Source organism: Myripristis murdjan, chromosome 23 (assembly GCF_902150065.1).
Source record: "Myripristis murdjan chromosome 23, fMyrMur1.1, whole genome shotgun sequence".
NCBI lineage: Eukaryota > Metazoa > Chordata > Actinopteri > Holocentriformes > Holocentridae > Myripristis > Myripristis murdjan.
In genome coordinates, this window is record NC_044002.1 from 14,675,879 (window position 1) to 14,820,057 (window position 144,179).

General features: G+C 41.1%; 4 protein-coding genes across 5 annotated transcripts in view; all 4 read right to left on the minus strand.

Annotated features, from left to right (window-relative positions):
• Window positions 1–32,541: 32,541 nt before the first annotated feature.
• LOC115355579 (C-type lectin domain family 4 member M-like) lies at window positions 32,542–34,653 on the minus strand. The gene is made up of 2 exons (XM_030046437.1): window positions 34,599–34,653; window positions 32,542–33,734 (listed from the first exon to the last, which is right to left on the minus strand). Exons 1-2 carry the CDS (start codon window positions 34,651–34,653, stop codon window positions 32,542–32,544), a joined length of 1,248 nt encoding a protein of 415 aa, XP_029902297.1.
• Window positions 34,654–36,318: 1,665 nt separating this feature from the next.
• cntn1b (contactin 1b) lies at window positions 36,319–57,074 on the minus strand. Its single transcript, XM_030046270.1, has 24 exons — window positions 56,946–57,074; window positions 51,997–52,140; window positions 51,777–51,812; window positions 51,508–51,634; window positions 50,885–51,066; window positions 50,061–50,156; window positions 49,048–49,260; window positions 48,792–48,891; window positions 47,977–48,161; window positions 47,214–47,338; window positions 46,784–46,901; window positions 44,976–45,126; window positions 44,521–44,648; window positions 43,893–44,065; window positions 43,275–43,398; window positions 42,802–42,969; window positions 41,990–42,139; window positions 41,803–41,873; window positions 41,157–41,409; window positions 40,792–40,913; window positions 39,840–40,029; window positions 39,380–39,501; window positions 38,471–38,627; window positions 36,319–37,768 (listed from the first exon to the last, which is right to left on the minus strand). Exons 2-24 carry the CDS (start codon window positions 52,049–52,051, stop codon window positions 37,686–37,688), a joined length of 3,129 nt encoding a protein of 1,042 aa, XP_029902130.1. The 5' UTR covers window positions 52,052–52,140; window positions 56,946–57,074; the 3' UTR covers window positions 36,319–37,685.
• Window positions 57,075–61,297: 4,223 nt separating this feature from the next.
• Window positions 61,298–85,905, minus strand: nrcama (neuronal cell adhesion molecule a). Its single transcript, XM_030045877.1, has 29 exons — window positions 85,748–85,905; window positions 84,151–84,256; window positions 83,331–83,524; window positions 82,772–82,894; window positions 82,062–82,232; window positions 81,146–81,202; window positions 79,855–79,966; window positions 78,875–79,059; window positions 78,561–78,692; window positions 77,386–77,529; window positions 76,950–77,061; window positions 76,623–76,789; window positions 76,025–76,172; window positions 75,165–75,289; window positions 74,799–74,828; window positions 73,848–73,949; window positions 73,527–73,724; window positions 73,128–73,198; window positions 71,922–72,147; window positions 71,125–71,240; window positions 70,761–70,968; window positions 70,053–70,175; window positions 69,549–69,725; window positions 69,246–69,278; window positions 67,053–67,175; window positions 66,626–66,781; window positions 65,945–66,076; window positions 65,412–65,490; window positions 61,298–62,719 (listed from the first exon to the last, which is right to left on the minus strand). The coding sequence occupies exons 1-29, from the start codon at window positions 85,839–85,841 to the stop codon at window positions 62,485–62,487; spliced, it is 3,879 nt and encodes a 1,292-aa protein (XP_029901737.1). The 5' UTR covers window positions 85,842–85,905; the 3' UTR covers window positions 61,298–62,484.
• A 55,040-nt stretch (window positions 85,906–140,945) lies between these two features.
• pnpla8 (patatin-like phospholipase domain containing 8) overlaps window positions 140,946–144,179 on the minus strand; it is a 17,405-nt gene continuing 14,171 nt past the window's right edge. Inside the window, exons 8-9 of one of the 2 annotated variants that reach the window (XM_030045411.1) lie at window positions 143,016–143,211; window positions 140,946–142,504 (exon numbers count right to left, since the gene is read on the minus strand). In XM_030045411.1, the coding sequence (XP_029901271.1) occupies window positions 142,230–142,504; window positions 143,016–143,211 (471 nt within the window). In that variant the 3' untranslated portion in view covers window positions 140,946–142,229. The remainder of the gene's footprint in view (window positions 142,505–143,015; window positions 143,212–144,179) is intronic. The other variant, XM_030045410.1, reaches the window with a different exon arrangement.

Below are 144,179 nucleotides of genomic sequence, written 5' to 3' on the forward strand. Positions count from 1 at the left end.
TCCCGGTTTTAACATTTCCAGTATTGTTAGGTGAGAGGAGTCTATCTTCGTGGAGCGGCCAGCACAGAAAATACATTTTTGAAGCTTTTTACACTAAAAAAAAAAAAAAAAAAAAAAAATGCATTCCTGGATATTGCACATAGGTTCCATTCACTAAAAGATTTTTTTTTTAAAGTGTGAAATGTACCCCCTCTACCTCTGAGTCTGCCTGATAAATGGCCGTCAGTGCTGAGACTATGAGGAGAGAGTGCAGATGCGTCATCCTCCTTATCACCAGTCATGCAGGTACAAGGAGCATAGTGGTTCACTCAAGGGCGTAGAAGCAGATCCAGATCCAGCCCCCCAGATAACACTTAACCCTTTCTCTCGGACCACCCTGTCCCTTTCTGGTGAGGTCACCGCTGTCTCTCCCGACCTCTGAAGGTGACTGTTAACGGGTGACATCACCACCTAATGAACTTTAGGATCAGTTTGCTTGTTTTTTTTTTTTTTTTTTTTTTTCTTTCTTAGTGTATCCCTCTTTTTGTGCTGATATTTACAGAGCTTGATTCTTGGAAGATCCTTTGTTCATCCTTTTTTTTCAGTTTCTCTACCTTATTTCTTTTATTTCCACTGAATATAGCATGTACAGTATCTCACTTATACGTGGTTCCTACAGAATGTGACATCATTGTTGATTTATCGCCCGTGTCCATCCTTTTTATTGCTCATATCACTCACTTTGGCTCCATTCTGCCTTCCCCTCACTCCATCTCATCATCCTTTGCTTTTGTCCCAAAATGCACGAGACACTGTACAGATGTCTGGCTCAGAAATGTTCCAATATAAAACTGAAGAGGCTCGTATAACTTTAAGAGGGATGGGGTTTGAGACAGATCAGAAATTATACGGGGAATATTCTAGGTGTACAAACAAAACAAGCTTTGCTATGATGTCCATGACATGTCTATGACTATAGTGGGACCATCCCAAATGTGTACGGTTACATATTCAATTTGTGAAACAGCCAAACCTGTCAATGTGTCATTAAGCAGGAATGAATCTTTACCAGCTTAGTCATTTTAGGTTGCTCCGGATTAGTACTTCCCAGCTGCCCAAAATGTAAACGTGGCCTAGGTGGGTTCAAACAGGCCAAAGTGGGCATTTCATATTTTATGTTAAAGCCTGTCAGTCTGATCTCCCGGTCAGTGAAAGGTTAACCCAAAATAGCCTCGCTGCAGGGAGAAAGCACGGCACTTCAAAGGAAGTCTGAAACACCACATTAGCATAATGTCCTATATGGCTCAGAGTGAAAGGAAATAGGTCACTTCACACGTCCTCCCTTCACCATTTCAATATTGATTTTAGATCTCAAGAATGTAAACCTTTTATAGAGTGGAAAAAAAAAAAAAAAAAAACTTGCCGAAAAAGTTGTCAGATGCGGGGGTTGAGTAATAGCTGCTTGAATCCTTCACCGAGATGTTCAAAGGCCACAGTAACCTTGACGACGGGCAGAGCGCTGCGTTATGGGTAGAGCGCCGATCTAATCAGGAACAATGATCACGCGTTCCGTCAGAGCTCAAAGACCTGCCCTGCAGAATACCAACAAACTGCTGTTAAATAAGTTACCAGCGCAAAGTTCTTTCTCCCGCTCCCCCTCTCTCCCTCACAAAGTTGCCTTAAAGCACATCAAAGTAGACACATCCTGGACACGACGGAGAGGTGCATCCCTTTAATGTTAGCGCAGGCAGACTGAAAACACCTCCAGGACTCATAAATCTCAGTTTTATGATGATCTGAGAGTGTCCTTCATGAAACATCATTTATGAGCTGGCAAGATGACAGTTATGATGCTCAAAACAGCAGCGCAGCCGCTCGGGGGGAACTTGAAGAGACAGGTGTGACACCAGAGGGAGAAAACACACTGACAGAGTCTGAGGATGGCCTTAATCATCAGGAGCTGACCCCTGATTGACATTAGTGGGTTTGTTGGTTAGCTGCTGCAGTCATAATTGTTTGCTGTTAAGCTTTGTTTTTGTTTTTTGTTTTTGTTTTTTTCCATTTTTCAGTTTTTGGTGACACAAAGACTCTTGGGACACTAGCAACGCTGCTGTCATCCTGTGCAATTTGTTGTATTTGTATTTCAAAAATGTGATTATGGATGGTGTGTTTTTTCTGTCCCTTGGCCTTCAAGGTGGCACCATAAGACCTGGAAACCAACTCCATATAGGTCACAAGTAGTCTGCACAAAACATTACAAAAAAACACATCAAAGAATAAATGTTTTCATGCAAAAAACTGAGACTTTTTATGATAAACCTAAAGCATTTTAAGCCTCCCTGTGAAATGGCCCATTTTTTAATATAGGTTCTAATACAGGCAGGCTGTAGTAACTGTTAAATTAGTCATTTTAAAATCAAGTGATGCCCTTTTTGCTCTGCACTATTGTGAGGAGAGAGAATCATGGTGGAAGTCACTTCAGTCTGAGGAACTATGATTAACAGCTAGCAGTGGCGGATTTAAGAAATTTGGGGCCCAAGGCAAAGGCAGGGATGGGGCCCTCTGAAATGAGAAGACAACACACAAAACAGGGGCCCCGAGACACACATAATATGATAAGCATTCTGTTGGCATTTTAGCGAAAGGATTTTAATCAAAAACATAATTAATGTGCGCAAATAAGTAATAACTGTACTAATCATAAGTGTATGAGGAGTTTTATGGGGCCCTCAGGAACTTGGGGCCCTAGGCAACCGCCTAGTTTTGCCTAATGGTAAGTCCGCCCCTGACAGCTAGGACCCTAACCTTGGATTTTGTAGAAAGTTAGAACATTTTTTAAGGCTTTCGGTTACTGGTGTATCTTCTGATTTGCAGTGTTGTATTTAAGGGGTACCCTCGTCTTTTATGAATCCCACTAAATTTATGGGTAAGACAGGCCCTCAGATGCTGTAACTGGTCACTGGAATTTGTTATGCCTATTGGCCGCATACTACCACAGCCTTCATAGGCCAGCAACCCCATATCCAACCTTAATCCTTGAAGATATACAAACCTTTAGTCAGTATAAAGCATATTTGAGGGTATTACTTGGGTTTAATTTAAGGGTTTTTATTTCTCTTTGCAGGTAGTAATTGGACCTGGTGGTCTGCAGACTGCTGTGACCCAAAAGAAAAAGAGGGGTCAGGATCCTCTCTTGCCATCTGTTTATGGGGGATTCTTCATGAGGGGGAATGGATATCTAACTAATCTGACCAGTGCATCGGAAAAGCTTAATTTTCTGGGGCAGTGGAATCGAAAAACACAGTCCAAGGATCTCAAGCCATGTTGCTGTGGAAGATTTTCATTCAAACCAATAACTACACCAGCTCTAAAAACAATTACAACTATAAAAAAGAATCAAGGTTGCACGAAATCCAGTGAGAGAAACGATGACATTTCTTATGTCTGTGCTGCTTCCTCAGAGGGAGCGAGAGAAATGAACTGAGACTGCTTTTGTTAACCAAATATGAACCAACCACAAGCCCTCGGAGATACAATTGTGCTTCGCCGCGACTTTGAATTTGAAGTTCTTTACACAACAGCACGGTATTTACCCCGGACTAGCACGGACAGCTGGGCGTCTCAAAGCCAATGGCGTGAGAAGAGCCTGGGGGCGACCCTCACTCAGCTCTCAATAACCATAACCCATACATTATTTAACACGCTGAACCATTCATCTAGGTAAAAACACGATTAGAGCGCTATTTACAGTGCTGAGGTAAAGGCCGAGGGGAAATGATGGTACGTGATGCTAATTGCAATGCAGCGTCCCCTTGTTTTTTTTTTTGTTTTTTTTTTTTTGGTTCTGGTAATTACATTGTAACTATTCATTATTGTCTAATTACTTTGCAGGAGGCCAACGTTCAGATCCAATCCTCATAATGACTATCTCTCCTCCCCTCATTGTCTCCTGATCCCGATTGCTGAAGGAAAATAACTGACTCTGTAAAAAGAGTCGGAGTGCTTTCAGTCATTTAATTACCAAATTATGAACAGAGTTATGAGAGAAACAAAAGGCCGTCGGGCCACAATAGTATGGAAAAGACAAAACAGCCGAACTGGGATCCATTCGGAAAACACAGAGGAACCTTTTGTTCATAATTTGCAGAGTGGCAGTTTGGCAAAAATCATTCATTAGTGAGTTGTTACAGAAACACCGTGAGTTTTAGTGTCCGACCTTAGTTAAGCTCCTTTTGAGCAGCCAGGCGAAGGAAGGCGATTACATACACACAACCCCCCCACACACACACGGAGAGATGAAGCACACACAAATGAAGACATCCAGAGCTTGGCAACAGACAGCTATTAAAAGAAGTCATATCAATGTTGACTCGGTGTCCAACACTTTCTCTTCTTACTGCTCCATTTAACAAGGCTATTTAAAACCACAAATGGTGATGTTTTGGTTCAGGAGCCATTGTAACCCGGACAGCCTGGGGCTATGCTATCCTCTTTTATTGTTAAACTTCACTGTAATATGTAACGCAACTTCCCGCCACAGTGCAGCATCAAGCCCGGGGGGAATATGAGACCATGACAGCCTCTCTACTCGATAAGCCAGCAGCCAAACTGGCGTCTGGCCAGCTGACCTCACACCAAGTCTACAATACAGGGTCAAGTAGCCCATGAGGGTGGAGGTGCCCTGAGGCATCGGGGACGGAGGTTCAAATTCCACCTCAACGGTTTTGCTTTGACCATTACAAAAGGCGAACACACAAAGCTTATTCAAAATCAGCCGACGCAGCATGGATAAGCTATGAATTCAATTTTGTTCCCATGTAAGACATTCATCCATTGAAAAGAAAAAAAGAAAGACATGCACTCTTACAAAATAACTGATACTGTAGCTCAAAATCAAACCAAGAAAGTACATAGACAACTTTAGGTGACAAAATTATACTACTTCTACTCAGAGGGAAGGAGTATTTTAGAAACTTAACGGGTGAATTCAGGTAACATTTCTTTCTAATATGGATGCTTGGTGGTTACTGTATAATATGAACTGAGATACAAATTGCAACATGTTTTTATGCTTCAGCATCACTCAATGTCTCTTCTGATGGCTAGTTTTGTATTTTCTGCGATTTTGCCTTTTCACCAAATTGTTTCGCTCATTTCTGCGAACAGCTGTATCAGTTTTGCTTATTGTCAACTCCAGCACAAGGACATGAGAGAGTCCTGATCCCCATACAGTCATCTGAGGCCAGAGCAGTTTCTGAACCAACAGACGCTCATCTGCCATGCAGCTGAGTCTCAGGTTTCACCCAGTCAAACAGTGTGTGTCCACGTGTGTGTGTGTGTGTGTGTGAGAGAGAGAGAGAGAGAGAGAGAGAGACACACACACACACACACACAGAGAAAGACAGAGCAGGAGGGAGACAGAGACATGACTATCTATGCCATAGCCTCAGGGTGTAAACATACACAGATACCGCTTGTCCCTCAAACTCACATTATTGTCCACACACACACACTCGTTAATGCACCCACACACACAGTGGAGTGCCGCTGGGCTTTGAGCCTGACCCTGTTGTGTTAACCCAATAGCATAGCTCCAATAAAACTGATTAGAGAAGTCTTCCCCTGCTGTTCTCAGGCCCTGCTGTCGGACTAATGGCACAAGTGGGCCTCTTAAACTTTCCACAGCATCTGTGCCAGTATTGAACCACGTGGTCGGACCAGCAGGGCCCACACTGCTCCAACGGCAAAACCCAGGGGACGTAGATGGATAGATGGATAGATAGATGGATAGATAGACCTTGCTGGCCCCATTTGAGGGTTCATCACTACAAATGCATCTGCGAGACCAAAATATGTTCACACCAACAGCACATTATTTTCAATTCTAGTGGAAATCCCAAAGTTTCCAAAGATACCAAACGTGTTCTGCTGGCTGAGTTACAAGAGAATGTGTGTGAAATGATGCACAAGACATTTTCTATTTGATATAATCGTGCAAACATTATAGGTTTTATTATTACATTACGGGTTTGAATATTTCACTCAGTATAAGTGTGATGTAGCTTCAATGAAGCACTGCAACCAGCATATAGAATATGTATGTGACTTTTATGTACAATATGGATAAAAGATAAAACATTATAAAGTTGGAGCTTTTTTAACGGAAGATCAGAATTCATGGGGCTAACGCTGTTGAAGTGCAGTTACTATCTCCTTATTTTGGGTTCACCTCTGATTTCTCTCTCGGTTCTTTTACCTATAACTGTTTATCTTTTACCTATACCTGTTTATCTTCTTTCACTTGCTTTCTCTTTCTCTTGTTCACTTTCTTTTTCTTTCCTCCTCTGCCTCTCTCTCTAAGCATATGCTCAGATCATCCTCACCTTTGCTCCTCGCTGCCGAGCAGAGGAAGGCCAAGCCAGCTGTTCCTCCATTGTCCAGGTCCTTAACAGGATTATGAGAAGCACAAGGCAAGGCTCACACACACACGCACACACACACACACACATGCACACACACACACTTAACCTAAACCTTCAAAGGCAGACAGAGAAACACAATGACACCTCATTTATCGGATATATGGATAGGGACTGCTTGGTCAAGCATGCGGATGAGATGGCAATGCTCAATGCCACATAAATACTTTTAATATAGCAAGAGCCAGTCATGTAAAAACTGCACTGCAAAAATAGGCATCTTAATAGATGATTTAACCTCATATTTGACCCTTAAATTCTGTGTATCTTCCTCTTAAAAGTGAAGAAATGTATTGAGATGATTTCAGTGGATTTTCACTTGCTTTAAAACTTCTTGCTCTCACGAATAAAAGACCTTGACCTGAAATTTAGCAGGTCACTGTGCACATACGGTGGTGGCACCTGATTCAACCAAAATACTTAGAAAGTAAGGTAGGTTTGTAATTGAAAAAAAAAAGAAGCATTGAAGCTGTATTACTGCCGTGATAGAAAAGCAACAAAAGTAACTCTGCTGAATCAAAGGTCTTATCTATCTATCTATCTATCTATCTATACACACACACACACACACACACACACAAACACAAACACACACACACACACACACACACACATATATAGGACAGGTAATTTTATATAGTGTAGATCTGGTATTTTGAAGGAGTAATGGCTCCAACATAACTCACAGTGGTGGTCTCAGTAAGGGTAACTTCAACTGTGATCTCTTGGGGTTTCCATTGAATTGTGTTGTCCCTTTTTCAATGAAGGAAACCTCTTTCCCCTTTTTCCCATTTCCTTTTGTCACACCTCCCCCCACATTTCCCTTTTGCCTCTCTCTCTTGCCTGGCTAGAGCCCTTTTGATCTGTATCACATCCTTCCCTGGGTCTAAATGGACTTTCTTTGTACAGTTTATATTGAACAAATACAATTTTTTTTCTGGTTGAAGGAGCGAAGATCCATCTGAATTTCTCTCTGTAGTTTATTGAAACAGATGATGTCCAAAACAAGTCCCATCTGTGGAAAATAAGAGATATTCCTTGAGGTTTATGATCGTGTATTTCTGAAATACTAGAGGATCAAGTCAGTACTTTATTATTATTCTGCAAACCGAGGACTATAGTCACATAAAGATACAATCATCTTTTTTAACTTCATGCTATCAATCATTTTGTAAAATTCACTGATGCCTTTTTGAGGGAAATCTCAATAAATAAGCAAGAATCTGCACACTTTTTTTACCCCTGTGCTGTCCTTTCCCTTCCCTTCTCTTTCCTGCACATCTCCCCTCGGTAACGCGCAGCCCTTTCGATTTTTATCAGTGCACCGGCTGGGTTTGAAAGGGTTTCCCCGTTGTGAATTAATGTGGTCTTAATCTGGCCCCCCGCACACAGCGATAAAGCGGCGTAAGAGTGCATGTGTTCGGTCAGAGGACATAAGATTAGTCACATGCTGCTGAGCTCGACGTGGGGCCCGGCAGTGTCGCGTGCCGTCTCGCTCCCCGGGTCCAGCTGCTGGTGCCCCCTTCCTGTTTAATCCTGGCTGGATGGCAGGGTGCTTCCTGTCGGGCCGATAAGGAAGTGTTCATTGTCTCACCCTCGATCCTTGTCAAGTCCAGATAAAACAGAGCTACTTGCATCAATGTGCTTTTAACTGAGCAACCTGAGCCTCAAGTGTCAGTAGTGGGAACAATAGCTCCATCTGGAATGGAAAAAGAACAAAAAGCATAAGACATATGTTTAGTGAATTACAATAGAGATTAAATTTAAATTAAAATATCAGACCAAGAATTAGTATCACTATTTAAAATTGTGGATGGGGCAATTGGTACATTGCTGGGTTGACTTTCACACTCATTTTCTATAAGCCCTATTTCCAGTTCTTGCTGATAATACAATACCTGTATTTTATTTGTTGAAGAAATACCATGTACAAGCACGGGCAGGATAGTGACACTGCTGTCCCTCTCTATAATGGGAACATGAATAAAATGTCCTTTCATTCAGTCACTACTGTCAAATATTTGTTTAGCGCCAATTTCTTCTTATGGCAGGACAAGTCCATATTGAGCTTATATTGGAATGCCTTTAGTGTATTTTCAGCCGCCCATAACAGCAGGGGCCCGAGCCCCTGTCGTGGACAAACACTGATTTCAGTGAGCATTGATTTCGGGCCCTCTGTGACCACGAGTGTGGCGGGCTAACTGGCAGCGGTTGGCCTTATAGTCAATATGCTCAATAAAGCGCAGATTGTAGAACATACAGTAATTTGGTAAATCCCGAAGAAAACAAATCTATATGAGTCAGATCTATACAGAGGTCAGCAGGGGATTTCTGTTACACAGACATATATGTCTATTTTAACATGCCATTTAATGATTCCCTGAGTTCCTACTGTGGGATTTATCCCCAATCATATGCGTAATTTTGGTGTAATGGGGCTACTATTCTAAGTTGCATCCTGCGGTGTAATTATAACCTTTTGTGGGGCTTTTCAAGGTCCCACTTGTGCATTTAAGTATAGAGAAATATCTCATATCCCCAAGCGTGTACACTTAGAGCTCAGTTCCAATATGTTCCATATTCATTTTGGGGAGAAACCATCATTTGCAAATGTTCATCATTTAAAATGCCCTAAAAATGCAAAAGATCCAATCTATAAAAGTGTTTTAAGCATGTTGGCGTATCGAGTCTCAGTCTTCCTGAAACAAGAAGAGGGAAAAGGTCCATAAACCAGAGTAGGCATCCCTCCATCACAGTGAATTGTGCCACAGTTGACCCGCATGTGTTTTATTCGGCTGCGTCTGTGTGGCGGCTCCCAGCTCAGTGTTCAAATGGCCACTGGGTTTTTCGTTCTGTTTTTACAAGCTCACAATCCTGTTCCACCTTTTGAGACATTTTTTTTTTCTGGACAAAAGATCTACACACAAATAAATGTGATTGACTTTGATTGATTGGACCAGCCGATGGGTCCCTGCTGGTCCCAGCCTCACCCAGAATGTCCAATAAAAATTTACTGTCCCCACGATGGCTGTACAGCACAGAGAAAATGGCTTTAACAAGGAGAAGATGACCCATCCCAGTCCAAATGAACAGCTTCATTCCAAACCACAATATACTGCAGCTATTGTCGAATTAGTGAATAAATAATTAAATAAATAAATAAATATTAAACAAAGAAGAAAACCAATTCTTTTACTTCCTAGATGAGCCATTGGGGGAAAGATGTTATGACATTATTTGAATTCATAATGGATAAAAAACATTTGGTTAATCATTAAGGATAAAAGTTCATATTTCCATGGTTGTTTGTTTCATCTTTTGTGATTTCATCTTAGCCATAATTCATGGCTGTAATGAAGAAATGAAGGGGCTAGTGTGTTTTTTTTTTTGTTGTTGTTGTTTTTTTTTCCTCATGAGTTGCTGAATAGTAGATTAACAAACAATATTTTTTTCCCTCTCTTTCTCTCTTGTTGTCTTCTAATGTTGTTTGCATTATTTATTAAGTATTTAATGTAACAATTTCTACCTTTATTGTCCCTATCGTGTATATATATATATATATATATATATATATATATATATATATATATATATATATATATATATATATATATATATAAACAGTGTTATTTCTAACACAGATTCCCCACTGGGCCTACTGGTGGCACGAGAGGGAAGGACATCGGCTCACCAAAATGGACAAATTTCATCCTGTTAGCCAAACATGAATGTTGTGACCAAATTTCATGGCAGTCCACTGAATAAATTTGGAGATATGCCCCATGCAACATTAAAAAAAAAATCACCTGCTGGTGGTGCAGGAGGAAAGGTAATGGGACCATTAAATAGGTTTTCAGATATTCCTCTGCAATATTGACATTTTGGCCTGCTTGTGGCACTGCAGGGAAGGTCATAGATTGACCAAAAGGGACAGATTTCAGTGCCAAACTTCACAGCAATCCATCAAAGTTTTTGGAGATAAGGTCCTCGGCTGACAGGCCAGCACACCTAACCATTGACGGACTGACTCAGTGTCGTACGGCTTAAAGATTTTGGATTAGACTCTGACGTCTCAGAGGCAACGCTGGGTGTGTCCCGCAGGTACAGGTAAAGTGAATGACATGCATGACAGACCTCTGGTTTTAGTTCTGTAGTGGATGTAATGTGTCGGTGTCCCTCCTCTCATAGATGTCCAGAGATCATGTCAGCATTTCCATATTTTTTCAGGATTTGTGGCTCGACTCAGACTCAAGTACTGGTGGCTCAGACAGGAGTGGACGCACACATCAACTCACCAAGAAAAATCACACAGTTTGACTTGTGACTGATGGAGCAACTCCTCAATAAATAAAAATTTAAACTAATTTCACCTTTTTCATAAAATTACAGGACATTTGTCAGCTTCCTTTTATCCAGTCTGTACAGATAAAATTGCTCTAGCTACTTTAGATGAAAAAAATGACATTAATTTCTGTCATCTAAATTTTTACACTATTTACTGACAATCACTGTTGTGCTGAATATGGTTCACATTTTTAAGCATGCCAAACGATTGATGAAGTGATGTGAAAAGCCAAAAATGAAAAATTAGACATTTTTAAGCCACTATTGGGGATTGCAGCGAAATTTGGACATGATAAATCTGTGTGACGTGCAAAACGCATCATTTCTCCCCTGACAGATAAAAACAGCTAAGCTTGACCAAAAAACAAACATGATTTTTGAAACGATCCACTCAAGAACACATTAATGGAGAGGGATACAAGCAAGACAAAGAGACACACCAAATTAGCAAAATATGTTGTTTTCCAGCAACATTGTCAACCATCTGTTAAATATTGACGCTTGTAGGGCTTCATAGAGTGCAGTCAGGGTACAGGAGTGAAAGCAGCCGGAGTACAGGCACAGAGCTGTGACACCAGGGCTGCACTGACCCCCGGGGTCAAAGGGACACAAGGATCAGATGGTCTTAGTGTTTACCATGCTAATGATGATGGTGGAAAACCCCTCCTCCAAAGTAGCAGGTACTGCCGAAAATACACACACACACACACACACACACACAAGGACACATTCTTGAGGATCCTCCATTGACCACATTCATTCCCTAACCTTTACCCTCACCACCACATGCCTAACATGAACCCGAACACTAATTCATACTAGGGATAAATAAGAAAACATATGTTTATTATGATATATTCCCACTCATAACAGACAATACTGATACCAATCTGAATTTTTGTAATAAAGTGCGGTGCAAATTCCTATATTTTTATTTTTACAGTTGCATTAAAGGCACAAGCATTGAAGGATAATAGAGTCACACAAATAATAATAATAACAAAACTTTATTTGTATAGCACCTTTCATACAAGAATTGCAGTTCAAGGTGCTTCACAATAAAAAGAACATTTGAAAACACATTAAATAAACATTAAAAAGAATAAAACACAGCACAGAGTGGAATTTAAAAAATGAAAGGCTAAAGACATTAAATAAAACAGTAAACGCCAAATTTCACAATCAATCAAATGTTGGCAGTAAATATATTTTCTGATCCAATACTGATATTGATTTTCTTTTTTAAGCTGATATCAGCAAATACCAATTGTCTGCCAATAGATCAATTCATCCCTAATGGAAACCTAGTGGAAGCCAAAGCTGGAGCTCAAAACCGAACCACAAGAATGAAGATACAGTGTAAGAACGTCCGCGTGCTGGACATTTACAGCTTTCTTTATAACGTGTAAAATCCCGTGTTTTCCTAATCCTGCGGCTGCGTTGTAAATTGTTTATGATCCAATATCAAGCCACTGTTTTACAGCCACGCTGAACCACCAAGGCACAGGTCAGTATAGGCTTTTATTAGCCCATACCAACAGTGAAAGTCATAAGGCTGTCAACAGTGTTTTGCAGCACTTAGCCGCCTGTTTAAGACACATCAGCCTGAAATATGTTTGACCTCGTCACCTATTCATGAACGAGCGTCTGACCACGTGGATGCACGCGCTACACACACGGTTACGCCCCGTTTTAATCTATAGAATCTCATTTGATGGCAGAACGGTGCCGAGCACTTATTTTTTCCCTCCGTCTTTTTGGCTTGACATCATGCTGCTGTTGTCATAGCAACCATGCGATATGACAGAGCTGATGACAGAGGAGCACTAACTGAACATCAGTCACTGAAATAGCCCTGTACTGTGTAGCCATGCTGGGTGGCGTGTGTGTGTGTTTGAGAGAGAGAGAGTGAGAGAAAGAGTGCATTTTTCCTCTACTGGGTCCACAGAAAAGCCCAAACATTTTCATTTGATTTAACCTGAAAGTTCTCCTCACCTCAAACATGACAAAGGGGCGATGTCAGCCGTGTTTGGCTTCAGTGTCAAGTATTGATGGCAGGAAAATGGAATAAGGTCTCTCTGTTTGCTTGTGCATGACTGAAAGTCCCACGTCCAGAGTGAAAAGTAAAGCTTGACAGGATTTTTTTTTTTTTTTGGCAGCAACAACACTTCAGACAGACATCGTCCTTTTAAGGCACCATAAGTAGAGTATTTGGTATTGATTTTTTTCAGTAATAACTTTTGCTACCTCTGCAGTCACTGTGTCCAGAGATTGTGTTGGGAGATCTTGTGCTTGTACCATGAGTGTCAAATTACACACACACGCACACACACACACACACACTAGATACTGAGTGTCACTCAGATACTGTGAAATTCTGCTTTCGTTGAGGTGTCTCTGAGTCCATGCCACCAGGCCAAAATCATTGCACATTTGATGCATTTGGCAAACTGAGTGATTGTGATTCTGACCCAAATGCTGAGCTGAACTTCATGAGCCATTTTGAATTCTACTGAGCCTCTGATACAGTGCAGGTGATGAGGCTTGTTCTCATTAGAGCTCAATGCGATTGTTGCTCATGTTAGTGCTCAATCCAGTCAAGTTCAGTGAGTTTCTTAAAGGAATACTTCACTCATAATCCATATTTTTTGCATCAAATGTTCACCGTGTGCTGCCTTCAACCTCCTCTGAAAGCCTTCATGGTAAACTCATATTCCAAAAATGCCAGCCATCTCTGATCCAGTGTAAAATTGTGCAATTACAGACCCAATTTTTCTCCACTGGATCAGAGATGGCTCGCACTTCTGAAATACGAGTTTACCATGAAGGCTAGCGAGTAAAGCTTTCTTTGTCAGAGGTTGACGGGAGCACACGGTGAGCACTTGACACAAAAATGATGCATTATGGGTGAGGTATTCCTTTAATGAGAGCGGCAGCTAGTGGTACCAAATCCAGCTTGAAAAGAAAAGTTGGCTCTAGTTAATATGCAGAGCCTGACTGTGTGTGTGTGTGTGTGTGTGTGTGTGGATGGAAACAAGACTTGACAGCCAGTATTTGCTCTCCTGCTCCCTGAATTCTTTACTGGATCTGGGGATAATCCAGACTGGGGTTGAACAATATGGTGAAAAAAAAACATTATTCATTATTTATAATAAATATTTTGACTGATTGATATTATATTGCAATTGCAATATATTATATGATTTTAGTGACAATTAATTTTTACATCATAATTTATATTTTCATTGAAAAACAAATACGTTTTTTTTTTGTTGTTGTTGTTGTTTTTGGATTGCAAGGGCACTATCTTTGAAACTATCAGCTATTTTTGCAAAACTCAACACAGTAACCCCAAAACTTTGCACCAAATCAGCAAAACATTCTACCTCTCTTGAAAAATCAAACAATTCTTGCAAATTTCTTGAAACCCTTTTAAAAACCTGTGTTTTGGTATCAATACACGAGCCACAACCCATCATTTGAATAAGCACACAAAGCAGCAACGGCACACTGATGATAGAAATGAAAAACGTGTGCGGCTTTTGCTTTTTTCTGTATGCAGGGCCGTAGTTTGCAATAAAGTTTTGCCCGACATGTAGTAAACACACACACACTCACACATACAGCTGTGTATTCTGAACATAATATGCTATGAGTGCAAATAAGAGAAAAGGTTTTGTTTTGTTTTACTCAAAATGTTCTACTGTAACTCTTCTCAAACAACAGAATCACAGAAGAAAAAAAAAACATCTGTGCAAAGGAAAAACAAATAACACAAAAATTAGGCTAAATCTCGTCTTTGTTGTGGGTCTGGCCATAAGACTTTATCTTACTTCTTCACCTCCTCATCCGCCTCTTCCTCCTCCTCCTCCTCACCCTTCTTCCAATCTGTCCAACATTGGCTTCCATTGTCCAAACCAAATGTTTACCTGTGGCTCAAGCTCTGATTTGTAAGTTAACTCATTAATTACAAAAAAGTGCTGTCACAATACTAAATGTGGAAAGGCAAGTGGCAAAATAGTGCAGCGCTGTAGAGATTGGTGTTTGCAATTTTACTAGGAAAGTGTTATTGAATTGCAAACCAAGGGTAAAGCGGTGATTTCCTGTTTACAGCTGTGAGATCAAATATTGTGCAAGAGCATACTTCATGACAGCGCTTAAAATCCAGGAGTGAGTGCTTGCCACTCCTTGAAATATGCGGACTCAGCATTAGCAGCTCCAAATAATAAATTCAGATGATGTGAACATGGCTTGTTTCGGGATTTACTGTCCAACATTCAAGAAGGAACTATCTACTTATTGATGCAGATCTGCAGTATGATAGATGTAGATGGTCTGTCTCAGTTTAATCTGCACCTCTCTCGTCACAAAGAAGCACTTCTGATGTTGACTTTAGTGACCTTTCAGTGGTCAATACATCAGAGCGGAGCATAAGGGCATATCAGGGTCACCCTGTGTCCCAGTGGGGGTCCTCTTCGGTCAGGAAGAACAGAACGGTTAAGAGGCTTAATCTCATGAGAGGGGAGCATGCTCAGTACATCCACAATGCCGTAAGGTCAACAGGGTGTCACAGTTCAAAGTGCAGCACTCAACCTGAAAAGAAGATCCACTTTTCTCTCCGCCTGTCTTTCTTTCTTTCTTTGCTTATTTATGGTTACTCACCCTCTGCAGCTTTTCATACTCTATAATAATTATGCCTTTTATAACCTCAGCAGTGTCAAGTAGTATCAAGAGTAGTGGTTTTCAGAGTGGGGTCCAGGGAACCCCAGGAGTCCTCGAGGGGCTTCCATGAGGTTACTTAGCAAAATGAGGAATAATTTATTTTTACAATAATTCAATAAGAATTAAAATAATTTAACTAATTTGAAATTGTCATCAAAATCACTTAAAGCATGGACATTTAGTAACACAGTAGGCTGTATGTTTTTTAGCTTGGAATGGAAGTAGAAAAATATTGCAAAATATTACACAGAAGTATTGCAATAGAAAAGTGTGGTAATGCAACAACTTGTTAAAAAAAAATCTTGCATTCACAAAATGGCTCAAAAACATTGTTCTAGTATAAACAAGTTGCAAGCATAACTCAAAAAGTATCTCATAAGGAAGTGGTGGTCATTGGAGAAAATTTTCTGAGTCATGTTTGCAATTTTTTTTTTTTTTTTTTTTTTTTTTTTTATTTTAGTTAGGAGCTTTGTGAGCGCCCCATCAGCCCAAGTGAAACAGTGAGGCTTAGTGCTAACCCTGAGATTGTCCTGACATAGCACAAAGGAGTTCCTTGGAAAAGTCTCCAGCAGCAGTAAATACCTCCTGATCACAGCTCTGATTCCAGAGACTCAAACCTGGCTCACCACAGACTTACTGTGAACCAAACCCATCTCTCATCACGATTTATTGTTGTGTTTTTCACTTCATATAAGTCTACCATGCTGTTGCAACCAGTTTTTTCCATTGTGTTTTCATGCACAGTTCAGAGTAGTAAAGGTGCACGAAAAGTGTGCTTCAAATTCAGCGCTCAAACATATCTGGCATGGGTGCAGTTTCAGAAGTCACTGGCTGGGGATGCCTTTCACTGCAACAAATCTCAATCTTAACAAGTCTTTTAATCTCATTCAGTGTTAAAATCTTGTTTTCCCTCAACCAAATGAAAAAAAATCTACCTATGATATGAGATAATTCCACTAGTTTCAAATGTTTATCAACTTGTTCACAGAATTTTCTTGACCCAAGCATCATTTTCTTGACATTACCAGGCTGATCTGCCTTATTCTGCCCTTCTTTCAATGAATTTATTCTCGTTCCCCCCAAAAGATGACTCAGTTATAGTGTCCCTTTTATTAAAAGGCAATGAGACTGACCATCGACCAGTAGTGGATGATTTTAATATGTGGTGTAAGAGCTCCTTTTTAAACATAAATGTCTCAGAAACAAAAGAAATGATTATTGATTTTAGGAAACAATGCCCACCTCTCTCCCCAACTGTGATTAATGGTCAACCAATGGAAATAATGCAGGAATACAAATACCTAGGGATAACAGTAGACAGCAAACTAAATTTTGAATCACACACTGAAGTCGTCTGTGCTAAAGCCCACCAACGCATGTACTTTTAACTTTTTGTTTTATCTGCTGGTTTGGGTCTATCAATCAAAAACAAAAATAGACTGATGGCATTGTCAGAGTATGCAGTAAGATTGCAGGCACAACCCTCCCTGACCTCTCCCATACTTTTAACACCAGGATTTTAAAGAAAGCCCAAACCATTGCTGCAGACCCTAGCCACCCCCTGTCCTACTTTAAGCCACTCCCATCAGGGCATAGGTACTCCATGCCTAGATGCAGGACAAACAGACTGAGAAATTCATTCATTCCCAATGCCATTTCTATTTTAAACAACCTTGATCTTGATTTGTATGTTTTAAATGATTGAGTGATTTTAATGTTCTTAGGGTTCTTTAGTGCACTTATTATTTACTACTTATTTATGTACAAATGTATTGTGTGTCTTGTGTCTGTCTGTACGTGGTGTCTTATTTTACGGCTGGCTGTACAACCAATAGCCCCCTGGGGACAATAAAGACTACCTTGACCTTGAAAAGAAATCCTAAATCAAGTGAAACTGCATCAGAAACAAGTGAGCAGAGCTGGTTCAGTCAGGAAGCTCTCCAGGTACCATCATCTGATTGGTTGCTGACTGGCGCACATTTCATAGTTAACCAGTCATCATCTCACTCCCTAAATTCAAAGCCCTTTGAAGCTTACTTCTACAGCTCACATGTCTAGCTGCCCTGCTGCTGCTTCTCATGCATTACAGCATCACTTTAACCCACCTCCTCCCAGCTCCACCTGCTCAGATCCATTTTTATTTTCTGGAGGGGATTGCATTTATCCCTATGAAATATGTATATGCAGCAGTGATTTATGAAACCGTGTGCAGCAGCTAACATAAAAGCAGATCTAGTTCGCCGAAGTCAAACCCATTGTCATGCCTCATCATTTAATAAATACATTTTCTATATGTGAGTTGTCCTGACTGAAGTGGCATTATCTCAGGGTCACTGGCAGATGTTTCCACTTGTTTGAAGAAAAACAAGCTTACTCACACTGAATATGTGACTACGACTTGTTAAGATGTTGATATTTTTGTGAAGCATACACACCTGCTCAGTATACCAGTGGCTATAGCTATAGCAAGCCCAGTGTAAGTACAGTACAGTATCTGATCTCATTTCATGCCATTTAGTACAGCTGAGGTCGGCTGTGTTCTGAGTGATTTTCAAAATGCCTTTGTGAGCAATATGATGCAGGCAGATATAAAGTGTATAAAAGAAATAGCACCTGGATTCAAAGTTTAAAATTGGTTTCCTTGAGTTTCTGTGTTGTATGCCTGGTTAGATGACCTGCCGTGTCATGTGTGGGTTTTATTTATACCTTCAAATCTCTCTTGTTCTTGGCTTTCACCACCATGAACCTCTCAAGTGCTGTGGGGACAATTCAAAGCTTTTAGAGCATGTGGGATAAAAACACAAAGAGCCCTCTGACAGGTTGCAGCTTCCAGTCATGGCAAACATAGCCCTAACCTGATATAATAGATCATAATGGCAGAATATTAGGTGCATTTAACAGGCCACTTCAGACCTATGGTCAGGTCTCTGTGTTTCACCAGCCATTACTCTTTCATCACAGATTCCCCTTTACCTCACTCTCCTCTGGCATCCCGCAGTCCATACGTCCATCTATCCATCATTTCTACCTTTTACCATTTCCAGGAACCTGCTCTTAGCGAGAGAGACAGAGAGGCCAAAATTGAAGACCAAGGCAGTGATACAGAAAATGAATGGATGATAAGCAATCATAGGTCGCAGAGATACTATTATATGGGGACAGAAAGACAAATAACCACAGACTGCAATGCCATTTACATGCACTACATGGGATGTGGCCACTGTAGCTTTGCCAAGTGCTACATCCATATAGAGGCACACAAATCTCCCAGCAACCTTATGTGATGCAGCTATGGACAGATCTATTGGAGAAATACTTGAGTTGCGTGTAAATATGGCTGATAAAGAACACCTAGACAGGAAAAGGACAGCAGTTGTTTGGGTGTAGATTTGTTCAGTAAAGTAAAAATGAGTTGATTAACCCTAGAAAAGGCTAGAAAAGAGTCATGATACTGGTGTCACATGAGACTAGACAACCTAAGGAGTTGATTGATGTCAAGTATGTCATGCTAGGTTGTTGGTAAGCGGGCTAAGTAGCACTCCAAACATTGGCTAAATTTCGATGAGGGAAAAAATAGTCCCTTGACCTCTTACCTCCAGATATCTGAATGAAAATGGGTTCTATGGGCACCCACGGATTTCCCCTTTGCATACATGACCACCTTATGCTAATCCCATGCAGGTTTTTGCATGCAGTACAAATGCAGTATTTTCACCTATTCTAAATGGTGCATTCCTGCATACTGGAGCCAAAACAATCTTGACCATTTTTATTAATTCTTGCATGGTCAAAAATAGTTAAATTCTCCTCACATTATGTTCCCATCAATGCTCTAAACCGTATACACTCAAAATAAAAAAAGTAAATGGGCTGATGTTTGATATATGTCTTTCAAAAGCCATATCTTTTTGAGCACAACACTGATCCTCTAATTGCTCACTAATTGCAAGGTGTAAGACTGTAAATTCTTTGCAAGTGTCTTTTAACATGGAGTGCCTCACTACTTCTTGCAACTTCTTGAAATAATGGCTACATAATAGCTGCAATTCTATGAATATAATGACTGTGGCTGCATTTCAGGAAGGCTATTCTATTTTCTATCATCATTTGCTTCCCTACAGCACTGTATAATTATCACACCCTATACTTATATATGTAGTCACACTTTATGACTCTTTTCCGAACAACAGAATTGGCATGGTGGCAATTTGCTTGGTTATCACTCAAATTTCAATTTTGTTAGGTTATGGGGTATAGTTTACAATCTTACCAACCATCTATCCAATGGTTCACATGAGAGTTGGCATGAACATTGACAGTCTGTGGGTTATAGGCCGATGGAGAAACGGGTGAGAATGTGAAATAGAAAGACAGAGACAGGGAGAAAACGAGAGGTTGAGTGTGTGAGGGGAAAAAGTGATGGAAAACACATTGATCAAAGGATAGCACTTGGCTTGTCCCAGTCTGAGTGAGACAAATGACAGAAGCCCTGTCAGTACCTAGTACAGTGGAGACAGTATAAATATGGTGTGTCTCCCTGTCTATCTGTGCCCGTCATGCTCCCCTGCTTCCAATGCATGACAATTATCCTGTTCCTGACAGTGTAGACAATAAAAAAATAGAGCTTTATGGGATGGTTTTCTGCCACATAGTAGCACATGCCTAAGCTGTCAACAAGTGCTCTGCATCAGCAGCACCTCTTGGGTTCTGGAAGGTATCATGATAATTGCATGTTAGAGTTAAAATTGCGAAAATGTGACAGAAGACATCATGGCCATATAGGTGTTAATGTGTTGTAGTTTGCAGTGGACAATGAGTGGGAATCCCAGTGGCATGGTACTTTAGGGATAATGCCATGTCCTTGGAAAATTGTTGGCTGGAAACCAGGTAATACTTTCACTTTCCACTGCAAAATAGCAGAAATTCAAGAAAAAAAAATCATGAGAAATAATAATAAAATACAAGGTAAGTAGTTAGACAGTTACAATCCTGCACAGAAAAACAAAATTACATATAACATACCCAGCAAAAATGTAGAGCTTCTAGATTTGATTAGGAAACCCATTGACGGTGTGTGCTTCAGTAGCTGTGTTGAATTCTGCTGGAGAGTGATCAAAACTACAGGAGAGTAATTTTACCACGAAATTACAAAAAAAAAAAAAAAAAAAATCATCAGCTTCAAAGGCATTGCAGCAAGGAATGAAAGATGAGATATTGAGTTTTCATCAAAAAAAAAACAAAACAGGAACGCAATGAGTGGATTTTGTTGTATTATTCAACATGTTTTTCTGCTGCGGTGTATAAGATTTCATGTGTTTTTATTTTTTTTTTATTTTTTTGAGGGGGGTGGGGGGTTCAAAGATCCATTTACTCCTCTAATTGGGCAGATTAAACATGCAGAATGGAAATAGCGTGGCAAAATAAATTTCAATTACTAATTCCAACTGTCTGAAATTGGTTTTGCATCCACCACACAGACAATGACAACAATAAACAACCCCCATTAACACCCACACATGGGCATTCATCCACACCGGTAAGCATGCATGCACACACATGCGCACACGCACACACACATGGCACAGCGATTAGATTACCTTGCAAGATAAAGGCCTTTGCACACAACACTTAACTATGAGACGCTTTCACCAATTTAGTAGCACAACTAGTCTGAATGGGTGGGAGTAGCGTTAAATGGCACCAGACCAGAAGGTGTGGGTTATTCTGGCTGGAAGTTCTTGTGTGGTGAAAGTGTGTGACTATTTAGTGCCCTCGAACAAGTGAATTTATCCCCCAGTTCCTCAGTGGACCTGCTCAGCTTGATAATGTGGCAAAACTACTGAATTACATTACCAAGTACCTACAGCAGGGACACTGGATACTTCAAAAGGCACTGGCATGAATAATAATCGACACATTTAGACATATGCTTTGCTTTAATGTTTTTGTTTTTGTTTTGCTTTGCCAAATCATAAAACCTGTGCATAGATATGGCTGGAAATCTATTAATCACTCTAATCATACGAAAATGAATTAGCCTACTTTCGGCAATACATACCGACAACACTGACTAGCCTCCATACACGTTCTCATTCACATTAGCATGCACTGTCGACACAAACACAATCATATAGACGCCCATGGAAGAAGATATGCTTTAATTGCACTGCATTAAAGTGCATTAAATAGTAATCTGTGCGGTAATCAATAGATCATAAACTCAGTAATCATTGCAGTGCGTCAGTGTATGGTGTACATAAACAGACAAAGCATATAGACTTATGTGGACATGTATACAGACACATACACACACACACACACACACACTGATCAATATCGCAGCCAACAGCTGTGTTAAGGGTCTGCAGGTCTCAAGGTAACATTGTTTGAGGATTCAGTGAGAAGCTGTGGAGGCTGATAGAGATTCTTGTTATTTGTTTCGCTACACCCTTGTAGAGTGGACCTGTTGACCCCTCTATTCAGCTGCTGATTATCTTTTCACTGGCAGAGAAAAAATATGTTTCTCATTACAAGCATTGGAGATTGATTGCAGTCTTCTTGGTTCAGCACAGTGTGTCTGATTGGCCTGCGGTAGAAATAATTGCAAGTCTTGTTGATGGAGCCGCAAGTTCTTATGCAGGCTCGTCAGTCTGGCAGCCCACGCCCAAGACCGCTACTTTCATCAGCCTGAGGGTCCTCAGGTCATACCAACCTGTTTCATTCTTAATACACATGCAAATATGCTGCTCCGAACAATACTCTCTATCTTCGGTCGAATCCAGACGGCTTCAGCAGTCATTGATTAGAGAATGAGAGGTTGGGATGAGTTTCTCATGTGGTCAAAGTGCAGAAAAATGTTCAGCATTAGGGAGCTAACTGCAAGAAGAAGTTCATGCTTTAATGTGGTTGAAATATTCCTCATGAATAAGTGCCTCATTCGCATCTTTTACGTTTTCTGGACCCAACAAAAGTTTCCTGTTCGATGCTGATGATCCACAACCCACAGTAAGCAAATATCTTTTGAAAGATCCTATATCTTTCTGACGTATTGTTCCGGGCTGGTTAGTCCAGATGCCACCTCTAATTAAGAACTGTTTCAAAAAGCTCCAGACGCGCCGCAACAGCTTTGTACCTATCAGCAGCCAAATGTGATGCATCAGCTATTTGCCAAGTCAGATTTTCAGTAACAAGCTTTGCTCACAAAATTTGGCAGCTTGTTCAGTTATCCACAAACAAAATCTCCAAATGATATGTGACAATCTGTTGAGCAAAAACAGCGCGATACGCAGCCTGTGAAGTGTGTCATATTGTGTTTGCTACAGTAAGTCTAAAAGTTGGGAGTACACATTAATTTGATGCATTTCGACATGCCTTTCGCTAAAACTTAACCTTTCCACCTTTCAAATCCATTGATGAAACGTGGATCAGAGGCCAGATCTCTCTCTCTCTCTCTCTCTCTCTCTCTCTCTCTCTCTCTCTCTCTCTCTCTCTCTCTCTCTCTCTCTCTCTCTCTCTCTCTCTCTCTCTCTCTCTCTCTCTCTCTCTCTCTCTCTCTCTCTCTCCCGCTCTCTGTTTATACTAACAACCTTAATTAGGCTACTCATTATCATGGTTTCAGCTCAGACTCAGCAGTGATTGGGGTCATTCTAATGGTGATAGGTCCCTGAGTAATCTCCATGCTCCATTCTGCATCCTGTTCACACTGCAATGGCTCTCCACAAATAAGGCAACATGGTGTCAAACAGCCATGACTGAAACATACACTGCTGTCTGATATTGCTCTTTAGAAGTAATTTGAGACACATGATACCATGGCTGCATGAAGTATACACCACATTTATAAAAACTACATATTACCGTACATGCATAACATACTTTTTTTTTCATTGGCATCCATCTCTTTTTGCAATAATTGTTTTCTAACAGGCTTCAAGTGCTCAAATGTCTTGGATCCCGTTCATCACATAATTTACTATAAACAGTTTAAATTGGGGAAAAAGAAGAATACTAAGAGTGGTAATAGATAACCAGAGGACAAAACATTGATTGCAACACCCCCGTCTTTCCTTTCCACTATTTCAAAGAGTAAGTCTGAGCATCAAAATTGTCCAATAGTGTTTATATGCTTTTTTGCAAATGCCTGTCTTTACCCAAGGAACGCAAATCTGTCAAAAAAAAAAAAAAAAAATACAACTGCATGAGAAATCAGATTTTTTTTTTTAAAAAAAGCATGAACTGCCATAAAAAGGAGAAAATTGAAGCTTTAGATGCCTTTTAATACTTAAAATCTATGCCAGCACCAAAACTAATACAGTAAGGAATAGCTACATGTGCTATACAGCCAATACAATGTAAACACATCTTTTCTTGGGATAAAAAAAAAACAAAAAAAAACCCAATAAATATAAGATAATTTCCTTCAGCGTTATAGACCATTTATCTCTTAGGATAATATTGGTTATCTTAAATCCTCTTTGGTTCCACTAGAGAATTGTTTGCATAAGGCCGTGGTAATGTGTCACTGTCTGACCTTATTACCCCATGTGCCCCACCTTCTGACCCTTAATCTCATCCTGACGTTCCCCCACACACCGGGGTCACGCCCTCTGTGCCCTACTGTCACTACACTAACCTTCGCATCGCAGAGAATCCATGTCCAGGTCAGAGGAGTTTGACAAGGCCCACTTGTTACCCCGCTCTCATTTGTACGGCTTGTCTTGTCACTTGAGTGTCCTGCCCTTGTGCCAATTTACCATGAGGGGGTTGATTATTATTTCTTTTTTCATCCTGTTTGTTGGTTTTTCTCTCTGGCCTTCCTGCTCTCGAGCTGGATGAAAAAAACGTCATGACATCAAATGCTCATCGTGCTGTGCCCCAGTCTGCTCATCCTCACAGTGCCCCCGTACATCCCAAAGATTGTGAGAAATAGGTTCAGAAATCAAACCAGACAAAATATAGTCGAGAATCGATGCGTGAGAATTTGCTGTGCAATGGGTCAGTGGCTAGTCGAGATGGGGGATTGTACACTTGTGCTTGTTAAGATTTATTCTTCAATTCTTGGACAGTACACAGTTGAGAACATTAAGAGAGGTGAGATGAAGATGTTTTGTCATGTGAACCCAACCATCAGCCAGACACAGTGCATGTTACCCGTCTTTATGGGCTGATCTGTGGGTGACACAGTATTTTTCTTCCAAAATGAGATATTCACCATTGAGAAGAATGAAACCTCTTCTTACAAAATGTATGAGAGCACAATCGTGAAACAAATTGAGTTATAACTTTAATAAACAGAAAATTCAGTCCCTCTTTGACAAAATGCCCCATTTTAAACCACTCCTCAAAACACATTGTATAAAGCTGTTTTAAATTCTTGAATCCGATATTTTTCTTTTGTCATGTTACAGTTACGACTCCAGAAACTCTTCATTTATGTTTTCCCATGGCATGATACCACCTCACAATGTATATCAAAGTAGGAACATTAAAGAGGGCAAAGTGCACTGACAAGTTTGTCATATTAAAATTACCACAACTAAAATTGGAATTTTTTTTTTAACCAAAAGACAATGAGAAAAGAATATGAGCTGCTGTGGATCGGACCGCACTCTTAATCTTCATTTAAGAAAATGAAAATGATGGCCGTTCATCACTGAAACAGTCTCTTAGTAATAAAAGGAAGAAAAAGATAGTATAATGAAAATTTAATGTAAGCTACGAATCTTCACAACTTTGCATATTTTCTCCACGAAACTCATAGAAGAGTTATGTCATCACTGCTAATGAACAACTTGGGCGGGGGACAGGGTTCATTTTGTGTCCTGTCTTATTCAGTGACCCGTCTGTCCTGCGTAATTTGTCCTGCATTTTGTACCATTTCTGTGCCTCGCCCTGCGTTAATGTGCACCCTGCAGCACCGAGTGGCAACTGACTTGTCACATGCCCTTTAGGTGTCCTTGAGCAAGATGTTAAATTCCAAAATCCCACTTGCAAACTAAAGACATTCTGGATTACGGAAAATGCATAAAATGTCAAGACGTGCAACACACATTTGCCTGTTTCAAGCTTTAGATACAGTTTTATTGAAAAGGGAAAAAAGTAGAGCTGTGTATGGCTCCTCAACGAGTGGGCTTGTTACGCTCCTTCAAATACTTATTAGTCACTTTAACTAATCTGTTCTCACAGAAGGGACCCTGGTGAGATCAGCAGGGGGTCCACGTCAGGACTCGGCTAATTTGTGTAGTGTGCAGGAACAATACAAAGAGGGGCTTTGGCCCTTCACTATATCATCCATCAATGACTAATGCAAGGCTATGGAATCACTTCTTCTGGGAATTTGTAGGACATGGAGCCTATTGTCTGACAGGCGGAGTGAACAATGTGGTGGTGACATCAACCCGTGCGTGTGTGTGTGTGTGTGTGTGTGTGTGTGTGTGCATATGTCAAAATCAGGGAATCCAACGTTTCATCTCTCCATCATTACTCTCCATTCCCTCTACCTCCTATCATATTCTTTCTCTCCTCGTTTTGTCTTTATCTTTTCAGTCCAAAAGGCCCAGGTACCTGTCTTTACAGAATATGAGGTGGCAGGGTGGCCAAAAGGTTACAGAGAATATCTTGTAACTTGAAGCACATAAATTAGATTCCCACAACAGTTTATGTGTCTAGTAAAATCATCAAGCGTCCACCAAAGCTCCCTCTAGGTAAGGTTCAGTCCGACGTTCGAATTTATCATTTCAACAAGATTACACTCTGCTGGTTCCTGAATCAGCCGATACACAGACCAGAGAACTCAGCTGAATATTTACAGCACAGAGTTTCCTGTGTGTGTAAAACTCAACATGCTGGATCACACAGGAACGACGCCCACACAAGGCAGGATGGAGCAGTTTGCCATCTGGGAGCATCATCACCTTGCAGCAAACAGAGCATGATTTAAGAACCAACACTAAATCATAACAGTATTTATCACCTGTAATGGCAAAACCATATTATTTATACATATTCAGTTCGTTACCAAAATGCTGTGCATCATCCATAGGGGGAAACATGTATCGTTTATCTTGTGAGCAGTTGGGTTTAGGTTGTGGGGTTTTTAAATAATGTGACTTTAAAAAAAAAAAAAATCCTTCTGTTCAACAACACGTGGACCTGACTTTATTTGCATTAAACAGGAGAAAAAGGCATGTTGCAGGTGTGTGCGTGTGTGTGTGTGTGTGTGGTTGAACTGATGATCAATATTACTTGTGAGTCTACGCATTGCAAAAATATCACCTACCTGCTTTACCCTGGTTCTGCCAACCCCGTCACCCCGTCAGTCGTGAACACAACGCGACTGTTTTTTCCATCCTTTCTGTGTGGGCGTTGTGAAATAAGTGACATTATTATGCGACAGGGGCACCATAAATGTGCCCATGTGGAGTGAATCTGGCAGTCTTCGTGGAGGTTGGTATAGCAGCTTACTAAAAGGCAACCCAAACATCTGCTATGGAGTTCACTTTAGCACCCAACTGTGGCACAGACTCCAGCTTAACTCCCCTGGGGCCTCTGCAACTGACAGATGGCAGCAGGGGAAAATCAGTCTATATGTGTGTGTATGTCTCTGTTTATGTGCCTGTCTGTATACAAATGCATATGTGTGCATTTGCGCGCGCCACTTTGTGCACTTGTGTTTATGTGCGCGCACATATATGCAGGCATTTGTGTGTCTGCATGTGACTAATGATGCCTGCGACAGTGAAACAGCTCCCTTTTGATATGTGCCTGCTTCTCACCCATGTGTCACAGCGCAGTTAAAATCCCACCTCAGGAGTGAAGGCGGAGCTGTCGCTTGGAAATAAACACTTGGTTAAGTGTGGTGGGAAAAAAGGTGTTTTGTTTTTGTGATTTTGGATGTCATTGTGTAGCCTGAACAGGCATCATGTCAACACATATCCTTATCTAAATAAAATCAAGAGCAAAATGCAATGCCAAAAGGATTCTTATGAAATATAAAAATATGAAATTGTAATATGTTTTGGTCAAATGGGGACAACTACACCAACATCCCACATTGCTAATGCAGCATATCTAGAAAACAGTAAGAAAAGATACTGCATCCTCTTAGATTTTCTGCAGTATACCAAATTGTTGTCCCCTGACTTCAATGGAGAGGACATTAAAAAAAATTGCGAAATTCATTTTTCACCAACAACCTATGGCCATAGTTGAGCCATTAGCATTTTTCACTTACTTAGCATAATTTGATGCCTCTCCCGCTTTGAGCAAGCACCGGCTATTAAAAATGCATCTGTCTCAATTAAGGCGAAAAGGCATTAACTCTCTCCCACAAGGTATCCTCACCTCTCTTGCTTTCTTTTATATGTGTGCAGATAACCTGATTCTGTGTAAATGGTTGTTTCACCAGGGCTTGGAGGTGCATGTGTGTTGTACATGTGAGTCGGCACGGGGCTGAGCACTGCTGCTTGGTTGTCCTGCATACGCTGCAAAAAAAATGTCCATCTTAACAAGTCTCATATTCGGTGTTAAAATCTTTTTCTTGAAACAACTGTAAAAAAAAAAAAAAAGTTGCATGAGCCAATTCCCTTTTTCTTCCCAATGCAGTTTGACTTCTTTCAGCAACATTTCCTGGAACAAGTGTAAATATGCTGAAACAAGGCAGATCAGAATCTGTCAGTAGGGTGAGATAATTTCACCTGTTTCCACTGCACCTGGTACATGTATCATTATCTTTATCATGCCAGCGGAGTGTCAGGGTGTTGTCAATGATTCAAGAAAGTCCTTACGGCTTGATTTGCATGAAATACCACTGGCAGATCTGACTTTTCACACAACTAAAAGTTTATGGCAGATCCAGAATAAAATGACAATTTCTGCCATGCACAAACACTTGCATTGCGAGGCGGCACGCGACAGCTTGAAGCCGTCACCTCACTCAGTGACGCAACACCGCTAATGACTGTTTATATAACCATTGTGTCGACAATAGAGCCTGATTGTGGCTGAAACTCATCCTAATTCTGCCTGCAACGCCTGACGCAATCCGGTCGCCTTGCTGACACCAGCCTGAAATGCAGTGAGAGGCTGTGTGTGACAAGGTTTTCATCCAGCTTGCTGTCAGGAAAAAACAAGGCGGATTCCCCTTCAAACTGAGACAGGTGAACGCTGCACAATAAACACACACACACACACACACACACTTATGGACCCACACACACACACACCCAAACAAAATATGCAGACACCACAGAGGGCCCTAGAAGCTGTGCATCTGTTCCCCCTGCAGATTCAGATGAAGGCAGTATTTTTAGGGATATAAAAGACATTTGAATTTGATATTTTCATCATGGCAGCCAGCCAGACAATTTCCAGCATAACAAATGTCTCGTTTTGAACAAGACATTTTCATCGGGTGTAGCTCAGTTGTGCGTCTTTTATACTATAGAGTGGTTTCTAAACTCTAACTTGAGTTCCCCTTTCAAGTCATCTCCTCACTCACCAGTGAGTAGTGGACGGGTGATGGATCCTGCTGTTATTCTGACGTTGTGAGGAAGGATGGAGATGATGATACTGGCCCACAGGCACTGAGCGATGCCTCATCTTCTCACGCTCTCTTTTGGACTCTCCATCTCTTCCTCTCTGGCTCTCTCCCTCCACTTCTCTCCCCCTCTCTCTCTGCCAGTTTTTTCCTCTCTCCATGTCTTTGCTTTCGCCTCCTTGCCATCCCTCTAGCATTCCCTTCCTGACAGCGCCGTGGCATCACATTCCACTTTCATCATCCTGACATCCATCCTTCACTGCATGGCTTCCCACTTGACAGGTGAGAGCATGCCACACTAATGGGTGAAGCCTCTTCTCTCCCCTCTGCACCAGACACCAGAGGAAAGATGCTGACACTTACCATCCTTTTGCCAAAATATTCATCCCAATCAGGTATTCACTGTTGAGGTTGACGTCTTAAAACCTCATCATAATTCAATATGCAAATCTAAATAAGTGATTTAACATAGTGTTTAGCTTTGAAATCTAATTTTTCCACTACTTCCACTACAGAGAAATTAATTACTATTAGATGTTAATGTTGTTCACTTAAAAGTCTTGAAACTTTTGGAGTTGCAGTGGAACCAAGAAAAATTATCTCAGCCCATATACGTTTCACTCGTTTTAAGAAAAAAAAATGAAAATTTTATGACACATGTTGATGACACGTTTTTGCATGACACCTTCCTGCTGCAGTTCAGAGCATTTTTTTCTATTTGAGAACAAGTAAAGTATCTTCCAGTGTAAATTAATTTGACTTGTTTTCAGTCTCAGTGTCACCTGTTTCAGGACTTAACAGTATCTACAGTATATAATATATTGCAATAATAATTTTACTGTGGTGTAATGGAAACTCTTATGCCAGTTTCATTCCAAACAGCAGTTCAGGACCACCTTGTATATTCTGTAGCTCTGCTGCTACATATGAAACCACTTCCCCAACAATGATGTTTTCAAATTATGAAACCCACAGTTTTAGTTCTGCTTTGCCTGCCCCACCATTTTGTCGACTTAGCGCCTGATTTTCAGTTCAGTATATTCACTTATGTGAAGGTAACACCTGTAGTTTTTTCCTCTATATCTAAAAACTTGTGGATAGATAGCACTTAACATCTCAAAATAAATGTTTGAGTGTTTTAGATCTATGTAAGGCTTCATTCTGTGAGACCTACTCATTCCCACATTTCAGTGATTCCAACCTAACATCTAAGCAAAGGTTTTTATCATTTCAAAGAAAAGTCCTAAATGCTTTGATTTGATGAACAACGTCTGTTATGGGATTTGAAAAAGCATTTACAAGTAGAAGAGTTCCTTGCTCCATCGAGATGCTGACGTTAATCTTTAATTGGACTCAAAGAGGATTGGAAACTGGTTTTTTGGCACCCGCTCTGCCAGGCACCAGGTCTGCCAGCGCAAGATTTATTATGAGAGAGAGAATGAGGGAGAGAGAGGATTTGGTGCGATTGCCAAATCAGTCTACGGGGTCCCAGTGCAGAGTGAGCAGAAATCTGGCAGGGGGCTGACAAGCAACAACAGAGGCTTATAGAGTATGTATGATGTACACAAAACCAAATCACAACGTGCAACCCCATTTCAGAGTACAGACAGTACAGCACACAACTAGGTACATATCATACACTGCTGTTTGAATATGCAAGGAACATTTTAACAAAGCATTTTCCCAACTTAGCCTTAACAAAGCTTTTTTTATGAGAGTACACAACGCACAGCAAGCGATCAATCTCCCCTCATCTCCACGCAGCAGCTAAAATTGTTTCTCTCAGCCTTAAGGTGCACATTCTTTTTGTTCACCAATAGTGAGAGAGCACCCCACGTTCACCCATCAGTCTGACAAAGTACTCGGGTATACCAGCGGAAGGAGGGGACATGTGAAGGAGCGATTCTTCACAGAGTAAACAGGGCCATAAACTATCTATAGAAGAGGCAATTACTTCCTGATCTGACACGGCAGCCCAGTTCAGCCAATTGAACACCAGGAGGGGCCACTATCAGCGGTCTTATAGGCCACTAACCATGTTAGCTGTGCAGCTAACACTGGCCAGCTCTGCCATATCAAATTGGCCTGGGAGATTTAGTACGGCTCATTGCAAACCCCAGGAGCCATCTGATGCTGTTCAATAGGCCACTGTACTCTGTGGGACCAGCAGGACTGGGCTCTCAATGCTAGGCTAACTAGCTAGCCAGCCAGGGGGCCCTGCCAAGTGCATGTGATTTATGGGCCAGTGTGAGGGCTAATGCAGGCTGCTTTGCATATGTCCTGCTTTGGCTCTTTCTGCCCTATGCAGCCTTTATGGCTAGCTCTCCCATGATGCCAAAAGGGTCTATATTATTCATAACACCCCCCTATTTGCCATAACAATGCTGCTAAAACATAGAAAATGTGCTCTCTATTTAAATTTTCAGTGTGCTGTTGTGCAAAAATACAACCACACCACCCGCACATGGATATGGATGGGGATAATTCAGAGACGGGAAAGGGGGATAAAGGGGTTGAGAGGATTTGATAAAAATGCAATGAGTGCAAATGAGAGGTAGGAAATCACACACACCGAGCCTGCTTTGAGCACTAAGGACTCCAGATCCATTATTAAACCTATTTGTGCGCTCCCACCATCAAGAGTCTGACCTGACAGCAAGAGCGCTTCTTGTGATCAAATAGAAAGTGGCAAAGAGAATAGCTAATACCTAAATAAGCAGCTGCATTCTGTTGCATCCTGTGAATGTTTTTTCTGTTTGATACCGATAGCATATTTGGAGCATATTGTAGCCAAAGTTATTGGTATGCCTACTGCATTAACACAATAACAACAACAATGATAATAAAGTGACAGGCTTTTAGACAGTAATTCATTACTCTTCAGTGTGATTGATTTACTGACTGACTGACTGATTGGTCCATTCATTCATTATAGGAAGCTTTGAGAGTACAGTGTAATTTTCATTGCTTTTTTTCATAGCCTCATATGTCATTGACAGCATATGTATGTTTAAAAAGGACGCTTATATGTGTACATTTTGATTTGCCTTTAATTTATTGCAAATTGAAAAGACAAGCTCACACACTACAGAAAGAAGTTTTTTTTTTTTTTTTTTTTTTAATCCCAGCAGACAAAATTGTTGGCCATGCAACCCTCATTTGCAGAAAATGAGGGGTGCATGCACCTCTGTAATAACAGTTTTTGAAAATGACACAGGTGCATGTTATTGCTGTTTTAGATGGAGTATTCAAGAAACTAAAATAATCAGCGTTGTCAGGGATAGACACCCTGTATGATTTCAGTATTTACAGTACGTATACACTTTGATATATTTACATCATAAATTTTCTGAGATAATCACACAGGAAGTGATAGGGAAAAAAATCTTTAGTTAAAAAAAAAAAAAGCTCTGTCCTAGTGGCATGAATGAGGAATGCAATTTGATCGTCTGCAACATTACAGCTCAAATGTATTAGTCACTAATTGGTAATAACATTCTCACAAATCCATGATTGTCTCTGAGTGCAAAGTATGTCATTCCATTGATACTCTACACCAGTCAGCTCTACACAATCCTCGTTCCCTGAATGATCATTGGGTTCCCCTTTTCGCCAAAACGCTTCACCCACCAGAGGACTCCCATCTACCCATTTCCACTTTCCCTCATCTTCCCTGTCAGACAGACCAATCCAAGCTCTGACTGCAAACTTATTGAGAAACGCCTGCTCTTCTCTGCTGTTGATGATCACCAAGTGAGCTCCTTTGTTTGCACAGTCTTCACGGCTCTCGCTCCAGGTGATCGACGCAGATGAGACGTAGTAACAGCTGCAGCCAAACTTCTCCCAGCCTTGGGGGCAGTTTTGCACGAGTTTCAGACGGTCGACTTCCAGCTGTAAAGCATCTCGACGTGCAGACACGGTATAATAACGGCTCTGTAGCTGGTTTTTCTCCGTCATCAAATTGTTGGAACTAGCCTTCAGCTGGTCTCTCTCTTTAGTCAGAGTATCTCTCTCTTTGGTCAGGGTGTCATAACGGCTCTGTAGCTGGTCTTTCTCCGTCATTAAATTGTTGGAACTAGCCTTCAGCTGGTCTCTCTCTTTAGTCAGAGCATCTCTCTCTTTGGTCAGGGTGTCATAACTAGTCTGTAACTGGTCTTTCTCTGTCATCAAATTGTTGGAACTAGCCTTCAGCTGGTCTCTCTCTTTAGTCAGAGCATCTCTCTCTTTGGTCAGGGTGTCATAATGGCTCTGTAGCTGGTCTTTCTCCGTCATCAAATTGTTGGAACTAGCCTTCAGCTGGTCTCTCTCTTTAGTCAGAGCATCTCTCTCTTTGGTCAGGGTGTCATAATGGCTCTGTAGCTGGTCTTTCTCCGTCATCAAATTGTTGGAACTAGCCTTCAGCTGGTCTCTCTCTTTAGTCAAAGCATCTCTCTCTTTAGTCAGAGCATCTAGCTCAGTGCGCAGGGTTTCATAATTTCCTTGTAACTGGTTTCTCTCTTGAGTCAGAGCGTCTCTCTCTTTGGTCAGGGTGTCATAACTGGTCTGTAACAGGTCTCCCACTTTGGTCAGATTTTTGTAGTTGGTCTGGAGCTGTTTTTGTGCAGCAGTGAGGTTTTCATAGTCGCTTTGAAGGTTTTGCGTTTCAGATTGATGATTGCTTACCACTATGATGTCTGCAAATGACAAATGTGAGTTTTAATCAAAGCACAAAGAAATTTACACAAATCTGTATGTAAAAGGACCAAAGGACCCCCTGTTTGCATTACGGTGTATTCACAGTGGATGCTCAGCCCCGTGATCCCAAACAGTAGGAGAAGACACAGCGTCCCCAGACCAAGAGCCCAACATCTCTTCCTGCTTGATGTCTGTTGTCCAGCTTGATCCCTTGTTTCAGGTTTGAATGCCTCAACATTGGCATATATATCATCATTGATGTCAGTCACTTCTGCATCCAAGTGATCCCCTCTGACTTCATCTGAGTTCACATAAAGTTCCATGAGTATAGTTTGTATTTCATATCACTAAAAAGTATTGCGTGCTGCACGTTCCTACACAGCAGTGCTACTTAGTCCTATACTACTCTGTCTCTGCATCTGAAATTACCATAATGAAACTTTTATTAGACTAAACCTGTGAAAATGTGTGTGTGTGTGTGCGCATGAGTATGCATGTGTGTGAGGGGCACTGTGGGTGTCAATTCAAAGAACTGCAGCATGTATTAGTTAAAGTTCCTCAAATGATAGCAGCTGTACCATCCACTATTTCTTCACCTCAATGTGTTGATGCATGATATTTCTCACATTTACAGGAAGCCTTACAGTTAGGTCTCATTTGAATATGAGCCCTTAGGCAACCCTCCTTATTTACAGCATTAGTCCACAGGAGTATAGTCTCCTTTGCATTCATTACCACAATTACAGTCAGGCCCACCACAAATAAAGTCCATTGTTGATATTAACAGTATTTCAGGTACTGCATGCTGGTTCCACTGCTGACTATTGTGAGTCCCACTCCACCCAACCTCTGACACAATTAACCTGCACATTCACACAACTGGGAGATGTCCAGCTCGGTATCAGAGTGTCCAGCCATTGAGCAACTGGCACCTCAGGCTGTAGATGTCAATATTTCTGTGCTGCTCTGGGAATTCAGTTTGGCAAACTTCTTGTCTCAAGTTCACCAATTTTATTGGTGTAAGAAAATAATCCTGGGAGGAAAGTCACTATGGAGAAACACACAAACTTGATAAATACACTCTATATAGACTTAGACGTAATGAAATAAACTTATTTCAGTATAACCTCAATATGATAAAACTGGTCTTTAAGTGTGCTGTGCATGTGCAAGAACACGTTTAATTGTTCTCTATGGTTGAGCAGCTGAAAGGAAATGTGTGCATGTAGATGTTGCCTCAAAAATGAAGAGATTTGCAAGATCAAGGACCTACTACTGTTATAAACTTGAGGACCGACTAAAAACAAATAGCAAGCTGTTGTTGCTCAATGTCCTCAGAAAAAGAGTGTAATTAAAAACAGAAGAAACCTCATATTTTTGTCACAACAATAAACTCTTTCGAGGGTAAATCACTCCAACAAAGGGAGAGTCACCTTTGTCCATCCACTGGGATTCTTTGGATATAATGGCAGCACTGTTTTCAGCTTCACATGGTCCCAGTTATTTTGTTGAGGCAAGGAGGTAAAATGGGAAAAATACTGATAATGGAGGTTGAAACAGGAGTGAAAAAAGCCACCCACACAGGTTTGTACACAGGCAGTCATGAAATATACAAGTAGAAACACACAGATATAACCCCCCCCCCATCACCACCCGCTTGTGCTACAGAGTCATTAGGAATCAATACGGTCCACATTTCACAGTGAACAAGTACAGTAAGCTTAGATTCCTATATCACCAGTTCTACAGTAGCACAAAGTGTGAAAGCCACAGCATTATGATCTGAAATCTAATTGCTGTGATGTGTGAAGGCTGGAGGCAAGTGTAAGGCACACAAATAACTACAGAGAAACGCAGGTGTTGCTGGGTTTTTTTTTTTTTATTTTATTTTTTTTAATTAATCATTGCAATACTTCAGACCTCTCTATTTTACTGCAAATAAATGATAAGACTGGGAATGTCACCACTCAGTTAAAATTGCTGGGTGTTACAGTTCTTTTTTTCTCATAAATTGGTGAGTAGTTGCACTAGATGGATATACTGCCATCTAGTGCTCTAAAGCGCACACTACATTTTAGTTTTCAGGACAGGCATTTAGAGCTCACTCAGATTCTTTAACCTCTTAGGTGAGACTGCATTTACTCAGAATCTGTGGAGGCACGTCATTCTGATTGATGTGCTTCTCTTAATATTTCACTTTTTCCCATGAGTTCAGTTAATATACATTAAAAAAAATGAAGTCAAAATTCAGCTTTACAAAATAAGTAAATAACATTACTATCAAATATACTATGTCTATGCTCAGTTGAAGAAATTCCAAAATAAATTGCAGTCATTTTTATCATCGAACTGAAATCAGTTTAGCAAGTCAAATCAGCAAAATTGCTGACGTCTTTGTCCCCTCTGCAAATACTGTATGCATTCATATTACAGCTGTGGTGTTCATCAAAACAATTCAGTGCCTATGTGTGCATAAATGTGACTTAATTCTAATGACAATAAAAACAAATGCATAAATAACAAATGTAATATTGACCAGCAGACTAAAACTCTGTGAGACAAGGAGATAATAAGACATTTTGCAGCTGTTTTTATTGTATTGTTTTTAATGGATTTGCAGCCTGACCGAGCAAAGGAGACAAACATACAGATACCCGTGAAATCGTTTCTGTACAACCCTGGCAAGTTCATTCAAATAAAACATTCTGTGACTCTCTGGTCAAAAATCCTGACAGATCTCAAATGAAGACGTCATCAAAGTGGTACGGCGGTTTGTAGGCACAGCTAGGACAGGACCCAAGTGTCTGATTGGGATGTAGAAGCTCAAAATAACATTTAAAGCTAGCGAATCTGCTGAGTTGGCAGTAGCAACCACGAAAAAATGCTAAACGATCTGAAAACATTTGGACAACAGCATTCTCTGGAGTATTGACACAGCACCATTGAGAGTCTAGAGAGTTGTTCTAAAAGTTTAACAAAAGTTAAGATAAGCTTCTAATCTAAGCAGTGTCTTAATGACTGTGAGGAATACACGTATTCAAAACAAATATGATATACTGTATTTGCCCCAAGGAGATAAATGGCAAATTGGCATCTAATCTACCTCATAACAACCTCACTCACATCACTCATCCTTCTCTGCTCAGTCCACACCTGATACAGTGGTTACACGGTACAATTCTTTGCATACAATTCAGTGCTTTGGCCATCTGACAGTGCTTAATATACAGTAAATAACAAAGCTTGCCCATAATATGAGTTAAATCTATACCTTGGTGAAGTGCAGTTTGTTCATTTCAGCTCCAAACAGGTAAATGAGAAAATAAATAGGTGTTCGGAGGTGCATAATGGAATGATGACAGAATCACTTTGCTTTTCCAGTCACAATATTCAACTTTAAAAAATACTTTTCTGGATCTATTTGTACTCATGTGTGAATTTTGTGGAAAAACTGGTTAGAGAATTGTGTGCTCTGCCAAGTTATCTCTGTTATTACTCTGTGTCTTGGTTTGTTTTGCCTTTGACACTGGGATGATTTGGATTAAGCAGATCTTGGTTAAGTTTGGGATTATTTCGTCAATGGATGTGTAAAAACCAAGGTTTTCACTGCATGCGTCCTGCATGCTCCTGCAGCTGGGATTTGCCAGTTCAGTTCACTCGAGGGACGCAGTGAATGGTAAAGTGACAAATAACCTGGTACACAAATATTGTGCTACAATATTCATATGCAGCTCTATTGTTGTGAACGAATAACTCCCAGCAGCCACCGGGGTTATACAACATGCAGGACAGATGCAGGATGGGGGATGTCTGCCATGACAACCAGTGTAGAAAGTGAATGAACCAATCTAATGTGTTTGGAGATGAAACTGAGACTGGATGTCTGAGCAAGGTCCATGTTTTCGGAATATTTCCCAGAGTCCATTTCACACATGTCAGTAGTGACAGGCTTAAATTTCCAATCCCATGATGCACAGCGCCAGCAGCAGCAGAGATGCCAGGCTGAGTGACGGTGTGGTCATGGATGCTTTACCTGAGGAGGCAGAGGTAAGAGACAAAAGTTAACTCATTGGTGTCATGCCCAACTTTTATACAGTGGTCCCTCGTTAATCACGGGAGTTACGCTCTAAAAATAACCCGCAATAGGCGAAATCCACAAAGTAGTCAGCTTTATTTTTTACAATTATTATAGATGTTTTCAGGCTGTAAAACCCTTCACTACACACTTTATACACTTTTCTCAGACAGGCATTAACATTTTCTCACTTGTTTAAACACTCAAAGTTCAAACCTTCATAGAAAAATAAGTCCAGTAAAAAAAAAAGCATGCAAAATTGCACTAAAAAAAATCTGTGAAACTGCGAGGCCGCAAAAGGTGAACCGCATTATAGCGAGGGACAACTGTATCACATATCATCAGCATTTAAATGTGTCAAAAGCAAATAATAATGTTCATACTATCATTTGACACTTTTAGAAAATAGCTTTAAAAATCTTAAACAGAAGGAATCCATCACAATAAGAAACATAACATTGTCTTCAGTCTTGTAACAAGTAATGTTTATAATTCAGAATCCTCCACACACACACTGATGTGTATTGGAAAGTAATGAAAACTATCACGCCCTACTGGCATTTTGGCAAATAATAAAATAAATGGAAAATGTGATTTTTAAGACTAAATAAAATATTGAGAGAGCTGTTAAGATGGGAGTTTGCTGCAGAAGCGTGTTACCCTGAATCCTAATCATCCTGACGGGGCCGTCTCCTCCTTCATAGCGCCCGCGCACCATCAGCTCATAATCCCCGACCTGGGGCATGGGGAAGTCCATGAAGTGCCACCCGGTGATGTAGACCTTCCCATAAATATAGCCAGTTTTTCTGAACATGACCTGGCAAACAAGAAGCATGGGACAAATATTAAGTTCCCCTCAAAGTCACACAGCCAGGCCTGTAAAGTCTGTGCCAGTATAGATGAAAAACATCAATGTGATATTTATAGTGAGAAACAGAGCAGATGGAAAATGCAAAAAAAAAAAAAAAAAAAAATGCTACACACATGATAAACAGTTAAGTTTGCTTCTAAATGAGGTTTCGCCCGACGTGATGAAGCCTACAGGCAAACCGTTGTCATTTTTGAGCTTGCCTGTAAAGTCTGTTTAGCGAGCAGGTAAATAAATCCAAGATCAAAAGAGAATTTGCCAAGGAGTGCGGATTTTCTTTTGCCTGTTTTTAAACTACTTCTAACACCTTGAAAAAGCGAGGTGAAAAAAAGAGGTGGATAATGGGGGATGCTATTTCATTTCAGACTCACTGTTTCATATATACTCAGTAGCCTCTTGTGAAATGTCACATTCAAGTTTGCTGTAAAAATGCCAGGCCAGGATTCAGTGTATGTTTTTTGCTCATATACAAAAGCATGCACACTGCCTTTGCCTTTTCTGTTGCTGTACTTTTTAAGCACAGATCACAAAGGTGCGGTGACAAAATGAATGAAAGAAACTGTCCAATTTCTAATGATTATCATGGTTATACAATTATCAAATGGACTAAAGAAAGGCAGAGAGATGGATGGAGAGCAAGATAGTCTACAAACACAGTATACGGAGAGTTTTGCACATGGGCGCTTGCTCTCCAGGCCTACCTTGTAGTACAGTGGGAAGGAAATATTGCCAAACCAGTCGTATTGGATATGGTCCCACCACACGTACAGCCACTTTCCTGTCCAGGTGACATACCGCCACATCCTGGGAGGCTCCGGCGGTGCTGAGAACATGACAAATTAAATTAATGGTCATCTATCTTTTGGGCACATTTTTATCACCATTGGGTCCCTAAAACCTATAAATCCCCATTGTTAAATTTCAGAAATACATGGGATATCAATGGGAATATAAGTTTCTTTTTTTTTTCTCAAAAACTGAAAGCCATACTGCAGATTCACAGTAAAATATCTCTTTATCTGTATCATAATTTTACTCACTGCAAATACATGTTTTTTTGTCCAGTGACAAAGATTATGGTATCACATGCTCAGATATAAGCTAATTATTCTGCCACCTGGCATATTAATTTGATCTGTAATTGTGATTTATTGGTCTTACGTGGTCTCCTGGTGAACATCTCACAGTGTTCACTTGGTGGTCCTAAGCCAGCTCCGTTGTAGGCCCGGACCTCGATGAGGTAGTGTGAGTCTGGCAGCATGTTCTCCAGCCTGGTGTAATTGGCTGTGGCTGGGACAAATATACGATGGGCTCCTGGCTCCGTGTCATCATATTTTCTCCAGTATTTGACCTGATCAGCAAGAATAACAATTGCTGATATCAGTCCACTTGTCAGTCTGGTGAAGTGATGGATGAAGAGATCAATTTTGAAGTTATTATAGTGCTTTCATTGGACGAATGACGAGTAAGACCAGCCCTGAGGCCAAAATTTGAGGCAAGAGTAAGTCGGTCCTCTTATTTAAAAATATTGGTGGCAAAAAAATCAATCACTTTTTGATATTTTAAAGTATCTTAAGGCAAAACAAAATAGCAAAGTAACACTGGCCTATGTACTGGACAGTCTATATTTTAGAGCATTGGTTCTCAACCTTTTTGGTGCCAAGGACCCTCAAACTGATATGCGCGAGGCTGTGGACCGGTACAGTCATTCTTATACATTATCCCATTGGGCTAACTTCTAGCCAGTGAAGAAATAACTGAATTGAAATATTCCCCATTTTTCCCCATAAAGAACCCCTGGTGGTCCCTTGACCACAGGTTAAGTACCACCATTTTAAAGGTATTGAAAGACGCTTAAGGCCACCATTCTTTTATCCCAAAATAGATGCAGGTCAAAGATGTAAGAGTGAACAAATCAATACTGTGCCATTATTTACATATGCTAAAATCAATAAGAGTTAATTTAACACTTTTTGATAGTTTTGAACACCCATCCAGTCACATAGGATATCACCTCTATGAATGGACAACATCAGCAGCTGTTAACTCTGGGAAATATGCAGGAAAACAAATTCTTTAACTTGTGAGTGGGATTAGTAAAAGCAATAAGTACCTGGTATCCCTCGATGTACTGCTGCAGGCCTGTGCCAGTGTCTACGACTGGCAGCCACCACACCTGAGCTTCATGGGAGGACACCGGCCTGGCATAGACATCTGTCGGGGACTCCGTGGGCACTGTGGAGGAAGAGGAAGAGGAAGAGGAAGTCATGCATGAGATGGAGACAGACATCGTTGGTCGGTTACACACACTAGCTGGTCTACTGTGGCCATGATTGCAGTATCATGCACCATCATTTTTCCAGGACAATACTGAACAACTTTACCAGAAGAGTTGAAAGCAAGCCAAAGACAAATATTTCTGGGTACTAAACTGGTAAGCAGTGGGAAAATATTCAGTTCTTCCTCTGTCTCACTCACCATCTCGTGGGTAGTAGATGACCTTGGTGAGGCTGTAGGGGCCGTCACCTTTCACATTGAACGATTTGATCTTCACCTGGAACTCTCGGACCTGGAAATCTTCCTCATTCGGCAGGAAGTAGGGGTCACGGTGAACGTAACGCCTGGTCTCAGGGTCAGAGATAGTCTCGTACCACCAGTCGTAGGCATCGTGAGGTTTGAAAGCCACGATGTAGCCAAACTTCTTGCCATAGAAGTACCATGGCTGTACAGGCTGAGGGCAGGGAATGGATAGAGACAGTATAAGAGATTACAATGCTGGCAAAGTCTGATTAGGGAATGCTAAACTCTACAGTGTGTACACAGCAAAAAAAAAAAAAAAAAAAAAAAGTTCAAGTTAGGTGTGGCTTACAATTAGTTTCATTTAAGATATTTATTATGAATATTTTCAATTGAACACATTTTTGTTGTAAACATAAAAGTGTTTTAGGGATTCCAAAGAAAGTTGGAATCAATTTATCATATAATTAGGGGGAAATGCCATTATGTTACACACAACTGCAACATGTGGCATAAAAGGTGATGACTGGGAATTTAGAGGAAAAAAAACACAAGCATGACATTTTGAGACAATCCGTGAATGAGAGATTCAAATTGAGACATCTACCGTCCACGTGATGAAGATCTCTCCGTCTCTTCCTCCGTAACCTGCAACATCAGTTGGAGCCACTAAAGGAGCTGAGTAAAAAAGCAAGAAAAAAAAGTTGTAATTTTCTTCTAAATCTACGGCACAGAAGCAGTCCATTTCCAAACACACACAAACTCTTTCTCTCTCTCTCTCTCTCTCTACTTACGAGCATCCCAGGTTTTGATCTTGATGGAGGGGATGCTGGCCTCCCCAGAGCCGTACTCGTTGGTGGCGATGACCCTAAACTGATACTCCATCCAGGCATAAAGGTCCGTCACGTCTGCCATCTCTGCATTGCCGTCGAGAACGGCTGGAGCTGCAGAGAGACACAGAAGGGCGGCCAAATCAAATTGTGCAATATTAAATTTTATAATGCATTTGGTATTTGTTCTTAAGGTGCAAAACATAAGGAAAAACATACATTTAAATGCAGGTGTAATTAGTCGCCTTTTGGAAGTTGTGATAATGTAAGTGTCAGTTTTATGTTCTTAGTTTAGAAGACAATACAAAGAGTTTTATGAACTGATAAGCCAAGGTGCAACTGATTACATTTTGGTGGTGATCAGAATCTTGGTTTTCGGCAATAAGACAACAAGAATTTTAAACCATAACTTTGATACTAATTGAGATACAGACTCCAAATCCAAACAGTATGTTTGATGTGTTTGAATTCTCTGATCAACTGAACGAAACTAACTAACACAGGCGGCATGGTGGCATGAACTTCAACACTCTTGTTTTACTTTCAGGAAAGTGCTTTAACAAAATAGGTGTCCATTTTTTCTAATGTCCCACCTTTCCTCAGTTTGGAGTGATATATGCCAACTAAGGTCAAGATGTTTCAACTTATCACCCTTTGCTGTGTGGCAATTAAGGTTAGGTTAAGGGTTAGGTTGAGGTGTGCTCTCTAGGGTGCAGCTAAGATGTTCTCCAGCTGTGGAGTGAGTTCGCCCTCTAGTGGTGGAGAATGGTACCCACAGGTGCTGGTGTTTCTCCAGTCGTCTTCATTAAGAGCCCAGAAGTGTCTGGCCTGAATGGTGTAGTAGAGGATGGGGCTGTTGTGGTCCGCTCCTTTACTCCACAGCAGCCTCACTGATGTGTCCCTGATCTCCTCCACTCGCACCACACCGGGAGGCCCTGGGACACCTGGAGATCAGGTGGAAGGATGCATGGGAATATAGCATGTGAAAGTGGTGAGAGTGGTGGAAATGGCAAGAAAGTTATAGTAATAACAGCAATAATAGGCAGAAAAGAACTAATATTTACTAAATTATATCATTAGGAACACTTTGTAGCTTGCATCCACACTATGAGTTGCTTGTAAGTTGCTGCTCTAGAAATTTCAGCTTATTCTGATCCCATACTCACAGCTTAAATGCCTGAAATGTAACGTCAAAGTAAATCTAGTTTTAATATTTTTGACTGTCTGAGACAAACATGCCGGGACTGACCTACAACCTTGAGGTCGGCATACGCTGTGGCATTGTCGACTACAGTCTGAGCTGTGCAGGAGTAGCGACCTTCGTGCCAGATCTGAACATTCATGATCCTCAGGTCACCAACGCCATCTGTACCCTGAACAGCAGGATGCAGGAAAAAGGATAGAAAGGGAAGGAGAAGGCAGAGAGGCTGATTAAGTGAAACCAACCATTGCTTTCAATACATTGTGACAGTCCACCACTCACAATAGTTGAAGCATTTCTTTCCAAACTTAGATCTCCACCATGTGAAAAAGTGACAGAATGCGACAGAACGACTGATAATAGAAAATAAAACAACATTTCTGTCATTGACAAAATGATAACACTTTTACAGCCTGTAATGCTCCATATTTTTAGATGTTTAATGATTTACTTCTGGTTATTATTTTTTTTCCCATGCACTTTGGAAGAGAAACTTTCATAAAGAAGAATTAAACATTTCCTCCATTCAATGACATTACCAAGTTTTGGAAGTCTCGTTCGGAGGTCTTGTTATGCACATTTTTACAGCATTTTTAAGCTATGAATTTCTCAATAGTGAGACAACTGAAAGATGTTGAGCAAGCCTGAATGGAGATGTCATCCTACCATGTCACGTTCATAATGTTGCCACTCAGCACTGAAGTCAATGACTCTGAAGTCTATGGCCCAGACGAAGGTGATGTCCAGCATGGGGTCGTATTCCGCAGAGCAGCTCAGTATCACTTCCTCACCAACCTTCACTTCCGTGTCAGCAGGGGCCACGGTGATGTTGGTAGCCTCTACAGCAAAAGAATTATATACATTCACTCAGTTAGGAGCTCAATTAGAGGAGTCCTACCACAACAAGGTCTATAAATAATGCCTCCTGCTTATCCAGTGTGCACTATAAATATAAAACCATCAGCTGAAAGCAAACAAAGGACATAAACCCTAAGTTTTTCATAGTGTCATTGACAAAAGTACGAATAATAATAATAATTTCACATACCGGCATTGGTCCTGAAACATGACCTAAAGGTGGTTTTAGGATATACTGTACATATATACACACATGCACACCACCTTGTTTATGCTTGATAATCATTGAGGGATAGCCCACATTTATAATGACATAGAAAGGGATTGATAAGAGAAGTAGTTAAAAAGCAAAAGAAAACAAAAAAAAAAAAGACCCAAAGAATATACAATCAGTCTGACCACCTGCATACAGAAACATGCACATTTGCACACTGACCAGTGATTGTGAGTATGCCGGAGCTGTTAGCCTTCCCTCTGTCGTTCTGAGCAAAGCAGGTATAGACGCCCTCATCATACTTAGTGGCATTGCGGATCTCCAAAGTCCCATCATCCATGATGGAAATACTAAAGAAAAAAAAAAAAAGAGCAGAATTGACAACGCCAAGCAGCTGACTAGTGGCAAGGCTACTTTGAACCAATGGCTTTCTAGTGATTAAAGCCTGCATCGAGCAAACTGAGCCTCTAATGCAAGCCTAGATTTATGTCTGCTGTTAAATAACACAGACATTGGACAAATACACATGATATTGTAGATGTGTACTTTTGAGTTTTATTGCACTAACCAAAAAAAAAATAATAATAATAAAGGGGAAAAAACAACCCTAACCAGTGTTTTCCTGTGTCTTGTTGGTGACCTTGTTTAGATGAGTTAGTATAGACAGTTCCACTGACCGTGAATTGTTGAAGAGCAGCTCTTTGCCTTTGGTCCAGCTGAAACGGGGTCTGGGAGCTGCTCTGGGTTTACATTCAATCACCACACGGCCGCCTTTTGCCCCAAGGAGCTGCTTCTTCACGGGGTTAAACTCGAATGTAGGAGCACAGGCTGCAGGCGGATTTTAAAGGTTAAAACACCACAGGTCACAAACTATTGATGTGTGTTGTTTTTAAAGTAAAGTTGTCAGTTTAAACCCTTGTATTTAAACAGCATTGCTCTAATTTTCATTTGATACTGCAGCAGTTAAGAATTAAGGAATGACATAATTACAACTTTTCAGAAAGGCCTACTCTACTTGCTTTCTGTCGAGCACCAGCAACATCTAATTTGTCAATGAAATGTAATCTGGGTAAATGAAGAGCCTGGAAACAATTTAGAACTGTTCACAATTGATATCCCGGTGAGTTAATAGCCGTAATTGAATACCTGTTGCATTAGCATGCTAACTCCCGTAGCGAGCATTGCACACAGATAAAAAACAAACAAACAAACAAACAAAAAAAAAAAAAATAGAGGCAGGTAGGTCGGTATTTTAATCAATAAAACCAGTCGGGATCATTTTTATAAGGATAAAGTGAATTTGTGTACATGTATTAATGGTGTTGTATGCCCTATGAGCCGTGTGGGATTGCAAATCTGTATTTTGTGTTGCCTAATAATTCCTGTTTTGAAGCTAGCTAAATGCCAGTGAAGTTTTGCAGTTGAAACTGTGCTTAATGGAAGCCATTTTGGAGCTCTGCTAGCACTGTCCGTGAACTGTGTTTTATAAATAGTGTATCTGTAGTCTGTGGGAGAGATGTGACAGTTTATCTGCTTTTTAAGATGATTATGTTGAGTTTATTTGCCTTAAGATCGACAGTGAGTTGTATTACTCTATCTACAGTTGCAATGAGTTAATGAATATCTACTGTTGTAATGAGTTAATGGATATTTACAGTTGCTGTGAGTTAATGAAAATGAAAAAAAAGACACTGAAGAGCAGGAACTGTTTTAAAGTGGATTTCATTGGACATTTATGATGCACTTGTGTTGAAAAAATGTCCTGTGCATGTGTGTAGGCTTTTTTTTTTTTTTTGTGGAGATCTTCAGTTGGAGCATCCCCCCTTCCCTCCTCTGCCCTCATTCATCCACATCTCCATCCAAGTCGCCGCTTCACCTTCATCCAAGGGAACATCTTCACCTCCATTCAACCAACATCACAACCAACATCTGGGACTGTTTGTGGGACACTCGGTGTGAAAGAGAGCGGCAGGACATTCAGAATGAACCCAACTCAATTCAGTTTTATTTTTCATTTAATTATTTATATTTTCCTTGTTTATTTGAACTTTGAAATTCCTTAGAACTCAGAGGTATTTTGCCCATTGTCTTGACCTGTTGTGGGTTATCAAAAAAAAAGGAACATTTTAGGTGTAAAAGAAGGTTGTAAATGTAGTGAATCATAATATTAAGACTGTTGTTGGACAGAGTTCATTGCTCAGTTATTGAGCTGGTTGATAAGTAGTCTGGTGAAAGGAAAAGAAGATATATCTTTTGCATTCTTTTTTTATTCTTTCTACATAATATACTTTAAGCAAAAAAAAAATTGTTGTGAGAATTACTGGGGTGGATGTTTCATGTCTGCTTTAATAGTCAGACAAAATTAAGGATAGCCAACCTCCTCATTGAGTCTAGGTTAGATACCCCTGTTCCCATTTACTCCTTAAGGTAACAGGTCTAGGGGGTTACAGTCTCAATGAGAGTATAGTTTGCAGGAAGGACTCACCAATAACTCGCAGCTCTGCATTGGCATATTTGATGCCCCAGTAGTTCTCCGCGATACACTGGTACATCCCAGAGTCACCAAACGTCACACTGGTAAACTTCAGCTCACCTTTGCCATACTGGGAAAAAGCACGGCATTAATATTTACTTATTTAAACATATTAGACATTGCTGTTATAATGTCTGCAGTGAATGAATGCAAGTGTAATGAAGCCCACACATTGCTGAGTCATCAGCGAAGATGATGTGTTGAATGAGACGCTGCACTTTGAACATTGAAACAGACATAAGAAACATCTCTGCCCCATCATTTAAATATATGTATATATCTGCCAGTGCCACATATTTTCTAAACATTAGCTAACCCCCAAACCCATCCACCTACCAGACCCCAATCTCTTTAATGGTAGCCAACAAAATGCAATTTTCACCATGAATCCGTCTTTGTACCAGCGAATGTAAGGGTATGGCTTCCCTGTTGCCACACAGCGCATGGTGTGCTCGGAGCCAATGTCAATCTGAGTATTGTTGATGGTTTCCGCCCATTCCGGGGCAGCTGCCAAACACAATGAGAGATAAATATGATTATGTTGAACACAACATATAGATGTATCTATCACAAAAGTCCAAACTGCTGCAATAAAAATAAGAAAGTTCACTTTGTTCTCTAAGTTGTCAGATGGTACAAGGACTGAGTTTTCTATTAAAGTATATTGTTGTTTTAGTGTATAACCTTATAGAAATGTTTGTCTATCATGGCCGCTGTGGTAACGATGCATGACATGGACTAAACTAATCCTAATTTCTAAAATGTCTCTCAGGAATCCACATAAAAAAATCAGTTGGAAAAGGAGTGCCAAATTTGAAAAACATTGCAAGATGAAGCTTAGTGTGTGTCCATTTATTGCCTTCAAGTGATAGCTGATAAACAATTTGTTTTGTCCATTATAGTTTATTCATTATAATTATTCATTTTCTATTAAATGCTTCTCTCACATGTAACTAATGTTCATATGGTGTAACATGAGTTGTCTTCCATTTCAATATCTTGAAATGATACTGATCAATAATAAAATCAGTTATTCATTCAACTAGTTGGGAAAGAACTAAGTTAAGTGCTATGACTGATTTTTTGCATTGTGTGCTACACAGATACATTCAGTCTATTAAAGCTGGTGAATTGAGTTCACTTACACTCCACATACAGCCAGGCCTTGTGCCAGTCCTTCCCTTTTGTGTTTATGGCTTCACACTCGTATCCTCCTGCGTCATCATACTGCACATTGTACAGATGGAGCACAGCTCCTGATTCACTGATCTCATGGTTTGCTGGGAGGTCTGTGGCGTCTACCTTCCTCCATACGATATGAGGAATGGGGCTGAACAGATGCACAAAGTTTAATTTGACTCAATTCAGTGATCTTTAAATGCCCTCACTGGGCAGTTATGACACACATAAGAATATACATGAGGACAGGAAACACTATCTAAACAGTTACCTTTACATAACAGTTTAACTTAAGAAAACACTTATCTCACACATATATATATAAGGGATAAAACTAGTCAAACTAGTTGTAAACAAATAATAGCTGGATTTGGTTTTGTGTGGCTGCTGTAGGCTAACTAAAAATTGCAAAATCCATCCAATCAGGCAAGTTTGAACCATTTTAAGTGCATACACACCAAAGAAAATCTCCATACAGTGGCTTTGCCTCATTTGAATGAGATGAAGTGGGGTTTTTTTGTTGTTGTTTGTTTGTTTGTTTGTTTTGTTTGTTTGTTTGTTGGTTTGTTTGGATAAAAATGGTCTCGTAATGGATAATGATCTGCCTTCAAGCATTCAGTTTTCAAAATGAGTAGCCTTATTCATGCAGAATGATGCTGTTATCCTAAGCCACTGTATATTTAAGCCTTGATGATGGAAATGGAGTAATATCTGACCTTGAAAATTGAGTACTTGGGACAAATCAAAGGTTTATAGTGAATATCTACTAATGTAAACTCACTTTCCCAGAGCAAAGCACTCTAATGTGATGTTTGAGGCCAGCAAGGCGGTGGTATCTGGGAACTTGACCCTGATGTCGGCTGGGTACTTCCTCTCCTCACCTGTGAAAAGACAGTTCAGTACATCCATAAGGGTCAAATGTCAAAGACAGAGGAGTAGATCAGAAAATGGGGAAAGAAAGTGCATAATCTTATTTTATAATAGCTTTATAATAGTTTATCTCATTCAGTGATCCTGGCCCAGAGACAGCCACTAACCATCGTCAGGTGGTGACGGGATGAGGGGGATGAACTTAGAGAAGACACTCTGTCCAATGATGGGGCTGGAGACGAAGCACGAGTAGTTGCCGGCGTCCTGAGCCTCCACCTTGGAGATGTACAAGTTCCCTGTCCTCTGGGAGACGAAACGGCGGCGATCTGTCTGCAGGAAAACTGGGAACTCGTTGTAGATCCAGCGGTAGGACACCTCATCTGGGAGAGAGAGGGGAAAAAAAACCCATATAGTACTACTGTATAGACGAGACCAAAATCTGCATTTACTGGACAAGTCATTCTCGTTTGTACTGCTTAAATGTTAAAAGTATATAGTTTTAACAATGCAGTTTGACAGTCTTCATTACGCTTCAGTTCACCTGTCAACAAAATGTAGAAATAGTGCACTACTTGGGCGATAATACTGTACAGTATTGTTTCATAGATGTTAATTTCAGCATTAGATTTTAAAATTTTGGTCAGTGTTGAATGTGATTCATATGCTGATAATGGCTGGGCAATATGACTGTAACAAAAATTTGGGTTTATATCTTCATAAAAGTATGTGACTTGAAACGTTTTTCATACATTTCCAGACTTATTTGTGCAAAATGCAAAACTTCTGGAGACATCAAATTCAATTTCCACAGTTTTCATACAATAATTGTAAGAGGCATAAATATATATTTGAGAGGGCATATGCTTTGGTGATAGCCACTGAAGGTCTCCAATCCTTTATTTTTTATTGCAGTGGCTATGGCAGTCAATCTGCTTTTGTATATTATAAAATAGATTCAGATTACTGTGTTGTAAAGCAAAATGTCTGCCTCTTGGGTGGTTGCCTGCCCATTCTTTGCACTATGACAATGCCACACAATGACTGCATAGAGACCAAAATTGACTAGAATTCCGCAAACCTTCTTTGAGATACAGAGTGAAAGAAGAGTAAATGTCTAGCAAGAATGCAGAGAAAAGCGTAACTTCAACAACATACACACAAAGACCAGCGGTATACATACATGGCCAGGCTTTTGGAGGGGCACACAGCAAAACGGCCCCCTGTCCTTCTTTGACGTAGACAGGGTCTCTCTCTTCTTGGGGAAACTCCTCCAGATCTACAGTATAGCACAGAGAAAGGGACAGGATAAGAGAAAAGACATGAGGGAGACATTTCAGTGCACAAAGACACAATATAGAAAAATCCAGTAGCAAGTGCAGCATTTTCTCTGATTTAGCATCTCTGATTTAATATAGCACTATGTTGCTCAAACAGTGGTAAAGAGCACTAGGGACTGTTGGTGAAAGTGCTAGCTGGCAGGGCTGTGGGCAGTTCCACCTTTGTCAAGTCCATGTTAATTTCAAGGCCAGGTCCAGTTGAACATGAGTCAAGACCGGGTCCAAAAGGATCGGGACAAGACCAAGGCCACAGCAGGTGAATGCTATTCAAAACCAATATATGCAATAAGCAGTGTAAAAAAAAAATACGTAAAGATGTAAATCAATCTGAGGGACTATATATGATTTATAGAATTTTGACTAATCAATGCATAAAAGATAGTTTGTAGAAAAAATGTAGTAAAAATTGGCAGAGCTGCAGATAAAATGACTGAAGGTGGAAATGGTGGAACATAACATTATATTTGAAACATCAATAGGCAAAAAAATTTGACCCCATGTCCAATAGCAGTCAAGAACAAGAACAATCTGAGTTAAAACTGGAATGTAGAAATACATCAAAAGTCTTGAGACCACACTCGAAACCAAAACCAGCACCAAGTACAACAGCCCTGCTTGCTAACGTAGTGTTAGCTGCATCTGCAGAGGTCAAGGTTCACATGCTCACATCCAAACTTGACCCTGGCCTCCTTGCTGATCACGGTGCCATAGATGTTCCTGGCCACGCAGACATACGTCCCAGCGTGTTTCTTCTGTTTCGGGTTGGTTATTACCAGGTTCCCCCCCACCAGGCTGTAGTGCTCATCTGGCTGCTCCATCAGCTTGATCTCCCAGTTATCACGGCGCCACCTGGGGAGGCGAGGAGTGAATAAAGCAAGGGCGAAGGATGGGGTGCAGGAAGTATGGAAAGACTAACATTGCAGTGTATGCAAGTTTTTATGTGTTTTCCTGTGTGTATACTGTGTACTGTACAGCATGTGCCTTTGTGTGATTTACTGCATACAGGCATGTACAGGAGAGATTCTTTGTTTTTCATGGGCGGTTCAGTGAATTCAAGCCAAATTTATGTGCAAAGTACTTTTCACAAAATATGACTGTAATGCAATACAGAGAACATGGGTGTGTCTGTGTTATATGATACAATACCATTCAATATGATACGATACGATGCAATGCACACATTGCCTTGAGGGAAAGTTACTTTACAAGGCTAACATGCAAAGACATTGTGTGTCTAACACAACAGTGGACAATATATAAAACATGCAGGTGTGTAAATGTGTGTTTTACCTGTATGAAGCCGGTGGGTTTGCCCGCGCCCTGCAGTTCATAGATATTCTCCCATCGGGGGAGTCCTCAGTGTAAACCACATCCAAAGGCTCCTCCTCGAAGATGGGGCCATAGCCAGTAGCATCCTCTGACAAATTTAACATAAGTATCAGGTTTAGATTATTAGGTTATTTATTTACTGTAGCATATACTGTAGAATCATTGAATTGAAGTATGCTTATGTTATATTGGCTTTTTCATTGTAATAAAGCAAACTAAAATCAATGTACCTCCATATATTCTGGGTTCGCCAAACAGCACGGCCACTGCAAAACAAATATTCAGAGATGTCAGTTAATGATGAACATGGCTTACATCAGAATGAAATCACATGACAAAAGCACCTAATATAGAAGTCTTATGAAAAAACTGCCATATCATACATGGTGGATATTTCCAGAAATAAACACTGGAATATACTATATAAAGCCCGGTGACTGCATCACTTACCTGTGAGAGAGACAGAGGAGGAGAGGACCAGTAGCAATAAAGCAGTGACAGCCATGACAGTCAACGGACTCACTCACTGATACCAAGAGCGTCCGACGGAGGGAAGGAGGGACACAAACACGACGTCTATGGATACAGCATGAGCTGGAGAGGGAGGAGTGACGGAGAGAAAGATGACAGTTTCACAATCAGAGTCAGAATCACTACATTTTCGGGACATTTTTCAACCTGCATCTAAAAATGTATCTCACTCTATCATCCACTGTATGTGCCACACTACTACAGAGCACTCTAAATCGTGTGTATGAAGATTTTACACACCCTTACAATCATAAACAGGTTCAGAAGGTCTATATCCACCAAGAATAATTCAGCTAATGAACAGGAATTCATACTACAGTGCAGGGATACATCAACAATACTTATACTGTAAAGCACAGTTTGAAATCCAGATATATCATTAGGGAATTAGTATTAATCAACAACTCTAAATCCCCCTGAACATTTAATATGATCATTTTGAGTGATGGACATTCTGTCATCCCTTTTAAAATATACACAAAATACTTTCAAATGGAACAATATCATACAATGACATTATGTCTCCTCTCATACTGCAGTAGCTAACGTGCACAGTAAAGCTCAGGTGTGTATTTAATATAGTCTTTGATTTGCATGATTTGATGGTTTAAGGCCCCACCAGCAGGGTGAGTGCAAAATTAACTGGATTCCTCCCTGTGAGCGGCGGGTAAATCATTCAGGATGTGAATGACTCAGCAGTATGCTCCAAATATAGTCATGCAGAGCGTGTGCAAATTCAGAGAAATTCCCCCTATGCCGCCTGGGCAGACACAGGAAAACACAGCGGCCTGTATGCATGCACATCAGCGCACATAGAGAGACACACAAAACACAAGGGAGCACTGCAGCACCTAGACAGAGTTTTTGCTGTGCTGTCACTCATGCTTACACATCACTTCTGCCTGAGCACATGGCAGTGCTGCAGCATATCAGCTCATTATAACACAAGACACACGGAGAGCAAGAGAGAGCAGGCAGGAGAGGAGGGGGGACAGCAAGAGCTAAGGTAGGGAAGGTGATTTGTTTTGTGCACACTCATGAATCTCCCAGCAGGGAACCTTCCATTTTTAAATCACACTAGGTCACAGTATCTGTTGCCACAGATAAGGCACCTCTGGATCGCGCATCACCTCTTGTGCTGTTTTACAGTAAGTGCTGATGCAGAAACCTGCCATGGTAGACAAACAGTAGCAAGGTGGTGAGAATGGGTGGTTTTATCAAGCAGGCATCTCCCATCGCAGACGTTCCATTAACTTGCAGTATGCTGTATTCATATCATCTCATATCATTCATAACCATTTTGATATATACACCAGCTGCTAAGTGGTAAAAATACTCACATCAGCCACCTGGTGGAAAGTGACTGTAGGACATGTGGGAATTTTTTGGGATATTTCCCATTTGGCGTCATAAATTTCTAAAATGTGTTACTGACACAAGCAGCAAATCAGCGATGTAGAAAGTTAAAGGAAACAAAAATGATCACAGCGGAATCACCACTTTTATTCACACTTGCTATAAACAATCAACTCTGCTTATAGGTGTACAATGCAAAAATGGCATGGGTCAATTTAGGCTCAACGGACATAAACATGGAATAAGCAAGTAAAGTGTCTGTGAGTCAATCTGACAGCGGGAACCATGTAGCCTCAACCATCAAATTATTGGTGTTTCCATGTTTCTCGACAGTTCAGTGAAAAGTGTCCTCATTTCAAGCAGTCCTTTGGCATGGTGCACCTTTAAGAAAACAGGCGATATCTGCTGCAATTGCATTATGTCTGATGATTCATAAATAAAATGGATGATGGCATTCCAACGAGTTAAACGTGTGAATGCTCCCACGATGAAGCAACAAGGCATCACTCCAACCTGCTTCTTCTAATATGATATGAATGCCGTCCTGGGCCCATAACACCTCCAGGGGATGATACCAGCTTTACCTGCCTTTTGGTTCCATTTTCATTCTACATAAGTCTGTGATTCAGACTGACTGACTAAATCTACACCTGAGCCAGTGGTGGGATTATTATGGGATTGGTAGGAGTTACAGGATGCTCATTTTAAACTCTTGATCGTCTGCCATGCCATCTTTTCCTGGGCCATCCACCTAACTCACTGTAAAACATAATCTAAATGCTGCACAACACTTTTATTGGACCTCACAGCAAGTATGCCATCTATGAAGGACATAATAGTAGATTACCTGCCTCCTTGTTTATTTCACTGTTGCAAAATGCATCACAGACCCGCAAAACTGCACAGAGCAGTCAGCTTAAACCGCTTAAACAGCTGCTCATAATCTTCCTAAAATGTCTCAGCTGTTGGACATGTGATCAAGAGCACAAAATCGGGTAAAAGATATTCCTTTGGGATTTAATCTGGGAAAAATGTCTTTGCGAGCTCATTATTCAATATCCATAAAGTCTAACATAATTCTAGACTGTAAATGAGTTTTCATTGTGTCGATGAGCCTCTTATGGCACAATACAGTCCTTAAGGATCACCACAATCTATCTTTTCCCCTCTTATTCTCACATATTATCTACTAGGTGTTAAAGGTCAATTCTAATTTTGGAAAGGACATTTTAGTATGTACTACAGTTAGCTAGCCTCCACACAGCGTCACAGTGCCTCACACAGAGCTGAATGTGAGAGGAATAAGGAAAAGAATGGAAATGGATGGAGAGAGAGAGGGAGGGAGGGGTGCAAGGAGGCATATGATGGATGAGAGAAAGAACAGCCACACAGCCACCTCCCTATGCAAAGCTTGCTTCACCAGGCCTCTCTGTCTCTCTGTAGGCTGAGCTCACACAACCAGAGAGGGTCAGAGAGAGAGAGATAGAGGGAAGATAAAGTGAAAAAAAAACCATAAAGCAGCAGTGTACATCCAGTATACACCCACAGGCAATGACTGCAGCAGTGACTCCTTAAAAGCACTCTGGACCGGCTGATTCAACACTAATTGCATTGTGTTGTGTTGCACTCCCCTGTATCTACCCTGCATATGTACAGCTAGATTTTATCAATCAACCCTTCTTTGGCTTGGAGTATCTGAATATCGGAACTGCTACTGCATCAGTGATGGACACTCACTGCAAGTTGTATATGGTGGTAAACTGCACCAGAAATAAACCTAAAACAGACTGCAAAATCAAAGAAAATGTCCACCCAAACATCTAGAACAGTCTTCTAGTCTAGATTATGAATCTGTGTTCAAATCTATTTGACCACATGGATTCAAGACAACATAGAGCACAACAATAGACTCTAGAACACTCTTTTAGATTTCGTTTGAACACATCCTATAATCTAGACTATAGATTAAAGGATGTGTTCAAACACCTCAATTCACAGTATTCACGGAAAGGCTATTTCTAATCAGTTTGTCAGTATGTTGTGTTTTTCCAGAGTGTGCTCTGGTTGTAATCCCATCACAGGATCCTCTTTGGACAGGCCAGCGATATTTAGGTCAGCACGTCATGTATTAGGCCCAGTGACTGAAGAAACACATTTTTTCTGCGAGCTGTAGCTGGAAAATAACATTGACTGAATTCTTCAAAAAGGTGGCAAACTATTGCCAAACAAATGGCACCTGAGTCAGTCTGAGTTAGTGGGCTGAGTAAAGCACAGAGTACTTAAAAGTGAATGTACTGCTGCAGGATCATTCATGCTCCATCACATGTCATTTCAAACAGACTGGGAAAACAGTGGAAATCTGAGAGGGCAGAAAATCCCTTGCCTCTAACCATCTATCAATCATCAGGTTGATGAATCCTTTTGCCATCTGGAGCAGAGGATGCTTAATTGTGTTCACATTTTGATTTTTTTTTTTCCTGCTGCAATGAGTAAGATATATGTTAAAACAGAAAGGAACAAATTGTGAAAATGCACAAACAGTGGGTGGACAGTCCTGGAGCACAATGCAAAAAAAAAAAAAAAAAAAAAAAAAAAAAAAAAACATCCATCTTTACAAATCCTCTATTCTCATATTCAGTCTTCAAATGTAAAAACGAGACAACAATTCTGCCAAGAAGCCATTCCACGTGTTTCCTATGAAATGTCACGTCCAAGTCAGAACAGTGTGTATCACACCATTAGCATTAAAAAACACACTTGATTCAGGAATTTTCTTTTACAAACAAGTTGATTTGCAGTTGAAATGTGTTAAATTATTCCACAATATTGGCAGATTTGCATGTGTCAAGCAAAACAAGGTTTAGGACTCAAGTGGAATAAATGACTTATTAATATGGATATTATGAATATGGCCTTGCACTGATGAACATTTTGCATTTTTCTGGTGCAGTCAGGAAGCCAGAGGTTAACAGTGACGTCTGTCTAATTAACATCTGGAGTCTATGCTTTAATCATAAAGGGAGTTGTCCTCTTGGCCATCTGGGCACTCTGTCAGTCATTATGCACCACCAGGACAAAGTCAATGCCATGGAGCACCCAGGCCTGTCCTTGAAGGCTGTGACACTTTCACCTTGGATCCTCTCACCCTCCATCGATGGAGGAGACTTTGTCCTATCCTAAAAATGTGCTGTCCCATGCCTAAAACTGCAGGGTAATACTGTTGAAACATTCTTTAAATAGGCACCTCTTAGCTAGACGGTGCGCAGGATGTCGCATTAAAGCCTCGGAAAATAAAAGCCTCTAAAAGTAGCTGCGCACACCCTTACATCACTTCACCCCAGTGACGACTGAGCGGCACCGGTAATGCACTGCTCTGCATTGCGGTACTCCTTTGCCGGTCCATTTCTCGAGTTCAGCACTACAGTGATGAGCACAATCCCGGCTTATCCTCGCTAAGTCCGGACCTAAGAGCCAACCATCATGCATACACCTTCATGCCGTGTCCTCCTTACCTTTAAGGCGGAATAAATGACAATCTCAGTACATAGTCCGTGTGGCACACCTGGACCCGAACCGCATAGTCCCAATGCCCACCCGCAGGAGCGTCCCGTTCAGCTGAACTTTTCTATTGGAGGAGAGCGGATGAGTGGCACCTCTGTCTGGCAGCGCCGATGTGAATGCGATTGGTCCGTGAGAGAGGAAGGATGAGAGAGAGACGGGCGCATCATGCTGCTGTGCATCCCATAACACGGAGAATGAAGCGCTTTCGAAAAAGAACCACAGTGTCCCTTCAACAAATAATGGAAAGAAAGTCTGCATTTGCATATGATATTCGTATTAGTGACGCCAAAATGCTGGGTCTTATATTTCTGCATACTTTTGGTCCTGCTTCTTATCTAGTGTATATGCTCTGATAATGCCGACTAAAACTCCGACTAATATCAAAAAAATATAGAGAACACAGAAAGCTAAACCAGAATATTAAGACACAGGCTATATTACTACCACTAATGTTACCACTGTTACTGCTACTGCTACTTCTACTGTTACTACTGCTACGACCACGACCACTAATGATAACATTAACAACAACAACAACAACAACAATAACAATAATAATAATAATAATAATAATAATAATAATAACAATAGGCCTAACATTTTTTTCCCCATAGGAGCCTGAACAGGGAAAGGTATTTAGACCAGTGTACTGTAGCCCACCAGACAAGTTCAAACAGCCATGTGCTGTGCATTTTCAATGACTTTCATGTCTATTTATTATTAATGAAATGTGCCAGACACTGGTGAGACTGGCTATAATATAAAATGTGACTGAGGCGTCTCGAGGATTTCACTCTCAAAATGCCCTCCATCTGGGGCAAAAGAGTGACCAACAAAAATGAGACATAAAAGATACGACCAGACTTTTGGGGAAGAAGAGAGTTAGGGATAAAACTCTCTCTCTCTCTCTCACTGCATGCACACACACACACACACACACACACACACACACACACACACACACACACACACACACACACTCCAGATGTAGGTTAATCTCACAAGGATTAACTATTGGTGGTTTATCCTGAGGGTTATTTGCTAGGAAAAAAAAAAAAACTCGTTATTTTCATTTTTCTACAGTAGGTGGAGCCATATATTTAAAATATTGCATATTGCACTGCAAGAATGTCATTTAAAACAACAAGAAACAGTCTGAAATGAAATCCTGAAACCAACATTTATTTCATTTTTTTAAGTTCATTTAAAATACAAAATATTTTGCAATATTATATTGTAGAGTAAACCATTTTGACAGCCTTTCATGCTTCTCATGTAGCTTCAACATTAACCAGAATGTCATACTATATCATATCATTATACTGTATATCCTATGTTCACCAGTCACTAAAACATTGCTTCCAGGGTATTCACACTCCAGTGTGCCAGTCCATCTATCTGTCCATGTCCGTCCATCGTTCCGTTTGCTCCAAGTTACATGTTTGTCCATTTTTTTGAAATGCACTGTTAACAAAGATGTGTCAGTTTCACTGCATTCATGTGTCTAGTTGGGACAAACTAGATGCATGAACGTGTTTCAAATGATACATCCTGTTTAAGAGTGCACTTTTTTAAATACAGAAAAGGTGCATGAACTGTCAGAGACAGACACAACACAGGTGTCACGAGAGCTCAGTCACAAGTTAATAATCTCCTTTGTTACCCAATAAACATTTGAGCTAGCAAATTCACCTGACAAGTTCCAACAAAAGAAAAAAAAAGGAAAATAAATTTCACAGCAAATGAAAGAGTGAAAACTGTAAATTGTCTCATCTCACACAGCGTCTTTCTGCCCAAATAATCTCCTTACCCATAATGTAGCCTACTACAGGGCTCACTGAGGTCAAACTCTCACCTCTGACCTCAACACATCTACACTCACTTCATTATTTACAAAATACAACAAAAATATCTACATACAGAAAGCTGACACGTTGCAAACTAAAAACTTGATGCAAGTTATGAAAACCTAAGTCATGTAGATGTGGAACGTCTGAAAAAAAAAAAAAAGTCGCATATCCCCTTTTGAAAAATCCAAATGGTGCTTCTGCTGAGACAGGAGCAGACTGCGTCACACACACCAGATATAGACTGTTATCCATGAAAATAGAAAGCAACAGGATACCAGGATATGTCACGCACGCATAAACACAGTAGCATGCATGTGCTACAAACACACTCACACACACACACATGCATGCACGCACGCACACACACACACACACACACGTGCACACACATCCATGCACTCACACAGATACACAGTCGCACACTTCATTCATTTATATATAAAACTCACTGAGTGCTTGGTGTACACACTTTGTTGCGCTTTGAGTTACAGCAAAACGTGACAACATACATAGGCTATATATAAGGTTAAATGCATAAACCGAAGTCACCAGAGCGTATACCATTTTGCATTTTCAATGAAACAAGCAACATTTTCATTCATATAAATAGATAAATCCACTTGTTTCCACATTCAGTATCATTACGCAATATTCCAACCCCTTTGTTTCAGCTCTGTAAGTGCTACCAGTGAGTCCCATTCTGATTGCCAGTACCAGACAGTGAGTCCCGTTCCTATTGGCAGTTACCTGGTGAAAGGTTGGCAGTAGTTTAGTTCTGCTAAGCAGCGGCTCCTCCTCAGGGTGAGTGGCATAGGAGGAGAGCGGAGATGAATGCATGAGAGTTGAAGACAACATCTCATGAGGCGTCTATGAATCTCTTCATCATGATTTCAACTTCAGGGACGCACGGTCCTCAGGATTCCTACACATTTTCCATTTTTAAAATCCCCACGCTTCACAAATTCTAAGCTCTTGACTGAATTTTATGATTCTGGTCGGTCTTAAGTGAATGTGGCTGAGCAATATGATTGTCAGTAAGGCCATAACACTTTGTAGCTGAAAATTGGCATTCACAGGTGTATAACTGCAAAAAAAAGGTGTGGTCATTTATATACTAAGACACAACAAAAACCCTTTCTCATACTTGCAGAGGCCTTGTTTGTAATCCTTCAAATCCATTTCTGATAATTCTCCAAACTTTAAAGTCACAATGAAATGAAAAATGACTTTTCCATGCAAGACTATTTGCCTATTTAAAGATGCCTAAAAATACTACATTTGGATTTTTGTATTTTTAACATCAAAATCACATTATTTCTTTTTCCTGGAAAACAGTGCATTTCAATGAGGAAATTGTAAATGTGAAAAAAATAAATAAAATAAAATCAACCAAAAAAAAAAAACAAAAAAACATTACACTTTGGAACAATCATGTGCCTCCCATAAATAATAAAGCAGCCTTTCTCTCCCTATTTGATCAACCACTGGTTACACTTTTGAAAGACGCCTCTCTGTTTTCAGCCCCACCCCAACAACCTGTTTTTTTAAAAGGAAATAAATCAAATTTAGGCTCACAAAAATGCTGTTTCATTGTGACTTTAAAGAACTGTGTAGGAACCCATAACGATAAATGACAATTCAAAGAGGCCATGTGAAGTCAACAAGCCTACATGGATGCTCCACAAACTGTTTACAGGAACGTCCAATAACCACATAGCACATATTCAATGATCTTAGCCAATATGTTCTTCTAAACAATTTCTGAAGCATCCACACAACCATGAAGGGCTTGTATGGTCTTAATAAAAACTGATTTAGCCTTAACCGTTGTCATTAGAAGAAAGTGGGATGGTATTCTATGCATCCGTGGACTATAAGAACTGCACTGAGCCCATGTCTGCCCTGTGTATGAGGAGGGATGTATTTCTATGAATCTGTTCTCTACAAAGGCACTGGAAACCGTGCTGAGAGGTTCTTCTCGGACACTGACACCTAAATATCAGAAAACTACAATGTGTACCGCTTACCCTGTTGAGGCTCAAACATTCCCTAAACCTCTAGATCTATCTCCCCCATCTTTTCTCTCTCTCGCTCTCTTTTTTTTTTTTTAACTTTAGCTCTGTTCAGCACACTAGGCAGATGAGTGGAAATACTGTCGGGAACAATGCTGGGTTAACAGTTAGTCGGATGTTCGGGAAGCTTTGACAAGTTGACGCTACCATGATCACCTAAAAGACAAACTTGGAACGGTGGCCACGCTTTGGGGTGGAAGTACTTGACAATGACACTGGACCAATCTCGCCTCCGCTTGTGTTCAGTTAGTGCTCAGTAACAAGAAGAAGCATATGCTTAGTGTGAGGAAAATAATACAACGAGGATAAAAAATAATAATAATAATAAAATAAAATAAAATTACAAGCAAAGAACAAGCTTGAGAAAACGTCCACACAAGCCAATCCTAAGTCAGCGTGTGAGTTCTGGCTGGTTGCTGTGGTGAGGAGTGACATTAGTGTGAGTTCAAAGTGTTTTTAGACAGGGATCCCATATGTGTGGATGCATATCCCTGACCTCCAGCAGTCAATATAGCTTTCTTTTTCTTCTGTTACAGTATATATGTACAGTACAAACAGCTCATCTGTCTTGAAAAAGACACGCTAGCTTCTACTTCGAGTCACACATTTCATAGCGACGTCCATATAGACACTGCTGCCATTTTTTCCTATAGATATAATACGCCATGTAACACTTTTGACAATTGGAAAAAAAAAAGAAAAACAAAAAAAGTAAAAGGCATAACCAGTTGCTGGAAGGCGTGCAGCACATACAGTCTCAACACGCAGCTCACCTCTGCAACACCTGACACGAGTTGTGATTGTGAGTGTGGTAAAATGCTTCGTAGAATCATGATTTACTCCATGCAGATGCTGATGAATGAGTGGCGGTATTTTATTCAGTGTATAATTGCCTGCCTGAGGGTCATGTATTTGATAAAATATATAGTTGGATGCATCACGTTGAGTATATGTTTGCAAAGGAGATCAAACAGCACTAAAACACACACACACACACACACACACACACACACACACACACACACACACACTCATGGCCACTCCTGTTCCATGCAGAGCAGTCCGAGTGGTAGAACTCCTTCTTGTACATTCCTTCGGCTTTTCCAAATTGCTTTCCTTCCCTCCTTCTCTCTTTCTCTCTCTGTTCCTGAAAGTATTTGCATCCCGTGCTCCACTTCTTCTTTAAATGGTCACGGGGAACATCAGGTCGGTCTTTGTCACGTTGAGTTGAGCGCTTGCGTGTGTATGCAATGATCAGTGGAGGTCACAGTGTGACGGGGCAAGAGGGACTGGCTGGGTGGGGTCAGGGCAGCAGGTGTGGAGATGAGGGCATGTCGGCAGTCTTAGTGACAGGTGGCCATGGTGATGGACGCTACGGTTACAGCCGCCATGGCGATGGCCACCGGAGTGACAGCCACCATGGCACAAACAGGGATCCACGGTGACTGTCACCACAGCAACTGTCACCACAGAGACAGTCCCCACGGTTACATTTGCCAGGGTGACAACGAGTGACCATAGCAACAGGTTGCGGCCAGGTGCGCCGCCTCACAGGCCTTCCCCCTTTGTTAGACAAAGGAGTTCATGGCGTTGACGGGTGATGGCGCCTCAGAGCTCTCGTTGCCTTCGTGTGTGTCTTTCTCTTTCTTGCCGCTGTACTGGCCAATGAAGGAGCCGTCCTCGTTGAACTGCCCGTCCCCGCCCTCCCCGTAGTCCACCAGGCTGTCGTCGCTCTCGTCACGGCGCACCGTCCCGTTGGATGGCGTCCGGCTGCCCTTTAGCGGCTTGTGGTCCTCTGTGTCACTGTGGGGTAAGGAGAGGGTCAAGGTGAGGGAAATGTTAGTAATGAGGGTCTTACTAAGTCATCCGACTTGTCCTAGTTCTTCTACAGTGGTCAGAAACCCTGGTGGCCACACAAAGGCTCTTATCCAAGCATTTTGTTGCATATCCAAGCAACAAACACATAATTAGTCTGGCTTTTCCACAGAATGAGTGCACCAAGGCACATTTACTGTACATACTGGCACTGTAAGGTATGTTTTTCAAATGTATTTTGAGGTCAATTTGGCTCAGTTATACGATAATTGTACCGGCAAAGTCCAATTCATACTTCTGTATCAAGATGCCTCCATGGCTACAGTGGTGCATAGACACCATGCACCTCATCAAAAATGTAATTTTAGGTCATAGTTTCATAAAACTGCAAGCTCTATTTGTCTGCTAGGATGCTTTGTAATTCCGTGTTTTATGGTTGATTTCTACTGATAGTGAAGACAAGATGGAGCCTGTGAAGAGAATTGAGCTAAGGAAGTTTACAAGCATGTATGCCACTTAATCCATAAATTATAAAGACTAAAAGATGTCACTAAATTCATGGTGAGAAATATCCAGAAACATCAGTCTGAACACCACCAATGTGTCCATGAGTGGATCATGCAAATGTAATTGCTTCTATTTTTGTTTGTATTTCATTAGCGAGCGTGCGTAGACTCTCCAAAGCAGGACTATATAAATGGCTCACAGCAATGTAGGCCACAATGATACTTTAACACAGGAAGTAAGAATTGGCCTTACAACCACCATTCAAAGGTGCTGGAATCTCATCTTGATATTGGTTTTGCATCAGCATGTACACAACTGCTCACTATTCCCATGGAAAACTGATCTTGTTTCCAAACCACAGAAGAGCCAGTATCTTGTACAGCAAAGTAACTGTGCAGTGGAGAAACTCAGCTATAGTATGACGTGTTAGTGCTCGGATGGTTTGCGCCTGGACACTCCAAATGTCCAGGGTTGGTGTCCACTGCTAAAGAGGATTTTTCAAATACGTGCTGTTTACTCCTTTGCAATACTATACCTGCGTTATAATGCAATTTCTAAAACAAGGTCAGACAATATGCTTTCAACTTACATGCATTCATCAAAAATGCACACATTGTTTTCAGTGTTATTTTCTTAAGATGAAGCCTACTGTGCTCCAAAACACATAAATCGAATAACATCTACTGTTTACCTTATGCTTATTTGCTCCTTTGGTGTGGTAAAAGCCTCTCTATTCCATACTAAGCAAGATTTAGAGCCAGGATAATACATTTCAACAAGATATTCAAGCTCTATACATTTACTCATTCAAAGGAAAAAAATAAGCACAATGAAGTACAGCATAGACTATTGCAAGTGGAAGCAGTCAACTTTAGTATTAATGTAGTATTTGCTGTTATGGCATTAACACGTTAACATGATGAAATTACATTGATGAGTGTAATGACATTAGCTGGATCAGTTGCTGTCTTTTTTTCCACCGTTTGCACTTAAAGTGGTTTCACTTGAAGAGTCAGGGATATAGTGCACACAAAGCTGTAGCTGGGAGGGTTTATAGGCTGTGTGGAACTGCATGCTGGTCTAGCACATCCCTTCTTACCTTTCCATGGACCTAAATCCCCCAAAAAACAAAGACAAAAATGGAAGGACACATGAAAGCAATTGATGAGCCACACTGAGCTCTTTTGTATGCATTTCCTTGTCAGGCAGCCTTTGAGTACACAACAAATGGCACAATTAGCACACAGAAAAAGCATGTAATAACTGGGTAATATTCAATGCAGCATGTGTAGTTTTGTCACACACAATGACTTCACAATTTCACAAGAGAAAGCATGCATATGGAAACACTGGTGACATTGACTTTAACATAGTGTAAAAACAGACATCTTAAAGAGCAACTCATATCAAGTCGCATTTCAGGGTAATTTCTGAAAATGGTGAAATTGTAATGTAATATGTAAAATCATCTGACCCCAATGACAGATGTTTTTTCTTGCTCGGAGAATAATTAATTTTTGTGACTCAACACGAGATGAAACTGTTGGTGCTTTTTAAAATGGACACATTTTGCACTGCAGGAAGCCTTTGTTGATTAGACAGTCAGTTTTCTGGTAAGTTGGTCATTATAAGGGTCAACACAGAGTAGTTTGGATTCAATCTTGCCTCTAGAGAGTTTTTGATAATGGAGCCACTGGGGAGCGTGTCGCTGCATCTTCGTAAAATGTTCTAAGACCAAACAATCAAGTCAGGAACAAAGGATGGTAGAAAAGATAGCCTTAAATGTTGTTTGATAAGTTGTTGTTCAATAAATATTCTGCATATTTGTGCTGAGCAAATTTCATGATGTCTATTCCATTATAGCATCACCTCTATGGCTAGGGTTAGAGCCAAAGTTACATAGTCATCATGAATGTGTAAGGTCTTGTTTTGGCGAGTTACAACTACCACTTGGGTTATGCATAGTCAGATATTTTGTCTTTAGGTTGTTATCTTACCGGCCTTAATCTATGCTCTATTTTCATTGCACACCCCACAGCTTACAAGCATCATGACGTAATGGCATGTCACTCTAAAACTTTCTAAAACTGTTTTCCCTCAAAGTCATAGAAAACTTTCCATGGTTAAGAACTGAGTTACAGTTTGCTGTGTAAAAAAAATGAAGTTCTGTTACCTGTATTCTCCAAATGTGCCATCATCCTCCTTCATGGGCTGGATCTCTGGGTCTTGATGAGCATCTTCTTTCTCTTTCACTGCAGATTACATATAACTGTCATGATCGGCAGAGGTGTGTGTGTGTGTGTGTGTGTGTGTGTGTGTTTGTGAAGGATCCCTAAACCATACTTTTTCCAGACATTGAAGGGTTAACTTTGAAGGGTTTGGTCTGTGTTAAGTATGATGCATGCTGATAGTCATTGTACAAAGTAGGTCAAATAGGCAATTACAGTCTTCGCATCATGAATCCCAATATAACAACAGCAGTAAGTGCGCAGAGAGGGTCAAGTAGGGCCCCCACTGGGCCGGGATCAAATCCTGCCTAAGCTTTCTCTTCTGTGCCTCCCCTACTTTCAACCTCACTTCTCTCCAATTATTAGCTACAGCCTTTGATGTATGTAAACGTTCATAAGTGCATAAAATGGCTGAAATAAACTGTACTGCAATGTGATGTCAAGCTGAAGTCTCTGCGCATGCAGAAGTGTGCCTCACCTGGGTATTTTCCACCCTTGTTCCTCTTGATGAAGCACACTATGAGAAGGACCAGGATGAGGAGAGCGATGGCGCACATCAAGCCGATAAACCAGCCCTGGGTGGCAATGTCTACCTGACGGCTTGCCACAGCTACACTCAGAGGGAGACGGGGAGGAAGAGGAAGGAAGAAAGACAGAGGAAGAAGTTTGGGGAAAATGGAGGGACAGACAAAGACAGGGGGGCAGGCAGAGAGAAGATAGAAGAGAAGGCAAGCAAAAAAAATTAAGTCATAATCTGCTAATCAACAGCTAAAATGGTGGAGTCCCTCATTTTTGTCATGCTGAGCAATACTGAGAGTGAAAACAGAAAAAATGCGGTTAAAATGAACATCGTCTTTGAGGACCCCAACTTCTGGAAAAAAAAAGAAAGAAAAAGAAAACATGAGTTAACATGCGATGGATCCTGAGTACTGTAAAGAAAATGGCACTACAGTAAGTTAATGTCTTTTTATGGAACATGCATCAGAACAGCTGATGGCAGCTGGGTGGCATGCATGTACACTGTACAAAACTGTATTCATATCTGTATCTTGTCGTTCCGATAACAGGCCAGTAGTATGGAGGATGGTATGGTGACACAGGCAAGAAAAAAGAAAAAAACACCTACAATGACCGTCTATTCTGAGGCATGCCGCCTCACCTGGCACTGCAATTGTCACCTCCTTTGTGCTGTGGACCATCGAGTCAGCCTGGTCTCTAGCTACCACACGAGCCCTATAGGACGTCCCGGGCTTTAAACCCTTTAGCAAATACGAGTGTGAACCGTTGACCAACTCCTTTTTCCAGTCATCTTTACCTAGAATTGAAGTTGTGGATTCAGGGAAAGAAAAAATTATTTACTTGATGACACATGAGCTCTGGTTTTGCTGGCTTCAAATGAGATGATGGTGAATATTTAGTTTTACATACAGTCCGCTTACTTAGGTAATAATAAACTGTCATTACTGTCATTATGCTACTCAAATCAGCTGATTGCTATTTATCTGTAAAGAAGCGGTGAAGCATTATAGTACACAAGTAAAGCTAATCAAGCATGCACTGATTGAAAATGCAAAGTGAAGCCTTACTGTTTTCTACAACATATTCCACAAACACATTCTTATGGGGTCCAGAGTATTCCCAACTGATCACTGCACTGTCCTCCAATATGGAGACGTTAACCATGCCAAACACTGGGCCTACAGGATGCACTGAGCACACAACAGAGAAAAAACAAAAAAATGAAAGGAGGTTTTATTCCAAAATGCTACAAACCCATTAAAAAACGCCACCTGGATTTAACTAAAACAAACAAATTACAAGACGTACATATTTTCATGGTGATAATTTTGCTCCAAAAAAAAAAAAAAAAAAACTATCCACACATCATCCAGTAAGTCTTACCATCATTTTATATAAAATAATAATAAATCCATCTTTCTCTTTGGAAATTCATTTTTTGTGATAACTGATATGTATGATCATGGTGGGACATTTTTCATCCATTTAAACAACTAACTTTAAGTATTAACCTGCAAAATTGATGTTAAGGATGGAAAAGTATCTCAACAATAATCCACCTGTGGCTGATAGACAAACTGCTGCAATGTAATTTTCCAAGCATTTGGTGGCTGGCGTTATTTTCCCACCCTGATTATGATGCAAGCACAAGAACTCTTTCCCTCTTTTCAACACAGCTGCAAAGTTGCATAGTTTCATAACACAAGGTCATTTGGTACAGTGACAGAACCTGACGCCCACACAGAAAATGCAGGTAATTTACACAGTTACTGCAAAAATGTCCATTTCAGTTAGCGTTTCAATCTAAGATTCTTAAAAGTGAAAAAATGCTGTTATTTGGGGCGGGAGAAATGCACTTACATCCAATGGAAATCAATTTGTGTGCAGGGATTTTCTTGAAACAAGTGACAATATCAGAAAATGAGTGGACAATATATTAGGGATATCTTCATGAGACTGAGTTTTAGCCCCTTTTGCACAATCCTCATCTTAAGCCTAAAAATCCTCATGAAATATACTTTATATACATCTCCTCCTTTTGTGGGGGGTATAGCTATAATATGGGAAATCAATAACAGATAATGGCTCTTATCTGGGTTCACTAATTAGTGTACTTCATGAAAACAAAAGCATAAAATATCCCTAATATTTTGTACATTCAGTGTAAGGCTTGTCACTCTATTATTTTCACGATAATGTCACCTGATTAAAGTCAATTCCTGAGACACATTGGAAGTATGTACTTTTGTTTTATGTGATTAACAGAATTTGGTTTGGTTTTCTTTTTGTTGTTTGTTTACATGACATTAATGGACATATTTGTCAGTACAGAGATCCAGGGTAGAGAGCTGGGAAGGTAGTGGGGGACACAGGGAGTGCTTGTACCCTTGTCAAACGGGGGACGCGGAGACTGAGTGATGGGGGAGATTGGGTGAGGGGGCTCTGTGGGGCCTGAAAGAACACGGAGAAGAGTGAGACAACACACATACACACCACAACAAACAATACATCGAGTACACTGCAGAGTCACTGTTTTATAGAGAAAGTAGCTACCAGCATGCTGAGTTACAATAAAACACACTACCATGTCTTGATTCTGGTCCACAGAATCACTTTCAGCTGAGATTCAGAGTCAGGATATAAAAAAGCTTTCTTTGCTTTGAGAAAGCAAAGAAATCTGAAGAACTTCTGCACATAAATTAAGTTGGTCAGCTCTGAATCGCAGCACTGTGGCGTATGCATTGTTTGGTTCCAGCCAAATTCTAGCAAACTCAAATACAAGAGCCATCAGTTTATAGCATCAAAAGGATATTAAATGTGTTAGTAGTGGGCTGGAACCAAAGCAAGCAAAAGAATAATACTGTCATGCAGCAGGCTTTTTGGAAGCATATTCATTCGAAAAGGGGGTATATAAAAGGTAAAAGCATGAAATGCACAACTAATTTCAGTGCACAAATGTCAAACATTTTCACTGGAAACCAATGAGAAGCCATTGACCAATATTGTACAGTGGGTGAGGCCTATTCCCTCAGAATAGGTCACAAGCAAAGTTGCTTGCAGATGCCATGGAAGTGTGTCACAGTTAAAGCCTGTTTGCTCAAACTGGGAGCTTTCAGACATGCTAACCTGGTAATGAAAAAGAACATGCAGAGACAAAGTTAAATTTTGTATTGTTTAGGGGGCTTTGTCCAGCAGCTAGTCTCTGATGATGTAATGCAGAACATGCAGATACTGTACTTTCATTGGCAAATTTGGGTTACCTTTGCCCGTCTCTACAGTGGGCTGAATATGAACTTCAAAGAGAGGAAAAGAGGAGAAAGAGGGGGTGTAAGAGGATGAGTGAGGAATGATAGACTGATCCTCCCCTCAACCTAGACAACATGAAATGTACTGTTCACAAAATCTGTGTATCATCAGGGTACTGTGACTCTAACCCTCACACTCCTTACTACCAGCTACTTATAATGATAATTACTGTTTGCGGCACTCAATCTCATTCCTCTACTGCATAAGAGAATTGACTAAATGGCTAGAATGTAAATGCAAATGTACAGAGAACTCACTTGTGTCCATGACTGTGAAGGACTCATCAGTGATGTTGGGGCCAGAGCCCTTGATTGTGTTAGCACTTAAGTAAAACTTGTAGAGTGTGTTGGATTTGAGCTCGATCAGAATGACGGAGGTCTCGTTGGCTGGGAAGGTCATGACTTTCATGGGTCCCAGCTCACTGGTGGTGTTCACTGAGAAGAGGGAAGGAAAAGAAAAGGAAGGAGAAAGGTTGGGAAAAGGTGATGAGAGAGAAGGGCAGTGCCATTCTATAGCCATATTGTAACTACAGTGAGTGTGACACAGTATTTGCATCCTTTAGTTTTCCACTAATTTTAAACAATTGCACTTCATTGTGATGACATCTTTATCAGCCACCTTTAGAAGTGGGCCATTATAAAAAAAAAAAAAACTAGTTGTGAGATGAGATAATCCCACTTATTTCCAATGCTAAGCAACTTTTCTTGACTTCAGTTTGGTAATTTGGTTAATCTGCTAATCTGCCTCATATACCAACCTACCTGGTTGGTATTTGAGTGTGTAGCCAGTGAGGCGTCCATTGTTCTTTAATGGTGGGCCCCATTCCAGAGTCAGAGAATCCATATTAGGGTTGACGATGTTGAGGAAGGAAGGAGGTCCCGGGACTGAGGAAGAAAAAAAAAAGACATCTTGTATTGTTCTATATATATACAGTGCATTCAAAATGATATCAATACATGCATTCAGGCAGTGTGGCATACAAAATGGTTATGGCTGTGGAGAGGAATAATGAAGGAAAATCACAATACCTGTATGTATATATATTAAAGGTATAGTGCACTAAACAATGAAAAGCTATTGAAAAGCTTTTTTCATGTTGTGAACTATATGTAGTTTGAATAAATATTATTTTGCATCCAAAGAGCTTCCTGACTGTACATGTCTATGTTTCTCAGCCTGGTTAGAAGCCCCTTTTTTCTCCTTTTGTGAGGATGAAATGTGTGAAGTAATTTCCCAACATTGTGGCACATGGACATAATTCCTGATTGAAATGGCTGATTGAAAGTTGTCCACTCAAATCAACAACTAGTATTGACTAGAGCAGATTTTTTTGCACACTTGTCCATTTTTGAGTGACTCCCACACTCCTCAAAAGGTGGGAATCATCAAACTCATGTCTCATATGTACGACTTTCTCATGACCTTCTAGACCTGCATAAGCCTTAAGGGCCCATTTCAACCACACACACCTCCCTCAGGGGTCTCAAAGTTCTTGCTGGTGCTGGGTGGCCCTTCTCCTTTGCTGTTGAAGACCTTAACACAGAGGTTGTACAGGCTGTAAGGCTGGAGTCCTGGCAGACGGCCCTCACTCCGGTTCCCGCTGAAGGTCAAAACCTGCTCCTTCTGCTCAGGATCCACCTCAGTTTCAGTCAGGCTGCGCTCACGTTGGAAGTAAACCTTGAGGAAACACAACGAGACTTCAATGTCCACATCAACCTGGTGTGTGGCACTGCTCTACTCTTGGTTTTTGGTTCTCATAGTTTGCCTTATGAAGAGGGAAAATAGGGGAATCACACAGCTGTCTACAGATAGGGTATCAGACAGTAGGCCTACATTGTATCCCAGCAGTTTTCCCCTCACTGAAGAGGTGGGCACAGGCTCCCAGTGCACCTCTGCTATGGTGCTGTTATGGACCATGACCTGCACATTCTCAGGGGCCGTCAAGGGCTCTACAGAGTAATGAGAGGGAGAGAGAGAGACAGAGAAAATGTCAATCAAGGCCAAGGTTTTAATGGTCGTCTTGGGTAACACCTACAGAAATTAATGAACTTCAAATCTGTGGACAGATAGAAAGACACTGAACTGGCCGTTATTCAGACATTCAAGAGCTATGTGGTTAATTCAAATTAACTGCTTTTGCTCTAATGCAATCTACTTCACAGCAAGTCATAACAAAGTGCCAATTAAAGGTTTACATGAAAAGATCCGACACTGCAAACTCGAAAATGGGAACAATCCATGTCTTGCTTGTCTGCCATTGCGTTAAGAGACACAAAGATGCCAAGACACATTGAGCGAACCTTCACACAAGCAAAGGCTTACCCAAAAGTCGAAAAGTTTGAATAGAGACCACCCAAGCTTGCACATATTAATCCCCTGAAGAGATGCACAACTTTGCAGTCTGAACAAAGCCGTAGTTAAATAACCACTCCAAAAACTTTCACATTCAGTAGTGGTCTGTGTTTTATTTTCTGTGAAACTGATCTCTCTGAGACCAAGGATGACACGGTAAGTCTTTGACTTTATGTTTAGATAATTTTGAGATGCATGTAGGATTTTTCACATTTGTTTTAAAGATTCTCCAACAAATTAAACCAAAATGAGATAAGTTGTTCAAATGGTCAACTCACGGTCTTCTCCAGAGTATCCAGTCACCACTTCAGGCTCCGGCCCACTGCCGTAATCGTTCACAGCTTGAACTTTAATCTCGTAGGGCACGAAGGTGGGAGTTCCAGACACTACAAACTGGGTGACGTTGGCAACTGACTCTGAGGACCAGTCCTGGTCCACATCCTTCTGTCTCCACTCGATCTTGTAATGTAGTCCAGGCCCATTGGACTGAAATCCTTTAAGTGGCTGTAAAAGTGGAGAAGTTTTAAGTTTAGCCAGCTGTGGAGTCTTTTCATTGCTGCAGCTCTGTTCTGGAGGTGTGCTTGCGTTTCTATGGTTACAGTACAACACTGACACCTGGCTGGGACTGTGTGCTTGCAGTCCTGTTTATGAAGGAGCATGTAGAACCCAGAGGGAAATCTCATGAGCATGCTTTGAAAGTGGAAAATGTCTGGCTGCCTCATTACCACAATTTCTATCATACTCATGCTCTACTGATATGTGAACAACACTTTTTTTTGCTGTCTCCACTGCCATGGAAAGTAAGGCTGTACAAACAGATGAGGACATTCAATTGAGTGGATGGTTTGGCAGCTTCAGACGGGCTGGAGTCAGCTCACTGAACTGGAAACCTGTCAGCTCCTGTAAACGATGGAAAGAGGGCGTCTGCTCAGTCAGTAAAACTGTTATTGCTTGCTGGGGGCGAACTGAAGATGCGTGCACTCATATATAGGGGAAAGAAGGGTTATATTCAGAAAAGAGGAACATTTTGACACAGTGGCAGAAATATAAGAACGAAAATGAATGAAAACAGTGGAGAATTTATCTCTCCCAGTGTATTCAGTGGTGCAAAAAGCTATTACTGCTATGCAACATTATCACAGAACAGGCAAAGCAGAATTCAGCTTTGAGGATTTATTTTTCAAAATGATTTACAGTTAGTCTCAGAAAAGTGACTTCAAAAAGAAGCAGAAATTGGCTCACTGGCTGTAACTCGTCACCAACAGATCCAGATATTTAGCCTGCTGGATATCTGGGATGTGTTAGCGACTAAACAGTTCACACATAGCGCCTGCACACCAAACAAACGTGATCTGCCTCTGATCTGGGGCTTTTGTCGGTGAGTGGAAAATAAGGGTTTAAATCGTACAGCGTGAAGTAGGCATCAGCCAACAGCATCACACCCAGTTATTTACAATCGACCATAACTATCAAGGATAACTTACCATCCAGGAGATGACCAAGTTGTTGTGCTCTGATCCAACTCCCTTAACATCTGATGGATTTTCATCAGGAGCTGGGAAAACCAAAGAAAGTAAAAAAATCAATTACCTCTGCAAATAAAGCTCAATCATCCACTATCCATCCATCCATCCATTCATACAGCTCTCTAAATATCTACAATAAATCTAAAAACACACACTACATCTTTGTGCGGTCCAAATGCTTCTATGTCTGCCATGCATTTTATTCATGTCTACTTTTGATGCACATATGTTGCTGCACAGATGCTTGATTTTGAAGCATGAAACAAGTCACACATCCATTAAGTCCAGTACCAATATTATACTCAGGGGTATAATATTCTACATTTTAACCTTCTCTTTTGTGATCGTGACCCTTACCTGCAGGGTTGGTCCTGTACTGGCGTGAGGGCTGGCTGGGCTGGCTGTAGCCCACATGGTTGAGGGCCAGCACCCTGAAGGCGTAGTAGACATATGGAGAGAGGTTCAACTGTGCTGTGGTGCTGGTGCCTTCAACCTCCGTCAGGTTGTGCCAAACACCCGGCTCGTGGAGCAAGTCCTCGTACTGGATAAGAAACTCTGGGAAAACGAGGGGAAAGGGGATTCAAGGGTGATGGAATGTGCCTCAGTGAAGCTCAAGAAAATAGAAATATTGAAGGATATTCTTTGGTGATATTTTGAAAGAATAGCTGCCGCACATACTCTCTGTGGGGCTGTTGTGTTCGTCTCCAGGGATCCAGGTGAGCTGGACGCTCCTATCTCTCTGGTCAGTCAGTTCCAGGTCTGATGGCGGGTCCGGTTCCTCTGCAAACACAACAAGGAAGTCAGGAAACAAAATATGGGGGAAAAAAAAGATCTGATGCGGTACACTGAGAACTGGGTTCCACAGGGAATTTTGATATGGACATATGAACTGTTACAATGCTTGAAATCCAAAACCAGCTCTGTGTCTGTCTTTGTGCAGTGAAAGCACATTTTATGGAGCTGTAGAATAAATTATTTTGTGCATAACTTTGAGCTTTGCTTTACTGGATTGGATTTGACCACAGCAAATTGATTTTTGTAACAACAATACCATTGAAGTGGGTCCAACATTTTGGAGCATGCTGGTGCCTCGTAATGCCTTAAAATCAGTACTAATAAAACATGCATGATTTTTGATACCCAGCCTTAGCTATGTTACACAGTCCATTTTCCGTGTTAATGCAAAGAGGAGTGGTTGGCTTACACACCTTCTGCCAGATCTGTCTCAATGACAATGTACTGTAAGTAGTGAATGAGTTTACAATGCTGCATCTACATTCTGGAAAACCAATCCCTGACATTTATCCTTCAACATCTCTAAAACACAGAGGAGCCAGATTGCAAAAGTGTTATCATTTTGTCATGTAAAGGCACCACCCATCCATTAAAAAAGTATTATAATTTATTTTTCTTTTTTTGCTGGATATATCACATGGAAGTCAAAACAAAATAACAAACGCATTCAAAAACACTAAATGAATTTTTAAAAAGGACAGTAGGCAATTTATAAGACCATATGAGAAAAACACAGTGAAAATAAATATTAAAATGGAAGAAAAAAATGCAAAATAAAGTAGGTGAGGATGATGGGTGCTACACAATACTAGGCTGTGGCCAAAGTTTGTTTACCGTAGACAATAGCTGGGGTAGGAGTGGCCTCTGAGACAGCGAGAAGCAAGAGTCAAGTACAAGAAAAGGTTAGATATTAGTGCGATGCTTTAGATATAGCAGAAAAGCAGGAAAATGACAGAGATAATATAAGTTTAAAGTCTAAAGAGTTTCAGTGCTAACAGGAAGAAAAGGGGTTTTAAAAGACTTCAGGACAGATGAGAAAAGGACTCCTATTTTACTTAAAACCAATGAAAATATTTCCCTTGCATCACTACAATTCTATCTTTGCTATTTTGTTCAACAAATGACAATATCTTTAAATAAAGCTGATAATTCAGACTTCACTGACGGGGTCTCTACACTCAGTCTGACTTGTGAACGTACCCACAACCGTGAGCATTGCGCTGGCCGAGTCCTGGTCCAGGGTCGTGTTCATGATGCAGGTGTAGGTCCCTTCGTCCTTCTCGGTCACATCTTTGATGGTAAGACTGTCGGTGTCCACCACAAACCTGATGACAGAGAAGACACATCCCAAACCATTAATGCTGACACATAATAATGATTCGGCTCAGTCCCTGTTCAACTTTGGTTAAATATATTTTCCTATTTTCCTTGCAATTGGTGTAACAATGAAGTTTGTGTAGCAAGTCAATGGGAACACAAACCAAAATATTACAAATCTGTACATTTTTACGTTATGGTCTTGGCAGCTAATTTATTTTTTTTATTTATTTATTTTTTTGTGCTACTTATTGTCCATTAAGAGGATATGACAAGAGGCTACTTCAGGTTGTGTTTGGCTTGTGGTAGTGATTGACAGGTTGGATTCAATATGACCTACACTCAGGAAAGATATGCTCATCTCTTATTTATTTTTCAGCATGACATAAAGCCCCCTGGCCTTCTTCTGGCTGCACATCATGTACATCATGCTGAAAAATAAATAAGAGATGAACATTTTTTTCCTGAATGTGTGTCATACTGAACTTTACTGGAGTCTCTTTGCTATGAAATGATCCAGGACCGGATTGAACTAAAAGAGGTTTTTTTTTGTTGTTGTTGTTATTGTTTTTTTCTGTGATTCAGCTTGGCTCCACCCCTGTTGCTCTGGCTCAGCAGCAGCAACCGTGACTACAATGTCCCGGCTTCAAAAATGCGAGTCAGAAACCGGTAGGTGACGTCGAGCTCCGCTATCAGGATTACTATTTCGCGTGCAGTCCAAAGGCCCTTTTGGAGCTCAGTACCTCTCATCGTCAGGCAGCTCTCCGTTGTCTTTCAGCCATGTCATTGTGGGAATGAGGGATGGGTCATGTTTGACTTTACACTCAAACATAGCGTTCATGTTCCTCTGCACCACTTTGTACTCAGGCTGCTTCAGGATACGAGTGGGCTCTGGAATAGAAACATGAAAAAAAAAAATAATAATAATAAGAGCGGAAATTATAGCGACACAATTATAGTGACACTAATTAAATCATACAGCTAGAAACAGCAGCATGACCTACTGATAGAGAGGCATAAAATACAGTTTGTGTATGGGCCATTACATTAGAAGCTCTTACAACAGGCCAACAGTTTGATTATTGATTGATTATTATTGTATTCTGGCATGAGGCAATTAGAAACTGATGCACCGGGACTGTGTTTTAGCATAATTATAAATACAGATCACCATGAATTACTATGTTTCTGCAACAATATGAATAGGCTCATAGTGCACTATAGGCGTACTATATAGTTTGGGATCATGGGACCATATTTGGGATATTTTCCTACACTGGGATGTGCATTAATTGCTTTCTGTCCAGGAAGTGTCTTTGTTTCTGAGTCAGGATATCTGACCTTTAACCTCCAGGTAGACATGGTTCTCCCTGATCCCCAGGGTGTTGGTGGCGATGCAGGTGTACTTCCCGCTGTTGAGCTTCTGGGCCACATGGATCTCCAGCGTGCCATTTTCATGGATCACATACGGGTCTCCATTCTGTATGCTGGTCTTCACATCTTTAAACCTGCACAGAAATGGTAAGCAAGTCAGTCCTCCATGTCAGCTGTTTCATTTCAAAATGTGACGTCTGTCTTCTTATCAACTGAGACATCAGGATCAGGAGCTTTTTTTCTTCACACAATGGTTTTCAGACACAGACACAGGCAATCTGACCCCAATCTCACCATGTAATCGTTGGTATTGGAGAGCCGAAGGAGGCGCAGTCCAGTAAAGCAGGGTGGTTAGTGATGACCTGGTACACATGGTCGGATGGAGTGAGCACCCTTGGTGGCTCAGCTGTGGAAAAAGGCACAGCATTATTTAAAATTAAACAGGATCCTCTTCTGCACTGACATCTTAAATTCATCTACAACCTTCGCTATGTTGTGTTTTTTTTTTTTTTTTTTTTTTTTTTTTCAGATAAATAGAACAGGACCTTGGCCTGATGCTGTGTTATCTGCAAGAGTGACTGGACCACAGCCAGCATTTCCCAGCACTGAACTGATGGCTGATGTTGATCTCCCACTCTCCTTGCAAGTCATTTATGAAATAAAAGAGTTTGTATGAGACAATCCGATAAGTTGCTTAAAAGGATGTTTTATGACCTTAGCTTCAACTCACCAAGGACACTGACAAACGCGTTTGCCATCAGGTAGCCAAACTCGTTGGATGCGTTACACTGGTAGACGGCGCTGGATCCTGTCTGCACGTTGCTGAGAATCACTGTGTCATCCTCCACCTTGCGGCTGGGATCCTGGGGTGCATCTGTCAGGGAATCACAGGCTACGTGTAAACTCTGGTTGATACACAAAGCACTTGAGCATAAAGCTTTATTTCTGGTGCAGCATGATGGGCGGCTGAGCAACAGAAAAACACTAGCAGGGTTTTCTCCTCTCCATGGATTTACATTAATATGCAAAGGAAGAGGCCATGTTTGTGTAGGACAGGAATATGTAGAAACCAGCATGCAGCCTGTCTAGCACCTTACCCATGCATTTCTCTCACAGCATGCAGAGGAAAAAAACCTAACATACTGTAAAAACACACATGTACACAAACACATGGTCTTGTATGTAAGGTTTCACTGGGTAAAGGACAGCAAATCACTGCCATGTTCCAGCTAGGACCCTGCAGGCTGAAAAAAGTTTGTACTTATGATACTGCGGGTGCTTTGGATTAAGTCTGTACTAAATGGAATTTATTATTTTCGGGGGAATCATGGCTTGGAGACTAGAGAGACATTCTTCCTGCTGGAGATCTAGTTGTTGACCAAACGCCCTCTTGAAGTGTGCTCGAGCAAGACACCAAATACTGGCAAACTGCAAAAATCTCAGAGCCTTACTGTAAATTCAGTGTTATATTTTTTTAAAACAAGAAAAAAAAATCTGCCAGTGGCATGAAATAATCCCACTTCTAATGCAGTTTCACTTATTTCAGGATTTTTTTTTTTTTTGAGAACAAGCAGAAATATGTTGAAGCAAGACAGAATAAGGCAGATCAGTGCACTATAACTATCAAGAAAATGACACTTGATTCAATAAAATCCTGAAAAAAAAAAAATAGAAATGAATTAATAAGCTTTAGAAACAAGTGGGATTATCTCATCCCACTGGCAGAGTGTGTCAAGAAAAACAATTTTAACACTGACTAAATGACTTGTCAAGATAGATTTTAATTATTTTATGTACCAGTTTGAGAGGTACTGTTATGTATCTGAACCTGACCTCTAATCTCACTGGAGAATCACAAAGAATCACATTATCATTATGTAACTGACACTGAAGGAGTTCACTCACTCTCTATGGGGACTCCATTGACCAACCAGCTAATTTTAGGTTTAGGGTCTCCACTGACCCGACAGGTCAGGATGCCCGTCTCGTTGGGGGCGAGGATCAGGTTCCTGGGGGCGCTGATCCAGAATGGAGCCGCTGCAGAGAACAGACAGGAGCAGAGAAGACAGAAAGCAAGATCATTTAGGGAAGAAAAATATCTTCATCTGTAATTGAGATGATGAAAATGGCTAAACTCCACAATGACCGCTGTCTAGTAGACTACATGTTAAAATAAAAATAAATGACTCATGGCTAAACAAGTGAGTCAGACCACAGACCTTTGACAGTGACCTTGATGATGTGGTGCACACTGCCCAGGCTGTTCTTGGCCACACAGCGGTAGTCTCCGGCATCGGCCTCCGTCACATCACGGATCTCCAGGGTCTTCTGGAAGTTTTTCAGGGACATCCTGTTGCTCGGCAGCTCTCCGCTCTCCTTGCTCCAGGAGATCTCTGGGGTGGGCCTGTCGTGAAAACAAGCACAACAGGATTTCAAGTGTGTGTATGTGCACATTTTACTCATGGATTTTGTTGTTTTGTATCATTGTCCTCTTTATAGTTTTAATGTCATTTGATTCTGGTGCCCGATTCATTTGAGTCTTGTTATCAATACAGTATATATATTTTATTTTATTTTTACCATGGTGTGGATGCCATAATGCTGTGGTTTTCAAAATTCAAATTCAAGTCAATCATTCAGGATGAGACATTTCACTCACCTATATCTCAGTGCTGTCAAACCTAATTATGATTTTCCACAAAGCAACACTGTCACAAAGCAGTATCGAATTGATTAACGCAAATATTAGCGTGATACTGTGACATTTCAGTGAAACTGAGTCATAAACCTTTCATCTTTGCTGCATTTTTTCCCACATGACTACTTTAATCCTCTTGAATATCATGAACTTTGCATGCAATGCCACATCACAGAATGACATTACTCCAGTTAGTTTGCATACCCTGTAATTTTCAGATGAAACACATAAAAAAGCCTTTCTGGTAATGTAAAGTCTATCATCTATGCCTATTAATGGTCTGGCAGCTTGGTAGCTTAAAATACTCCATTTTCCATGAAAGAGATTTAGAAAAGACATTATTGTTGTTGATTAACTAGAAACCCAGATAGCTGAGGACACATTAAGTCTCTTTCTCTCATCCATATAGTCTTTTTTAGGAGTTTTTCTCTCTCCCTGTCAGTGTTTCAGTGTTTTTACATGCAAATGAACTGAAATGACACAAGTTAGCTGGGTACTTACAAGCCCTCGGCAATGCATTCCAGCTCCAGAGTCTCCCCTCTCAGAACCATGTTGGTGCTGGTGGCACCAAGAGGCGCCATGAAGCCGGGTTTTCGGTCTCCCACCGGGCTGTCTGGACACATGGGGACACAGGGCCAAATCAGGACCAGATCACAGCATCACACTCAGGGGCTTCTTCTGCGACCCGAGAGGAGTTCTATAAGTGAAACCTACAACATCATGCGCTGTGGGACCGGTATAGTATGCCTAAGGGAATCTAGCTGAACGGAGGTTCATTCACTGAGGGATAATGGTGGAGTCAAAGCTGTCTCTCAAGTAGATAGAGTCATGGATGAAGAAGATATAGAGACCTGAGTGCATGTTAGGGATCTGTCAATGTGAACACGGGGACAGGAAATAAGAGAATGATGGCTCAATAAAATGTGAAAGCAAAGCCATATATGTGAATGTATATGGTTTTGCCCTGTCACATAGAATGAGCAAGTTGGAGAGAAAGGGTGATCTCCCTAAGAGGGGTAGCTGTTGGCTCTGTTGCTATGGCAACAGCCAAGTGTCCGTTGCCGGGAACACCCCCACTTCCAGAAGCTCCTCTTGGAGAGTTCTAGGATTTCATAAGGAATCCCCATTAGTTTTTTCTTTCTTTCTTTCTTTCTTTCTTTCTTTCTTTCTTTCTTTCTTTCTTTCTTTCTTTCTTTCTTTTTAATGTAAAGGTCAAGTGTAAACGGATAATGAAGTGGGAATGGGATGGAAGCAGGGACTGACTTCAGGGGGTGGGCTGCTAACTGCATGGCTTGTGTAAAAAAATAATGATCCTTCTGAGTCTTTTTCAGGATCAGAGCAAAAGCGCATGGAAGGATCTCCAAGGATAGATGAGGAGATGCCATTATGCCAGAGTAAAGCTCTGAGGCATGCCTCATATCTGGCCATCTTGGATAAACAGACTGATGTGTGCTACATGGAGCAGATCATGAGATCATCATCTGTATTCATACTTGAATAATGTTTGCAGTAGCCAATATTTCATGTGATGTACATCCTTTCAGGGTTGTTAGGTGTATGTTTAGTACGTTAAGCGACCCACAGAGCTTTAATGTAAGTTAGAGGTGATGAATTGATGTTGTTGATAGTATTTTATTGTGTAATGTTACAACACATAATACTATGTTAATATACAGTATGGGGTTGAGGCTAAGCTAAGGGTAAGTAATTAAGGTAAGGTTAGATCAGGGAGTGACAACAGGGCTGGGTTCACATTGAGGGGGCTGGATGGGGATAAACCAACAGCACTCACCACTATAGAAATCAGTGATATTGTACAAAGCAGCCACAGTCTCATTCATTGCTTCCACTGTAATGTAACAGAAAATTATAAGCATGCAACACTAGGATGGAAAACAGTAAACACTGTCTTTTACAATGGCTTTATTCCAGTGCATTTACCTGTGCAGCGGGCTTTGGAAATGTACTGTGAGTGCAGAGCAACAATGTGCCGCTGTGTACTCATTCATCACTCCTCTGTTAAAAGGGTGTGCCATTACTTGCACTGTCATTATGTGGTTTCACGCGTGTGACACTGAAATATAGCCATTCTAAAAGCAAATGCTACTGGAAAACCTATCAGAGACGCAGATCAGGGAGATACAGAGCTCAGGAAATGGCGACAACAAGAAAAACAGCAGTAAAAAAACAACAGGCTGAAACTGATATCACATGACTTCTCAGTCATTTGAAATACAGCAAGATCACGTTCGTCACAAATTAATATGTAAAAATCAGGAAAGTGGGAACAGAAAAATAGAAAATGCTATTAAGAATGGTACAGAGTAAATTACAAGAAATTTAGAGACAAAGTCTAAAACTGTACAGCATTATCTGCAGTCCAAAACTAAAATGAAAGCAATTGAAGAATTTCTTTCCAGTTCTTTCCAAATAGATAGTTAGTTTAGAATATATGTGAAAAAGAAAGAAAGTTATGATAATTCTGACTTATTATTCACCACAAAAGCAAATTGTGGGACTTTTTAAATGCAAGTTAGGATATTTTTGGAGATATCAAATCATACATTTCAGGATTTATTTTTAAAAGGATACACACTGTGCTGGAAAAGAACTCTTCAACTGAACGGTTGCAAGTTAAATTTAAACCAGGGCTAGAAGAACATCATGTCCGAGGACTGTTCACACTATTGTAAGGATGGAAGACTTACTGTCCAGCACGGTTACTGAGATGGGCTGCTTCTGCTGGATGGTCTGTGTGTGTGGGAAGCGGGCGTAGCAGATGTAGTCACTCCTGGTATCCTCTGGGAGAACATTGGAGAAGTACAAGTCTCCATTTAGGGCCTGGGACACTCGCTCATTCAGCGGCAGCCTCTGAAAGACTAGAGGACAGGGACAGAAAGAGAGTGAGATAAACACACACACCGTTAGCGGGAGAGATTCAGATTGGAAAGAAAAATCTGTAAACAGGTGGAGCATGGCACTGCCAATGCCTGGGTTAGGGGTTCACCATAAATAAAGCGCGTGCACCCATAGTATTGTAAACTGATAAACACATTAATTCTTCCATTCGTGTGTTTTGTCGCTTCGGGCTAAACCTCTCTTCAAAAGCAGAGACTGCAATTTCAGCATGAACCAAAGCACATTCATTAATTTAAATTGCTTATTTGGATTAGTTTTATAGACGCAAGCAGCCTTTACCCGTCTTGGACTCAGTAAGCAGACTAACAGTCAGTAATCAGGCCTATTTTCCGTCACTCTTATCCATGAACACTTGATAATACTTTTAACCCAGTATTACCACGGCATCCAGAAAGATAAAGCTAAAAAAGAAGCAGGGATGTAGATGTCAGCATTTGTTATACACTACCACCTGATTCTGATGCATAAAGACAGTTACTTTAAACGGCTCAATACTCACTATTATCCATCCAGAATATGACGGGAGGGGGCAGCCCGGCAGGGGGCCGACACTGCAGCACCAGGGAGACCCCCCTCTGCACCATGATGGCCTCATTTCTCTCCTTCGACCACAAGGGGGACCCTGTGAGTCACGCAAACATCAAACAAAAGTATTGTAGGCATGCCTCAACTAAATATAAAATCAAACAAATTAACATAGCTGCACAAGTGTTTGGATGAGGCCAAACACAGACGAGATGAAGCAGGGAACAGCATTTTTTTTTTCCTGTTCCATCTGTTCTTGTTCTCTATAATATGGATGATATTTGAAGTGATTCCAAAATTAACTTGATGACTTGAGAAAAGCATCACCCACTCTTCTAATGTGACTGACAGTACACAGTCGCAACAAATAATGGTGCTTTCCAAAGGACAGTTTTACAGACTGGATCATCTAATGAATATTTACGATAGATCAAATATGTAAGACATGGCATAATTCAACCATTAAGTGTAGTCATACTATTCTGTAAAAATCAAATCAGTAAAAGGTTAACAGGACTGATGAGAACTCTTACTGGACTGTCGGATGACGATGTTGTTGGATAGGGCAGTGCCATGTTCATTGTGAGCAGTGCACTGGTAAACTCCCTCGTAGGCCTCGGCCTTTTCCCCGCTGATGTCGATGACCAGCGTTCCTGAGCCGGGCTTCATCAGGACCTTGGAGTCCTTCTCCACATCAAAGTGAGTCCCGTTTCTGGTCCATGAGAAGCTACCATTGACAACAACAGAATTTATCGTCATTAGGTTTTCCAGGCTAGTTTCTCATCTAATTCACGCTGCGTCAGCTGAGAGCTATTCCTGCACGCACAAAAGGATGTAAATGCCATAGTGTCCCATTGTTCAACATTCATTCACATTCATTTGTGTTCATCGCTGGTTTCCTAGCAAGAAGTTTAACTGATTCAAGCCAATGTGACTCAGAGGCTGGTAGCAAAGCTAAACTGTGGCTAAATACATTCTGCCAGGTGTGCAGCTAAGTGTTTCTCAAGCGAATGGTCTCCATGCCAACAGTTGCCATGGCAACTCATATATCCACCACTCCAGGTTAAGTTGCCCTCAGACAGAGCTAAAATCAGCATTAGCCACGCCAAATCATGAGTGGAAATTGAAAGATAGGATGAGAAAACTGAATGGGAGATGGTTTCCTGTTTTGGGGGTGCTGAATTTATCAGATAATTGTATGTTTGGGACATCTCTATGGGCCAATACAGCAGGTATATTGCTTAGTTGCAATGGAAGCCTGCATGCTCTTGGGCCTCCATTGCACATAGCTGCAATGCTTGATATACAAGTACAGACAGGACAACTTATGAGTGTGAGCAGTGAATTTCTCACCTGGGATGGGGCTTCCCTTTGGCATCACAGTGGATGACAATGTTCTCCCGCGGGTCAAAAATGTAATCTTTTGGGGACTGTAGCGTTATAGTTGGGGGCTGAGGCACTGGGGAAACACAGATGGAAGGATAATTCAGACACATGCACACACTCGGACATACACACATACACACACTCGCACACATTCTTCAACACAATGCAGGCATCCCAGCAAAGCAAATTAAAGCGTACAGAATCTGAGCAAGCAATGGCTAAGCAAACAGCATGTCTCAGGTATTCAAATCCATTCAAACTTAATAATCAGCAATGATGGCACTATCTAGGGTCGACAAACTCACTGCAAACAAAACCATAACATATTTCACACTGGATCTGATGATCGCCATTTCACCAGTCCATGAAATGATACAAAAGAAGCGGCACTCCAAAACAAGCAAGCAAGTCACTCGGTAACACAGGCTAGAATGAGTGCATGCACAATTAACATCACTTCAACCCACAGCAAAGTAAATAACATGAGATGGTTGTGAGAGCAAAAACTCCACACTAAAAGTCATAGCAATCGTTGAGACAACTTACATCCTTCCAGTACTTTAGCTTTTTGTCCACCGTGACACGTCGTACCACAGTGATGGAATATTGAGGAGAGGCTAGGTGTTAGTTTTTGCAAAGAGTTGACCACAAATTCAGGTCAAGAATAATAACTTTAAAAAAAAACACTGCATTTTCAGCTACTTGAAGCTTTTGATCGGGCCTGCCTAACGTTCAGGATGGACAGGGTTTCTAACTTTTTTGGACAGAGCTCAATTGCTTCATCAGGCAGGTGCAATCAATGCCAGAGAAGTAGCTGAAGGCATTATAATTTGACTCGGATGTGTAAGAAGGAAGAATCCGAAAATCACCAAACACCAAATCAATCCCATGCTTGTAACCATGCAATACTGAACTGCTATAACTACAATTCCACTAAACTGGTGCTTCTCATCTACAAAATGTGTAAAATTAGATATATAAAGCAGAATACTGTATGTCTGTATAGCATCAGTGTTTGAATCACACAAAATCTAGACACGAGAAATGGGTCATGACCCTTTTTTTACCCAAAATGTTCCCACTATTAATTAGGCCAAAAATGGTTTTGTGCTATTTTTTGAATCCTGATTTAATTTTCAGAGCCCATCAGACCATCTTTGTGTAATTCAAACTTGCATTGGCATCTACCAGTTGATTACACCATTAATTATCCTGTGCAACAGCAAGTGTTGATCCAGTTTTATTCAGTGAATTTGAACTGTAAATGACACATTCACTGACCAACAAAATGTCTAATTTCTTCATAGGTTGGATAAAGGGACTTCAGAATATGACATGACACTGGTCACCATTATTCCTGAGCATTTGAAGTGTTATGATTTACTTTCAAGACCATCCATTCATTTTGAAACATTTTTTTCGGCCTGATTTTTGGAAACTTGTTGAATAGTCGTTTAAAAAAAAAATCCACTTTCCAGAGCTGACTGAAGTGAAACTGAATCAATCCCAGTTCTTATGCAGAAGTAAACAGAGTAGCTGTGATAATGATAAAGATAATACTTACGGTCAAGAGGCACTTCCAATGCTGAGGTCATGTGACCCAGGAGTATCAACAGCACCGCTCCAAAGCCTGGCGCCCACTTCCTCTTCCTGTCCATTGTCAGGTATGGAACAGTGGAGACCCTCTGTCCAGATCCAATGTAAAGTTTCACTACACTTCACAGTCAGGATGGTCAGAACAACCTGATGACTGGATCCACACAACCTAGTCAGCTTCTCCGGCAAAGAAAGAAAGAAAGAGACAAAGAAACAAGGAGTGATGCAGATGATTACATGGGCCACACAAACACTGTTTGGCGATGATCGCATGTATCAAGTGTTTTCTGAGGTGGGAAAGTTTACTTTGTTGCATTTTTCCATTTGGCTCACTATTGCTCTCACTGCTCAAAGCAAGCCAGGACTTAGCTTTGATAATCTATGATCTCACGATAAACATTTGGCAGCAAAGGCAGCCAAAGCAAATCCTACTCTGGTCCCTGTAACTTTACAACTTAAACAAGACGGACCTATTTCCACTTTTTCTGTATTTCAGCTTCTCCGGTGTTGATACCAGCTATGCACCCGTGAGGAAACTGCTTAATAAACCCATCAGTCCAGACTACATTCTGCCCTCCGTTCATTTTGTTATGCGAGGCTTCCCAAGCATGGATAACTGTCGGCTATCAGATGTCAACACCTGTCTGCTTGCATCCATTTTGGGGTTATTTCCTATTTTCTGCTCCGCGGTTTGCTTGAAAGCGGACTGAGACCTGCATTTTCCAGCATCTCGGCGCTTGGTGCACATTTTCACCTGCCCAAACAAGCTGAGCTAAGAAAGAAATGCCTAAGAGTTTGAATAAAGAACCTAAAAATGTGATTGGTGTGAACATGCCCTTATATTCCAAATGCACCCACATGCCTTCATAGAATAAAGATAGTCGATTATAAGGACATCAAAAGTGGACCGCTATTAAATAGCCTGGCTGTCGGGTGTTTGCCTGTAAACATATGGCACGTGAGTGTACTAGGCTGGAAGAATTGCAACTCTGCTACACATACAGCTGCACACTGATTTACGCATGCTTACACACACACACACACACACACACACACACACACACACACACACACACACACACGCACGCACGCACGCACACACAAAAACACATATTAGTGATTGTATCCTTGTCAGTGAGCCATATGGATCACATTACACATGAGTGCAGGGCTTGAGGGCTTGCTTCTGTTGTTTGGTGTATAACAAAGATGCAGGAGACAATAAGTGATAGAAGCAGTCTATGACCATGTGCCCATTAAAAGGCTTTTAGAAACAGCACCGTGTGTATCTGTGAATAAGTGCATCCAGTGTTCTGCTGTTCATGCATATGTGTGTAAATGTAGGCCTCTGTGTTGGCGCCATTTTGCGTTTGCATGTGATTGCCTGCCTGTGTGTGAGCTCCTGCTGTCTAATACGCCATGACATTATTTTAATTGTTAATATAGTGTGCCACTGCACCAATTGCACCTCGACAAGTTCTTGCGCTCATGTTGTCAGTGTTGAAAAAGTAACACTGCCTTGTGCCTTTTACCTTTTACACACTCTCAAGATTCTTGAAAAGCATTGCGATGCGTTGGAAAGAGGTGAAATTATTCTCCTTTGCTGCTCTACTGGCACACTCACTTGAAAAAGACAAGCTATTAAAGGAAAATGCCACCCCATGACACTGTTTAAATTTAGGGACTGGTGACTTAGACTGTGTTTCTGATGCTTGTTTTGTTGTTTTTCAGTGTAATTTGGTTTCTATATTGGTAAAACCGTCCAAGGCAATGGACATAGAGAGCAGCTACAGTGACACTAGGTGGGAGAAGGAAGTGAGCTCTCCCTCTTCTATGCTGGATTTCTCTGGTATGTTTGTGTTTTTTATGGCTGCACTAAGAATATCTCAGTGGACTTGTTTTTGGCCAGTTACCCACATAATAACAAAAATACAACAAAAACAGCACCAGAAACACAAAGTAAACAAGGTTGTCGATAGTATTAATGTCTGCTAGGCTGGAATTTCCCTTAAGACTCAGTGCCAGACTGAATGATTTGTTAAGATGGATATTTTTTTTGCAGCGGAGGGGGTGCAGAGTCGAAGTAGCCGGAGGGTGACGTTAGCTGCTGTCAGCGGGCTGAGTTGCAAGTCAGAGGTGGAGCAATGTGCTGCTGACAGGTAAATGGCTCAGTCTTGACACGGCCTCTTCATTATTCATGACCAGCACACACGTGCACAGAATGCATAAAGATACACATCTGTGCCCATTCGACCACCAACACATACAGAGTGCAGTAAACGTTGATGTGCATGAGTGATGTAAGCAAATACGCCCCACTCTTCCACGCACGTACACACACACACACACACACACACACACACACACACACACACACACACACACACACAGACTCACTGAGGTTAAAGTCGTCAGAGGCATCTGAAGGTGAGGCTATCAAGCTCACTACCAGATTCGGTACACAGTTACAGTTTTTCTCTGCTGGAGAGGAACTGTGCCTCATGGCATAGGGAGAGCGTGTTAATGAACACACACTTGTACACATACGCGCACACACACACACATATAGAGTAGTGTGTCAGACTGTATCCTGCAGAGCTAGGCACAGTGTGTGAGCTAATACTACCCCAGGACACGTCCAATTACGCTGACATGTCCTATTGGATATTGCTCTCTGTAGTTAATCGAGAGGGAAAGTGACAGAGTGAGAGAGAGAGAGAGAGAGAGAGAGAGAGAGAGAGAGAGAGAGAGAGAGAGAGAGAGAGAGAGACACAGAGAGAGAGAGAGAGAGAGAGAGAGAACCGACAGCAATAGATGCAGGTCATGCATGTTAAATCTTATAATCTCATTTTCAGATAGGCAACGCGATATCACATGAAAATATGAGAGTCCATCCCCGTGTTAATTACAAAAATGCCCCACACTTCTGGCGCAAAATATGCCTCTCCCCAAAGCTGCAGTCTGTGCAACCTCTGCTACACCTCAGGCCATTTTCCTCCAGAGAGAGAGAGAGAGAGAGAAAAAGAGCCCATTCTGATACCTGGAAGAGCTACTTGTAGAGGATGGATGATGAAAATAACATTAAAATGGCTAAAAAAAGAAAACGTGAAAGAAACTGGAAACTGTATAGACTGGAGTGAAAAGTGTGTTGTGAAAATCACAGATCAACCTAGTGAGACAGCTGACACGCACTATTGTAAAAGGATAGAGAGCAAAAAATTACAACAAATTTGTTCTCATTTAAGGATAATCCGTAACTTAAATCCTTGGTTGACAAAATAATAAGGCTTAACACAGACTGGCGGCTCTATATTTAAAAGATAAAGCTAAATGATGAAATTGAGGTAATATTTTTCACCAAACTGATATGTCGGAGTATGACTCTTCATTTGTCATCTGGTGCTGGCCTGTGTCGGTCTGACTGTCTGGCCCGGGCCACATCTCCAGAGAGGCGGGGGATTAACTGCCTGGGGGTACCAAATCAGCACAGATGACAACACGCACACATACACACGCACGCACATACACGTGCACGCACACAGACACACACACTTATGCACAAAATTAGCTACTGTGTGCAAATGTCAACAGCTCTATATTTCAGGAGAATGTCATTGAGTGCTAACTGGCATAAATTCCCTGGACATTCATGTTGCAAATGAACTTTTGCCTTTGGTTTGCACATCCATCATGTCTTTCCGCCATCTGATCGAGTTTTTAACTATGAACAGGACAAACGCACGCTTTCACACCTGCCTGCGACATTAACTCAAAGTGATAAAGTGGCGTTGTTATTCAATAATACAGTATGCCATGATTAAATGCTCTACCACAGGACTGTTAAGAGCAGTGATGTGCAGGATGTTTCTGTGGCAGCTCATATTAATTTTGGTTTAATTTTATTTGTTGCACGTATAAAATCAGACAATGAATAAAAGAAGTTAAAAGAAGTTAAAGAAGTTAAATGTTGCAGTGGGCTTAACTCCAAAACAAGAATCACAGATACAAATAAAAAAAAAGATAATCCAATAAAATAACTAAATAAAAGATCAACAATGAGAAAAAAGTCAAGAAGAAGGAGGAAAAAACGCAGGTAAAAAAAAAAAAAAAAAAAAAAAAATCTGTGCATCATTGCTCATTTTCTCCCAGGCTGCGTACAAGGATGATGATGATGATGATGATGATGACGATGATGATGCAGAAGACTCAGGGCTGGTGAGTGAGATGACATCAGCTAGTGGGTCGGTCATCTCTCCTCCTCCTCAGGCCTCTCCCCTCTGACTCCAGGGTCAAAGTGCAGAGGTCAAAGTATCTTCCTCCAGCTCTGTCTTTCCATCTTCATCACTGCCTCTTTCCTTCTTTCACTGTTTCTTTCTTCCCTTCCCTCTCCTGCCTTTCCTTATTTTACACTGCAAAACTCTCCTTCTTATCAAGTGGCTCATATTCAGTCTTATTCTTAACATATCTTTAAAATCTGCCAGCAGGATGAGATAATCACAATTGCTTCCAGTACTAATCAACTTGTTTCCACTATTTCCTTGAATAAAGTGTCATTTTTTTCTTGATGCTAACGGGCTGATCTGCTTTAATTCAACATATTTATACCAAAATTCCTGAAGCAAGTGAAAGTGCATTGGAAACAATCTCATCCCGCTGGCAGATTTTCTTTTCCACTTATTTGAAGAGAAACAAGATATTATGAAGAAGATTTTTTGCATCGCTCTCCCCTCTCTCTCTGTTTTCTGCTTTGATCCCTCCTTAATCATCACTATGATCATGCTGATTTACTAAAATACACACACACACACACATACACAGCTGTGGGCATACGCCAGCCACAGGGTGATGCATGGTCTCGGACACAAGCTTACAGCGGATAAGTAAGAGAGCTTGAAATAGAGAATTTCGTTGCATGACCTTTTTTTAATATGATGTGAGTCTCCTGAGGGAAAGAGCCTGGTTTTTGGGAGGCCTACCAACACAGAAAACTAGGTCATGTCAGAATATCGCACCAGGCAAAATCATCAAAATCTTATTAGTATTTTTTCTTTTTTTTCAGTTAAGCATTTAGCTGACACTCATCGACTGCAGAGTGCATGAGTAAGCGGGAAGGAGTGCAGTTTATCTTTCTGAAGGACTCTTTGATGGATCGCGTTGGCAGCTGTGGGGATTGAAACTGTTTTTTTTTTTTTTTCCTAGTCTCTCTATCCACCGGGCCAACCTACATCTTTGAACTCAAAGTCTATAAAAGACCTCCAATCCTCACACAGTCCTCCCATTCATTTGTGCCTCTTGTCACGTCCGTGGCTCAAAAGAGTGTGAGCCATGCGATGACAGATGAGACACCTTCATTGATTGATGAATCAGCATTTTAAAGTCCCACATGGGAACCCTAAGCACCATAAACCACTTCCATTATATTAGCAGGTGTAATAATAGTTATACAGTGGTGAGGTCACAGACCAACTAAAACGCAGGATAAATCCACTACATTGACCCACTGACCCATTCAAATGGTATTGACCATCAGTAACCTGAATCATTACTGCTCAATACTGATCAGCTGATGAAACTAAATGGCTGTAGACTTAAATCCAAATGCATGATACATTTAAATCTTATTCTTACAGTATATCTGTAAACCCACAAGCAGTGCAGTAAGCCATAATCACATTATGGCTTACTGCTCAGTATTTTGGTTGTAGCAGCTCCAACTATGTAGTTTTCCATTTGGGAGCACTCACAGTTTAAGGGAAGTTTACCTGAAATATTAAAAAAAATACATATTTTCCCATTTCATCACTAGTGCATTATGAATCCATCCAGATAGATTCTGTGTGATTTGGTGAGGTTTCCAGTCTCCCTTCACCCCGATGTATTAGGGCATTTGATTGTGGAGTTCAAACTGTTAAAATTAATATGTGAAAATTTGAACAGCAACAGCTCTAACCAAAAACAATGACACAGATTCCCAACATACTGTAATCTACAGCCCTCAGGAGGTGCAAAGTTTTGTTGAGAACTATTTCCTGCTGGGAAACTGTATCTGTTCAACCTGAATTCGTACTTATTGGAGGTGAACAGATACAGATTATCAGCGTTGTTTGGCAGGAAATGGCTCTCAATGAAAATCTTTGCCCCTGAGGTATTTTTTCAGGTTCCGGTCTGCTGAGGTCCATCAGACTGGAAACCCTGCCAAATCACATAGAAACTATCTGGATAGATGAACTTTACTAGGGATAAGGTAGAAAATTTTGTTTATTTATTTATTGTTGGATTAATTGTTCCACTGAACCATGTATTACTCAAAGTGAAAATAATCTTTAAAGCTGGCATTATCTCAGCAGATGTCGGGACAGTGCTCTGCTCTTCCTACGATGATGCTGTGTACCTACATCCTGCATTTCAGAACTTTGTCTTATCTTTTATTACTTTCAACCCTGTCCTCTTTGCTCCATCGGGTTGGCTAGCTTATACCAGTTTGATAACCTGCAAGCTGTTCTAAAGCTTTATGATGCACTCCATCCACCCTATGAGTTTTTGCTCTCCCTGGCAGCAGGAACATCTGTCCACTGCATCTAAACAAGTATCTTTCTAACCCACATGTGGGTTAAATAAATGGTTGGCAGTTTTAACATTTTCTATACGGTGACCCTTCTCTTTGAACCCTCTCTGCTTTCGCGCTATCTAGCAATTAGGTCAGCCAAATTGTTAGAGAGATCATCCCATTACCAAAAGGTCCCAGGTTTAATCCCACGTCCATCAACAGCCATCTGTCCTGTGCCAGGCATCACTCTTAAAACTGCAGCAAACATTTCTCAACAACAACAAAATTCACCGTCAAAGCCTGCTGACACAAACCCAGCAGTCCGTCTGCCTCTCAGTCTGATAACCCTGCAGCAAAGCGCTAAGTTGGTCACTCCACAGCCTTCAGTCACACCGAGAGACAGTGAGGGATGACAGCCTGGCTACACAGATAGAAAGAAGGCGAGGGGGGAGAAGGAAGGGGAAGGACAGGAGGGGATGAAAACACAGTCATCCGCAGTCATCTCGAATCACGGTGACAAAGATATTTCTAAAACAATAGACTGCGCCTGACTGCATTTGACTGGACTGGACTGGTTTCTCAGCTGCACGCCAGCGCACAGACCAGATCCCAGAGCCACATGCACGCTCTGAACAGTCTGAAGATTATCCTTTACAATGACACGAGAGATTACATTGTGTCTACAACTCTAACAAGAACCACTTGCGCTGCCTAATGCCCCACCATAATGACCATGATATATTAACCAGCCAGTTATAATAATTAGCTCATTAATTAAATTGTATAATGCCTTACATGACAAATGTGTCTATGTCAGATAGCACATGGCCAGTATTAATATGAACTCCAAAGATATACACTACTAAATTCTTTTTTCCACAAGATATCTGTAAGGAAATCTTGTGGCAAGTCTGGGAAAAGAAATGACAAACCCAAACAAAGAACTGAGGAAAGAAATCCACTTCGGTCGAGACAAAATTGCTCTAGTAACCACGAGGCAGTGGGCTAAAAGAAATCATTCATTAAATTAAATGAAATATCACAATAAATTTTGTGATCTGAGATAGGCTTTCTGCATATGCCTCTGCTGCGACTAGACAAAACCACAATGGTCTTCCTACAAGTTGAGTGGATCTGATAACCAGGTCACTAGAGTGGGGAGTTCCCACAAAAACACAGTCGTGTAAGTAACAGGAAGAGGCCGTAGCCTAAATGTGAAGCCACCGTAACTGGCACATCTCTGCTGACATTTGAGAAAACCAGAATTTGGGCTTTGAATACCACTGCGTGCCCACTGTGTGTGTGCGCGTGTGTATGTGTGTGTGTGTGTGTGTATGCATGTGTATGTGTGTGTGCGTGCATGTTTCACTGCCCAGCTATGAAGACAGCATGCAGTGGGTTGATCATTAGCATCAGAATGAGGCCCCAAACTGAGGTTATTAACAGAAACCACAACTCAGAGGCAACCTTGGTATTAAAAAAAAAACAGACAATGGACGATAACAAAATGAAAATAAAAATGACACTTGAGATTGAAAAAAAAAACAGAATTGTATCTGTGAATTTTACCAGCAAATACATGGAAAACGTACTAAAATAAGACTTATAATGTAAAAATGTACAATATTTTTTTTCATCTCAGAGACAAAAGTAAACCTCTTACTTTTACTAAACAAAAGCTGAAAAATTACTGTAATTAGATTTGCAAAATTCACAATATATCACAAAAACAAACATCCACAAAAACCTAAATTATATATTTCAAAAGTTCCATACATTAAAACTAGAACTAGTAACCAAGTAAAACCTAAATTAACATGAAAAAATAAAATAAAACTAGCAAATCCTCACCAAAAACTAATTAAAACTAAACTAAATCAGAGATAAATATTGAAGATCATAATGCAACTAAAAATGAATTTAAAAAAATCCCAAACTGCAATACACCTGGTTTGAACAAGGTGGAGACAGGAAGCCAGAGACACAGACACACACACAGAAACAATGCAGACACACTAACGAAGCTACACACACACACACACACACACACACACACACACACACACACATACACACACCACCACCACCACCCAGACAATGAATGCTTCCCTGCGCGCCAAATGCTCGAGGTGAGAACTCTACCTCCATTGTGCTGCAGTGTCTGAAAAACGAATTCTCCAGTTCTGTTGTGTCAGAGGAATCTGTTTGTATGAGGCTTTGAATACATGAAGAAACTGTTAGATAGCAGGCCTACATGAACAAAAGCTGGGGTTTTTTTTGTTTTTTTTTACATATTCCAGGATGAACCGTGGGTAATGACTTCCTCCAAAGATATACGTTATACAGCATTTCAGAAATGAATCCTGCAAATGAATACATAGGTTCGCCTCACGGCTCCTCTCCTAAATTAAGACACATCAAGGAGCCGGGGTCAAGAGCGGAGCAGAGAAAAGCCACTTTCAGTCTCTGTCTGGTATCCAAGGTAATGCTCCACACTGAGGATTCCTTCACTATAGAGATGTGAATCTCATTTCTGAACACCAGGACAGACACAAAGAGACACTAAACATACCCCACCTCTATGTAAACTCCTGACCGGGAGGCTGATCCGGAGTGCAACTGTGTCCTGTTCTCTGTTGCTCTATTGTATGGATCTAGCAGTTTTACAAGAGCAGTCTTAGTAGGAGAACAATTTACCAAAAAAAATGTAGTTTGCAAAGTGTCAGTTTCCAAAAAAAAAAAAAAAAACTATTTACAGTATCTCTTTTCCTCTCTTAGCCAGATGTCTATAAATAAACATTGTTATTCCTCTCTGTCTCTCCCTCCGTCTGTCTCTCCCTCTTTCTGTCTCCCCCTCTTTCTGTCTCTCCCTCTCCCAGACAAGTTCACCATGAACAAAGGCCACTGTAAGGTGAGAAAACGGCCCTACATCTCGGGGCCAAAGCCTCGGCTGGGCATTTGATCTAAAAAGGAAAACAAGAGGTGGCCTTGCCTCTCTAATTCGTGTTGATACAGGGGCACTATTCACACACCTTTCTATCTTTTTTGCAAGTATTATTTACTAAAGCACATTTGTGCCATGAACAATAGAAAGATAATGTTGCACTTTCTTTACCCTGGGAGGTAAGGAGAGACATTTTTATCAAGGTTGGGAATAGAGCATTCATTCTCAAGCTAAAGCGAAGCTAGGTAAGGTGTTATACAAGCTGAATGTTCTGGGAAACAAATCTTAGATACTAAGACATGCACATGCAAAGTGCTGCAGACTGCACTGTAAAAATGCAATCAGTGCTCTGATGAGAATGAGGTAATGGCATACTGATCTCTTCTACTGTGTGCTTTTATTGATGCTTGTGGTTGGTTTTGTATTTGGCCTAAACAGATGCTCATATTTCCATCACGTTTGGTGGGGAAGGTTGCTGACGGGAGGAAGAAAGAAGTAGCTACGTTTTCATGCTTTTTTTGGCCACAAGGATGCGTGGCAGTGGGCGTGGCATATCATAAAAAGGCTCATAACTTCTTCATGGATTCACACGTCATCACAAAACTTAGAGCAGCCTCGTTGTGGGCCACAGAAGACCTGAGGAACCTTTTCGTCATTCAGTCAAAAAGGGGTGTGGCAGTGGGTGATACCACAAAAAGTGATGCAGCTTCCCAACAGATTAGTGTAAAGATCACAAAGGACAAGGTTGACATAAGGTTTGTCCTGTGCTATGGAACAACAAATTAACTTCTCACACTTACTGTGCCCAGTTTTTTGCAGTTTCTCCAAAGGGGGCCTTGTGGGATGTCCTCTGATTCGGCAAGTAGCTGCCAACAAGTTAGCTGAGACATGTCCACACCCACTTCTGGCTGTGCTTTTTCATACAGATCCTGGACCACAGGTATTAGCTCTGCTGACTTTCTGGGGGTGGGATGCGGCGTTGGTGGGGGACAACGTGTTTACTGGCCCGAGACCAGATCCAAGTGGTCTTGAACCACTTTGGTTTGGTCGGCACAAGAGTGAAATGGCTATGTTTACACCTGCCGAGATACACAGTGCCAAAGACTTAAAAGCTCCAGTGTTTGATTCAGATTTACTAAATGCTGCTCGTGGGAAAGTGCTTTGACAGGACTTGCCTTGTCAGGATTTGAATCAGAATCCTTTCAGTCACAGGCTCCAAACTTTAGCTAATGCCACCTCGTAATGGAGCATGCCATCATTTAAATGCTATCCTGCTGACTTCATTTTGAGCACTTATGCGGAAGTTGACCCTCGACTAGCTTAAGGGAAGATTTCCCTATACCAACACCACTTCTCTCCAGTGAAAGGCCTTCTGGGGTAGATCTCACAGCCTCTTTGTCTCCCATATCCCCCAAACCGGATCACACACAGCCACCTCATCAAAACAAACTACCTCAGCCTTGTTCGCTCACTCTCACATGGACGCACACGCACAGACACACACGAGGCCAGCCTGTTCGCGACTGGGGTCAGTTATTCTAGCACCATCCGCAGAATCCCCCAGTGCCTGCTTGTCTCTGAGGCTTTATGAAGTGCTGATGGTCAGCATACGTCAGCCCAGCCGTGCCTCCCGCCCTCCACACCTCCCCAACCGCCCCATGGGGAGCTTTTGTGCTCCTGTGTTGTTTACCACTGGACTGGAATCGCGCTGAAGCTGCAGGGGTGTTCTGGGGCACAAGGTTGACACCTCAGGCGATCAAAGATGTGTCCACAATTTGACCTGTTTCAACAGCTCGAAGTCATAAACATCAAAATTACTAAGCTATGAGAGTGCAATTTGTATATCTCAAAAGACTGCAGTGACTACATCAGACATGACTACAGAGCTAAGGAACTGAAAAAAGTTTCTGACACTCATGCAATGCTGATTTGAAAATGCATTTTACATTTTGCTTTGTCAAAGGCTCATGAAACATCAGGGCGAATGACGGCTGCCACTTTAAAGCATCACTCGATGTCTGCAAGAATGATTACTAATATCAGTAGTTTTGAAATTCAGGTGATATGGTATGGATGTGGTTTTGGAAGTGTGTTCTCAGCAAACTAATGAGGAAATGCTCTCTTAAAGCATCACACATCTCTTATTCAGAGTAATGAACAGTGAATGAGTGTCTTACTCAAGGACACACCCTCTTACTTCAACTAATTTTATTTATTTATTTATCTGTTTATTCATTTATTGTGTGTATTAAGTGCATTTGTTCTTGCCTTCTTCTTTTACAAGTGATGCTGATTCTCATGTGTTTCTCAGCACCCTCACTATACCCTGACATGGATAGCCTGACCCTGACAGAAGACTTTGAGTATCTTATTATCATTTTCATTTTTTTCCCCTATTCATGCAAAGCACCTAGCACTCTCTACTGAGTCTGAGAGCCTTGCTCCAGGCACAGTCAGATAATACAGCACAAAGGGTGAGAAAACAGGAGGGGCATGACACCTGAACCAGTGTCACACCCACATAGCTGATGTTTATCCCAATACAATAAAAAATGATATTTGAGAGAACAAGAAAATTGCTTTCATCTGAACTTTAAAATACTCAGCGATGTTAATTAAATGACATTTTCCCCCCAAAATTATCTCATAGTTTGGTATGAACGCCTTCAGGAGGACAAGAATAGACTGTAATTGTCTTGAAAATGATAAATGTTTCAATACAAAGCACTGGATTTATTCATGTGCAGCACATCAAAATCCATTACTGATAACTGCCATTAAAATTCGCTTCATCTGACATCCAATTATAGTGCTGTGATATTTGGCCAATTGCACCCATTTTGCCAGGCGTATGGACCTGTTTGTTGGCTGCCGAGGGCTTGATGGGGTGTTGGGTGTGTGCCCGTGTGTGTGTGTGTGTGTGTGTGTGTGTGTACGCATGCCCGCTTGTTTGCTCGCATGTGCCTGTGTGTCTTTGTGTATCTGTGGGGGGGATGAGTGTATGCATGTCTCGCTTGTCTAAGGTCATCTCATCACAAGCCATGAGCTCAGCCAGTGCAGAGGGCCACGCAGGCTGGATCCATAGAGTGGGTGTGTGTGCATGTGTGTGTGTGTGTGTATGTGTGTGTGTTTGAATGTGAAATTGCAAACAGCAAAAAATAAAAGGCCAGAGAGACAGAAAGAATGAGGGATGGCTATACATAAGGTGTGTATGTATGTGTGCGTTTGTGTGTGTGTGTGTGTGTGTGTGTTTGTTTGGAAAGGGGAGGGGTGTCACTTTGTTAACATCAGGTAAGCAGTCCACTCCCTGAATAATTCATTTAAAGGTCAGCATGCTCGGATTTACACAAAAACAAAACTGACAAGTCATAGCACATCTGAATGCACTGTGATAATTTGAAACCGAGCAGAATTCACTTTTTTCATGTGTAAACATCTGAAGGCCTATGATAAATTTGTCCCGATGAAACAAAGGAATAAATAAATAAATATGCCACTGCACCTCTCAGTGTTTGAAAAAGTACTTAAGTAAAAACGAAATGTTACTTAAGTAAAAGTATTACAAATGTGTCTAAGTATGTAAAGTAAAAGTAGCCACAGTACTTGAATAAATGTACTTAGTTACTTTCCAGCTCTGAGAGGAGGACGGCATCAGGGTGTTGCTAGAAAAGAGAAAGCATGCTCTGTCAGCCTTCTCTGGATAAATAAATATTGGGGAGGGGAAAGCACAAAAATCAATAGTCATTCACGTTCTAATACAATGTTTGGGACAGTCCAGCAGGGAACAAGGGCCGCATGAATCCACCCTGGCTTGTAAAACAGTCCGGGCTCATTGGTATTCCTGGCTGCCATTGCTAGGTAAAAGGTATTGATGAGCAGATACATGCACGTGGCCTCGGTACGTGACTGTGGGCTTCACTGTGACGCGAGTTACTTTGTGTGTGCGTGTGTGCGTTTGCATGACCTTCAGGGCGAGCCTGTTACACCTTTATGACGGAGGGTCATACATGTGAGATGCCTCTCTGCTGTATTCACCCTATAAAGGCTGTCACTCCCTCGTTCAGGGCCTGTTTTGCACACAGCTAAGAGATACAGCAGAAGGAAAAAATATAGGATGAAGGTATAGAAACCTATTCAGCTGTTCCACAAGAAAGCCGGATGTAATGAGGACAGAGGAGAAAGGGGAGAATGAGGAGGAGATGAAGGCCAGGTTACGATGTTGACAGGAGAGAGAAGGGCGTGTCGGGGTTGCGGGTGGGGGCGGGGTGGCTGATTGATGGCGTTATGGCGGTGCAACAAGCTGGCATGCCCATCTTTACTCCCTCCACCCATCTGTTCATCAGGATTACTCATAGAGAGAGGTTGAGAGGCGGAGAGAGGAAGCGGTAGGGGGGCAAGACCTGGCAGAGGGAGAGGGAGGGGCACTGGCAGACAGCAGAGGAGAGGAGAGGAGAGAAGAGGAGAGGAGATCCATCATCAGTAACTTCTGACAGCTGAAACTCCTTTTCTGCGAGATTGTGCCTTGTTATAATCACTCATTATTGGATTGCGGATCTACAGTATGGCAGAGTGCCGTCACAGGAGGATTCAGGTTAATAGTGCTAGTAATGGGTGATGGTAACATTGTAGTGGTGTGTTACGTAACACTGTGCTGCAGCGGGCCCGCCTGCTCTAGTTACTGAAGCTATGGCTCCCCACTGACAAAAATGTGCTTTTGGTTTTCCACTAGGCATATGCACCAGGCTGCATACACTCTGGCACAGTATGGCTTGGAAATGTGTTTCCACTGTGTTTTGCGATTCAGTTCAGGTGTGCCAAGTGTGCTGGTAAGGCCCTCGAATGTGTGTGTGTGTGTGTGTGTGTGTGTGTGTGTGTGTATTTTACTTGCCCACTTTGTAAGGGTACATACAAGCAGCAGACAGAACTGCTTCTTTTTTTCGATGGCAAAACAATGTGTGGTGATATTGTGTAAAACAGATACACTCAGCAAGTATTGGAGCATTTTTATGTCAAACAAGCATAGAAAGCATAGACATAGGTAGATTTATAATCATTTCCTCATTAACTTGGTAAAAATCTCCAAAGGAAGCACGCCAAAGAGTTGCTGCATTGTGGACTGCACAGCAAGTACGGCTAGAGAATAAACAGTATTTTTTTTTCTCCTTCCAGCAGCTATCCTAAAAGCTACACCTGACAGCACAGCAAAGCACATCTTTGAGCATATAAAGCTACTATAATTACTGTCCAAAGTGCATTATAAATTAAACATCTACCTCTGCTGACATCAAACTAGGTCTAGACTGCCTAATGAAGTCTTGGAGAAACGCCAAGGGACTAACCTCGATTATTGAGGTATAAAAGAGACACTGACCTGGTGATTCAATAAGGTAGCAGAAAACATCTGGGAATGTCATTTCTAGCCCCTGTGTGGAATAATTTGTCCGAGATAACAAGATTTGGCTTTGTTTTTTTTTCCCCTCTGGGTTAGGGTGTTAACATAGTTATTTTCCATGTTAGAAAGCAAGTTAGTGCAGTTGTGTGAATACAACTTATAAGAGTAAGATACTATACAGACTTCGATATACTTCTACAGTGTAGTGCAGCATCCTTAGCCACTGTATCTATAGTAAGTCAAGAATTCATACAGCAGTGTGTTTGCACAACGGAAACCTTCCTGTTTGTTAGAGAATGCATAACACTAGCCTATAGGATTAGTAAAAGTAAGGAGAGTAAAAAAAACATTATTACAATATTCCTGTTTGCATATTTCTCCTTCACAATTTTCTGCACCTCTATGTGTCTATATTTCACAATGCATTCAGGTGTGACACTGATTTTCTCCACCTCTCCCTGTCACTGTGCCTCTTTCACTAACAATTCTGAGTACAGAGCAAGCAATCATTTTTTTTAAGACTACTCGGTAATGAAATTCATTTTTTTTCTAGAAATGTATGAAAATATATCCGCCGCAAATTTAAACCAACTGTGTCACATTTCAACCCTTCACTGTCTCTGTCCTGTTGTCTGCCTGTTTGTGCGTGGTGTGTGTGATGTGTGCGGTGTGTCTGTCCATATGAGTGCGTTCAGCAGCAGGTGAGCAGCAGGTGATGCCAGGCCCTGTGGCTCCTGTTTTTCCACTCATCCTGAAACCCCTCTCCCGGGCAACTGTATTGTCCTCTTACCTTGCAAACATATTGTCAGTGTTATAAATACATTTCAGTAAAATAAAATAAATGTACATTACAAACTAAGACCTGTGATTCCTGTACTACTCCCTGTATATAATATTGAGCAGACAAACACTATTTCGATTAGGTGTTCAGTTAGATAATCAATGCATTAAAAGTTCTATTTATTCTTGACCTAGCATGTTTATATTTCATTAAATGAAGCTCGAATCCCCATGTAGGTGCACAAGATCTTGCTCAAGGGCACTCCCACCAAACACAAGGCTGCTGCTGGACACATTTTGGCTGATCTAGTGACTGAACCTGAGCTCTTCTATTTAAAGGATGGTCTCTCAAACCCAGGAGACCAACCTGATGCCTCGTGTCGTGCCGCCAGCCTATAGAAACACCATGGTCTTATTAACTTTGTGTGTTAATCTGAGGTAAATCGAATGGCATGGAGGAAACGCGTTAAATCCAGCCTACCACAGGCCCAATGCAAGGACTCCTCTTTACCAGTTGACTTCCAAATCTGGAAAATCCCATTTCCCTCATGAAATAATTTTCTGCATCAATTAATACTTTTTTTTGTTTGTTTCATCATCTCTATGTGCGAATACATTCAGCTATACACAAGCTGGTGTGAGGCAGCAACAAGCACCAAGCTACAGACTCTGGGTCAGCTGATTTACTACCTGGTGACTGTACACACTGCAGTGACCAGGGGGCTGTCCCATGCACAGGACACAGTCAAGACCAAAAAGGACATTAATCAGTCTCTGCCAGCAGCCAGACACGACATTTCATCGCTTTTCATCAGTGCTTATTAACCTCTCTGATTTGATGTACAGCTGTGGCTTGCAAAAATTGGAAAAAAAAAAAAAAAAAAACACAAGAAAGGGCCTTTAGGATTACAGTTACAATTAACATTTCAATTATTTAGCTGTCCCTTTTGACCCAAGCTATTTATAATCAGTGCAGTAGTTTAATAAGCGTGAATTCCTGGTTCATAAAGGCTGCGTGCAACTACACAGCAAAGACTGGGTCAACAACAGCCTGACAACAGATTTAGAGAAAGTGATATTTGCCTTACCTGCGAGGATTAAATCTCTGCCCTCTGCTCCTCTAATACCCTGCCTTTTCCTCAGGGGATTCAAACCTGCAACACAGACATCAGACATGATCACATCACATATTAATCTATGGTTCTTCAGGTAAAATATGACACTATCTCAGGTAGATATATCCTTCCAGCTGGAGTTACCAATATGAATTTACGATACTATAAGGCACTTCTAAGTGTCTACCAAGCACCTTATATCATAATCATATAGTTGTGCCATTAATAAAAAAGCTGAAATCAGGATTTTCCGATATTCCGCTGTGAAAGTAGCTGTACTGTTGATTAGAGCTATAAAAAAGGGGATATCTCAGGATTTTGGCATCTAAAATGTCCCTTTCTGATCGCTAAGCATCAAAAGAGTGCAGAATAATGTGGGAATAATGCACTCTCAAGATTAAGTATATCTCACAAGAGCAGAACTAGAAAGTGTCACTTTTTTTTTATCACAGTTGCTTTGGTAATGAAATTTTTGTAAAAATCCTTCACAGATTATATTTAAGCAAAAATTGGAGGTAAGATATTCATGTCCTTCCAGGTAAAATGGGAGGACAGCAAAATATCTGCGACTGGAAAAGGAAGACACTTAGCCTGACTCACTGAAGTCCTTGGTTGGCAAAATTTTAAGATTTGGATATTTGTGAGATACTGAATCATGAGTTTCTGGTCTTATTTCCAACATGGATATACTCCACACCTTGGCACACTGGAAATGCACTTTTCTCATGGAAGCCTCAAAGTATAAGGTTAATAAAACAGAAGGAGACAAAGAGACATAGTTAATCCAAAGCTTTAGGATTCCAGCTCATTGATTTTATCAGGCCAGTGTCACAGACATGTGCAACACGAACAAATGGGCAGGTCTTGCCATCTCCCTTGGGACTAGCCGACAAATGACTGTGTCTTGCTGAACACAAGGCCTTCAATCAATATCCAAAATGACCGCAGTTTCTTTATTACCTCCACCTCCAGCATGGCAGCACGCGTGACAGTTTGCCCACATACACACCGTGCCCCCGCCTCCCACAAACAGGCTTCCCTCCCTGACCACGAATGCATTATCATAATCTCCTGAGAGACATCCATTCATCTCTCATTAGCAAAACAAACGTGACAGACAAAGAACACCGTTCCATTTAGACACGAGGCCATTAAAACTGTAGTTAGAGAGAGGGAGAGAGAGAGAGAGAGAGAGAGAGGGAGAGAGAGAGTGGATTATACTAGCTGCCATTAATAAGCCAAGGTTGAGCTGTTTGAACTCATTGGTTGATGCAAAAAGATGAGAGCGGTCTTTCCATTCAACACCCTGTGACAACATGGGTGAGCAGCTGCTGTCACACACACACACACACACACACACACACACACACAAACAGAGAGAGAGAGAGAGAGAGAGAGAGAGAGAGAGAGAGAGAGAGAGAGAGAGAGAGAGCTACCAGACCCAACCCCAAGCTCTGAACCGTTACCATGGAGACAGAAAGAAGTGGAGAGTCTGATATGAAGAGAGAGAAAGAGAGAGGGGGGTGGAGAGAGAGAGAGAGAGAGAGAGAGAGAGAGAGAGAGATGTTACTTTTTTAAGTAATGTTTATAATATTAATAATATTACATAAGGGTATTTGAATTGAATTCATCTGAACTAAGGGTGTAACGATTCATTAATTTCATTTCATTGCACTGATTATATACTCCATATATGCCAGTTCAGCTGAATCTGTGTGCTGAAAAAAAAAATAAATAAATAAATAAATAAATAGAATGATTTTGAACTAAACTGATACGAAATGTGTTGAAATGATTCACTCATTCATTCTTAAAAAAATAAACTAATGTTTATATGGTGATCTTCAAAAATACAATGAGTTGCATCTTTTTTAAATGTTTTTTTTTTTTTTAATTTTTGTAAATAATGTTAAAGCAATTCCATTTTTCAGATTTCAGAAGAAAAAGGGTTGTGAATTGAACTGAATCGTTCCAAAAGCAGAAAAAAAAAAGTTGTTCAGTCGATTCACGAAGAAGTGAACTGAATTAAATCTATGTGAAGCCAATAACTGACATCCCTGATCTGGACTGAAGTGAACGGGTTTGGTCCGGTCTGGTCTTATCTGAACTGAACTGAATCGAACGGAGCTGGCTAACGGCAGAGAGCGCACACAGATGAGAGAGCGAAAGGAGGGGGGAGAAAAAAAACAGAGCCGGAGACACTAATGAACAGAGACAGGAGCGCACCAAGACATCAGAAACCCAGGCAGAGTCACAGCGAGGATGATGGGAGAAAGAGTGTGTGTGTGTGTGAGAGAGAGAAAGAGAGTGAAGGCAAAGGGAGGGGAAGAGAGAGAGAGAGAGAGAGAGAGAGAGAGAGAGAGAGTGTGCATGAAAAAGTGAAGGGCGACTGGGAATCAGAGAGAAACATGCATTATTGAGGAGCTAAATCTAAAAGCGCTTCATCATCAGAGTGAGAAAAAGATAGAAAGAGAGCGACACACAGCAGGGATGGAGACACGTGGAGGGAGGGGGTAGGGTGGGGAAGAAGAAAAAAGATAGCAAACCTGACCCCAAGCCTTAACATGTTACTATGGAGACCGAAAAAACAGAGAGAGAGAGAGAGAGAGACTAGCACCCTAGAATGGTAGATCGGGAGTCAGCCATAAAGTGATGGTAAGTGGAAATATATACTTTTCATGAATATGAATATTTAAAGCTGCTTCCACACGTAAGAGTGGAGCGATCCAATCAGAGCACCACCTCCGTTTCTATTCCTCCCGCCCTCGTTTGGCCGACGAAATTACTTCCACATCCAACTAGCTCTCGTTTGAGTGCACGCGCTTCTCCTGTACGTCCGATTATGGGACTCAAAACGCCACCATGTTCTGCGTCACCAAAACCGAACCAGCCATTCCTCCAAATCTGATGGGCAAAGGGAGGATGAGATGAATGCGACTTTGTGTGCATGTTTTTTTTTTTTGTTTTTTTTTGTTTTTTTTTTAACTTAAGACTGTTTGAAGATAAATGAAATGACTAAAAAAAGAAAAAAAAAATCTCCAGTTACAGGAGGACGTTCCAGTAGTTCAACTATGACACTTCATTCATCTGCAGCAACATAACCCAGAAATGCACCGTGTGAAAAATAACACACTGAGATAACACACATAACACAAGCAACACTGAGTGTGTGTGCAAGCTTCACTGCTGAGCTTCTTGGAAGTGTATTGGAGAGCCATGCACCTCGGCTGGCAAAATATGAGAAATCTACAGCAAAGCAAGAGAGAGGAGGTTTTGGTCAGAACAGATCAGTGTGGTGAGGGATCAAGCTGTTTGACACCTTGTCTTTGGAGGAGCCACAGCAACACAAGGTTGATGTGAAATGCTGTCTTTCAGAGTTCAGTTTCTCATAAAAATGTACTTGTAATGTTTATGGTACCGTTGAGTATCATCTTGATGTCAATAACCTGCCATTATACCAGCAACACACGAAACAAATTCATCTAACATCTTCTATAAGAAACTGCATCTGTACACCCAAAGTTGTAATATAAATGCATGATATGTAAATGTGTTCAAAGAATTTTTGACAATTTGAGCTGCAAGCTGCAATATTCATCCTGTTCCGCTGTATTGGGCTGAAGGGAGACAGGGGAAAATTGCATCACTTTGGAAACCTCACCAAATCACACAGAAGCCACAGTATTTGGGATTAGACTGCATCGGGGCAGTTGATAAAACATTTTTTGTGTGTGTTTTGGGTGGACTGTTCCTTTTATGTTCCCTGGGGAAAATGGCCAGTGTGTCTTTCAATGTCCTGCCAAAATAAAATCACTGCGGCTGATTACTTAAGCCATGTATCGCAGAGCCTCAGTGCAATATCATTTTGATTTATGTGTCCCTCATTTCAATAGCAGCCTGGGTTTATGAATCCACTGGGACCAAATAGCCTGCTTGTGTGTGTGTGTGTGTGTGTGTGTGTGTGTGTGTGTGTGTGTGTGTGTGTGTGTGTGTGTGTGTGCGTGTGTGTGTGTGTGGCCCAGGGGTGGATTTTGCAGATTGTGGCAGAATAACTGACCCCAGGCATGAATTGTCATCTCTCTTTCCCTCTGTGTGTGTGTGTGTGTGTGTGTCAAAGAGCTGTAATCCTCTTGATTGAGAGCCCTCAGTGATCAGCGACTAGCAGCTGCCGGTAAAACACACTACACACACACACACCCCGTCTGTCTGCACACACCCTCTCCCTTCCCCCAGTTCCTACACCCCATGAACACACCCAGACACACACACACACACACACACACACACACACACAGATAAAACACACAGTGGCAAATTGAAACAACCCCTCTATCACCTCCCCGTTAGGGGGTTAATGCACTTCCTGGTGCTCCCCCCACACACAACATCATGCTTAATGTGGTTTGTTATTTTATGCCACTAATGAGAATTTTGTTCTGAATTGCTCCATATTTCAGAAACATGAATGATTCAGTCTTCAGAATTATCTTTTTTTTTTTTTTTTTTTTTTTTTTTTTTAGATGCTGAAATAATTGAGCATTTTTTTTTTTTATTTCCTGCTGGCATGATCCCAGCTAGGCAGATAAAGTGACACTTTTCTAAATGACAGATATTGCGTTTTGTGCTGAAAGTCTTAAGATAGCTTAAAAGCATAATGCACTGTGTGTGTGTGTGTGTGTGTGTGTGTGTGTCTGTGTGTGTGCTCATAAGGCTAAGTGTCTCATCAGCCTATTGAATGAACCACTTTGTCTCCAACATTGGAAAGTTCAGCTTGTGAGTGCTTAATGAACCGCCTCTGTGCAACTTAACCTTAATGTTTACCCTGCTCATTTCGACGTTAAATGTGGCTCGTGAACATTTAAACGGCTGCTCAGAACGGTACGATAAAAGGCTGTCAACACAAGGAGCATCAGAGTGACTCACATTATCTGAAAGGGCCCTGGATGCATTATGTGAAAAGTGATCCGGTTTCATTTCTTAATTTCAAATTGCTTCAAAATAGACACAAACTGTCTCTTATACTGGAAAGAGATGACATCATTTTACTGCATCTTGTTTTATAATAGTCATAATCATAATAACTGGGGCTGCAACTAATGATCATGTTTATTGTCCATTAATCTATTGTTTTTTTTGTTTTTTTTTTAATGGATTAAATCTCGAAAGTGTGGAAAAAAATTGTGACAAATGCTGATCAGAAGTTAGCTGAGGCCAAAATGATGTCTTCAAATTGCTTCCTCAGTCTGACCAGCAGCCAAAAAAAAACTTATAATGACACAAACAGAGAAATCTGAGAAAATCCTTGCATCTTAGTGATCAGAATCAGAAAACTTGACAGGATTCTGAACTGATAAATGATGAAACAGCTGATCAGTTACCAAAATTACGATCAATTACTTTTCTGCTGGTCAACAAATCAGTTAATCAGCTCATTGTTTCAGCGCTAATAGTAATTGTGCTTCACAGCAGTGATAGTTTTGCCCATCCCTGCCCCGCTAACATTAGCTATCCCTGCCTTGATACTGTAATTGTCATTTCCGTTAAATCCTTTGTGAACATCTGTCTGTCCCAGTTGTTAGAGTGGACCTTGTGACTCAACATAACAATGGCAGGTGTTCATTTAAACTGCCTCGGTCCTCCTGTTTCTCTGCCCAAATAGAGTGAGATAATCCGCTTTACTCACAGTTCAGTGTCAGGACTGTACGGTGAATGAAAGCTAAGGTATGACAGTTGTTGTATCTTCCCCAAGGTTGTTTGTTCCATCTGTGAAACTACAGACCTTGTGGTTATTTATTGGTGTGCGTGTGTGTGTTTGTGTGTGTGCGCCTGTGGGGCTGGCGTGCCTGCATACATCTGCGTGCATGTTCCTTGTCACCGAAAATGACAAACGACTTCATTAAGAGGGATGCCAGTTTGGGTTTCATGCACCGTGTCGCTGTGTCACGCAGATACAATGTTTTATTGCCATTACAAATCCCTGGCCACCTAAGCAATCACAACCACTCACCCCCAAAAAAATCCCATATGCTACACACACTACCCCAGTAACAGCTATTTATATTATGCACGTGGGTTTTACATTGCATTTTTACACAGGACTACTCACAAAAAAAGTTGATAGACATTGTTTGCGTTGCATTTGTCCAACGTTCAGTCCACCAGATAATGATTTAATGGTAATTTATCATAATTAAATTGTTAATAGTTACACAAATTAGTGGATGACCCGTTTACACCTCTGCCAATTGGAGCCAAAGCCAATAATTACTTCCAGAGTTTAAAATGCAGGACTAAAATGCCGGGTTTACCAAGTTAGTGGTGATGTGTGGTACTCTAAGCTCTGACTTCACCCAAATCCTCCTGCATTAGCGACTCACCTGACCACAACCGCCCAAAATGATGGTAGTCTTAATAAAATGCCATTTCCTCACCTGCATGATCCTGCTTCCATAACGCTGCATCACGCTGGATATTTAAAGAATACAGGAGAGCGAGCAAATGAATATTAGCAATGGATATTCTTATGTACAATGCTGTATAATGTTACTTGATCCTTTCAGCCTGCAACTCGCCCACAATTATTCATAAGTTTGGTTTGCTGACCTGTAACAGTTCAAACCCGCGGTTTACCCACAGGACCTGCAGGTCACGGGTCAATCTGCACATCGCTGCCGTTCACACAGCGCTCCCGTCCCAGAAGACGGTTGTGGTTATTTTAGTTCAGTTTAAAAGGGGTATAAGAGACAATCAAAAACGACCTTCTTTTTACTCACGGCTCATATCATATCTGTTCCATTGCACTGATAGGCAATCACCGTCATGCTCTACAGCTGCAGCCATACAAATTTATACAGTAATGGAAGACTGCATGTGCTGTATATATTATGTAGAGTGACCTCAGTAGTCTACAGTAACAAGTTGTCTGTGCCTATCTGTGGCTTTCTTGGTTGTGAAAATGTCAAAAACTGTGATGCTGCATCCAAACTCCACTACTCTGGTGAGAATTCACTGCAATAATCTGCACTTAGTGTTAGATTTACTTGACACTAACACTAATAATAACCTTAAATTATAAATATGAACATTAGTTTCCCGCTATGACTGAAGAAAGCGAGTTTTTAAAAAGTCAAATATATATATTAACTGCCAAGGAATGTAATTAGTTGACAGTTGAAACAGTGAAAAACATCTTTCCTGTGGTAAAAATAAAAGGATGACGTGCGCTACTGGAAAATGCCACAAGCCTGTGTCAGGTTGGCTTTTTTCCAGCCTGTTTTGAAGTCTCCATTGAACAGTTCACGCCCTCCTCCTCTACACAGTGTGTGTGTGTGTGTATGTGTGTGTATGAGGAGGTGGTGGGTGGAGGGGGGTCAGGATTGGTTGCCATGGCTCTTCTTAGGTTTTTCATTTAAACAGTGTGACTGTGAACATCCATGAGATGACCAAAGACACACACACACATATACACACAACCATACACACACACACACACACACACATATATACACACAACCACACACACAAACACACACACACAAAGCTTAGTCCCAAACAAAAAGAGCAGTCAGAGTTGGATTTAATCAGTGAGATTTACTACCTCCAGAAAGTTACGTTTTTTTTTTTTCCCCTGTAGGGGTTAAAGGGGCAATTCGCCCGTCCCTGCTGTTTCCACTCGAAGCCACACAATGGAGTCATCAGGAATGTCACACACTTGCACACACACACACACACACACACACACACACACACATATTGATTGAACACACGCACACACACATGGACTAAGAGAAAGAGATGAAGAAACAGTAGGAAGTAGCAATCCTCTGCTGCTATCCTCTGCCAGGCTTTCTGTATTCCAGGGGGAGAATTCTGTAAAAACAAAGGGGCCAGGATATGCCAGTTCTTTGGAGATCAAACCCCATCATCAGCCTCATCTTATTCTCCCAACAGACAGAAGAAAAAGGACAGAGAGAGAGAAAAAAAAAGGTGTTTTGCGTAATAAAAATGAAGCGACTGCAGAAAAAGAGAGATTGAGATTGAAGGAGAGCAGGAAAATGGCAACGGCATGATATGGATGATGACTGGGAGAGGCCAGCCGTTTGGCCACCGTTAATGCAGATGAAATAGCTCGCCATATGTGGCCCGTGGCTCCATTAAATCAGTCACATGCAGCGAGAAGCCTGCCACAGTGTTTGATTTCTATGTTAATGCGGGCTTTCTGCAGGTCATGTAGGGGAATTCCTCCCAAGGCTAGGCTTGGGGGATAGAGGCTGGCAGAGCACAGTGAACACACACACACACACACACACACACACACACACAACAAAGAGCTGTCCCACAGCTGACTAACTTTACAGATGAACACAGCCCCGTATGAAGAAGCACCATTTTTTTTTATTATTCACAGTGGCATTGTGCAAGCATTCAAATGTGGCTCATTCCGGTAAGTTCATCTCTTGCTGCATTTGAATACCAGCACAAGGTAAACAAAAACTGCGGAGACATATTGGAATGAAAACGATACACCCTAGTGTAAATACAATGAGGAGTGAGGAAGCGGCTCCAGAAAAAACATTTCCAGCCGATTCAGCTTTCAGTTTCACTTTCAGCTTATGCTTATTTTTGTTACTGACACCCATGTGTATTTTAAGTCATACAGTTGGGTTTCACCTTTCTGAGGGTCATGAATCCCTCTCAAAGCATAAATGACCATGTAAACGTTCAGTTTGAGTGGCAGGGTGGCCAGGGTGAAACGAATTACCTCCATAATCAGAGAATAATAATGAACCACGATGTATGTAAGCTGCTTAATGTACACCGTAATCTCCGTGCCAGTTTAGCTTAGCCTAATGAAACTCTTACAGCAGTACGCGGCCTCCAGGGCCTTGTATAGCATGCAGTAAACAATGGGAGGAGAAATCAAATCAGGATGTCTCAGTGTGTGAGAGGAGGGAGAGAGCGAGAGAGAGAGAGAGAGAGAGAGAGACCTTTACATCCTGCCCCTGCATCACAAAGCTTAGGGTGTGAGACACTGAATCATTGATGTAAAAAACATGGTAGGTCGGGGCATATTACTAACACTTGGTGCATGTAGAAGTAGCTGTGTCTCTAGCAGACAGTATTGCAAAATATTAGGACCATTTTTCTAACAGAGAGGTACGTCTCCTTTTGCACAATCTATGTCTCAGTGCTTGACAAGTTGTTCTTTAATCCATCTCTCCGCCATGCATCTACATTTCCCTTGAAAAATGAAGCATGTTAAATCATAGCTTTCATCTGAGTTTACATGGCTTTTTTTTCACAGTGTATGTCACCATAAGCTCTTGTAAAAAAAAAAAAAAAAAAAAAAAAGACCCCAGGATGGCCGATGTTGCTAAACAAACTAGATCTGGCTAGATGAGGCGGTATAGCATCACCATGGAGAAAGTCGAGCAGAATGAGAGGCAGAGTGCTTCACCGAGTGGCGCCTGGCCATCGGTGGCATGACATGTCAGCAACACGCACTGCGCTGCAAAAATGCCCATGTAGCCGGCACCTTAGAGACCACCTCATCTGGGGAGAGAAACAAAGGGAAGGCAAGGGAAAGACAAAGATGGAGACAGATGCAGGAGAAAGGGACAGGAGTGAAACGAGGAAAAGATGGAGTTGAGGACGGAGGGTGGAAATGAGAACGGAGAAGAGAAAGGGCTTTTGACAAAGGTAGGCAAACAGCACAGGGTATAGGGCCCATAGGATGCCTGGGAGACGTCTAATATTGACTGCATATCTTCGACCTCACACGGAGACAGACAGAAAGAGAATGGAGGATTGAGGCCTCCTAATATTAGCAACACCAGCGGAGAGGGATTTCTCTGTGTGATCTCATTAATTTAGGACTCCTCACAAAACCTCGTTCTCAGGCTTAAAGCCGTGATGGAAAATCGACAAAGACACAGCACAAAAGCTTCTTGCGAGATTGGAGTGTTGATACTGTACGATCTACATCGTGTTTGACAGCCATGTTATGTAAAAGCAACACTGCTGTGAATGGGATTTCACTTTCATCATAATGCTTCAAAACGGCCACGGCGCACAGGGTCGCACCGGATTGCAGCTTTACCACACTGCTCTCATTCTCCAGTGGTGTTCGCGCACCAGACACACAACGCACGGCACAGTTGTATAATTGGTTTACCCTCCAGCGATCGGGCAAGACAAGGCTCTTTGATGGAAGATCAAAACTGGAAGTGAGTGATGGCAGGAGATCACATGACTTATTTGTTATATTTAGAAAAAAAAATAAAATAAAGAAGCATAGTGTCTTGCGTTTGGTCTCGCTCCACATTTTCAAGACACAGCAGACCAGATCGGCCAACGTTCATTAGGGTCACAGTGAAAGTGTGTGTGGTTGGACGCACTTGACACAAGATACAGTTTCCTGACATCATTAGTAGGAAACAACATGCTTCATTTGTTGATAGTCCTTCTAACCACTCTAACCTGGCAACATGGACAAAATTTTTTAAAGTAATGCAGCCTTTAAAACCAGCGAAAGACACTTTGGTCTTATCATGACATTATGAATCCCAGAGAATATCTAGCCACATACCACAAAATCAATACAATATTGATGTATCATCCAGCTCTGAAACAATTTAATCCACACTGTCAGACTGTATGAAGTGCACTGAGGGAAGTTACTCAGTGAACACCCCCCCCCCCCCCCCCCCCCCCCCCCCCCACTACTAAATGTCCATTTGCACAGTATCCTGTTACAAGAGTACATCAAAACCAAGATGGCACTGACCTCAGCCACTCCGTGTCCACCAGAGAGAAAGCGGAGTGCCACTGGGGTACTGCTGCTGGCAAAACATCCAACAACAGGAAGATGCTCTGCTGTAGTGGGATTATAATTTGACTCAAAATAAACAAAAAGACCAAGTCGCTCTTGCTATGAATTAAAAATACACTTAATAGGCTGGTATGTCTATTGAACATTAAAATGATGGCAAACCACAATGTGTAACTTTTCATAAGGCTTTTTTAAAGTTTTTTTAGTAGAGAGAGAGAGAGAGATAGGACAGGCAAGGGAGAGAGAGAGAGAGAGACACCTGTCAGGGACTTTCTACTATGTCATATCAAGTCTACCGCTTACAAGTCTCCAAAATGTAAGTTTTAGCAAGTGAGCTCTTTAACAACATTAGCTGTGAGGACATTTTCTATCATACTGTTGCAGCAAGTGAGATGTTTGCTGGAAAGTTGGTCGGTCTTACCAGAGTCGTGACTGGTCGCAACAATAATGTCACTCTACGCCCACCCAGCCCTGCTGTAGAAAATGCGGCCCCGGAAATTTTATTACATTTATTGACTTTCAGGAACTCTCCAATCATGGCAGATGATGGAGATAGCACTCAAGAATAATACTACATAATGAAATTCCTGTTTTCAACCGGGTTGACCATCGCTTTAAAAAAGCACGTAAAACCTCCCAAGTGTTTCAGCCTCATGCCATTGTCGGCGAGTAAAAGAACAAATATTTTCTTCAAACAAATATGTATTTTTTTTTTTTTTTATGTCTTTCACTCACTGATGAAGGTGTGTGGCCAAAACATGAGATCTCACAGAAAGAGTGCCTTGGCCTTTTTGTTGGTTTACAGCGATGGCATGTCAGATACATGACAAAAAAAAAAAAAAAAAAAGCTCGTGCTAAACATTACAAGGGGAACAGCGAGCACAGGCTCATCAGTTTCAAAGCTGTCACTCTAAGTACTGACATCACAACTAGCCATGTGACAGCAGCGAGTACCAAAAGTCTAATCAAGTGAAGTGTACAGGGCTGGAGTGAGACGTGACAATCTGATCTGAGTGTGAGTCTGCGTCTGGCTGTGTTTTTGTGTGTGTGCACGCGTGTTTGTGTGACGGCAAAGCATAACACAAAGTGACTAATTGCACTCAACTCTGCGTCTCCACTACATTCAGTGTTAAAGCTCTAAAACATGCGCTTCATTAGCCTGGCTGGACTTGACATTAACAGTCTACCTCTGAAAAAAAAAAGGACTTGAGGCTGTGCGTAGACAAAATAGGACAGAGTCTAAACAGCATCATTATGCACTATCCAGGGCTCGCATGCAAGATGAATGAACATGCTTGTGCGCTTTGCTCTCCTATTCTTTAGTGCTGTATTTGTTGATTGCCCTAGAGGTCAAAATCAGCCCGCTGCGTGGTTTGCGCCTCTGTAGCTTTTAACATTTTCAGAGCTATCAAAGGAGGTTTAATGAAGCATCCGAAGCCACATCCCCAGCGCTCCTGAGAGCATCCTGAACTCCAGGCCGGTCATGAGCTCACCTGAGCGGCCTAATGAAAGACCTCAGTCAAAATTATTTGTTTGCTGTCATGGTTCAGTACACGATAATGTAGTTGCTTCCTTGCTGTGGTGTGTGGGGTCATTGTGGCATGACTCGAAGATGCACATTGATTCGCACATGCCAACACACACACACAGATACACACACACACACCACATTTGGTTCCCACTTGTGTCCTTATTTTCATTAAACAAATTGATGCCACGATGACCTGCAGTCAAATTCAGCAGACAAAACAGAAACAACCGAGTCAGCCATCTCAAGGAAAGAGGCTCAGGTTCACATCATGCTATTATACAGCGAACGCCACAAATACTTGAATCTGATTGGCTGTTGCGCTGGAGGGTGTCAGAGGGTTAAAACTGCATAACCTTTCAAACTTAGTTCCTGTCAATATAGTTTAATCCAATTCTGTATCAGCACTTACTAATATAAAACTTTCTGTATCTAACCATAATGACAGTAAACTAAAGACTACACTAACTATGTTATGATATTTTTAGCTGTTAAACTCCACACCCTAGCCCTTTTTTAAAATCCTAATAACATTAACAAAAATACTAAGCTCACCAAGCATGTGTCACAGTTGCAAAATGGTGTCCAAATCAGAAAATTCAATCAACAAATGAAAAGTTTCATTGGTCTCAAATGACCTTCCTCGGGGACTTGAAACGTTGCTGTTGAAGCTCTACACAAATGGCAAAAAAAAAGCAAATTTCAAAGTATTATACCCGCCATCTTCATGTTTTATGTTTTGTTTTTTTTTTTTTTTTTTTTTTTTTTTTTATCCACAATGTCTAAAGCTAGTAGCATCTTATTGCTCAGTTGTTTCAGCTGTTAAACAGTATGAAAATATTTCAGGCAGAAAATTTTGTTTTCAGTGCATATTGCTCCAATCCTCCCTATTTCCCCAATATATGGAAGTAAAAAACATGCCAGAGGCAATCGTGCAAAGCTGCATAGCTACCGTTTTATTTGCTTGCACTGTACTTCTGAAAATGATGTAAATCCAGTTAGAAAAGACATGGAGCAGCAGGATTATTGTGTACAGTGGCACTAACATTGCCCAGTTTTAGGGCCCCTTCCCATGGGGCCAGCCTGACACTCCTGGCATTGTAAAACCCCTCAGATAAAAATGGCTGTGTAACAGGATGCTACAAAGCTGTTATGCTAATGCAACACATTTGTGGCAACTTAGCCGAGAATTTGCTGAGAAAAATCTGCCTGGGTGTCCCAATAACCTCATTATTTGGCGTAAATCTTGGTGTTGAGGAGGATTGACTATGTCCATCCCTCGACACGCTTAATGGCTTTTAGAGCAGAGGGAATCAATATTTCAGGAGAGGCTTGTGTCACACCTATCTCTTACCATTCCCCCCACCTCCGCAGTCATCTCCCTCTCCTCTCTTTCTTTATTCTTAATTTTTCCACTAACTCTCATTACCAGTGCTGTACTATTGAAACAAAAGGTGGGTCAACTGGGAACTCAAATTACTGTCCAACAACCGCCAAAACGATCCACCATATTTTCTCAATAGCATGATTTCTTAGCATTAATATGAATCGTGTTCTTGAGAATGCCTCTTGTCTTTTACACCACAAAATGAATTTATCATCACTGAGTTTAAAATGGACATCAGTGTGCCATCATGTTTCCTTATCCTCTCCTCCTCTTGAATGCTGCTACTAATTTAATCGTCCTGTTTTCAGATCATGGGTTCATAAGCCTCTGGCCATGCCAATATCTCCTGCCACATGACAAACAGCCAACATGGATGATCTGAGACGTGGCTCTTTGCTGACAGCAGAGTGTATAGACAGACAGAAACAAATAGACTGGTGTGTTCCTATAATTATCCAGTCTTAGACTCAGGCCTCCAGGGTAAGGGGGACTGGCTAAAAGTCAAACCCACTTTAGATGATCGATAAGGGGAGAGGGAGGCACCTCAGGGCTACCAAAACCTAGTTCTGGGCATTTCCTTATTGATAAATAAATTAGATAAATTATCCCACACCATTAGTATATTTTTAGGGAGAAAAAAACTGACTATAAAAATCAATCTATTTTTTGCAGTGCACCTTCTGCCTATGGATGATGTCGAGATGTATAACTTTTGTCTGAAAATCCCACGTTAATCTACCTTTGAATGCAGATCAATAGTATTTGGAGGAGAACATGCACCAGGCTCCGAATTAGAGCTGCAAAACGAGAACAACCTCTTTAGAGCCGGGTGCTATCACATGCACAAACACAATTTGCTGCATTGCTTGCTGGCCAAAGGCACTGGCAGGCCAGACAGCATGGACCCAGATGCAAAAAAAAGGAAGCTACAGCTATCTCTATACAAAGGCCCCAGTCAGCACTATGTGGTGCTCTAAAAACAGATGCTATCAGAGGTAATGAGTGTATCTAGCAGCAAAGCAGCCCGGGGTTTACACAGGGTCACTCCACACCTCCATCTGTGCAAATGTGACCTCTGTTATGTTTGGTGGTTTTACAAATGGCTCTGTCCCTTTTGGTGAATATTCACATTAGAGCATCTTTTATTACTTTATTGTTCAGTGAAGACAAACCAAGCTTTAGTATCTCATTGGGTAAATTTGGTTTGCAGCCAATACAGAAATGCACTCTTTATCTCTGCCAGGAGATTAATCGGAACAGGCGGGAATCAAATTTCAGTCATTAGCGAAAAAGAAACAAAAAATGAGCAGGTTGTGGTTCAGTGTGCCTTTATGCTGTTGGTGTATAGAGAACAGGTGACAGCTCACGGACACAGTGTGGCTGATTTGGGGGATTGAATCTGTCCCCTTTCGCTTAGGGAGAAGTTCTGTCTAATCCGGGATCTTAACTAACCAAGGCAAACTGAGTCAACCCGCTCAACTCCATCTAGCCTGTGTTAATGAGGATCACAGAGCTGTTTAAACAGAGGCCTCCGCTTTCAGCACTGCTGATGCCTTCAGGGTCCCCAACCTTAATCCCAGGATCAATATGAGCGGTGTCAATACACCCCTCTGCTGACACTTACAGATTCAAGATAATTGATACACACCATCAATCAATCAAGGTCTAATAGCAAAGGATGCACAATGTTTATGGCTCTCTGATGGGAAAATGCAAGTAAGAAAATAAATATCTGTATTTGCATGGTGCATTTCGTTTTTTAGACTTTTTTCCTACTGACTGGTAATTTGCCTCTTTAAATAGCTCTGAGTTCAAGCTGCCCAAATAACAACAAAAACATAGAATGCTGCAATTTGCAAATCACAATGCATGCTTCTCTGGGCTACAAATAAAGGTGCATGATACACTATTTCTTTCTTTTTTTTTTTTTTTCAAACTGATCCAATTGTAAGCCATACACTCAAAAAAATGCAACATAGCTTTATGCCCATAGCTACTTACCCTGTAGTGGTCTGACGTAAGGAGACTACAAACTGTGAAATGTTAAGTATGATAATAATATTTTTGCTGTGGCCCAAAGTATGCAAGGTACTCCAAGGCTGGAATGTTCTCCAACAAGTTTCCTGACAAGCTGGCTGACTCTTCCAGTGTTTTGCTGTTTTAAATCGACAGCACTTAATGTTCTGTCAGGCTCTCCACGTGTGAGGATATATATATAAAAAAAAAAAAAAGGGGGGGACAATTTATAGTAGAAAGAAACTGAGAGAATAAAACTCACCAAGTGTAAATGCTCACCAAGAGGAAACAATACTGTGGTGCATGGAACCAACAGAGCATATTATTCTAGGGGCAGAAATAAATCCACATGATAAGACTCCCTTTTCTTGTTTTTTCAGTTTTTAATTATTTTTTAATGCTGAGTGAAAAACAAATGACACCGGCATGTTGGCACTGTAGCCTTCCACTCTGTGCACAATGTAGTCGCAAACATTGATGAAAAGAAAAATGCGTATACAAAAAAATGAGAAGCAAAGAAAGAAATTTAACCTGATTTTGAGCTAGTGTCCCTCTCCTGTTTTTCTGACAGGTCTACGGCACAATATCCCCAATCATCCAAAATATGACCATGGAGAACTGTGATGGCAAGAGATAAGACTGGTAAACTTCTCAATAATTCATCACACATTGTAGTATTTTTCTGGACCGGCTTTAATATACCAAAGCAGCACCACTGCTTCTAAGCCGGAAGATAAGACACAAATTTTGCATATGTGCAAGAGAATATCAATAATTCAGATTAGCAGTTTCTTAAGGCGACAAACCTAAAGGGAACTTACCTGCAGCATATCCCTACTGCTGCACAATAGGCAAGAGACAAAAAAACATGGCAGGCTACAATATCTTAGCCTTCATCCTCGTAACACAACTGGCCTTGAGCTCAAGTTGGCCTGATCGGTTTGGCGCTGCAGATTTAAGCTTCAGCTATAAAAATATTTCCCAGGGGAAGGAATTATCTCATTGGCTGATTGAAAGCGTAGTGTGGGAACATATTTCTGTCATGCATGGCTCATGTCATTTGAATTTTAAGACATCGTGCTCGAGGTACAAGGAGTGACATACAGTGCCCTAAATTCTTACTGATGTGTGGTTCAGTGAATGCCAGACACACATCCCTCACAGGGATAGATAAATAGACAGACAGACAGACAGAACTGCATTTGGACTGTGCTATCCATAGGACCTGAATCCCATTCAACTTCTTTAACACCCTGAAGAAATCACAAAACAGGGTCATGAGCTGCCAATGCTGATCTGATAAATATTTGACTTTTTTACACTGTAAAAAAACTGTCAAATAGCAACTATGTAAAATAGACCCTAAAATCCAAAGTAGTATATCACCGTAACAGACACATTAAATTACCCTAAACAAACAAAAACAGAGCAAATCACTTTAAGTTGTTACTGTCATAATATATAGAATATTTTTTTAAGAATGTCACTGTAAACAGGTTTATGACATATTTGTTTTTGACATTTACCGTAAAGGAACAACAATTCTTGACTGTGAAATATACGGTTCTCAAAACAGCGTACCATAATGTCATATATGCTGTCACTGTATAAAGTTCTGGCCTGACCATTGCACCAGGCACTCAGTTATCTAAGAAACCATAATTCAGATGCTATAATCTATTCTAAAAATCTAGCTGGCTGGTAACAGTGAAAGAGGCCTTTTTTTTTTTTTTTTTTTAATCCACAGCCACCTTGGCCAGTGGACTACGAAAATGGACTGCTTTCCTGAGTTATGTGAGGAAACTGCACACACACAACCAGCAGGATGATCCCATATGATTACAGTAGATTAACTGTATCATCTCTGACCCAAGACCGATGGTTAGTGGGATCCGACACCTACAGGACACTCCCAGGACATGCGATACCTAGTGTGACCTGAAATATATGAGTGTGTACAGGAAGGAAACCACCGTGGGAAAAGTATGCGATACCCATTGCAGAAAATTATCTCCCCTTGCACTTATTAATGGCCCTTTTGTCGAGTGAGTTTCTTGTAGGTAATGTATACCATAGTAGTAATGGGTGACTGGCTTGAATGAATATAAGAGAGAGAAGTGAGAAGGGAACGGGATTCCAGCTACCTGTATGTTAACTCAGAACAATTTGTTGCAGTCATCAATACCACTGGTCTATGAGCCAATTCCTCATTCGCTCTCCCTCTCTTTTTTTTACCTCTTTAAGTTTATCAGAGCCAATCAATACCTGTTATCAGCAAATGTAATCACACCACCACTGCGATTTAAGAGGTAGGCCTAATCATCACACAGTTCTACAACCACTGGGTTTATTTAAGCTTTTTAAAACTAATTGTACAAACTGGATAATGGAAAGTTGTGAAATTAAAAGCAAGACTGTTTCTTTTTTAGTTCCTGAAAAGTTGACATTTTGGACATGAGTGGTTTTCACTAGACAGCAACAACATGGTAGATACGGGCGGCATCAAAGCATGCGGAAAAGGACAAGACATCCCACTCAGCCAAGAGCCGTATTCCCCGAGAAAAAACAGAAGAAATGAAAGAAGAAAGGGATGTGATATTTGGTGCTTTCAGCCAGTGGGTAGCTACTGAAGCACTGAGCGTTGGTTTGCAGTTGGCTGGATAAAGGTTAAACGGGCTGTGTGAGTCACAGATCAGAGTGGAGAGTGGAGGAGAGCTGGGGTGGGCCGAGGGTCAGTACCAGCAGTGTGTCTATGATGGGAAAATGCTGGGAGGACAGTGACAGACACCATGGCAAACAGGCATAGAGCAAAGCCTTGTGCAAGCCCACCCAAACAGGGACGGATTTACAATTTAAAGTATGTGAATGGACTCAAATATTGTTTTCTGGGCTTTTATACCAAAAAAAAGTCCTCTAACCATACAACCACATAGGTCATTTGTTCCAACCCTCCAATACAAAAAACAGGGGCATCTCTATTATGACCCTAAGGACTGTTTCATTGAGTAAGCGAGGCAGGTAGCCACTAAAAATACTTGAAAAAGTTTACTGTTGAGGTTAAGGAGCGTTTTGTGGTTCAGCCAAAAAAAAAAAAAAAATAGCGTTGCTATTAAAAGGAACATTAGAGGTCACTTACCTTTAAAACGTGACTACAGGTCATGATATGCTGCTGTACAAATGACAGATGGGGTTGTTTTTGCCGGAGGAACGTCTTTAAAAAAAAATCCATCTTAAAAAAGGTTGCCTTATAGTGAGTAGCGAGTTCTAACATATCTGTAAAACATGAAAATAAATAAATAAATAAATAAATTTGCCATTGGAGTGACACAATTTAGTTGCCCAAAGTCAAATTTATTTTTTGGATTTTAAATGGGGGGGAAAGTGAAGTTATTTGGCACTTAAGGTATTTAAGATTCAACGTACTTAGACATTATTGCACTTTACGTAGATATATCAAAGACAACAGAATGATGAAGAGTGATGAATCTTCAAGGTAAAAAGTCGAGTCTGAAGTACGTCCCGCCCTTTTCATGTCCTTCCACATGAAAGAAGGGAAAAAAAAAACACAGACATTCATCAATAAAACATATGGCTGTCTCCCCCAAAAACTACATGTGCTGGCTCCCAGCCAAATCATTAAAATAGTTAATTATCTATGTGCACAAGCAATATGCTGTGAGGACATGGTTCTATTATTTAAAAAAAAAAACACGTTGAACATCTTAAATAAGCAAGATGTATATTGCATTACATTATGCAAAATAAACAGGAAAATAGCAATTAGCTTTGATTTGAGTGGAAATTATAATGAAGCAAAAACATTTGTGTGGTTTCACGGCTTTGTTTGTTTTTTTGTTTTTTTTTTTTCAGGAAGACATGAAGCTTTGCACCAACATATAATATAAATATTTGTATTGTGTATTTGTTTAAATATTTATACAAATTTAAGTATTAATTGGAGGTATTAGAATCTAAAAACAAAGACTGAGTTGAGGTTTTAAGGAAAGACTGTTATAAGCTAATTTATAATGATAAAATGATTGACAACAAAAGTTCAAACCAAATCAGGATTTTTTTTTTTTTTTTTTTTTTTTTGAAGAGTAGTATGTAACTTCAGTAACCAGTTGACAAGATGACAACTGTCCAGACTGGATCAGTTTACTCCCTGTTGACAACCCCCCACCAAAAACTGAACATGTTACATGTTAGAGTATAACCTTTATTTATTCCTACATGCCTCAGTGTGTGCACTATGTCTCCTGCCAGCAGGTACTGTGATTTAGATCTTGCTGTGAGCATCACCATCTTGGCAAGCTCAGTGGTAGGTAGGAACATCAGGGTTATCTCTTCCCCACAGAAACTGGGAGAAAACTGACTGGGAGAACAGAGATAGTAGTTAATTTGGCGGAAAATCGCCTGAGCGCAAACTTCAAATTTCCCTCTTTTGATCTATGCCAGCCATGGATAATCACTGAGCATTTTTTGTGCTAAACTCATACACATAATCATAAGCACAATTAACTTGACAGGAATAAAGAAAACATTGTGACTCTCTGTAGCACAGCATTTTATGTGAGAAAGTCAAACATAGGAAGCTGTTGTGTCCCTTGAATTCAAACCCAAGAGCGCTTTCTGCCCATTCACCTCCTTCCTACCGAAGGGCAGCAACCTCATATCTCACATCCAATCTTGTAATTGGTTAAAGTGCTAAAACAGCAACCATGGGGAGCCAAAGGAAGTAATGCTCCCTGGCTTGGACAGGACAATGCCATGCATGTGGCGGTCCAAAAAGCACAGAGCTCAGCAGTGTTGTCAGGATGAGAGAGAGAGGGAGAGAGAGAGAGAGAGAGAGAGAGAGAGGGGTGAGGCTGGAGGGGCGGATGGTGCATTATCACTGTTATGAAAGGCCATTGACCTTTATGGGTCAACATTCAACTGCATCAAATGCTGAGTAAGAACAAACACGATATCAATCACTCTTACAGTAAGTCTTCATCTCCATGGCCTACCAATGTTTGAATCTGCCAAATCTGTAAAATCTGGTGCCGGCTACTGTTTTCAGAACCAACTCCGTCGAGGTTCCAAGTGGGTTAAGCAAATACTAAAAGGTGACATGAAATGCTGCAGACCATTCATCGGTTAGAGAGAAATTGAAAAGCGAAGCCCTGCCGGTCGCTGCTTACAACCAAGAAATAAAAAAGTGAGACTTGTGGAACTTGTGTGATAGTTGTTAATCTACCTTTTGCAGCAAATCTCTTAGTTACACAGACATTGGTCATGTGAGGCTGCCATTGCGATTTGGAGTTTTTAAAACACTCCTGTGGGGCTTTGGTAGAGAAGAGCGGAAAAAAATTGCCAGCACGTCCACAAATGATGAACAGGACGTCAGCGTGACGATGTACTATGTGCAATGGAAAATGAAATCCATAAAAGTATCTGGTAGCAAAGGCTAGTAGAGCTGAGGCAAGTAGCACAGATATTATGTCATGGAAAAGTGGCCTTGGGGGGCTAGCACACTTTGTGTTTGGTAGTCCTACAGTACAAACTTGAATGGAGTTTTCACTGACGTTGGGGTGAGAAGATTATGAATGAATTTTCATTTTGGGCCAAATTATTCTGTCAACAAGCTATAAGCACTAGATTTAGCACAGGATTGCCCTTAATTATAGCACATTACATGACATGTTTGTTTGTTGTTTTAGTTTACAGCATTTTATCACATTGTTTGGAAAACCGCTACAAAAATATAAATTATTTAACCAGCCCTATTGGTCCGAGTAACTGACAACTCTGGGCTCGTAGTAATCTATCTTCTTGTGTTTCAGGTCAGAGGGTTCAGGAGCAGCCAACCTTGGAGACACGGTCATTAAGGTCAGGGTCCCTGTGCACCCATGGGACCTGGGGAGAGCACCAACACCTCTGGAGCCACACAGAGCCAGGCTGTAAGGCGCCTGCAGGCTCTGAACAAAACATAAATGAACAAAAGTCAAGATCAAAAAGCTATATTCTCATTTCTTAGGGGGGTAAAATCTTTCACTGAAGTTTACTGTATAGCCTTGTTTGTAAAAGTCTCCCAGTGATCGAGCTGATTAGTGTCCTTTTTTATTTTATGAGCCTCGGTATCATGTTTTCCAAATGCTGGATGTCTCATTTTGGAAGGGACCTCTTTAAAAGGTTAAGTGCTCAGCATCATCTCACAGCAGGCCATTTGTGTGCTGCATTATGCAACAGTTTGATCTATCTTTAGATCGTGAATATGCACATACACTGTATGCTTATACCTTTACGTAACACACTGAAAATTTCATCATAATCCCCTGGAGCAGTATACATTGTACACACGAAATGCAAAAATTTCAAAATGACATTTCCACTGTTTGAGCTGACATTAAATGACTGACAGCACAAAATTAAAACAAATTCTGTCACTTTTATAGACTGATTCTTTGATTTACACTGAGCATATTAATACCAAAATCAGATTTTGTAAAGAAATGGTTGTAAACAAATCTGGGAATACATCTATTCATATGCTCTTTATTTGACTGTAACATGTATGTACACATCATACTAATCACTGCAACAGCTCTTTCTCTTGCTCTCCATCTGCCTGTCTCTCTCTATAAACCAGGCCCATAAACAAAAGGCGCTGTCTACCTTTAATTGGTTTATCAGTGAGTGGCCAAAGCTTCGGCTGATAGATGATGTCTCCACACTGAGAGCTGCCTCTGTTCCCCGTCCTCCTCATCTGCTCGCTGGACAGTTTATCTTGGCCACAATGGCATTCTTTCAGTGGCAGCAGAGGGCTCTTATTGAAACCGGCCGAGCCTACGGGACGCTCCTCTCTCCGGGGTCAGACGAGTAGGAGCGGGAACACATGCAGGCTCGACTGAACCGAGGCTGGTTTTCCCATACCACGCAGATATTGATGATTAGCGGGCACTCAATACAAAGCGCCCACTTACCAACTGATCTGCAAGCCTGGGAAAATGGAGCTAAGAGAGAGCTGTAAGACCTAAGCTTATGAAACCACGTGCAAGGATAGACTACCACAGGGAGGGTCTGGATTTAGATGTCTATACAGCATCTCATTAAAACATCAGAGGGAAAACTAACTTGAAGCACCAGAAAAAAAACAACTGTCACGCTATGCAAGCAACTTGGTTAAAGCATCATTCTGTTCTGACTGACTGAGTGCAGTGTGTGAGGCTTGATCGCATTTATGTAGTGGTTTTGTGCAGCTGCAAAGTTTTGAACACACAAGTCACTTTTTTGATGCTTTGGTGTTGCCTTTCATATCATTAAACTGTTTTGTTTGAGTAAGACGCACGAGCATGTGCTGCTGGGGTAGCATTAATCAAATGTACACCGAAAAAAAATCAAAATCAGATGATGTCTTTTTCCTGTGGTCGTTCAAATAAAACGTTGTGCAGCACTGTGAAGTTTTGAAGTGTTGTGCAAAAACAGCTTCTGATCCAATTAGCATTTCAGCGGGGAAACAACAAAGCACACAAATTAGATTCATGGCCGGCGATTATGGAGATAGTTAGTACTAAGTTCAGCCTCATGGCCATTTTTTTTTCTCAGACAACAAGCTTGTTGGCTGTCCACACATTGGCCAAGTTTCCCTGGTCACTTTATAGGATATGAATGGACTCACAGTGAATTGTCGATGCTGCTGCCCACATACACACACACATTCAAAAACATGCTCACACACATACACAACCTCGTAAACAATAGTAGTCACACCAACAAACCTAAATATGCCAAAGTGTGGAGTGCCAGTGGCAGCACACCAACCCAAACTGCATACTGGCATACTCCCTTCTCCAACAATGATTATTATATTCCACACACCTCAAATATTTACCAAATGTTACAAAAAATATCACTTTGAAAAATGCACAGACCATTCCTTACAAAGTTGCCTTGGGGTGTAAATGACCCTTTATAGGTTTGGACGTGTTATGATATGAACACAGAAGGCTTCAGGTCAATGAAGCAGCTTAACATGTAATACATAATTACGCACTCCGCAACTCAAGTGTGAAAGGCCAAAAGATTAATTTCCCCTCAGACTAATCCCTCGTCATGGCTGGGGGGTTAAAAAAAAATAAAAAATACACGAATGTCACACTGTGAGGAAAAACACCTAAAAGATTCTGTTTGCAACCTTCCGTGTGTCGTGATGAGATGCCGCTCTCTGAAACCACAGCTGCGTGTGTCGCAGGGTAAAAAGGAGAAAAGAAAAATAAGACGAAGCCACGGCTGACAAATTCAATTATGCCCTCTTAAAACATCTTCGGTAATCATCGTTAAGAAGCTCACCGCCGGTTGGTCTGTTTGAAACGACGCTGATCATGTGATGCTGATACCTTGAACCAATTGGATATCTGCTGTGATAAGAGAGGCTCTTTAATGGGTTCTTTGACCTAAATCTTCACTAATCATTTTAGAGCTGAGACAAAGATTCTGGTGGATGGGGATAATATTTTAAACCTACTGTACAATGAATTAAGCTGCCACCCCTGGGTATTAGCATTCCTCCTTTGTTAAAGTAACTCCAGTAAAAAAAGAGCATACATTGAGGCCATATGTCCTCTGTATGATTTTAAATATGGTGTTTTGTTTTGTTCCTCCTCCGCGTGGCCAAACTCTAACATTTCCAGCCGAATCCTGATGGTAATGTGCTGTGATCTTTATAAAACCTCTGCTTTTTAACAACACCTAATGGAGGACCAACAGAATGGGCTCTGGGATGATTTGCCTCCAAAAACAAAGTCTTTCAGTGTCAAAGAAGACTTTTTTCAAACTGTGACCTTTAAACTTCTCCCATCATTTGCTCAGTTGGACTGTGTCGATTTCCAGATAGGAGATTTAGATTTATCATTTATCATTTATCATCTGCACTTCATGACTACAAACAGGCCTTAAATCTATAAGAGCTGACCTAAAAAAAAAAAGACAACATAGCACCAATCCAATGTATGCAATCCAATAATTGTCATAGCCTGTATTTTACTTACTGCCCAGCCCTAATAAACGTGCATTTTTGTAAGGGTGTATGTAGCTGTGTGACTCTTTAAAACTGCTGTACTGCATATGTAAGTGACCTGAGTCTGGCTGTTTTTCACTGTGCAAATGAGGCCTCATGTCACAGATGGATCAACTGTGCCAGTTAAAAGGCTTAAATTCTTTCCTTTCGAGAGAGCACTGCAAAAATAATTATGCCCCTTTGCGAGTAATTTGATTACTACTACATGCAATTATTCGGGCAATCCAATCCAATTTCTCTCAAAAACACGAACACAAACGACAAAATGTTGCGATAAACAGTTCACAAGCAAATCAGCTTGGTTGAGGAGTTATCTTGAATCAAGTGGCATTATCTTAACCAGAGTGGAATCATCTGCAACACAGTGCTGACAAATTTATAATCACAAAAAAATGCAGCGAACAACAAGATCTCACCACCTTGAAATTTCAATACCCCACTTTTGGCTCAATAAGAGATGAAATCGCTGCTTAAAAAGGACAGTGATATGTTTTGCACTGAGTGAGTGAGAGCTACTACCGGTCTGGCAGCTCCAAGGTCCTCCTCTGCTCTCACCCACTCTCCCATCTGTTGCCCACCTGATCCACAAGAATAACTCATCTGTGGAGCACAAACAGACTCATGCCTACCAATGCATATGAAATAGCCTTTTTCTATTCACAGACTCCCTCTACTGAAAGATGTAATGTGATAGGCCACCGGTTTGCAGTGGGTGAAGGGTGTCCAGCAGATCTATTGTGTTAATGATATGGGTCTGTACATGCAAAAGTGTGTTTGGCCCATTCGTGACAAGGTGTATGTGTGTGTGTGTGTATGTGTGTGTGTGTGTGTGTGTGTGTGTGTGTGTGTCTGATCTGTGATGTGTTTATGGGTGTAGGAAAGGCAGGCCGTGTCTTCTTCCATTACTCTCCAGTCTCTCGCTCAACTTCAGATGAGACCTGGCACAGCTGGCGAACTCAGGAGCACTCCTCTCCTCTCCTCTCCTCCTCTCCATTCTTCTTCATTCAAATCCTCTTCACCACCCTCCTCTCCATTTACCTCCTTCCTGCTTTTTTTTTTTTATTCCAGTCCTGCGCTTTCCTTTCTCCTCTCTTCTCTCTCCTCTCTTCTCATCCCCTTTCCTCTTTTGCTCTCCTCTCCTTTACTTTCCACCTTACGAGGAGAGTTTAGCCAGGAAGCTCTCTTGAGTTGATTACACAGTTTTTAACCATAAAAGCGCAATTAATGATGTAAAACAGTTGAAAATTACCCATGTTGCAAAAAAGGGGATTAACCCTATAAAGCCATTCGTATCGTATATGATACACATTTTCAATTCCGTTTTTCATTTTCAGTTTAATCAACACTTGACCAAAATACTGTTGTATACCTTTGAACACTTCCCCTGTTCACCCTGGACCATACCATTGGCACTTCAAGTACATATCATATGTCATACACCAGAAAGGTCGTGTAATAACATATTTTTTGAATTTCTTTTTAATATATATATTTTGTTATAGGACTAAATAAAGGGTTCAGTTTCAAAAAATTGGAATTTTCTGCCAATTCTTTCATAGTTCAGGCTTTATAGGGTTAAAGGTGCACTACACAAAATTGCCAGGGTCAGTTGAAATAAAGATTGTTTATGCTCAGCTGGCAAAAATAAATAAATAAATGAATAGGTAAATAATAATAAGATGAAATAAGTGCTATATTTCATAGTTGAGTCTGCATGGCTCTCATTGTCGGCTGGTCTCACTGATGAACCCCACACTTTTTCCACATTTCATGTCAGCTGAGTCTAAACGGTGCTCACCTCAGCTGACCCTTGATTTTGCAGAGTAGCTTCAAAATCAGGGCCATTTCAACTCAACTGATTTAAAAAAAAAAAAAAAAAAAAAAAAAACATAATTTGATGGCTGAGTCTACATGGTTCTCACTGTCAAATTGACTTGCTTGTAAATGATGTGTCTATTCAATGTTATCTATTCTATGTTATAAACTTTAGCGCAAAATTTAATGGGTTACAGTTAGGGTTTGTATTCCTCCTCACTTTACCTTCAAAGTGAAAATCATTTAGACTGAACTGACAAAGAAACGTGGAATAAGCGAAACCAGTAGAACCTCTATCACCTGAGCACCTCGGGGAATGAGGGTGTTTTGAAATTTTGGAAAATTGAAATATGCATAAAAACACACCAAACCTTTTGAGAAAAAAAATTCTCAATAACTAAATATATTATCAACACCACAAAATTATTATTTATACAAATAGCCTTAAAAACAACATAATAAATATGCAGGCGGGGCTTAAATTACTGCAATTTCAATGAATGCCGCTCTAATATAAACTTAATACACAGGCAGTTCCACTTATGAGCAGACATTGTGTAGCACTGGCGTATCCAATTAGCGTCCCGCGGGCCACATGCGGCCCAGAAGCAATTTCCAGGTGGCCCAGCAAGCTTGAAAGAAAAAACAGCGTGAAAAATATTCCACCAGTCAAAATCTATCACAAATCAACGTTTTTTTGTTTTTTTTTTCATGTCACACAATTCCAACCCTGTGTCATAGCTTTCCAAAACATCTGGCTATTGACAGTCACAAGTAGCCAAGTGCTCCTCTGAAAGTATGTCAACCCTGAAACGTAAAATTCACTTTGAAAACCATCAGTTTTACCCTGCCTGGACCGGCAAATACTTGTTTATTTTATTGTAATCTCCAAATCAATGTGTTTAAAGTCCAATGAGCGCATTAAAATGTGAAACAATAACCATGGCTATTTTTTATTAGGTTACATTCCTTTGCGTTTGCTTAAAATTTGGCATTACCAAAAGCTTAAAAAAACATTTTTAATAGAGTGCTGGAAAAATGTCTGTCTCGTCGACATTTCCTGGTTTTAAAATCTGGCCCAACTGAGTTTGATCACAGATAATAGAGATGATCCCATGCCTGGAAAGTCACAGATTTGATCCAAAGTTACTGTATCCATCATCCATCATGCACATTCACAATAAACTGATGTGGATTAGGAGTTAAATGCCAGAATAATGTAAAATGTACATCTGCCAGGGAACATGAATGAACGGCAGTCTGACTGACAGTGCTGTATTCCTCCGTGTATGATTCCTCACAGTCTTTTCATTGTGTGAAATATGGGACCCTTCCATTTCCCAGCAATAGCATCATCCACCAAAAAAGAAAACAAAAACCATCTGTCTTCCTCCGTAAGGCAAAGGAAACAACAGCATCTGTTCCAGTCACCATGGCTCCCCGGCTCTCTCAGAAATCCACCAGCAGCAGTATGACACACTCCACCCCCGCCTTTAACTCTCCCCTATTTTCCAATTCATCAATCTTCAGCCAGTCATGATAATTTAATATGCCCCGATCCCTTAATAAAAACAGCCACCCAAACACATGCAGCTGTCTGCCAGGGGTGTGGGGACTGCTGGGGGGGTTCTTGGGGTTTGTACCACCCGCACCTCTGCTGCCCAATCTTGGATGACACCCACACCCCACCCATCATCGCTCCATCCGCCTGCGGGTGCTGACACTAATTAACCCACAGGATGGATTGAAACACAAGAATCCACGGTGCTAACTGCACTCCTCTGGCTGCAGCTTTCCCCACTCAAAACTGGAAGAGGGCGACGATGACAGGAAGAGCTTTCCAAACCAACACACAGACAAAATCCCAGGCTGACTGGATTGTGACCGGGATACTCTGCATACCTTTAGATGGAGAGTGCATTGAATCAGGGGTTGTTTATGTATTCCATCAGTTTCATGACCTCTGGGGGTCAGTGAGAAAATAAACTTCATTTTTTTTACGTTCTTTAAAGATAACAGAGAATCATGTGTTTGGCTGCAAAATCCTTCTATTCCATTTTCATCGCATTTTTAGATCCATTTACAATTTGTGACATCTACTAAAAAAATGATTGAGTGCACAAAATTAAAAGAAATTACGGTAATGTGAAAGGTGCATTCATTTATTTATCATCTGTTTTTCATTTTTACTGCTATTGATTATTGATTTTTATTTTTTTCTATTTTCTTTTTCCTGTATGTGTTCATTCTCTTTCTTTCATTGTGACCCTGGGCCATCGCATGTGGGAGGCGGAGGGAGGGAGGGGTGACAATAGCAGCAATTATATGTACACTTATGGCATTGTGTTTTTACTTAATATGAAAAAAAACAATGAGTAATTTTAAAGGTTTGCTAGTGAAATCTCTTTCAAATACCAGATCTTGGATGTGAAGATTTTTTGGGATTGAGCTCCTGCTATGATTCCTGCTGAGGTCAACTCAGGAACTGGGATTTCTTCGCCACGGGAAGATTCAATCTGTAAAGATGTTATTGGGAATGAAGGCTGCATCACTCCTACATGAGTTGCAGTTTCAATTTTATCTGAAAGGGAGTTGGCCCCAACCTTAATCTCCAAACAGCAACAATCTCCAAAACAACATTGCCCATCGCCACTGTCTGAAAAAAAAAAAAAAAAAACTGTGGCATCACATTAAGGGAGCGGTGGGCAAAACGACAATGCATCCAGGACCAGCCATAAGGGAAAGAAGAATGCTCCATCACCTGACTGGAGCCTAATGGGCCGTGGATAAAAGGGAGAGTGGGAGAGTGACAATGACGGTGCATCTGCCATGAGTAATACCTCAGCGCTGGCTGCGCTGCGACAGGGGCTGGGGAGTTGTCACAGGAGACTGAAGTCATGTCTCATTATGTCCCGGGGGAAGTGCTCGCTACAGTGTCCACCATGCCCGCAATACACAGCAGATGATGGGTATCATGCCGTACCATGCCATGCCACAGGATCGCATGATCTGCATGAGTTTTGCACCAAAATGTGACAGGCTCTGTATGAAAAAACTCACCTGTTTGTGAAATTGTGTGAAACCGCACAAAAAACCTAAACAAACTGCGATGCTGTTGTGCTTTTACACACCTGATCCTCTATTCAGAAATATGTAAACATGGTTAGAGTTTTGTTTCTACAATAGACATAGACAAACAGACAAAAAATACAGCTCAGCATGTGACATCATACATGCCAACAATTAAACACCGCACCCCCAACATAGGCCTTCAAACCAGAATTACTACTAAATGCTGTGCTGCAGTAAATTATTAGGCCTACGGAGCATCTGCACTATTGATCCCTATATCTATTTTACAACCCCCTGCTTAATAAATCTATTTCACCTGTGGGATTCTGTGGTGGTATGGCAAATCCTCCACAGCCACAAGGGGCAACAAGGCTGATCCCTGTGCTGTTGAGGCTTGAAAATTGTTGTTTGGTCCATAAAATATCAGAAAATTATGAAAAGGAGATGTCCTCAGATGTTTTGTTTTGTCCCAACCAGCAGTCCACAACCCAAGAGATATTTAGTTTACTGTCATACTTGACTAAAGAAACCAGAAATTCAAATCACATTTGAGAGGTTAAAATCAGAGAATTTTGAATTTTCCTCTCAAAAATGACTTAAAACTATTAATCCATTCTCAAAACAGTCATTGATTAATTAGTGGGCAAATACACTGATTATTTGTGTAATCATGGCAGCTCTAAGGACAACACATGAAAGATGATGAATCCTCTGTACCAGCTATGTCTACCTGTAACCTAATCTGAACTCTGAGTGTTGAGCGTGTCTACATTGTCTGTTTCTCTTCAATTGTAGGCTAAATAAAGCAATATTACGATACATTTTTGGAATGATACTATACAAATATGACATCAAAACTGTTACCCCCCTGCAGGAACAGTATTATTATATTATAAGAGCTAAATTACACCCCAAAGTATGCTTATAGATCATTGTAAACTCACTACCACAGATACGCTTTTCGTCCCACTATCCTAGTAATAGGACAGTGATTTTTCTTCAGGGTATTTCACTGTCCTCACTTTATAGAAAAATCAATGAAAAATGTAGATCATTAAATAGAGGATGGAGGGTTGTTGTTGGTCCTTTGTTGGTCAACAGACACCTGCTGCCTGCTCATATGTCTACTTTACAGGCCATGCAAGCTTTGAAAACAGGAGCTAAAGATTTACTGCCTGACTCAAAACACCTCAGATGACACCAAGAGGAATTGAGCTACAGCTGGCAAAACCACATCAGATAATCTGCTCGGCATAGTGGGCCTGACACCGGCCGGTGTGGTATCCATGCTACTGCAACCATTCAATTAATTCATTCATCGCGGTTTTTCTTGCCTCTGCCTCATGATGGGGGAAAAAAGCATTGCTTGGTGGTTACTCCTGAGGATGCAGTGCATGCAGCGCAGCGAGTGCAAAGGCTGCAATGGTCTGCCTTTGATGCTCATCGGGATCCGGATAAAAACACGACTCCGCGTCAGGCGCCTCCACACTGCCATATTTACACCTGGTCATCCCAAATATCCGCAACATCACGGCGTTGCTATGGCGAAAGAAACAACTGGACGGCCATCCTGGCGACTTGACACATCCACACTGCACCATTATCCCCACCGTCAAGCGGCACATCATCATTCACAGCCACAGCCGAGACAATTAAGGCAACGATGATCGGGAGGAGGGAAAATGCAACGATTAAAAAGATCAAAAGCAAGTCCAAACTCACCGTCTGTTGCAAGCCGCCTCTTTTTCCTGTCCTGTCACTGAGTGTGTCTGGAGCCTGTTGGGAATGACGAGGTGTATGTGTGTGTGTGTGTGTGTATGTGAGGGAGCGTGTCTGAGCGGTGTGTCCGTCCCCCCCTCAGCCGCTGCAGCAGCAAGCTGTGGTCCAGGATCCTCCACTCTCCTCACCAGCTCCCCGCTGCTGCCAGGACCAGCAGCTTCGAAGATCGTCTATTTTCCCGGCAGACGACTCACTCGTTACCGAAAACTTGGAAACACATTTTCCAGCTCTGCAAAAGTGGGTGTTCACACTCACGCATGCGCTCTACACCGGCAAAATTTGCCGGTGTAGAGCGCGTAAGCATAGTTTGAAGGGCTACTGTAGAATAGATTATCAAGCCTATTAAGCATGGCTGTGGCTTGATGCCTCCTTTACAGATAGAGTTGTATGCATGTTTATTTTCCCTTAAAAGTAATCTAGGCTACTCGTTACACACACACACAGACACACACACACACAGACACACACACACACACACACACACACACACACACACACATACACACATATATGTATGTATGTATGTATATACATGTATATATACACAGTCGTGATAATGGCTTTGGTAGCATTTAATGCTGATTGACCCAAATTCAGCCCTTTTCCTGTCCAAATATATTAAATACGTAAATAAATACATTTTTAAACAATGCCACATTTGGGTGAACTCAGAGCTCACTATTTGCGTTTGGTTGTGAATATTGGGCTGGTGTGCACGTTCACTAAAGCTACCATAAATCCATAAATAATAGGTTCCCCTTTGCGTATAATTTCCTTTCTTAACTCATGAATACCACTGTTTTCCCATCACATTCCCCGTTTTTACCTCTTTTTTTTTTTTTTTTTCCCAGAATTTCCCAGTTTGGGATCAATAAAGTATATCTACCTATCTATCTTTCTGCAACATTGTTTCTGTGTCTGTGATACAAATAAGCTTGAGAAGGCTATTAGTTCATTAATTCTACTTCATTAAAACTTTTTTAAAATTTTATTTTAACCCTAGATGTTTAAACTAAAGCTATCTACAAAAGAATGCAACTGAATGCCAATAGACTGGGAACACCACTCTGCAGTGTGACAATTCTCGTACCCGGAGATAAGCACAGAGTGAGATGTCTTCTGTTTTTTTCCTCTCACTCCGTGGCCGTCTCACTGAACTGGCCCGGTGCAGAATGAAGTGAAAAAACATAACTGCAGCGACCCCGTTTTAATGAGCGGCAGCAACGGGACCTGCAGACAGAGAAGACGTGTGAAACAAACAATAACACTGCGGAGTAGCTTCTCTACTGTTGTTGTAATGGCTGCCGTGTGTTTCCCCTATCGGAAAACACACATATTACTAAAATATCCCCATAGTGACTGATAGTGTATCTCTGCCAGTCAACAGTTTATAAGGAGCTTGTATTTCTTCATTTTAAAAAACGTGAAGATTTATTAATTTAACCACTGGTTCATGCAGCAACCTAACCATTCAATGTAGTGCACACAACAATAAAGAAAGTATTGCAATATATATATTTTTTAAATATTTTAGTGATCACCTTTTGCTCGCCGCCTCCACAGGAAGGTCAGAGGTCAGCTACAGAACATGCACCTGGTAGGGACTCAGTGTTTTGCCCAAGGACATTTCAGGCACTTCCTTGCCTGCCGTGCCACCCTGTCACCGTTAAAATGGTGGAAATTGTGGGTGTAAGCTGCTGGTTCTGTATGCTTCTCTGGGGGCCCTGATGCACGGTGTGTAACACAGGTGTTGCTCTGCCATCAACCGAGGACAGGTGGCCTATGTAGGCGCATGCACACATAGGCTACACACAGACACACACACAACACACTGGTGTCAAACGCTTGAGTGCATGTTACATTACTGGCTCACCAGTCCACATCACCATCTGAGCTAAGTTGAGCAGAAGCGGCAGATCCTGACATTTTCATCATTATGATTCCCCCCTAACCTCCCTAATATCACTCAGTTCCAACCTGGGACAGACCAAGCATGTCCGAAAGTCATCAGACCTTAGCTACATTCATCATGATCTGCACGCCAGTCACGATAAGTTTTTCAACTTCTCTCTTTCTCGTTCTTTGTCTACCTGTCAAAAGACTGGCATGACCTCACACTGACACACACACACACACACACACACACACACACTGACACACGCACATACCTGAGAGCTGAGTAATGGTAAATTCTTTTCAGTTCTTTTATATAAATTAATGGAAAGGATTAAACCAATGAGCTGGGCTGTATTGCTTGGATTGGCTACTCATCTGCAGCTCACCGTAGTGCATTTTCAGGTCACTAGCACTGTGCAGGGGAAAAGGGTATGCATGTATTTTTTTTTTTTATTACCCATGATAAACGCGTGCAGTATCACCCTGCCTGTCCGTGGGGCATTAACACACACAACTGAGTCATTTGCTCTTTATCCCAGTGATTCTAAGTCCCCCAGGGAAGGTTGGGACCCAGACAAAGTCACATTTATGAGCCATTTTCGTGATGAAGCCTTCTCCCTTACCCAAAAGGGCTTTAACCTGAGAGACAATTGTGTTTATGTGTTTGCATATGACTCAGGCAGACATGATACAGCTAAAAGATACCATTATGCGCAGGTGATGCACAAACAAAGTGATATGAAGGAAGGAATTCCAGCTCTCCAAGGGTGTCACTTAGAAAAGACAACAACATAGCCTCATTTGCAAACCTCTTAATGTTTACCTTGACATTTGAGTTCATGCTGTGCAAACCTTGCAGCAACAGGCACATCCAGTGTTGCTCCAGACAAAGTAAGGCGTGTGTTTTTTTGTGTGCACTGTAGGTGTGTGTCTGCTCCCTAACCGCCTGGCAGAGATCTGTGGAGAGCCACACCACTGTGTAAACTGTTCTGCCGTTTCTTTTCAATGAGGAGATGCAACAATGGACAGGTGTTTTTTTTTTTTTTTTACAGCATGACATTACACACATGCCAGTGTCGAGTGTGAAATACTCCCAGTCTCTGTCAACATTATTCTTGTTCCCTTTCCAAATACAGCTTGCAAGGGCATGCATACAATGTGTCTCCTGTGAAGTCGCACATACAGTACAGCTAATGTGTATTTCTGTAGAATAATTTTATATTGCATCTTTTCATTGCAAATGGTTTGCATGGGAATAAGAATATTCAGTTTTAAGTGCAACATTGGCCTGTAGCCTTCGAGCAGAAAACCAGGCAGCCCAGGCTGAGGCTACATGGGAATAGCAACACCAAGTTGCAGAGTGAAGGATCAAGTTGACTCAGTACTACCAACATTAAAAACACAAGTATAAGTATTATGTTCAAAAATTTAGAATTGACCTATCTACTCTTGTCATGTCCCTAATTTGAAATCATTTTGTGTTGTGTTATGTAGTAAGAATATAATCGGTGCCACTTTTTTCAAATAATGAATGATGCCTCATTTTTAAACAAACAACTTCAGCACATGAGCTCTATACAAAACTTCATCTAGGGCACTGTGCACTTTTACAACCAGTTTATACAGGCCAGAATATATTACAGTGGGGCAATGTCACTTTGACGACTAGCAGAGACCCTCTGCTCTGCTGTTATTGTTTACACATCCCACTTCCTAACTTGGTCAGAGAGCTCAGGCTGGGAAACACCGGCATGAACCGGGGCGATTCCTCTTCCTCTCACTGTCATGAGTATGAGGCTCTTCACGCTGCGGAGCTGGAGATTAACCACGCAGAAGAGGGTTTATCATGAGGAAGAAAATGCCGGGGTTATTTTTGACTACTGTATATGCTGCGAATATGAATTTTCTTCCTCCAATAAAGAGCCCTTGGGCTGATCTTGTCTTGTGAGGCGAATGATGGCATGAATCCACTCTTATGTCCTCCTTCTATATTCCGGTATCGCCTACTTGTCGTTGCTCTCTAACACATCTAAACCCCGAGGGATATATTTGTTGTTCACCACTGGAGCTTCTGTAAATTCACCTATTATGATTATGAGGGGTGATTCTTGTTACATAACCGTGTGCATTTGAAAGCATTTTGGGTGGGGCTGGTTGTGAGCATAAACAGACTGATGTTTCCCTGGTCTTACCTCCTTAGTGCCTTCACAAAGAAAGCAGGGCTATGACAAAACAAGCGGAGACAACTTGAAAATCTCCCAAAAATAGCTCAAACACGACACGGTGTTGGGTTGGTGTTTGTATTTAAGCAGATGGTGCATGCCGACAGATGTTAGACCGATATGATATGTAGGCCTACAAACTGAAGGGTTTTGAAAATTACAGCTTGCAGTCCTGGGTATGAATATTTAAATACTCTTCCTTGTTTTTATCACGTCTGACCATCCATTTCACAAGTTGAGCATATGAATCCAAACTGACAAAAAAAAAAAAAAAAAAAAACACTTGCAGCAACAAAATAAAAGAGGCTGATTGCATAACATATTTCTGCCAGATCAGGAACAATTTTTAGGCGAACGTGGGCAGACATACATTGAGGAGATTGTAAACGAGCTGGGAAGTGTAACGGTTGCTAGGGAACACCATAAGACGAGACAATCCAATTCGCTGTGGAGGAGAGACAGACAGCTCCGTCCTGACACAACACACAGGACACAGAAATGAATGGTGCAGTGGTACGACACAGACCCACGACTATTTATTTCCCACTTCACTTAAACACAGCCTGGCAGACTTCACTTAACCTTTGCACTTTGGCCTTTTACTCTTTAACACCAACAGGAAATTGCTAGCAGGGTGAACTTCTTAGGGGAAAACTGATCTCATGTTCGCCTTATACATCTGCCTCGGCCATGCTTGGCATTCCACCTGTAGTAGTACAGGAAGCCCAAAAATCAACACTCAGCCCCTCGAGCAGCTTGACAGGTTTCTTAATCTCGCTTTGTGCCGTGTTTGACAGGGCAGCTTTCACAGAAACACATTAATTACGCCTGTTGTATCCAGGGCTTTCAGTATGTGGTAAAAGTTCACTCCGGCCTAAAAATATGAGCCTGGCCCAACCTGAAACCAGAGAATTGTGAACAGCAGCATTTTCAGGGTGTCTACAGGTATCAGAGATTGAAATTTAATGCTTTTTAGGACCTTTTCAAGACAAATCTTTAGCTTTGAATAACAAAACAATAGCAGTGGTTATAGCTGGTTATTGACCACATGATTCCAACAAACTCCTTTAGCTTATATAGAAGCTGCTGCTGGAATAAATTTAAGGACTTTTTTTGTTTTACTCATAACTCTGGACAAGTAAGTCCAAGGATTCGGGCGATTTCTCCATACAGATTCTAAAGTGAATAATCTGCAGCATCAAGTGTGGCAGGTTCAGCGGTATAGGGTTAGAGTTTGGTAACAAAAGTGTTGACTTTCATGCAGAAGAGCTGGACTAATTTTGATGAGAAATTAAATGATGGACAATTTAAATTTGATAAAATGTTCGTGCAGAACGTAAGACTCCTAAATTCAAATTTCAGACTATTTAACGATTTTTAAGGCGTGATATTGCTAAAATTGACATTATCACTTTGCAATGACCTGCAGACACCCTGATTTTTGAAAATCTGATTTGACTCAAATGCAGACACAGCTAATGCAGAAATTCAGCTTATTCCTGAGTCCGAAGGAGTTTTCAGCATAAATGTCAACCTGACGTTTGTTTGGGTTTAGAGGCTTTGCTGTCAAACATGGTGGTGTAAGGTGAGAAGCAGTCATCACTACAAAGAAATCTCTGTTAACAAGGCATTTAGTCTTATATTTGGTGTTAAAAGTATTTAAAAAAAAAAAAAAATCTGCCAGCATGATGAGATAATCTAATTTGTTTCTGATGCAGTGCCATTAGTTTGAGGAATCTTTCTGGTATAAACATGGAATGGAAGTACAAATATGTTCATACTCGTTGGCTATATTTTTGCAATGTGGATCTTCTAACTTTTAAAGCATAGCATTTTATTTGTTCAGACACTACATTCACTGTGTTCCCACCATCTCTTGCCCCGTACCTTGTGGAGAAATTCTAAACCTCCTTACTATCCCGCCCAGGGTACTCCATGTTTGTCATGCACTAAAACTACAGTCCTATCTAAGAGGCCCTTGGTAACAGTGCAGTTGCTTTCATGCACCTGTTCCTGTCAGGAATGCTTTTTCAAACGCACTGCCACATTCCAAGTTTCCCTTACATGCACCTGTAGGATTTGTCACACCGACACCAGTGGACCATTTCAGAACAGGGCCCAAGTTTCAGTGACACAGCCACAAATCAGGGCTTGTCATCTAAGCATGATCACACACGTCTGGCCCTCCTACATCGCGCATAATTCAGCCAAAAACACCACAGCGAGGCTCACGCTGGCACAGACAACAAATGCCATATCAGTCAATTAAAGTTGATGATTTCAAAACAGCACTGAGGAACGAGACCAGTGAATGAAATAAAATACTTGGCATATTGTTCTATATGTTTCTGACATCTTTCATTGTCCTGGAGGTTTCTAGGTATACCTCCTAGTGGCATATTATTCTTGTTGATTGGGGCGACACCACTGTGAATGGGAGGAATGAGTGCCATGGAATTTCTGTGGATCTTCAATGGGAGGAAAACAACAAAGAAGAAAATCAGCACATGCAAGGGGAAAAAAACAATTCATCATACGTGGACACTTTGCATTCCTTTGTGACAACTCTTTTGTGGAGCTCCTTGCATTTCATTTGACTGTGTTTGTGTGTCAGGTTTATGGTTTCAGAATGTGACAGCAGATTGACATTAGTAAGATCAAACAACATGACACATATTTCTGTGGCTGGCCTATTTTTTCAGCCCACTAACCTTGATATTGTTGGAATAATATAAATAGCAAAGAAGTCAAACAGGTCAGAAGAGAATCAAATTCAAGTATGGGTTTTGGAAACCAAGTTTTATTTTTTCACAACAATTTCAGGTTTAGTTTTTTTTTACATGTTCCACCAAGCACTGAAGAAGGGAGGAATCAAGGCAGTTAGGTTAGTTCTCACAATTTATAAAAGTGTGTCAAGTGTTATAAAGTGAAAGGTACACTAACATTAGCTGAGGAGGAGGAATTAGGTTCGAGCATGCTCAGGGGTAAGTGCAAAAAACTTCTTATTGTCAACCCCCAGAAATAACTCGTGGTCCATAGCACATGGCTCAGACAGAGCAGAGCATGCTTATCACCATGACAATAACGGTACTGTTTTTCATCCAAGGGATCAGAGTGAATTACAGTGTGGCGAGCACCACTATTACATTTGAGGACAATGAAACTCAAGAAGTAGCTGTGTTTCTCTTCATAAAAAGCATGTGCTTTTGTTATGCTATATTCTTTAACTCAACCAAGAACACTTAGACAATTGATTATCACTTAAATCATTATTTACATTTCCATCCTAACAGACAAGTTAAGACTATAATTTTACAAAGTGCATGAAGTCCTTTTTCAGTACAGTGTTAGAAACAGGCAGTCCTGTTGATGTCCTCTATTAAATTATGAAATGAATTTCAATGCATTCAAGTTACCGGGAATGAGATGTATTTGAAATACCAGTCATATATGCATTATTTTGAATTTTAAAAAATCTATAGTTATCACAATGGCATAAATTGCCAATAACACTGACATGTGTCCTGCCACAAGTACCTTCCTTGTGTGCTCCACAGCCAAATCACCCAACAAACAGTTCCTGTCAATTCATTCATTCATGAACTTACTTACACATACAGGAAATTCCTATTTCTGATCAATCAAATCTATGATTTCCTCATAAAGTATCAATATTTGCCAAACTATATTCATAGGGGATATCATCTCTGTCTCAGGAGACACATACTCTCTTACATAGGGCATAAACAATTCATCTCACATCAGTTACCTCACACTTTTTATGTCTCTCCTTTTGAAATCAGTCCTAGTTCCTAAATTGTCCTTCGTGTGTCAGCGGCATGAGGGTCAAACTGTAATCAAGGCGAGATTTGGTACTTCATTCCAAACTGCCTCTGGAAGCTGTCGCTGTAGCTGTGGATTCTCCAAAAAGAATTAATGACCAAACAGCACAGGTACAGCAGACGTTCCAATTTGTTCTATTTTCTTTTCTGAATTTTTCACTATGAGGTCTTGGTCTCATGAGTTTTGCAGGCCAGGTCTTCTTATTGTCACACAGCATACTGACCCCTACAGCTTGGAGACGAAGGGGAGGCCTTCGTACATGTCAGCCTTCAGTTTGGCCCACTCGGCCAGCCTCTGAATGGCGCTCTTCTCCTGGCTCAGCACGCTGGCCGCCTTCCTCAGCTTGGCCTCGTTGCGCTCCAGGTAGCGCTCACCCTCGGTCTTGAGGAGGTTCAGCCTCTCCCGCCGGCTCTCGTCCAATGGGATGTCCTCGCTCATGTAGGGATTGAAGCGGAAGTAGGTGTCGGGTGGCAGGAGGGCATCCAGCATGGTGTGCACCTCTGCGAGAAGGAACAGAGTGCACGTTTATAAAGTGCCAATCAAACGATTCAACTGACAAAACTGACCATGTTGAAACCAAAGTGTTTTTCAGCTGTCAAAGTAATATCACACTTATATTTTGGTTGGTGTTCAATGTAATATTTGCCAACGGTGGTTGGACAAATGACAATATGATAAATATGTGTGACATGTACCACAATAATAGATGAAAATACAACAGATGTACAGCAATATCAAATATGTGTACTGGGATCAGAAAACAATTTTCTCCTGATTCCTAAAATTTTCAGCACATGGAAATAATCAGATTAATTTTCAACACTTTTCAAGGTTTTCCAGACCTGTGATGAGACCCTGCATCAACACTTGCTGTGCTGCAGTGCCTCACATAGTCTGTGACGCCTCTAATCTGAGGTTTATAAATAACCTTGCGTGGGTTTAATCCCACTCAAAAGGACAGATGTGGGAAGTCACACACATAAACACACACAAAACGCTGTGTAACCTTACCCTCAGTATCAGTGGCACTGCTGATGACGTTGGTGAGCTTGGCCTTGAGGCTGGTGTATGTGGTGCTGTTCTTCCCCCCCGTCTCGTAACGTCCGGTGCCCAGAGACACCACACACTGCACTGGTGTGTTGGGCCACAGACACTTACACTCATGGATGGCCAACGCTGTGGGGTTGTTTATCAGGAGGCCTCCGTCCTAGAGGAGAGGGGAGAGGAAGGGAAGGGAATGAAAGGGAAAGAGGGGATGAATGCAAGGGAAAGGCAAGCGGGAGACACAATATTAAAGCAAAAAGGAAAAGAAAATGAGTGTTCAGTCATGCCATGCCATAAAAAAATGCTCCTAAATGCATACGCCTTGTTAAGTTTTAGTATGTGAGCAAATATTACTAAATAAATGACATACTTGGCAGTCAGGAATCCTTAACAACCAATTCATAAACTAGACAGCAGCCTATAAAACAGACAATATGATTAACATCAAAAGGTATGTTGGCCTATGGTAACATTAAGCTCAGGAGAAGGTGTTTATGACATGACTGACTGGCTTTCATACCTACTAATTACCCGGACATAATTTAAGCGCACTGTACCCTGCAAGTACACCGCAAATGATGTGTAAACAGCTGATAATGTATGTGTTTGTGTGTGTGTGTGTGTGTGTGTGTGTGCGCAAGAGCAAAAGCCAGCCAGCGAGTTCTTGTCGCCAAAGGGCAAAAAATACTCAAAATAAGATAACTGCAGCGGGATAGGAAATTTGCTTTTTCATCCAGCAACCACTGAAGATGATGGATTTCAGATCTTGGCAGTCACTGTCTCCATTCCACCAGCCAAATATTTTCATGATAGAAAAGCACATATAAAAATGTAATCTCTCTCAAAATCAAGGCTACTAAAGCTAAGTATGTGTGCGTAGATAACCGTTTATATGTGTAGCGTGTGCTTGATCTTTTAATATTTCATGCTTGTTGTGAACATTGCCTTGTGAGGACAAATGAGGTGAACTGGACCTGGGGCTGCAGAGTTAGACCAGGGGATGGAAACTCCTGAGCCAGAGATGTGCCGCATTGGCACCCTGCTTTGGCACATACGAGAGAAGCCACTGCCCACTTCCTGAACAACAGAGTGCACTTCTTCAATTCCCGTTATTCACAGGCAAAGCAAGCC

What these genes read in the sequence shown, in the direction of transcription:
- LOC115355579 (XM_030046437.1), bottom strand. Translation starts at nt 34,653, where the DNA reads ATGGCTGGACACTCTGATACCGAGCTGGACATCTCCCAGTTGTGTGAA. An exon ending in CCAGTTGTGTGAATGTGCAG is followed by an intron (nt 33,735 to 34,598) that starts GTTAATTGTGTC and finishes TGTCATTTGCAG; the next exon opens with ACATCATAGTGGTAAGCAAT.
- cntn1b (XM_030046270.1), bottom strand. Translation starts at nt 52,051, where the DNA reads ATGGCTGTCACTGCTTTATTGCTACTGGTCCTCTCCTCCTCTGTCTCT. An exon ending in GGTACAAAGACGGATTCATG is followed by an intron (nt 46,902 to 47,213) that starts GTGAAAATTGCA and finishes GCTTTTTCCCAG; the next exon opens with TATGGCAAAGGTGAGCTGAA. An exon ending in CAGGATGATTAGGATTCAGG is followed by an intron (nt 37,769 to 38,470) that starts GTAACACGCTTC and finishes CTGCCTCCTCAG; the next exon opens with GTAAAGCATCCATGACCACA.
- nrcama (XM_030045877.1), bottom strand. Translation starts at nt 85,841, where the DNA reads ATGGACAGGAAGAGGAAGTGGGCGCCAGGCTTTGGAGCGGTGCTGTTG. An exon ending in GAGCTGCCTGACGATGAGAG is followed by an intron (nt 75,290 to 76,024) that starts GTACTGAGCTCC and finishes CTCTGTCATCAG; the next exon opens with GTTTGTGGTGGACACCGACA. An exon ending in GTACAGGACCAACCCTGCAG is followed by an intron (nt 73,199 to 73,526) that starts GTAAGGGTCACG and finishes TGGTTTTCCCAG; the next exon opens with CTCCTGATGAAAATCCATCA.